This window comes from Lutra lutra, chromosome X, assembly GCF_902655055.1.
Source record: "Lutra lutra chromosome X, mLutLut1.2, whole genome shotgun sequence".
Lineage (NCBI taxonomy): Eukaryota > Metazoa > Chordata > Mammalia > Carnivora > Mustelidae > Lutra > Lutra lutra.
Genome location: NC_062296.1, coordinates 15,703,519 through 15,846,273, shown reverse-complemented (window position 1 = coordinate 15,846,273; position 142,755 = coordinate 15,703,519). Strand labels below are relative to the sequence as shown.

At 45.7% G+C, this 142,755-nt stretch overlaps 2 protein-coding genes and 1 long non-coding RNA gene across 20 annotated transcripts; 2 read left to right on the top strand and 1 right to left on the bottom strand.

The window, feature by feature from the left end:
• Nucleotides 1–21,360: 21,360 nt before the first annotated feature.
• Nucleotides 21,361–80,517, top strand: FHL1 (four and a half LIM domains 1). 7 transcript variants are annotated; one of them, XM_047715818.1, is made up of 8 exons: nt 21,361–21,477; nt 42,252–42,324; nt 75,773–75,954; nt 76,261–76,435; nt 77,014–77,183; nt 77,644–77,830; nt 78,448–78,647; nt 79,032–80,517. In XM_047715818.1, exons 3-8 carry the CDS (start codon nt 75,799–75,801, stop codon nt 79,113–79,115), a joined length of 972 nt encoding a protein of 323 aa, XP_047571774.1. In that variant the 5' UTR covers nt 21,361–21,477; nt 42,252–42,324; nt 75,773–75,798; the 3' UTR covers nt 79,116–80,517. The 7 variants fall into 7 exon arrangements, with proteins under 7 accessions (XP_047571774.1, XP_047571773.1, XP_047571775.1 ...); XM_047715817.1 differs by lacking the exons at nt 21,361–21,477; nt 42,252–42,324 and adding an exon at nt 68,541–68,699; XM_047715815.1 differs by lacking the exons at nt 21,361–21,477; nt 42,252–42,324 and adding an exon at nt 74,364–74,514.
• On the top strand, nt 68,707–72,701 carry LOC125091818 (uncharacterized). Its single transcript, XR_007124763.1, has 2 exons — nt 68,707–72,302; nt 72,552–72,701. It is a non-coding gene; the product is annotated as an uncharacterized LOC125091818 (long non-coding RNA).
• Nucleotides 80,518–84,333: 3,816 nt separating the features above from the next.
• On the bottom strand, nt 84,334–138,664 carry MAP7D3 (MAP7 domain containing 3). 12 transcript variants are annotated; one of them, XM_047715889.1, is made up of 21 exons: nt 138,565–138,664; nt 138,183–138,249; nt 127,155–127,342; nt 109,280–109,378; nt 109,099–109,182; nt 107,863–108,026; nt 106,889–107,003; nt 106,073–106,177; nt 102,467–102,562; nt 100,953–101,078; nt 96,840–97,687; nt 95,984–96,111; nt 95,513–95,718; nt 93,849–93,978; nt 92,354–92,486; nt 91,242–91,346; nt 90,213–90,266; nt 88,874–88,976; nt 87,645–87,843; nt 86,310–86,581; nt 85,475–85,714 (listed from the first exon to the last, which is right to left on the bottom strand). In XM_047715889.1, the coding sequence occupies exons 3-21, from the start codon at nt 127,186–127,188 to the stop codon at nt 85,707–85,709; spliced, it is 3,009 nt and encodes a 1,002-aa protein (XP_047571845.1). In that variant the 5' UTR covers nt 127,189–127,342; nt 138,183–138,249; nt 138,565–138,664; the 3' UTR covers nt 85,475–85,706. The 12 variants fall into 12 exon arrangements, with proteins under 12 accessions (XP_047571847.1, XP_047571845.1, XP_047571846.1 ...); XM_047715890.1 differs by lacking the exons at nt 127,155–127,342; nt 138,183–138,249; nt 138,565–138,664 and adding an exon at nt 114,165–114,382 and having other exon boundaries at nt 96,840–97,261; nt 97,310–97,687; XM_047715891.1 differs by lacking the exons at nt 127,155–127,342; nt 138,183–138,249; nt 138,565–138,664 and adding an exon at nt 114,165–114,382 and having other exon boundaries at nt 84,334–85,714; nt 86,536–86,581.
• Between the last annotated feature and the right edge of the window lie 4,091 nt (nt 138,665–142,755).

The window sequence follows — 142,755 nt, the reverse complement described above, 5'->3', positions numbered from 1 at the left end:
GCACATTCAGTCCTTGCCTGAGATGCGGAGAAAACATCGCTGCTCAAAATTCGGTAACAATTCACTAGTTAACAATTTCTCAATTTGTTTTGACTCAGACACCAAAAGCATTATTTATCAAACAGGGTTAATGATTCTAAAATGTCAGAAGCTTTTCTTGTGTGATAGCATCCTCATGATGTCCTTGGGCTTTTTATTTTTTCAATGATTTTATTTATTTATTCAACAGAGAGAGAGAGAGAGAAAGAGGGAACACAAGCAGGGGAATGGGAGAGGGAGAAGCAGGCTCCCCGCCGAGGAGGGAAGCCCGATGCGGGGCTTGATACCAGGACCCTGGGATCCTGACCTGAGCTGAAGGCAGAGGCTTAATGACTGAGCCATCCAGGCGCCCTGTCCTTGGCTTTTTAAAATATGTTTAACCAATAGAGGAGCTAGAGGAACCACAGTTAAACAAAGATCAGTCACATCTAAAATCAGGAAAATGGGCTCTGAATCACCACTTTTTATTTTTTAAAGATTTCTTTATTTATTTTGAGAGAGCGAGAACAAGCGGGCGGGGGCAGAGGAAGGGGATGAGAGAGAATCTCAAGCAAGCTCCACTCCCAGCCCCAAGCCCAATGCAGGGCTCCATCTCAAGATCCTGAGGTCGTGACCTGAGCCGAAACCAGGAGTCAGACACCCAACTGACTGCACCATCCAAGTGTCCCTGAATCATCATTTTTTAAAACCTGTCTCCCAGTTGAAGGGCAGCTGGGTGGCTCAGTCAGTTAAACATCCAACTCTCAGTTTCAATTCGGGTTATGATCTCAGGGTCCTGGGATCCAGCCCTGCGTCAGGCTCCCTGCTCAGCTGGGAGCCTCCTTGAGGATTCTCTCTCCCCCTCTCCCTCTACCTCTTCCCCTACTTGCATGTGCTCTCTCTCTCTCTCTCTCTCTCTCAAATAAATAAATGAAACTTTTTTAAAAAACCCTACCTCCCAGTTGAACTCTGACCTCCTCTTTAAAATTTTCTGTCATTTCTCTCCTTTTCCTTGAAATCCCTGGTATTTACTTACATCTCTGGGTAATAAGTTAGCACTCAATCATTTATTCACTCAATCAATATTTATTTGAGTACTTGCTAGATGCCAAGTGCTATTCTAGGCACTTGGGACAGCACAGAGAACAAGAGACAAAAATCCCTTGTGCAGTTCACATTCTCGTGGGAGAAAGAAACAATAAGCAAATGAATAAAACTAGGTCTGATAGTTACATGCACTATGAAGATATAAAAGGAAGATCTGTGACAGTGACCTGGGCTGGGTACTACTGAGATAGGGTGCTTAGAGACTTGATGGCAAGAAAACAGCCATATGAGGTTGTAGAAGAAGATTGTTCTGGGCAGAGAGAAAAGTAAGTGCAAAGGCCCTGAGGTAGAAATAAGCTAAGTGTGTTCCACGAAGGAAAAGGCAGTATAGCTGGAGCACAGGGAGGGGGGAGGCTGGTAGGAGTTGTGATGGCGAAGCGAGGCAGGGGCCAGACATGCAAGGCCTCGTAGGTGATGGCAAGAGGTTCAGATTTAATTCTGTTTTAGAAGCCATTGGAGGGCTTTCTATTACATCGGTCATCCCTTAAATTTTTTCTGAGTCTTCTGTAGCAGATATAGTAGTAGTGAGTGAATAAATACTTACTGATTCATTGGCTAATTAATTATAATAATATTAAAATAATATTGTATGGTGACTACACTTATCGTGGTGAGCATTGAGTAGTGTGTAGAATTGTCATATCACTATGTTGTACACCTGAAACATTGTATGTCAACTATGCTTCAATAATAAATAAGATAAAATAAAAAAAAAAATAATAGAGAAAATAAATAAATACAACTTAAAATGAACAACAAAAAAACTAAAGGGTTTCCACTGAGCTCCTGGCTGCTCTCGCAGAATTCTGAACTTCCTCATTCACCGATTTATTGAAAGTGACAGGAAGAAGGCAATCATGCCAATTTTTGATCAAACATTCCGCCAAACAATGACTTAAGTCAATGGTAAATCATGGTCCAATACTGCTAAAAAAACATTCTTTTTTTTAAAGATTTTATTTATTTATTTGACAGACAGAGATCACAAGTAGGCAGAGAGGCAGGCAGAGAGAGAGGAGGAAGCAGGCTCCCCGCTGAGCAGAGAGCCCGACGTGGGGCTTGATCTCAGGACCCCAGGATCACAACCTGAGCCGAAGGCAGAGGCTCTAACCCACTGAGCCACCCAGGTGCCCCTAAAAAACATTCTGTGAGGGGAGCCTGGGTGGCTCAGCTAGTGGAGCAGCCAATTCTCCCTTTCGGCTCAGGTCATGACCTCACAGTGGTAAAATCAAGCCCCGAGTCGGTCTCTGTGCTCAACACGAAGTCTGCTTGTCCCTCTCCCTGCTCCCACTTGTTCTCTCCCCCCCCCCCCCCCCGCTCTCTATCTCAAATAAAAAATATGTAGAGTCTTTTTTTAAAAAACCATTATATGTGATGGTGAGGAACACATCAAAGAAAAGAAATCTATCTATGCCAGCTTAGTGGTCAGAGTGGCCGGGGCTTGAATACTCACAACCCCTCTTAACAACTGTGTGACCCTCGGCAAGTTGCTTAACTTCTCTGGGCCTTCAGTTTCATCATCTAGGAAACAGGACAATACAGCACCTCCTTCATAGGGTTACTGTAAAGTTTCAACGAGACCATACATGTAAAGTTCTACTTTACATCAACAAACATGTACTGGTTTTCTTTCTTTATTCCTGCCTTATTTGCAAAAAACAAAAACAAAAACAAACCTAAAAAGAAAACCATAGAAATAAGGCAGTTGACATCTGTACTAAACTCACAGCCGTTGATGACATGTTCTCTGAGCTGAGATATGGGGGTGAAGGACCCAGAAAAGAAAAAGTAGCTCCAGCTAACGGTATCTTCCGTCACCGCAACAGCCCCTCTCCCCCCGCCGACTTCATGGCTGTCTTCACGGTGAGCTTTACAGAGAACCATTCACACCCAGTTCCCAAATATCGGCCTAGCCGCCCCTGGCATGGGCTCTCACTCCTAAATCATTCCAGTCTAGAAAACAAGTCAAGACTTCGTTTGCCTCCGTTTTTGTTCAATATTGTCAATTTGTACAGTCCGGACTAAGAAAACAATTACAGTGACATGATTTAAGACCAGCCAGAGCAACCCTCCCAAGCTTCGGTGGGCCTGGTTTCCCTCGGCCCTCAGAATTCTAAATGGGAACATTAACCTCTGATGTGTGGGAGACCGCATTTTGGGGGGAAAAAAAGTTTTGCAGTTATCAGTGGCTCTCAGTTCTGAGGTAGCAGGTCTGGCCCCTAGACTAGGACATTTATGTGTCCTGAAGATGCGCGTGTTGTTGCTGTGAATTGCTTTTTCTACAACAATACTGGTTGTGCTTCCACAGTGAACAACTGAAATATTAATGGCCGAAGAGTAATGTTTAATTAACTTGCTTTTATCAGACGCATGGCCACTGCTATATTTAGCGACTGAACTAACACAGAAAGCCGCTGCAGAATTAGTCAGCACATCAGCTTGTTAAATATCAAAGAGCAGAGGAGGCCCTTTGTCTCAGCCTTGAACCAGAGACTGAAAATGCACCCAATTTTAGCATTTCCAGAGGAGGATAAGAAGACGTAAAACACAATAATCAAGGAAAATGTCACGCATGACCTAAGCACACATCCGTCAGGGGAGAAATGCTGGGAGGGTGGCCACATAAGTACGAAGTCTGCCCGGAAGCCAGAATTCACCATCACAAGTGGGTTTCGTAAGATAATTTACCATTAAAAAAAAAAAAAAAGCCAAGACTCTGTCTACATAAGAGGTCTTAGAGAGTGATACAGGGCACTGAGTAGGTGGCAGGCTGTTATCCCAGGCGCCCCTATTTATTTATTTATTTATGAGATTTTATATATTTATTTGACAGAGAGAGAGATCACAAGTAGGCAGAGAGGCAGGCACAGAGAGGGGGAAGCAGGCTCCCCATTGAGCAGAGAACCCGATGCGGGGCTCGATTCCAGGACCCCGAGATCACAACCCGAGCCGAAGGCAGAGCCTTAACCCACTCAGCTATCCAGGCGCCCCTTATGTAATTATTTTTACCAGAAACAGATTCATATGGGCTACTTTACCATTTAAGGGCTCTTGGGCATCTAATGGAAGGAATAAAGGAATAAAGGAAAAGCTTTCCTTCTCAGGGTGAGTTTTTATTTTCTATAGGAAAGCTTCTTTTATTTTGAGAGTGTGTATTCTGGTGGAGATGAGGGAGGAGGAAAAGGGTGAGGTGAGCACTCCTTCTGAGGATCCTAGCAATCCCAATGTTTTTGACAGGTTTTATTGGATTATGAAGGCAAAGTGCACATGTTTAATAAACAAAGCATAAAGCAAAAGAAACGTGAGCTTTGACTACTTCTGATCGCTTCTTGAATTTGTTTTGGTGTCCCAAGACCCTGGACCAGTGCTGGGCACATAATAGGTCTCAATAAATATTCATTGAACAAATGAATGTGGTTTCACATCAAGATGGTGAGGCAAACACATGCAAAATTCTCCCCCACGCTATTTCAAACACATGGGAATGACCCAGAAGGTCTTTAAAGATGTATTTAAAAGTACATAGCAATCAAATGTGAGAGGAAAATTGGCATGGACCAACACCAAGAAGCAAACTACAGTGGGAAGCCATGAGCAGTGGGGACCGGGACTTCAAGTCTGTGGGGCAATGGAGCCAGATTTGCTCAGTATGTGGTACAGGCTTGGAACCAGGATCCCAGTGTGAAGCCAGGGCTTAGAACCATACTTTCTCCTGAGAGCAATGGTTGAAAGAGCTCTGTCTACCCACCAGGGTTGGGCCAGGATCTCCTTCCTGCTTTAGGGAACAGCTGAATCAGAAAACCCTAACCAACATAGAACTTATGTCTGGGTTTGAGCCATGTGGGTACGGGCATTAGAACCATTAAATCTTATAGAAAGACTCCGTGAGCTGAGATGCTACTAACTTGAGGGGCCAGACCTGAGGCAACTGAGAAACCCTCCCCGCGATAGGAATGGGCATGCAAGAAAATCCCCATAGACAATTAGCTCTAAAACCGAATCTGCAAAATTGATGGGAAGTTGGGCACCATGACCAGTGCTCAGCAGACCCAGTATCTGAAAAATGGAGACAACAGAACAATCAAAAAAGGACTTTCAAGTAACCTTGTATTATAACTTCGTAGACTGCATTGTGTTTGCAAGATGTGAAATATTCTATACAGTATGCTACCTTTTGTGTAAAAAGAAATCTTTTTATGTATCTGCTAGTATCTGCAAAATACATTTTGCGGGAAGGATAAACCAGAAATTAAGAAAATTAATTACTTAGGGGTTCCTGGGTGGCTCAGTCATTAAGCATATACCTTTGGCTCAGGTCATGATCCCAGGGTCCTGGGATCCAGCCCTGCATAGGGCTCCTTGCTTAGCAGGAAGCCTGCTTCTCCCTCTCCTACTCCCCCAGCTTGTGTTCCCTCTCTCGCTATGTCTCTCTCTGTCAAATAAATAAATAAAATCTTTAACAAAAACATTGATTACCTAAAGGGAGTAGATGCAAATAGAATGCAAGAAAGGGCAATGGAACTCTTCTGGTATATTTTTGCATATTTTGTCTGTTACTTACATTTATATTTTATATATTCAAAAAATCGAATCAATGTGAGAAAAAAAACCCAAAATTCAATATAAACAAATTAATCTAACTGCACAACACACTGAAGGTATAACTACACAGCAGAATAAAAACATTTAGTCCAATAACTTTTGATACAGTACTCTCACTTTACTCCTTCAGTGGGATACATTATATAGACTTTTAAAACACCTATAAAGCAATCTTGAAGATTTTTAGCAGTTTTATTATGGGTAATATATTGCTGCAACAATTCTGAAGCTATTTTGTGTGTCTCATTAGATATAGCAAATAATTCAATGCATTGCTAATGAGCACATACACTGGGATTCAGGGTTTCTCGCCATGAGTAAAAGGAAATACAAACTATATAATGAGGAAAGGAGAGGAAGAACCATGTGATGTTGAACTGAACACAGCTAGTAGTGTGAACTCATGATTTAAAAATAGGTATCTGTCTACTGGAAGGACCTAGAAGCAATGACATCCCAGTTGCAATGAGCACAGAGCACCTAGATCTCATTTACTAAACACTACATGCCTCAAGTTGGATTCTCTGGAAACAGTGCTGGGATGGAGTGTGAAGTACAAGATATTTACTAGGGATCAACAAGTATATAAAGATGTAGGGGGGCACCTGGGTGGTTCAGTGGGTTAAGTATCTGCCTTCAGCTCAGGTTGTGATCCCAGGGTCCTGGGATCGAGCCCTGCATCGGATTCCCTGCTCAGTGGAGAGCCTGCTGCTCCCTCTCCCTCTGGCTACCACTCTGCCTACTCGTGCTCCCCACCTCTCTCTCTATCAAATAAATTTTAAAAATATTTAAAAAAAAAGATGTATGGGGAAACAGGATTGAGAGGGTAAACAAGATTCAGGCCTGACAAAGCTTCATTCAACCCAGCAGGGAGCTCTGGAGCTGCATTTTTGCCCTAACAGAGGGTCTTGGATCAAGTTGAAAAACTGGGCCTTTATACCACGGCTTCACTCAGTCACTGGCTGTGGGTTGCCCCAGGAAGGGCATGCACTTTAGGTGAAGTGGTTTGGCATCTGAGCCAGGCCTTGGAGGAGCTGACAGCTGGAGGTACCCCACTAACCACACTCCCCACTGCTGGACAGCAAGTCCTTTCTTTTCCTTTTTTTTTTTTTTTTAAAGTGGGCTCCATACCCAGCGTGGAGCTTGAACTCATGACCATGAGATCAAGACCTGAGCCGAGATCAGGAGTCAGATGCTCAACCGACTGAGCCACCTGGGTGCCCCAACAAATCCTTTCCTGAAGGGTGATCTGTACCTCTCCATGTCCACCACACGATGCCCCACTAAAAGGTGCTAGATCTCCTTGGAGAACTGACTCATCCTATGTCCAGGGCAAAGAAAGAATGAACTGTGCTTGGAATATCTTTTTGTGTCAGAAAGCAAGGAAATGCTCAAAAATGGATAGACTATGTAAAAGGGACACAGGGGCCAGCTAGAAGGGGTCCCCACTAGACCCATTTGGGATCATTTGAGCATAAAAATGGATAAGGACAGGAATGGATTGTAACACACTGAATAATAATAAAGAACCCATGACTCCATACAGATACTGAAAAAAAAAAAGTTCAAAAAAAGTGGGAGAAAGGAGAGCTCTTATCGACAGAATTCCAACTAAAAAAATGGAAATAGAAATAGCAAATCATCATTTTATAACTGCCAAAGTAATAATTGACTCAAGTGAAATTCATCAGTGGATGCTAAAACTATCAGGTGAAATATCAAAATATCGCTTCACAGATCCCTTACTAAGTACAAGGAGGAAAGGAACCCTTTCACTGGAGAAGTCTGCTGGAAACCACTCAAAACCAAGTGATCAAACCTCACGTTTTAATAATGGGACAAGCTGACGTCATGTGCCTTCTGATATGATGCACCAAGAAGAACACATATGTTGTATATTTGCCAATATGTAAACAGTCAGACAAATCCAAATTGAGGGACTTTCTAGAAGGTAACTGATCTGGACTATTCAAAACGTCAATATTATGAAAGCAAAAAAAAAAAAAGGCTGGGAAGTTATTCTAGATTAAAGTAGACTAAAGAGACGCAACAGGCAATGATTAATTCTCAATTGGATTCTGATTTAAAAACAGCTCTAGGGGTGCCCAGCTGACTCAGTAGAGACCAGACTCTTGATCTCGGGGTTGTAAGTTTGAGCCCTACATGGGGTGTAGAGATTACTTAAAAATAAAATCTTTTTAAAAAAAGTCTTTAATGAAATAAATAAATATAAACAGCTCTAAAGGATATTACTGGGACAACTGGGGAAATTTGATTGTGGATGAAAATTCAATGATATTATTATATCAATATTAAATTTCCCAAGTGTGATCATTGTATGCTGGTTATGAGAGCATATGCCCTAGCTTTTAGGAAATGCATGTTTGAAGTATTTAGGGGTGAAGCATCATATTATATGCAACTATAACTTTGTTGCAGGTAAACTTTATAACAGGTAAAGCAAATGTGAAAAAATATTAAATATTAATATTTTAATTTAAATATATTTAAAATATTAACAATACATGAATCTAGGTGAGGGGTATATGGGTTTTCATGATACTGTTTTTGCAATTTTTCTAAAGGTTTAAAATATTCCAAAATAAAAAGTTGAGGAAAACAAAAATATAAACCAAAAACAAATATAATTTCCAAAGATTAAAAAAGGAAAATTAGCACATAAAATTTTAATAGATTATGAAGTAGGAACATTCAATAAGAAATGAATTGAAAAAAAAAAAGAGAAGAATCTAATTGGGTAAAGAACAGAAAAACAATACAACCAAACGAAAAGTCGGTTTTTTGAAACGAAAATATCAATAAAATTCACAAGCCTTTTGTGAGACTGACCAAAGGAAAAAGAGAGATGATTCAGATAACTAAAGTCAGAAATGAACGAAGGTACATTACTACTGATTTTAAAGAAATTACAAGGAGTACCAGTGGATTCCTAGAAAGACACAAACTACTAAAACTGACTCAAGAAAAAAAAAAAAAGAAATCTGGATACAGCTATAAGTAATGAGATTGATTTAGTAATGTTTAAATTCCACATGAAGAAAAGCCCACGACCAGCTGGCTTCACTGATGAACTTCATCAAACATTTAAAGAAGAATTAATATCAATTCTTCACAAGCTCTTCCAAAAGATTGAAGAGGAGGAAACTTTCCCTAACTCATTCAGTCAGGCCAGTATACTGATACTGATACCAAAGCCAAACAAAGACACCACAAGAAAACTATAATCAATATCTCCTACGAATGTAGATGCAAAAATCCTCGACATAATACTAGCAAACTGAATCTGTCAATATACACGCACATAAGAACTATTATATATCTGGCCAAGTGGGATTTATTCCAAGAATGCAAGGATAATTTAACATCAGACAAACAATATCCTACAGCATATCAATAGGATTAATGTAGAATATCTGTAACAATAAAGGACACATGATCATCTCAATACATCCAGAAAAAGCATTTGACAAAATCCAACATCTCTTCATGATAAAAACACTGAATAAACTAGTAACGGAGAGGGCTTTCCACTACAAAAATCTACAGCTAACATTATACTGAATGATGAAAACCTGGAAGATTTCCCTCTAAGCTCAGATATAGGACAAGATGTCCGTTCTTACCACTTGGACTCAACATTGTTCTGGAAGTTCTGGCCACTGTTATCAGGCAAAAAAAAAAAGAAACAAAAGATACCCAGATTGGAAAGAAAGAAGTAAAACTATATTTACTTGCAGATGACATGATTTTGTGTATGAACGATCCTACAGAACAAATAAACCTATCAGAACTAATAAACGAGGGCAACAAAGCTGCGGGGTACAAGATCAAGATTTTAAAATCAATTATAATTCTACACACTAACAATTAACAATCCACTGGTGAAATTAAGAAAACAATTCCATTTATGACAGCATCAAAAAAAAAATAAAACAGGAATTAATTTAACCAAAAAAAGCATAAAACCTATACTCTGGAAACCAGAAAACATCGTTTAAAGAAGGCCTAAAGAAATTGAAAGAAAAAAAAGAAATTGAAAGACATCCCATGTTTATGCATTAGAAGACTTAATTTGTGAAGATGACAATATTCCTCAAATTGATCTACAAATTCAATGCAATCCCTATCAAAATCCTAGCTGGCTTTTCTGCGGAAATTGACAAACGTCATTAGTCATCGTGGGGAAATGCAAAATCTACAATGAAATACCACTTCACACATACAAGCATGGCTATACTAAAAAAGACAAGTGTTGATGAGAATACGGAGAAATCCGAACACTTATACATTTCCATCGGGAGTGTAAAATAGTGCAGTCACTTTGGAAAAAGTTTGGCAGTTCCCCCCAAAGCTTAAAGATACGGTTACCATTTGACCCAGCAACTCCACTCCTAGGTATGTACTTGTTAACCTTAAAAATAAAACTGCCAGTTATTTTACCAGCAAACATGGGTTTCTTCAGGAATAGCACAGAGTTGCAATCTAGGACAAGCAAGTTAAGAGGAAACCCCAGGCAAGACCAGAGAAGAAAAGAGAGGAAGGCTCTTTAATAGAGGAAAGGGGGCAGGTGGGAGGGCTCTTATAAACAAGAAGTCCATTGGAGTAAACTGGGAGCTCTAAGTATAGTGGCTTCTCATTGGCTGAGCTGTGACAGTTTCTCATTGGCTGGGCAGTTGCCAGGGTGAGAAGGAAGCCTTCTTTCCTCGCTCTGGGGTAGTAAAATCGTACCCTTATGTAAGGTCTCTCTCTTCCAGTTGGGTCTATAACTGACAATGACAAATGACTCCACTCTAAAGGAGGTTTCCCTTATTAATTTTCACATATCCAAGAGAGCTGAAACATATGTCCATACAAGTTACATACAAATATTCATAAAGTATTATGCATAGCCAAAAGGAGGAAACAGGGGCGCCTGGGTGGCTCAGTGGGTTAAGCCGCTGCCTTCGGCTCAGGTCATGATCCCAGGTCCTAGGTTCGAGCCCCACATCGGGCTTTCTGCTCAGCAGGGAGCCTGCTTCCTCCTCTCTCTCTGCCTGCCTCTCTGCCTACTTGTGATTTCTCTCTGTCAAATAAATAAATAAAATCTTTAAAAAAAAAAAGGAGGGAAACAACTCAAATGTCCTTCAACTGATGAGTAGATAAACAAAATGGAATGGACGAACAAACTATCCATAGAATGCCTATTATTCAGCAATATAAATGATGAACCTTGAGAAGATTAAGCTAAGTGAAAGAAGCCAGACACAAAAGGCCATGTACTGTATAGTTTCATTTATATGAAACATCCAGAATAGACAAATACATGGGGAAAGGAAGTAGATAAGTGGTTGCTGGAGCTGGAGGTGGGGGACAGGAAATGATGGAGAGACTGACTGCTAGTGGGGTTTCGTTCTGGCCAATAAATGTCCTGGAATTAGATAGTGGTGATGGTTGCACAACTCGGTACATATGCTGAAAACCAATGAATCATACACTTGAGCATGGATTTTATGGTAGAGCATGGATTTTATGGTTGATGAAATATATCGTAATTCAAAAACAAACAGGTGTTAACTAAGGCTACAATGGCAATCATGCTGCAGTATGAAAATGTATCTGATCAACATGCCGTACAAAAACAGAACAAAAAACTGGAACTAAAGTCACAAACAACACAAGTATCAGAGTTGAGGGTGGAGGGGGAGAAACTGGGAGAAGGATAGAGATACACAGTATATTGGACCAAATGATATAAATAGTATTTATAACTTCCAAAAGTGATGATGGCAGGGAAGAAGGAGAGGAATATATAAAGCCATGATAGCAGTCAAATAGATAATCAAAAATAAGTTGCAGAATTGTATATACTAATGGTACTACTAATGTACATTAAACATAAAATCGTAAAACAAAACCAACTCATAATAGTGGTTGACACAAGGAAGAGAAGGGCATTGGGCTGACGTCAGTGGCCAATATTAAATATTTATCTATAATGTTTAATTCCTTTGTGTCTCCAAAGAGAGACTTAAAGTAAATATACACTGTTATCAGCTGTTAATTCTGAGTAACGGAAGCATGAGTATGTGTTCTATTATTATTCTTTGTGTTTTTCTTTTTAGAAATGTCTAAAAGTTAAAAAATAATGCACAGGGAAATGTCCTGAATTGGATTATCAGCCCACTTTTATTGATTTCATGTGTCATCTTGGCCACATGACCTTTTTAAACATGCTTCTTAGGCTGTAAAAAAGAAAGAAAGAAAGAAAGAAAAGATTATCAACGGTACTTGTGTAAAAATGGGCAAGTCAAGGTGGAAAGGTGGGGAAGGAAGCTAATATTTGCTGAGTATCTACTCTACGGCTGACATTGTGCTAAGTGCTTTACATGTGGTGTGTAATTTAATTCCATCCTCATATTAATCCTGTGAGTCAGGGAAGGCCTGTCCCAAATTGCAGCTGTGGAAACTGGGATGAGGTAAATTAAGTCAAACTACATTGGGAATATCAATGGGCATACGTGAAGAATTGCCAGGGGGGCGCCTGGGTGGCTCAGTTGATTAAAGCTTCTGCCTTCGTCTCAGGTCATGGTCTCAGGGTCCTGGGGTCGAGCCCCGCGTCGGGCTCTCTGCTTGGCAGGGAGCCTGCTTCCCCCGCAACTCTCTCTCGGCCTGCCTCTCTGCCTACTTGTGATCTCTGTCTGTCAAATAAATAAATAAATAAAAATCTTAAAAAAAAAAGAATTGCCAGGAGTCCCTGGGCACATTCAGTTGCAAAGAAAACCAATTTCTGTACTAAAACTGACCTCCTGAGAACACGGAGTCTCTGTCAGGTGGATTCTCTTTCTCACCTCCTCTGGCTCAACAGCCTTTCTCCCATTTTATAAAAGAAAGACAATCCTGCCCCCATTCCCCTCCTTTCTGTCATTAATCTGACTTTGGTGCATAGCCTGGGGGTAGGTGGGGGGAGCAGCCTCCTGGTACCAAACAAAGGAAATGGCTAAAATCAAGGTGTTGGTGTGGAAAAATGAATGACCCTAATCACCGCCTAACAAGCCCTTTTACAACACAGGTGGTTTCTAATTCTTTGCTTTCAACAAAACTGCTGAAGGCGCTAATGGAATTGTCAGCTAATACATCATTAAAATTAATTTTTGATGATAGATCACGATGGGATTTTTGGTAGATAACTCAGAAGAAATACAAATAATTCTGTGGCCATGCTGTGAGCAAAAAGATTCATTTCATTCTAACTATTTCTGTGAACAAAGCTTCTTAACATTTACATTTTTTAAAAAGTGAAAAAAAATCAAAATAAAATCAATACTGAATTCTGTTTCATTCTAGCAAAAAGGAATATTTATTCACAAATGCACGAACCAATTGAAAAAACACCTCATCCATCCCTAAGACAAACATTTTCAAAACATTCCTTACATTGTAGATTCACAGACCTGTACCACTGGGGCTGATAATATACGTTAATAAAAAATAAAAAATTAAAAAAAAACATTCCTTACATTGTATATTTAAATTATTTTTCAAGCTTCATAAAATATTTGTTCTTTTTTTAAAATATTTGTTCTTTTGATCTGTTGTGTACTAAGGCTAACTCTATCCCGAAAACTTTCTTTTTTTTTAACACATAGAGCTTTATGGTGATAAGACATTTTTCTAGTTTTATTTTATTTTATTTTTATTAACATATAATGTATTATTTGCTTCAGGGTTTGGTGATAAGACATTTTAAATATCTATTTTAACTGCCCTGGCTTTATTGGTGGAAATGAAAATTGATGCAGCCATTATAGAAAACAGTATGGAGGTTTCTCAAAAAAAATTAATAATAGAACCACCGTACGATTCAGTAATTCCAGTTTTGGGTATTTAATTGAAAACACTAACTTGAAAAGGTATCTGCACCCCCATGTTCATTGCAACATTATCTACAATAGTCAAGATATGGAAAGAACCTAAGTATCCATCAGCGGAGGAATGGATAAAGAAATTGTGGTATCGGGGCGCCTGGGTGGCTCAGTGGGTTACGCCTCTGTCTTGGGCTCAGGTCATGATCTCAGGGTCCTGGGATGAAGCCCCACATCAGGCTCTCTGCTCAGCAGTAAGCCTGCTTCCCCCTCTCTCTCTCTGCCTGACTCTCTGCTTACTCGTGATCTCTGTCAAATAAATAAATAAAATCTTTAAAAAAAGAAAAAAAGAAATTGTGGTATCAAATGAAATAATATGGAATAAAATGAAATATACCTGGCCATAAAAAAGGATGAAGTCTTCCCCCCCCTTTTTTTTTTAAAGATTTTTTTATTCATTTATTTGACAGAGAGAGATCACAAGCAGGCAGAGAGGCAGGCAGAGAGAGAGAGGAGGAAGCAGGCTCCCTGCGGAGCAGAGAGCCCGATGTGGGGCTCGATCCCAGGACCCTGAGATCATGACCTGAGCCGAAGGCAGCGGCTTAACCCACTGAGCCACCCAGGCGCCCCGAAGTCTTCCCCTTTTTGACAACCTAGATGGACGTTAAGGGCATTACACTAAGTGAAATAAGATAGAGAAAGGAAGAAAGAATCTAAACAAACAAAAAGCACCCCAAGGGGCGCCTGGGTGGCTTAGTGGGTTAAAGCCTCTGCCTTGGGCTCTGGTCTGATCTCAGGGTCCTGGGATCGAGCCCCGCATCCGGCTCTCTGCTCAGTGGGGAGCCTGCTTCCTCCTCTTTCTCTGCCTGCTTCTCTGTGGTCTCTGTCTGTCAAAAAAACAAAAAAGCACCCCAAGCCCATAGATACTGAGAACTGAAGGTTTGGTGGTTGCTAGAGGTGGGGGGAGGGTGGGGTGGTAGTGGTGGAGTTACTGAAGTTGCTGAAACCCAGAGAAGTATAGAGTGGTCAAAATAGACTTAAAAGCATAAAAGATATGACGTTAGGACAACATTCTGTAGGTGGAAAGGGGAAAATGGAAAAGATGTAAAATTTCCAACTGCTAAAGATCTTAATCATGGATTTTTACAGTAGCTGATGGTGGATATGAAATGGCCATTGTATTCAGATTCAATTGGGCAGACTAAAAAAAGTGATGTAACTATTTTAAATGTCAATATTTACTATACACTAAAAATAACTTCTTTTGGGGTGCCTGGGTGGTTCTGTGGGTTAAGTCTCTGCTTTCAGCTCGGGTCATGATCTTGGGGTCCTGGGTTCGAGCCCCGCATCTGGCTCTCTGCTTGGCAGGGAGCCTGCTTCCCCTTCTCTCTCTGCCTGCCTCTCTGCCTACTTGTGATCTCTCTCTCTGTCAAATAAATAAATAAAATCTTTTTAAAAAATAACTTCTTTTGTAACTAAACATGGATGAAAAACTTTTAGATATCTTAGGGAGCGTGAAAGCAAAAACGGTTTTGGGGCTTTGGGTTTTTGAAGGGTTTTTTTCCTTCTTGCTATAGTCACCAGCAAAAAACTTTGAAGACACCTGCATTTGTAACTTGCCCTGGGCAACAACAACCGTCAGGTGGCCAAGCTCGAACCTGAACCCATGTCTGGAAGATTCCAGAGAGTGTGGTCCTTTCAATGTACCTGAGGGAGACAAAGGGGGGGGTCTATGAATGTTGGTCTTAATTAAGCTCCATTCAGTTTAGAAAGAATTTATTTAGTTGTTTAATATGAGCAAGGTGCTGTGCTTGGTACCACTAGATACAAAACAGTGATTGGTACCACTAGATACAAAACAGTGATTAAGGTGTATTACTTCTTGGAGCTAAAAACATTACAGGAGAGATAAGCTGTCTTCACAAAATCATTAAAATAAGATTGAATGTAATAAAAGAAACAGATATTTTGAAAAATATTATGAGACAAGGGAGAGTTTGCTTTGAGCTGGGGTCTCAGAGGGGAGCTCGAGCATATTCTGGCATCAGATAGATGGGTCTCTGTAAAATGGGTAGAATTTGGACGAGTGAAGGTGTGTTAGTGAGAGAAGGTAGGGAGCATTCACAGACTCATTCATTCATTCACTTATCCACACATCCATTCATCCAAGAACCACTAACTAGAGACATCAGCCAAATATAATAAATGAGACTTTTAAAATGTCCTGGTTGGAATCAATAAACTGTAAAAAAAAAAAACATTCGGGAGACTTTCGGGGGATTCTGAATCTGGACAGAGTATTTGTTGATATTAAGGAATTTTAGTTAATCGCCTTTTAGGTGTGATAATGATGTTGTACTTCTGTTAAGAAAACAAAAGGAGAAAGTTGGGGATGCCTGGCTGGCTCAGTCGTTGGAGCTTGCGACTCTTGATCTCGAGGTTGGAAGTTCCACCCCCACTTTGGGTGAATATAAAATCTTAAAAAAGAGAGAGAGAAAAAAGTCTATATCTTTTAGCAATGTATACTAAATTATTTCTGCGTGGAATATGATGTGTTGCATTTGCTTTAAAGTAGTCCATTGTGCGTGTGTGCGTTGGAGGGAGTAGGTGGGGAATGTAAGTGACACAAAATTGGTCAAGTGTTGATAATTGTTAAGGCTTGTCGGGTACATGTAAGTTCATTACACTATTTTCTCTATTTCATATATGTCTACATTTTACCATAATGAGATAATTTTTAAGTTTAATATTTTTTAAAAGATTTTATTTATTTATTTGACAGACAGAGATCACAAGTAGGCAGGGAGGCAGGCAGAGAGAGAGGAGGAAGCAGGCTCCCTGCCGAGCAGAGAGCCCAATTCGGGGCTCGATCCCAGGACCCTGGGATCATGACCTGAGCCGAAGACAGAGGCTTTAGCCCACTGAGCCACCCAGGCGCCCCTAAGTTTAATATTAATTTAATGCCGACTGTGTTCCAAGAAACTGGAAATATAAACAGGAAAGACACATCGCCTGCCCTCCAGAAGCCTATGATCTGTTTGAGGGAAACAGACTCCTGAAATCAGCAGGATTGTTAATGATTCCCTGCTGTACTAACAGTATAAACCTATTGCCATGGGAGCAACGAATTCTGCCAGAGTTTGTCAGGGTTGACTTGGAAAGGAGGTGAGGTTTGACTATTTCACAAGCAGAATTTATGTATTTATTTTTTTAAGTAGGTTCCATGCCCAACGTGGGGCTCACACTCAGGACCTGAGATTAAGAGTCACATGCTCTACTGACTGAGCCAGCCAGGTGCCCCCTAAGCTGATTTTACAGGATTTGGCAACTTAAATGGATGTGAAGGAGTCAAAGTGGTGGAAGAGGCGCCTGGGTGACTCAGCTGGTTGGGCACCTACCTTTGGCTCGGGTCATGATCTGGGGGTCATGCGATCAAGCCCCACATTGGACTCTCTGCTCAGTGGGGAGTCTGCTTCTCCCTCTGTGCATGCTCTCTCTCTCTCTCTCTCTCAGATAAATAAATAAAAGCTTTTTAAAAAAAGCTAATGGAAGCTTTTGCCGTGGGTACCCGAGTGGGTGGCATGCCATTAACGAAGACAGGGAATGTGAGAAGAAGAACAGGTCAGGGGGCACCTGGGTGGCTCAGTGGGTTAAGCCACTGCCTTCGGCTCAGGTCATGGTCTCAGGGTCCTGGGATCAAGCCCTGCATTGGGCTCTCTGCTCAGCAGGGAACCTGCTTCCCCCTCTGTCTCTGCCTGCCTCTCTGCTTACTTGTGATCTCTCTCTCTCTGTCAAATAAATAAATAAAATCTTAAAAAAAAGAAAAAAGAAAAACAGGTCAGGGGGGATGTCCAGGAAGTTGCTGAAGCCCTGTTGTCATCAAAGGAACTTGCAGGAACAACATTTTCCACAGGGGACTGCACAGGATGTATTTCAAGATCCTCCAAGACCCCAGGCTGCTGACCCACTGCATCTGAGAAGGAAGAAGTGGGACGTAATGCTGACCAGAGAAGCAGATGTGCTCCCTGGGAGATGCACCAGGTTCCACCACGTGTAAAGGTCATGAACTGGAGCGATCGTCAGTAGGCTTGAGGCCCTTGTGGAAGAAGACATTTGCACCCCATGGGTTTCGTTGATAGGGAAAAGTCACTGAGATCAGGGACTTGGCATCACTTTGGAAAAAAGAACCACTGACCCAGAAAGAATCCACAACTTTGGATGACCACAGTGAAAGTGATGAACTCCCCTCTTTCATCGTTTCAGAAGTACAGTATACTGCTTTGGATTGTGGGCTCTGGGGCCACACTGCTTGGTTTTAAGCCCTGTCTCCAAAGTTGTTGAATCTCTTTGAGTATCAGTCTTCCCATCTGTACAATGGGGATGAGTATCTAATGTGAAGAGTAAAGAAAATGAGAAAATAAAAGAATGCATATAAACTGGTATAATAATAGAGTAGTATAGTAATACCCTCTCAAGAACTTAGACTCATTAGTCATGATGGTACTTTTTGAAGAGAAGGCAAAGGACTTGATTATTCCGTATGCTGATAACTGCTTCATAATTCCTTCCAAAGATGTTTTAAGTTCTGTTGAAATCTAAGACCTTTCTCCTCCTGCCTATTTCTTTACTAAAACAAAAAGGAAAAAGAAGATCAGATCTGAGATCACACCATCTGATTTTAGTCTGTGTAATTTATTTTTGCTTTCCAATGCTGAAAACATTACCAGAATGTAGCACACAAAGTTCACAATTTGGGCCGCCTTTTTCCTTTTATTCATTTTGCTTATTCTGCAACACAGTCCCCTACATATTTTGAGTGGAACAATGTGTTTCCATGACCCACAGAAGTTGAGTTCAAATCCAAGGAGATGAAGTGTGAAGAGGCAGACAGGACTGACTGGCCTTGTGTTGTAGACCCAGCGGGGGCAATGTGGGAGAGCCGTGCCTTGTACCTACAAGGAGCACATAGTGAAGATCTGTGGAAAGGAGGAAGGGGGGGGAGTGGAGGAGGCAGGAAAGAGGGTGGGTGGTAGGAAGGAAGGAGAAGGAAAGAAGAAAAGATGGGGAAAGGAAAGGGGTGGAGAAAGGGGTCTGGTGAGAAATGAACCACAAATAACACTGATTGCATGCCTAAGGATGGCTAGGAGGGTGCTGGGAGAGGGCCCTCCATTCAGAGCCCTCCATCTCTGGGTGCCTCTTGGCTACATTTGGGCTGGACGCTGGGCTGGTATTCTATTCAGGGAGTTGCCTGCTCATTCAGAGCCTTCTAGGCATCAGAGTGGGGCAGATCAGCTGCTTCTCTTCCTAGCAAGTGCAAAGCCGGAGTCTCTTAGGCCATCCAGAAGGACCAAAGTTCAGTGCTTCTGAGGGCTTGGAATGGGAAAAGGGAAGGCCCAGGCCACTGGTGCCAGGGAGAGAGAGGGGAACTTTGCAAGGGCTTATGGTCTCTCCTAAGGGAGGCCAGCACCCAGTTTGTGCATCACGGGAGAAAACAGAAGTCATCAGACTGGATTTGATTGATCTATATCTATACATGCAGCCAGCTGCCCTTCCCCCCTCCCCGCTCCCAATATACCTTTAGGGTCATAGTGGAGAATGCCTTTGAGCAGGTGGAGGGCCCATCCTCCGCACAGAATCCAGCTCTCATTTCATCTCGCCTGGGCAGGGTCTTTAGGGAGCCCTTCTCTCATCAGCAATGTCTCCCTCCTGCTTATGCCTAAACATGCTTGCATCTCTCAAAAGTCAAAAGAGAGAAGGGAACCTTCTCTGCTCCCTGCTTGTCTCTCCTGTTCCACAGGACTTCTGTTCCTCTTTTACAGTGAAAGTTCTCAAGACAATTGTCTACACTATGCTGTCTCCGCTTGAGTTCCAATTTCCTCTTTCATTCAGCTCCATCAAGTCCAAAACTAAGGCGATCTTTTTAAAAATATAAACCAGACCAGGAATACTAGTCAGCAGTAAAAAAAGAAAGAGCTATGGATACATGCAACAATTTGGATGAAGCTCAAGAGAATTAAGCAGATGGGGAGGAAAAAAGCCAATCCCCAGAGGTTACAAATGTAGGGTTCATTTACATAACATTCTAGAAATAACAAAATTATAGAAATGGAGGGCAGATTAATGGTCACCAGCAGGGAAGAACTTGGGGTCTAGGGCAGTGGGTGTGGCCATGAAAGAGGAACAGGATGGATTCTTGTATTGATGGGACTGTTTTGCATTTTGATGGTGGTGGTGGATACATGCGTTTACAGATGTGATAAAATTGTATGAATTAAACACACACCCCCATGAGTACCAGTAAAACCAGGGAAATCTGAGTAAGATTGGTAGATTGTACTAATGTCAATATTGTGGTTGTGATCTTGTACGATAGTTCTGCGGTGGGATAAGCTGTACGTAGCATCTCTCTGTATAAGTGCTTACAAATGTATGTGAATTCACAATTATTCCAAGAGGAAAAGAAATGTAAAAGAAATATAAATGAGATCATGTCATGCCCTGGGATAAAGCCATTCATTCAATGGCCTCCCATTGTTTTTAGAATAAAATAGTCTGCCCATGGCCTAGCACGTAGTGCGAAATCCGGTCCCTGCCAGCCTGTCCTGTCCAGCTTTATATTATGCTTCTCTCCCAGGCTCTGCTGGTGCCGATCAGTCACCACCTCTTAATTTCAAGGCATCAAGATCTGCCCCGTCCTTCTGGACTTCACACATCTGCTCCCTCTTTCTGGAAGGCTCTTCCTTGGCTATTTCTATGGTTGCTTCTGTGAGAACTTCCAGGGCTCGGCTTAAACGTCACCTCCTCCTTCCTCTCCCAATCATCCATTTTGCAACCTCTTCTTTTCCTGCACAGGCCTTAGCCCAAATCTGATTATTTTCTCCCTTCTTTTTAATCTGTCTCCCCCCTCTAGATTGCAAGCTCCCAGGGCAGGGCGGATGGTGCTTCGTATGACTCTGCGCTGTATCCCCAGCACCTGGCACTGGGCTTGGCACGTGGTGAGGGCACAGTAAACCAAATGTCGAGTGAATGAGTAGCCACGTGCCGCTTAGCCATCAGTGCTTTTCTGCGTGATGTAAAAGCCTTCTGGATGGATGGTGGCATTAGGCGTATGCATGGAGCTCCTTTCGCTCCCACCAGCTTGTTACTAAGCGGAAGGGTCGCCGGTGGATCCTCCCACAGCGTTCCTACCCACGGGGTTCCGCAGTCTGCGGCCGAAACAGGGCGCACCTTGGACCCCGACCGCTTTGCAGGGAGTGCGCAGGTTAGCGGAGGCCGCCGGTGAGGCCACCTTCGCTCGACTCTTCTTTGTTGCTCCCACCTCCCCAGGCCTGGCCGCGGCTGCCTGCAGTGACTCGTGACTCCCCGCCGGCCTCGAGGGCTGCAGCGCGAGGGAGGAGGGGGGGCCCCCGAGCGCCCCCCGCCCGCCTGCCCTCCCCTCGGTCTCCAGACCAGAGACGCCCCTTGGCGGGATGGGGGGGGACGCTCGTCCCCGCCTTCCCGCAGCCTCCTTCCCCGCGCGCTCGCGCCGCGCCAGCAGCCCGGCCGCTCCCAAGGCGGGGGCACGTGCCCGCGCGGGGTGCGTGGCGCCCCCGCCCCCTGCCGGGCCGGCTCCCGCGCGCGCCGCGCCCCGCAGCCCCGGCCGGCAGAGCCCTGGCAGGCGCGCGCCGCGCCCCGCCCCCCCGCGCGCGCGCCCGCCCCCTCCCCGCCTCCCCCGCGCGCCCCTCCTCTCGCGCCCCTCCCGCGCCCTACATCCAGCGCCCAGCCCAGGGGGCTCAGTCCGCAGCCGCCGCCGCCGCCGCCGCCGCCGCCGCCGCTGCTGCTGCGCCTCGGCCTCGGTGCAGGCAGCGGCCGCCGCCGAGACAGCTGCGCGGGCGAGCATCGCCAGGCAGTAAGCCCGCTTTCTCCCCGCGTGTGCGTGCGAGTGCGCCTCCCGCCCGCCGGCCCCGCGGCCCGGGGGAGCGGCCGCCCTCCTGCCCCGCCGCGGCCCGGGCCGCCCGGCCTGCCGCGGCGGGTACCTGCGGCCTGGGGCCTCGGCAGCCCGGCCGGGGTGGGGGCCGCGGGGTCCCTCGGGTGCGTGCCTCGGCCACCCCGGTGGCGGGCGTGGGGAAGGGGAGCGACTGGGGAGGGAGTGGCGTGGGGGCGGGGGAGCGGGCGTGCCGGGGGGGGGGTCTCCCGGTGCTTTCTCCGCGGAATCGTGGGGAGTAGGGCGGGGGGAGGGGAAGGGGCCCCTGGTTTTCCTCTCGAGACTGGAGGGCGGTGGGGGCGGGGTGAGGTGGGGGCACCCATTGGTGTTCTCAGCCAGGATGGCTGGGGGGCGCGGGGCGAGGCGGGCCCCCCCTCCCCGGGCATGCACCTCCGGGGTTGCGGGGATGGGGCGGGAGCGAGGGGGGACCTGCCGGGCTTCGCACAACGAAGAGGACTGGGGTGGGGACGAGCGGGCGTGGAGGTGAGCGGGCTAGCCGGGGTTTTCTCGACGGGGATGCTGGGGGGGCGGTTGGAGGAGTTGGGGGTGGGGTGCAGAGAGAGTGAGGGGGGCGGGGAGGGTCCGCAGCGGTTCTTCTTACTGAGGGGATGGCGGGGGGTGGGCGAATGGGGGTGGGGAGAGTGGGAGATTTCAGCTTCAGCGTGGAACCTAGAGAAGCCAGAGGAACGTTCTGTCACGTGGGTTGAGCCTTAGAAGGTGGATTTTCAAAACTGCAGGGTGTGACCTTTCCGTTTCGAAAAGCGTGAAATCCCTACAAGGTGCCGTCTGTTCCAGGTTCTGGGAGAGAGGTTTGTGCTTTCGAAGTTTCTCGTTCTCTTCCATTCCTTCTCTCTCTCTTCCATTACTGGAGGCCTCTTCCCAGCCGTCCAGGACTAGGTAGAGGTTTGCAAATGAGCGAGGGAAGAATGTGTGTGGTTCGTGTTCGGTGCTATATTATTTTCTGCGCTGGGGACTGCGAGTTTCTCAGGTTTGTTTGGATTGCCCTTTACAATAAAAACCCTGTGCTAGGGAGACCCCTTGGGAAAAGAAAAGAGAACGAGGTTTATATAGGGGACTCCGGGTTTGGTTTTTTAATTTCCTGAAGGGCAAGAGATACGTCGTGTTAGCATTTTGCTTGACATTTTTTTCTTTTTGGCTTGGCTTTTGGATGAAGTAGAAATAGAATAAATGTACGTGTTTGCTGAAAGTCCCCTATATTCGTTTAAATTATTCCATCGGGATTATCTGAGCCCCCCTTTGATTTAAATTTGGAATAGATCCAGTTTTCCTAATTGGAGCCATCATTTTGTAATTGCCTGTAATTCTTCCCTCGGTTATCAAATCTATGGCAAACCTATAGAGCAGTAGGAATAATTTTTTTTCGTTATCTTGATTAAGACAGTTTTAATGTAAATTTGATGTTGTTCCTTGGAAATGTGAACATTTACAAAATAGCCTAAGTTTCAAGTACGAGTTCCCTTGGAATTTTGCAAAGCCTTTCCCTCCCCAACTCCTCTCCTCCGGGAACAGAACCCTCCCCATTCTTTACACTGAAGAAGCAAGGGCTTCTGGGATGGTAGCTTTGCCTTCCTCGTGCTTATATTTGCTTAAGAAGGGTGCATACTAAAAAGGCATCCGCCTTTAATGTGGTGAGGCTATACGTGCCTTCCCATTTTGGTTACATAAGGTTCCAATCTAGTCTTTACCTTCAGTCTTTAAAAATGGTTATTTAACATTTTTAAGAGCAAGTATAATCTTTATGCAACAGGAAATTGGTCAGATAGGCCATGATTTGTGCATACCGCCTTGCAATAAGTTTGTATCAAAGACCACGATATAGGATCTGTAACCATATATGGTTTTTAGAATTCTATGTTTCCATGCCCATATTGAATTTTTGTGTTGTTGTTTTTTTCAACCAAGTCTAGATTTTTGAGTGAGATTTTCAAAAAAATTTGTGTAAGATTCCTCTGGTATGATACCAGTGTATTGGAGCTAATTTAGTATCTACCAAATGAATGGACCACTTAAGTAATTATTTTGTTTACTGGAAATGCGAAACTGAAAATTTTTTTTTAAAGATTTTATTTATTTATTTGACAGAGATCACAAGCAGGCAGAGAGGCAGGCAGAGAGAGAGGAGGAAGCAGGCTCCTTGCTGAGCAGAGAGCCTGATGCGGGGCTCGATCCCAGGACCCTGAGATCATGACCTGAGCCGAAGGCAGCGGCTTAACCCACTGAGCCACCCAGGCGCCCTGAAACTGAAAATGTTTTAAGTGGGAATAGAGATTGTCCTCTCAGAGACTGATGAAAATGCGTTTAAAAAAGCATTATTAAGTGCACCATTTCTAATGTTACTCTGATACATGTTCTGTATACAGGCAACAATCTAAAACTTGTGCATTTAAAAATACAATTTAAGTCTGATTGTTTTCTGTCTTAGGAATAGAATGCTGAGAATGGTAAAATCTTTTACAGAGGGAAGCGTTTTGATGGGTGGAGGGAGACTTACAGTTTCTCCAGACAAAAGGAATAAATGGATGTCTTTAGCCAGCTTTTTGAGAACCTGTTGTTTGCCCTGCAAGACTGGAGGAGGAAAAAAGATGAAGAAATTTCAGAAATTAATGAAAGAATGATCAAGAATCATTCTAAATAGTCTTGAAGATTTTTGCATATAGCCATTTGAAGAATAATTGACAAATCAAGTCTTTGCAGTAGAAATTTCACCCTCTGGGACACTTGGGTGGCTCAGTGGGTTAAGCCTCTGCCTTTGGCTCAGGTCATGATCTCAGGATCCTGGGATCGAGTGCCGCATCAGGCTCTCTGCTAGTCAGGGAGACTGCTTCCCCCTCTCTCTCTGCCTGTTTCTCTGCCTACTTGTGATCTCTTTCTCTCTCTTTCTGTAAAATAAATAAATAAAATCTTTAAAAAAAAAAAAAGAAATTTGACTCTCACCCCTAAAGTTTTGACAGTAAAAAAAGAAAACAGTTTGTTGAAGGAATGGAAGCAACCATCAGAGGCTGATCCCTGTTTTCCTGCTCTCCACCTCCTGGTTCCCTTCTGCCCTACACCCCTCCCTTTTTCCCCCTCTGGTGCCAGCGACATTGGGAGCTGAACAAATGTTTGTGCTTGCTTGAACTTTAGGCCTTATCTCTTTGGCTGCTTTCCCCAACTTTTGCCTACAAAATTTTTTTGGTTAATTGAACTTTCCAGTTGTTTGGATTTGGGGTAAAAGGGAGTAGACTGTAATTATTTTCTCCTAAAAAGATCTTTTCTTTCAGCTCCTGTTGGATGAGAGCAAAGAAAGGTTCTTTTTTTTTTCTTTGTCAACAGAGTACTTAATTAAGCAGAATATATGACCATTTATTTATTCAACAAACATTTACTGAGTTGCCGCCTGGGTTGGAGGCTCTGCACGAGATCCAGGGATACATGGTGGATAAGAAATGGTTCCCGCCTTCTGGGGCAGTTATTAGAACGACAAACAGACCATGAATTTGTTGTGAATAATCAAGGGGTGTGCAGGGTCTTCTGGGTATTAACATAGCACTTTATACACATTAAACATGCTTCTGCCATGCGCACAGCGGAGTCGTTTCTTTTTATATATATATATTTTTTTTAAGATTTTTTTATTTATTTATCAGAGAGAGAGGGAAAGAGAGCAAGCACAGGCAGACAGAATGGCAGGCAGAGGCAGAGGGAGAAGCAGGCTCCCCGCCAAGCAAGGAGCCCGATGTGGGACTCGATCCCAGGACGCTGGGATCATGACCTGAGCCGAAGGCAGCTGCTTAACCAACTGAGCCACCCAGGCGTCCCAGCGGAGTCGTTTCTTGCCAGGGAGATATTCATTGTATAAATAGTACCGCACCTTCCTGACGAAGATGTACTTTTTCAATTTGGGTAATAATATGGTTTATAAGTCATCTTTCTAAAAAAAGATTTTATTTTTTTATTTGAGAGAGAGAATGAGAGGGAGAGCACAAGCAGGGAAGGGGCAGAGGGAGAGGGAGAAGCAGACCGCACTGAGCAGGGAACCTGATGCAGGGCTCGATCCCAGGACCCTGAGATCATGACCTGAGCCAAAGGCAGATGCTTAACCCACTGAGCCACCCAGGCGCCTGGTTTATAAGTCATCTTAAGGGTCTTAAGTCCTATGGCCTTTAAAAAAAAAAAAAAGATAGTTTGACATGAAGTGCTTAGGACATAGGTGACTTCTGCTCTTTAAGGTCAGCATTTTATGTCACTTCACTGAGCTGTGAGGAGACAGTGGCTAGGCCAGCATTCCTTCCTCTAACTTAAAGTCATCTTCAAAGAGCAAATGGGGCCAAGCAGAATTATTGTTCTGTGGTCAACTTTGAGTTATGGATAATGGACGTTGGAACACAGAAGAGTGAACGATACTGAATAGTAGGTCTGGTAAACCTTTGCCCTCCTGCAGGGCTGCCTCCCAAGATCCTTGTGCATTGCACCTGTTTTGTGGATAGTGTTAGACCAGTGGTTTTTTAACTGGGGCAGTTTGGCCCCCTATGGGACACTGTACAATGTCTGGAGACATTTTTGGCTGTCATGAATTGGGATGCGGCACCTGCTGGTGTCTAGTGGGTAGAGGCCAAGGATTCGGCCTGGGCAGTCTGTGTCACCTGGGGCAACCCCCGCAACAAAGAATTACCTGGCCCAGAATGTCAGTCGTACTGAGGTTGGTGGAATTCCCTCTACAAGAGGCAGTGAAACGTAACTTCAGGCAGAGTAGAAAGCAGTAACAGCATCTTGACATGACATTTAATGTTGGCTGAGCTCACCCTACTCGTCTTAAAAGTGACTAGTCCCAATACATCGACCTGAATAATTAAAAGACCAGTAAGAGCTACCATGTATGGCACTTGCACTGTGCTGGGCCTTTGTATACATTCTATATTCTTTTCATCTTATACATGAAGAACCCGGCTCAGAATGCAAAGGGACTTGCTTTAGGTTGTACAGCTGGTCAGGGGTGGAAGCAGACATCAAGGTTAAGATCATCTTACTCTTCAGAAGTTCATGGTTTTTGAGCACAACCTCATTGTACCATCTCCCTCGTGGCATGCTCCATTCAAAATTTTACTTAACAAAATTAAAATTACTACATGCCCTATATACCATTGAGCTTGCTTGAGAGTAATTAAAACCATGAATGTTAAATTTCATCATATTTGGAAGTAAGTGGCCAGGAGTAGGGGGAGAAAGGGAACTGACATTCCTTGAAAGCCTGCTATAGTTCTAGAAATTACGCTCCGCTGAATTTACACCCATTGTGTAATTTGATCCTCCCGGCAACTCTGCAAAGTAGCGATGTGCATTTCACAGATGAGGCTAGCGAAGTAGCTCGTCTAAGATTGCGCAACCAAGTGGGAGAGTTGGGATTTGAAGGTAAGTCCCATGACTAAGCCCCCGTGCCTTGCTGCTTTCCAAATCTTGGGGTCAGTGAAGGGGGGTGAGCTGAGCATGCTGCACGAAGGTGAGTGAGTTACTGGTCCTGGATAAAAAGAGGCTTCAGAGGTAACGTGTTACAGATGATGGATTGTATTCAGGTAGAGAATGGGGAGCTGAATCACTGCACTTTCCTCCACTGATGAGAAATGAGTTCAGCAGCGAATTTGTTCTAGGGATCTACCCAAACTAAGCCTGTAATTGTCATTTTGGAGAACTTCATTTGCTGTCTGACTTGAATTTTTCGAACACTGTTTTGATGACCATGATCCTGGAAGTTAGCTGGTGGTGTTCATATTCTTTCTGCGGTGCACCTGCTTCCTTTCTTGGGACGGTCGTGTAGAACTTAGTAATGACATCATCTGGTTTTGTCATCTTTTTAAACAATTTAAACATTTGTTTTTGCTGTGGAAGTTGTTTTTATAATAAACGTCATCAAACTCATACTTGTGTTTTCCATATGGGGGGTGTGTTTTGTTTTGACAGCTAAATATTTATTTTAACTTTTGATGTGTTGTGTTTTCGAGCATAACAAGAGGGGGAAAAAAACAGCCCAATAGTAATCATTTTGTCTGGCAAGCAGTTTTTGGGGTGTGTGTGTGTGTAGAAGGAGGACTTCATGTTTCATTTCATTTACTTTAAATTGGAAAGGAATTTTAACCATGATTCTCAAGGGCCAGGATGCTGGGGCGGGGGAGAAATGTTATTTAGATAAAATGCATGTTTTGATTTCCACAGAGGTCTGGGAACCATAGATTCTGATTATAATAATAATGTCATGACTCGGGCTACAGCAGTCAGCCACTGAGCATGCGCACGCATTGTGATAGGGATTTTGTACCCCCCCTTCATGATTTTAGAGTAGACTTGGGAGATCTGATAAAACTTGCAAGAATGCACTGATCCCTTTCAAAAATCCAACTTTTTAATGACAGTACTGGTACTTTTTCATTGTAGGGAAGTTCAGAAAATACAGAAAAGCCTAAAGAAGAATAGAAAAATCGGTTATAACTCACCGCCCAGAAATTAGTGACAGCGTTTTATATTGTTTTTTAAATGTAGTGGTTTTTTTTAATGGTGCACTCAAGGGAGTCCAACTGCAAAGTCTCCAACTTACAAACGTAGCCTAAGCTATTTTTTTAAAAAACTTTACTAAAAGATTTTGAGTTACTATTACATCTCTAGAGAGAAGTCATGGTCATAGGAGTGAGATGGGAGCAGTGCCGGGGAGTTAGAGAATGATCACGTAAGCTCCTTTAAATTTCTGCTCCTCCAACTTGAGTCATGGCATTCCCACGCTAGAAAGGGCTGTCAAGACCCACTCCCCCTCATTTTATGGATAAGTAAACTGAGGCTCAAAGAGGTGTGGAGCATCTGCTTCCAGATATAAAAATATAATGTGTTAATGTTGGAGTTCTAGTTTGAAGTTTTAGGTCCTACGTACAGAGGTAAGTTTTTATTTCCTAAATAAAAACTCTTTACAGTCACAAACTTTGTTGGCCTGTCCCTCAAAAGAAGACTTTTATGGTGGAAGTATGTTAGCTACACAAAAGGATACCAAAAAGGCCAAATATTTCCCAACTTCAGAAAATGATCAAAACAACTGGGAGTAGGGGCGCCTGGCTGACTCAGTCCGTAGAGCCTACCAAGCTTGATCTCAGGGTTGTGAGTTCGAGCCCCACACTAGGCATGGAGATGACTTTAAAAAAAACTCCTCACAAAAAAAAAAAAAAAAAAAACCCAGCTGGAAGCTTTATAGGAATTTGTCCTCTTGTTTGCTTTATTGAAATTGAGCATTAGCGGTGGGGAACCGCTTTCTTGCATCTAGCTCTCCGTTTAATTTCCCCTGGCCTATGGGACAAGTACCAAGTTCCAAGGCATGTCAAAGCTGCCTATAGTTGCAGAAGTGAAAATTGACTTTTTGAGAGTCTTTCTACGTGATAGTCTGGAAGACCATGGGGCTATTGTTGCACGAATGTATTCTTTTCCTTTGTAAAATGGGATGTCTATTAAAAATGTGGGAAGGAAATTTTAAAGATTGCATTTGGGGCGCCTGGGTGGCTCAGTCATTAAGCATCTGCCTTCTGCTCAGGTCATGATCCCAGGGTCCTGGGATCGAGCCCGGCATCGGGCTTCACTGCTTGGCACGAAATCTGCTTTTCCCTCTCCCACTCCTCCCTGCTTGTGTTCTGTCTCTCTCTGCCAAATAAATCAAAATCTTTTTAAAAAATAAAGATGGCATCTGCTTTGACTTAGGTAGGAACTTAAAATCGTAGCAGATGCTGGCCGTGTGGCGTCATTAACACAGACCCACAGAGGAGTTGTAATGTGGTTCTATGAAAACCATCCACAAGCTTCCCTCCCTTTCCTTGCCTACCCTGCTTCCTTTCTTCCTGTAGCTCCCTCTCTCTGCATCTCCTTTGTCTGTGTGTCTCTCTCACTCTTGGGGTCACTCTCTTTTCAGCCCAGCAGACTCTCCCCACTTGCCTTTTTCTGGGCTCTGGGTGTAGCCCCATCGTTCCGCTCATCTGCCACCATGTCTTCCGCTGACCCCACTTGACAGTGTTAGGGTCCCCCCAACCCGGGCTGGGCAGGGAAGCCGCTCTCCAGAGCAGGCGTGGGATAAAGAGAGCCGGTGTCACTTGGTAGAGAAACCTCCCCTGTGGATGAGCATTAAGCACACACTCTGCATAGAGATCACACCGGCTGCGTAGACACGGAAACCTGCAAACACAACCTGCAAACACGACCTCCTCCCTTGTCTAAGGCCCGGGCCCCATCGAAGCGGCAGCTCCGTGAGATAATGAATATGGATCGGATACTTATTGCCAAGGGCTTACATTTGAACAAATGAGAAAATTGTACCCTTGCCTAGGGGTGTGTTCTTAAGTAGGTTTTGCTCTTGCTCCTCGTTACCACCTGCTAATGACTGTGTGCATTATTGGGGCGCAAACAGCGCTTCCCAGCGTCCTGGAGTACACCAGCTCTCTCTTCGGAAAATGGGTTTTCCTCTGTATTTAAACCAGCGAGATCTGCTAGGGCTTCATTTTTGAACAGCCATAGATATAAAATGCACAGAAGATACATGTGTAGTGGTTTTTAAATGCGGCAAAACCTAAAAAAAGAACAATCAAAATAAGTCTGCTGTCAGCACTTCAGTGCTTGTAGAATTCATGTTTTCTTTTTTTTTTTTAAGATTTTATTTATTTATTTGACAGAGAGAGATAGCAAGTAGGCAGAGAGGCGGGCTGGGGGAAGCAGGCTCCCTGCTGAGCAAAGAGCCTGATGTGGGACTCGATCCCAGGACCTTTGGATCATGACCTGAGCCAAAGGCAGAGCCACCCAGGCGCCCGAATTCGTATTTTCTTCACCCACATAAACTCTCTGGGTCTTACATATATTCCAAGCCAGGAAATGTTCACCATACGCACTGTAATCCCAAGAATTTGTAATAGCCACAAGGGTTTACATTTACTTCTCAATACTAAGAAAATGCTAGCTGGGAGTACAGAGGTTTTATTGGCAAGGTGCTTTTGATGAGGCTGGGACAAAACTAAATTTCTATATTGGATTAAGACTTGTTACTCACTTTCAGTTTTAGGGTGTGGGTAAGACTGCTTGACTCGTGTCACGTTGGAGATGCGTGATTTACAAGAAGACATCGAAGCTTGGTTTTGCATTCTTGTTTGTGAAGCTGATGGCTAGCATCTGCCCAGGCCTAATCCATCATGTGCACTATATGTGGCCAGGTGAAGGGAAGTAACAGGTGTTCCCCCCTTCCCACAGGTCTCTTAGAGACCACAAAGTATACACAAGCACACACATAGGAGCCATAAAGTCCAAACATTTCTTTTTTTTTTTTAAGATTTTATTTATTTATTTGACAGAGAGATCACAAGTAGGCAGAGAGAGAGGTGGAGGCAGGCTCCCTGCGGAGCAGAGAACCCGATGCGGGGCTCGACCCCAGGACCCTGGGATCATGACCTGAGCTGAAGGCAGAGGCTTAACCCACTGAGCCACCCAGGCGCTCCAGTCCAAACATTTCTGCATCAGTAAGCCATGGTAGTAGATTTACAGATTTGAAATAACACAACTTTATGTTTTTCAGCAGCTTCTAAGAAACAGCCTATCAATAACTGTAGTCTCAGATTCCTAAAATGATCAGTTCCTCAGCCAGGTAGCTCCTGGAAGCTAGAGGGACACTAAGTGCCTTGTCAACGATTCTGCATCTCCAGATTCCAGGCGCTTCCCTTCTAGGCTACAAAAAAGCCCTGCATCTTTTAAGGAAGGACGTGGGAAGGATTTTGCAATGTGGTAAGCACAGCGAACCGTGCGAAGGAAAGAAACCAGGCAGCCGTGTATCTAATAGGAGGTGAATGTTTATACTTGCTTCTACAGCTAAAGCTGTCTGCCCTTGTTAGAGCCCCCCTTTTGTCAGCTAGAGCCCCCCCCTTTTTTTTTAAAGATTTTATTTATCTATTTGACAGAGAGAGAGATCTCAAGTAGGCAGAGAAGGAAGCAGAGAGAGAGGGGGAAGCAGGCTCCCCGCTGAGCAGAGAGCCCGATGTGGGGTTTGATCCCAGGACCCTGGGATCATGACCCGAGCTGAAAGCAGAAGCTTTAACCCACTGAGCCACCTAGGTGCCCCTAGAGCCCCCTTTTTAATATCAAATGTTTTCCCTACTTTATTAAGGAATAATCAGATTGCATAAGTTTAAAGGGTACCACATCATTATGTGGTATACATGTACGCTGTAGAATGATCGAGATGATTTAAAATCCACTTCGTTGTTTATCATTTATGGACTATCAAGTGCATCCACTTAAGGCGTGTGCTTTGTTGAGCTTGGGCAGACGTATGCGCCCGTGAAGCCAGTGCCACCAGCAGGAGGTAGGATATTTTTATCACTCCCCCAAAACTTTCCTTGTGCTCCTTCGGCCCTTACATTCTACCCTCTGCCCCCATCGCCAGGCAACCGCTGATGTGCTTTCGTGTGAGAGCCGCTTTGTAAGCTTAGATTCCAGCCCAGAGGGAAATGATGCTGAAAGAGACAGAAGAGTGGCCGTGTTCTTCTGAAGTAATTACCGTGTGCTCTGTCACATCCCCCAAGAGCAGGACAGATGAAATAATTTGAATTTTGCTTTGCACTAGTAAATATTTTGCCTGTCTGTATATTTATACCTCTAGCTAGTGTCTGTACATCATCGATAGACAGGAATAAAGAAACCCTATCCCTTGAGCCTTCCAAAAGGTTTTGGAAGGCATTTTCCATGGGTGAAAGGAGTGCCATCTTTCCACGCTCATGTGAAAAGCTTTTAGTATGTTAAACGTTGCCTTCCCATTGACAGATTGAGAAGGAAGAATAATTAGGCAGTTTCGGGGCCAGAGGACCGAGACACACTTTGTCCCTTCCTCCCTCACTCCTTGGAAAACCGTCCATGTCACTGTTGCGTGTGTCTAGCTGGCGGTGTGTTTCACTGCCATCACGCTGTCCGGCTAGTGTCCATCTGTCGCTCCTGCGTGCCACTGCATCTGCCCCGCCCCGTCTTCCTCTCCCCGGTTTCTTCCTCGGCTTTTCTGTCTCCTGATGCCACTGCTCTTCCTCTGCCCCGCTTTCTGCTAACAAAGCTGTTTTTGTAAACCTCTCCAGCCCGAGTTATCAACAGACTGACTAATTCCAACACGTCAGCTATCATTTCAGAGGCTGTTTTTCTTACTTTTTGTTCCGTGGTCCTGTCATTTCTCCAGACTCCTTTCAAGGTCGGGGCCACACTGGAGGTTTGAGAGTGGTGAACGGTTGGCTTCCAGATAATCAGAGTTGAATGTGTTTGTGGGCTATGGGGGGAGGGGACAGGCTTTGAAACCACGAATCATTCAAAAGAAGCAAATGACTTACGTTATAATCCTAGGAAACTTCCTTTTACAATGCTAAAGCAATTATAGTCCTCTCGAGGTGAGGTAGGTGATTCATCGCACCTCAGCACGTACTGTAAAGGGGAGAAAACCTTCAACACTTGTCAAAATCCGTAGAACGCACAGCACCAATGTACATTATGGACTTTAAGGAATAATAACGTGTGACTACCGGCTCATCGGTTGTGACAGACGTGCTACGGGAATACAGGATATTAACCAAGGAAACCAGGCGGGAGGTGTTGAGGTAAACGGGAACCGTACTTTCTGCTCAGTTTCTCTGCAAACCTAAAACTGCTCCCCAAATCTATTTAAAAACCCTTTAGGATTCAGAAATACCAAGACTATATCAGGCACTTTTTTCCTGTGAACTTGCAGATAGTAGGGCCGTGTGTGTGTTTCAACGCTAGTAACATAAGAGACGTGCTTCTGGGGGGCTGTAACTGGTATCCTGGGCCCCCTCTCCCTGCCAAGTGGAAGGGGGAGCTTCCGAAGGAGTGGGCCAGTTCCAGCTGGCTGGTTGCACAGTAGTTTCTGGAGAGGTCTGTGGGAGCATTGGGTTGGGTCTTGCTTTGTTAACAGTGGGGGACATCATGCCATCTTTGTGGTGGAGTAGGGCCCTGGACTTAAATTCCCTGCCCTACAACTCCATGTGCACTTTTTTGACCCTTGTATTTATGGTGTCACGAGCAGCAGCAGGGATAGTTGGTGAACTCACGCCGACTCTGAGCCAGTATCCAGGTCAGTCTGGCGGCTTTGGCCCAGAGGCTCTCGCATGGCGTGAGATAGGGTAGAGACTTAGCATCAGAACCTCCATGCCGTTACTCAGTGCAGCCAGCTGGCCAGGAAACTCCGGTAGGAAGATTGAGGTTTTTAAGGTCTTATTGTAATTGGTTTCTATATATTGGAACCGGGTGATTATTACAAGCCAGGAACACTGGCGATGGGGCCCAACACTTTGTGTGTGAATAACTCCCACGCCCCCTGGAGACTCTGATGCTCACTAAACTTTCACAGCTACGGATTTGGTTACACATTAGATTCATCGGAGGGAATTTGGCTGGGGGGGAGCACCCAGATGTCGCTAGTGGTTCTAGCTCTGCAGGGGCAGCCAGAATTTGAGAATCTCTGGTTTAAGGATAGGGGGGCATGAGCCAAAGCACCTGCTCTTCTCCAGCAGTGGCCAAACTTTTGGCTAGAAGTCATCCAGAGGCAGAGTGGAGAAATGGGGGAAGGTAAAATGGGTCTGATGGGTAGGCCTTGAATTTCATGCTGGAAATTTGGTCTTTAGATTACGATGGGGGAAGGTTGAGGGAAAAGGGAGGGATGCATTCCTGGTGGTACATTTGAAAAATTATTCTGGCAGCTCTATGAAGAAGGGGCGTGTCTGATGAAGTTGGTCTAGGTGTGAAGTGATGATGGGCCAAATTAGGGTCGTGAAATTGAGATTATAGGAAAGAGAGGGTCTGGAGGCTCTTTTGCAGATTGAGTAGACATGACTGGGTGATGGTTTGTGGGAGTGAGGGCAGTATTAGAATGTCTTTGCCCAGCACTTCCTCTCGAACTTCTGAGACAGCCGGTGCTCTCCAGATGCTTCTATCAGAATTGTCACATTCTATGGATCTGTGTTCATCCTTTGTCCCTCATTGCTTTGATCTGAGGAGCTGGTATTCCCCAGTGAGTTATGTAAAAATACAGAACTGTAGTCCCCCAGAAAACTACCCACAGTCATCATGGCAGGGGAAACAATCCTATTTCTTAACGAAAGAATGCTTGGAGTTGTGGGAAAGTCACAAACTTGGCAATGAGTAATTCGAGCCTCTCAGTCAATTAAGTGAATTTTTATTTTATCATTTGTTTTATCTGGGAGCTGTTGTAATAGTCATTGAGGGGCCATCAATCTTCATATTTTTAAAACAAAACAAAAATACCATTGAACATTAGGGCAAAGGACAAGAATGTTAAGGTTTTACCTTTTGACTTTAGCAAATATTTGCCACTCCATTTTTCTTGCTGGATTTTGCCTTTTGATTTGTTTTGCTTTGGTGGTTTTGCATTATTCACATTTGTTCCCAATGCCTGATAATTTTAGTGTCCCCTCTTCTGTTATAGATGGCTTTTTTATTCTTAAGTATTCCCTTTTTTTTTTTTTTTAAAGATTTTACTTACTTGAGGAGAGAGTGAGCACAAGCACGGGGAGCAACAGAGACAGAGGGAGAGGGAGAAGCAGACTTCCTGCTGAGCAGGGGGCCCGACATGGGGCTCAGTCCCAGGACCCCAAGATCATGACCTGAGCTGAAGGTAGATGCTTAACCTACTGAGCCATCCAGACGGCCCTATTCTTTATGTATTCTTGAAGTCTCATTACATTTTTTCATTTTCTACTTTATTCTCATCAAGCTCATTTGCTGGCAATTCTGCAATGATCTATGCGGAAAAAGCTCTTATCTTTGTTGTTTTATTTCTTTTTTTTTATTTTATTTTATTTATTTATTTGACAGAGATCCACAAGTAGGCAGAGAGGCAGGCAGAGAAAGAGGGAGAAGGAGGCTCCCTGCCGAGCAGAGAGCCCAATGTGGGGCTCGATCCCAGGACTCTGGGATCATGACCTGAGCCAAAGGCAGAGGCTTAATCCACTGAGCCACCCAGGCGCCCCTTTTGTTTTATTTCTTAACCTTTCACCCATTTCTCCCACCCCCCAACCCCCTGCCTCTGGCAACCACCTGTCTGTTCTCTATAAGCTTTTTTTTTTTTTTTTTAAAGATTCCACATATAATGTGGGAGATCATTTGGTATTTGTCTTTCTCTGACTTCCCTCTGCACAATGCTCTCGAGCTCCATTCCCTGTCATTGCAAGTGGCAGGATTCCATTCTTTTTAATGGTTGAGTAATATTCCACTATGCATCTTACCACATTTTCTTTATCCCATGTCTTGGTTGTCATAGATGATGCTGCAGTGAATGTGGGGCTGCAGATACCTTTTCAAGTTTGTGTTTGCATTTTCTTTGGCTAAATACCCAGAAGTGGAATTGCCAGACAATAGTTCCTTTTTTATTTTTCTGAGGCATCTCCATAGTATTTTCCACAGCGGCCACATCAATTTCCATTCCCACCCACAGCACACAAGGGAGCCCCTTTCTCCACATCCCACCAATGCTTGTTGTTTCTTGTCTTCTTCCTAACAGCCGTTCTGCCATTCTGCCAGCTGTGAGGGGGAAGCTCACTGTGGTTTGGATTTGCATCTCCCTGATGCTGAATGGGGTTGAGCATCTTTTCATGTACCTGTTGGCCATCTGGATGTCTTCTTTGGGAAAATGTCTGTTGACATCTTCTACCCATCTTTTAATTGGATTGTTTGGTTTTGGCCCTGAAGCTCTGGGAATGCTTTCTGTAATGGACATGCGCCTCCATCGGAGATATGATTTGCACCTATCTTCTCCCATTCAGTAGGTTGCCTTTTCGTATTGTTGACAGTTTTCCTCTCCTGTGCTCAAGCATTTTAGTATGATGTAGTCCCACTTGTTTATTTTTTTGTGCGTTGTTTTTAAGATTTTATTTATTTATTTATTTATTTATTTGACAGAGCGAGGGGGCACAACCAGGGGGAGAGGCAGAAGCAGAGGGAGAAGCTCTACTCAGCAGGGAGCCTGATATGGGACTCGATCCCAGCACCCTGGGATCATGAACTGAGCACAGGCTTAACCCACTGAGCCACCCAGGTGTCCCTATTTTTTGTTTCTGTTGCAAAAGTATTCTTAATGTTTTTAGTACCCCAGTCAAAAAATAAACAAATATATTTGTATTTAATATCTCCTCCTTTATGACCAAAAAATTCTTTTAAATTTGCATCCAGAAATGGCCCATGGAAAGAGCTTCTTAGTGTTTATTCGGGTCATGGTGGGGGCACCACTCACCTTTCCCCCTTTTGTTAGTTTATAGGTCATGCTCTATCTGGAAGGCAAGGCACCTTTTCTTACCTTGTTTGGCAACCTACAAGAGCAAATTCAATATTTTAGAAGTGTTACATGTCTTTCAGTGCAAGGTTTAAAAAATAGCTCATCACTCCAACTTTGGTAAAGGTGTGTACTTTTTAGTTTTCCAAAGGAACTGTAAAAATCTGGGGAAAAATCTAGAGTGATCGCAACTTTAAACATGTAGTATATCTAGTGGATATCTTTTAAAAATATAGCCTGTCTTTTCTGAAACTGAGTAAGGATCAAAACTTTCTCTTTCCAAATTGTGGAGAATAATGGGAAGCCCATGTTACACATCTGAAACTAATGTAATATTGTGTGTCAACTAGACTCAAAAAATAAAAATAAATTAATAAAAATAAAGTGGCAGGTACCTGGGTGGCTCAGTGGGTTAAAGCCTCTGCATTCGGCTCAAGTCATGATCCCAGGTTCTTGTGATTGATCCCGGGGTCTTGAGATCAAGCCCCACATCAGGCTGTCTGCTTAGCAGGGAGCCTGCTTCCCCCCTCCCTGCCTGCCTCTCTGCCCCTACTTGGGATCTCCATCTGTCAAATAAATAAGTAAAATCTTTAAAAAAAATAAAATAAAGTGGGATGCCTGGGTGTCTCAGTCCATTAAGCATCTGACTCAATTTCGGCTCCTGTCATGATTTCAGGGTCGTGGGATCGAGCCCTGAGGCATGGAGCCTGCTTAGGGTTCTCTCTCTCCCTCTCTCCCTCTTCCTCTTCCCCCTACCACCATTTGTTCTCTGTCTCAAAAAACCCAGCTAGGATAGTTAAAAAAATTAAAAAAAAAATTTAAAAAGCTAAAATAGTACTTTCATACAATGGACTTACCAGCCAGCCATTTGAAAATGAGGCAGCTCTGTATATAATAAGTAAAACAAAGAAAAAAAATTGTGAAGAATATTATGATTCTGTTATATATAACGAGGATTAGAAACTTGTGAGGAATAAATGATCTTCCAGAGTATGTTTTGTGATATACTCTATACTAAATTCTGATATAAAGACACAAAATTAGATTTTACTGCGTTTCTGTAACGTAACATCTTTTCAGTTTTTGTTTATTAAGTTAATATATTGTTAGAGATTGGCTGATGTTCCAGATCTTGATTATGTTGAAATTACTGCAAACGAGGCATCTTTCTTCTGTGTTAATTTTTGCCAATAAATTATTTTGCTGAATGAGAGCCAGCTTATCAGTTCTCCTGATAAACCAGCCCGTGGCCGACTCATTTGTATTTATTGCATTTATGAAGCTGCATTTATTTTTTTTTTAAGATTTTATTTATTTATTTGACAGACAGAAATCACAAGTAGGCAGAGAGGCAGGCAGAGAGAGAGAGGGAGAAGCAGGCTTCCCGCCGAGGAGAGAGCCCGATGCGGGGCTCGATCCCAGGACCCTGGGATCATGACCTGAGCCGAAGGCAGAGGCTTTAACCCACTGAGCCACCCAGGCGCCCCATGAAGCTGCATTTAAAGTGTGTTCTGAACGGTACATAGGCCAGTGTCTCTGACCACCGTAGTGTGAGCACCCGGATAAAAGTAGGAAAAGTGGGGGCACCTGGGTGGCTCAGTGGGTTAAGGTCTCTGCCTTCGGCTCAGTTCATGGTTCCAGGGTCCTGGGATCGAGCCCCACATCGGGCTCTCTGCTCGGCAGGGAGCCTGCTTCCTCCTCTCTCTCTGCCTGCCTCTCTGCCTACTTGTGATCTCTGTGAAATAAATAAATAAAATCTTTTTTAAAAAAAAAAAAGGTAGGAAAAGCGAGCCATCTGAGCAGCCCGTTGCCAGGCCGAGTGGACCTGATGAAGATGTTTGGGTTTCACCGGTCTTTTTCCGGTTTCAGAGGTAAGAGAGAATAGTCTGAAGAGCGTGATTAAGGAGCGGTTACCATGACAATCACGTTTCAGAGAATTTAGAGGAGACAATGAATCTGTGGGGCTCAACCGTTGTGATTGATTCAACTGGTCTTTTCGGTACATTCCAACAGCTGCTGGCTCTGGATTTTATTTTTTCCACGTAATTCACCCAATCGATGGGTGATTTGGGGACCGCTGAAGCTTGGCTGCCGGTAGTGACAGGGTCACCCCTGTCTGTGACCTTGACAGACTGTTGTTAAACCCACAGGAGAATGGTTACGTATGTTAAATGTCACCCGAATAAACCTGCTGGCTCCTTCTGGAATCCTGTGAATGATGAAATGAGCACTTACTAATGCTGTCAGGATGGAATGAGACGAACGTGGTTTTTTTTTTAAAGCATGACTAACCCTAGATTGTTTGGGTTTGACTTCACTGTCATCAACGTTTTACCCAGCGTGTTTGGCTGCCATTGGGTTTTTATTCTTTGACTTGTGCATAGTCGTCAGTACAGTCCGTGTCGTGTGTGTCCAGAGGCGCGGTTACACACGGCACATCGGGATGGGTACACGGCTCCCGCCTGCCGCGAGTGTCTCATCCTCCCCAGCGGGGCCACAGCAGCACAGACAGAGAAGGGAAGGGGAGATGCAGAGGCTGGTCGTTATTATCTCCCTGCATGTTGTTCCTGTCCTTGGTGGTCTAGCACTTGATGGGGGAAAGCATGAGCTGTGGCATGGCCGACTCGGGGGGTGGGGGGCCCCCAAGGTGGGCCCCAGTGTGAGAGCCCCGCCTGCCCAGCCTTTGGGCCTTTCTCTCTCCTGCTCTCTGGAGGGTGTGTGGGAACATGGCAGGCAAGGACTCCCTATGGGAAGGAGACCCCAGGTCATGTTGTGGTTGCTAGTCAGTCTTTTGCTGCCCACCCCGCAACCCCACATCCAGCCTCTCCAAGCCTGAACTTGCAGAGATGGGGAGCAGACCGAGGAGGCAGGAAAGGTACTGGCAGGGTGGGCGCTGTAGGGAGGAAGCTCTTCCAGTTCTTTAAGCCCAGAACCCATTCCCTCAGGTGGAGGGAGCCCCGTGTGTACGGAATCCCAGTTCCAGGAGAAATCCATTCCACAAGGGGGCGTAAGATGAAAGAGGTCATTATCACTTGTGTGTGATGGGTTTGGGCTTGAAGTTTACGTTGGGCTGAATCTGAGCAGGGGCGTAGGTGGTGCCAAGTGCTTATGGCAGCATAGGAAATCGTTATCTGAGTTTGATAACATTTTCACTGTGCACCTGCTATCCTGGGGGTGATCTGGGCCCCTCTCCTATTCGGTGAGGCACTAGCAGGGGCTCCCCATGTGCTGCCCTCCTGCCAGACAGCCACTCTGTGAGGTAGTTCCCCATTGTGAGGCTCAAAGAGGTTTATACAGCGGCTGTGAGGCCGGGCCGGTGTTTGGGCCCAGGCAGTCTGACTCCGGCACCCTCCTGTGAACAGCTGTGCCATGCTGCATTCGCACCCCAGTTGCTTGATAGGGTGTGGCACCTTCTAGAATCCGTGAGTTCCGTGTGAATGGGTTGTGGGTAGTGGGAAAGGAGACTGGCTGAAGCCTTTTTTGTATATGTTTATGTGCCCTGCTGAGTACCGTCAGGAAAGAAAGGTGGGGTTTCCGGCCCTGCCTCCGAGACGGACCCTGCAGGTTCTGTAGTACCGAGGAGACACAACATGGAACAAGTAATGCGTATTCGTATGTAGCTCCAGGTAAACAGACATGGGAAGAGGACTAGAAGGTATTTCTTTGAAGTCAGTCACTTTCAGACATTTGCTTTTGAAAGCTAGCGACTTGTCCTGGTCGCTGGTGCATATGGCCTTCCTCTGGGCTTTTGATCTGGCAGACAAGAACCTGTCCCTGTGGTCAGCATCCTTGTCCGTCTTGAGTTGGGAGTAGTTGTCTTCAGCACGACAGTTGTCTTTAAGATCTCTACACAGATGAACCTGTCGGCCTGTTGGACTAACTGGGCCAGCTACTTCTTTTCCAGTATGAAAACCCTTTTAAAACTCTCTAACCGCTGCTTGTTTGGTGAGCAGCCCAAGGAAACATTGGCTGGGGGTGGGAGGTGGGCATTCACGAGCCTGGTTATAATCTGCGGTCTGTGTTTGCCACTTTTTTTTTTTTAAAGGATTTTATTTATTTATTTGACAGAGGAAGACAGCAAGAGAGGGAACACAAGCAGGGAGAGTGGGAGAGGGAGAAGCAGGCTTCCCGCTGAGCAGGGAGCCTGATGCAGGCCTTGATCCCAGGACCCTGGGATCATGACCTGAGCCGAAGGCAGATGCTTAAGGACTGAGCCACCCAGGCGCCCCTCCATAAATACTTCTTTAGGGGAAAAAAAAACTTGTTTATTTATTTTAGAGAGGTAGGTCAGGGGGAGGAGCAGAGGGGGAGAGAGTCCCCCGTGTCAGGCCCCCCTGATCTTGATCGCACTACCCAAGTGGAAACCAAGAGTCAGAGGCTTAGTGCACTGCACCACCGGACACGGCTCCATAGATCCCTTTTGAGAGTGTCCTGTGTGTCCGTCAGACACTGTTCGGGCATGGAGATGGAGCAGGGAACAGAACAGAGGGGGCCCTCCTTTCAGGGAGCCATCTATTCCTCAGGTCTCATTTGCTCATGTCCCTTTCGCAGTTGCTTTAAAGGTGCTCTTGGGCTGGGTTTCAGGATTTCACGCACCTCTTTTCTCCTTAGCCCCAGCTGGCCCTTCTGAATTGGGGGGAGGGAGCATCGAGGTGCCTCTGGGGAGGCGTCAAGGGCTTGGAGGCAGCACATCAGGGCACTGTCTTTGCTTGGATGACGGGAAGAGCACAGGGCACACCTGTTTGCTAGCGATGCGAGCCCTCCACCCTGGGCAGGGATGAGCCCCCTTGTCAGCCCGCATCCTAATGCCGTTGTTGATTGGAGATAATTTCGGTGGTCACGCGGCCCCTCGTCTCCATGGCAACACCTCTAAATATTCCTCTGGTGACTTGTGCTCTACATTCTGCCTGGATCGTAGCCCTCCTGTGGCAAAATATTCTAAAGATGTTAAAGGGGGGGGTAAGGCTTAACTAATAAATCTATTCTAAACGACTGAGTCATTTGTTTTGATTACCCGGGTGATTGCCAAATGTTAATTTAAAGCTGAAATAGGCCATGAGCTCACTGTGCTAACAATGCTGAGTGTTTGAGTTAATGCAGCCTGATAATGAGGGGGCCAGATCCGCCCACTGGTGCGAATGTTATGCGATAAACAGACAGTGGGGGAATATGCGGAACATCTTGGCAGTTTAACTTTGAGGGTTGTAAATACGAAGTAGAAGGTGTTACTGTGAGCCATTTCGAAGGAAGTAGACTTTGGGGTATTTTGGGGGGGGTTTTGTGGGGTTTTTTTTCTTAGACTCTCTTAACTTTTCTGAAAAGGTAACTTCGCATCTTGCTTCGCATTTTTTTCCTGACTCAGGCACATTGGAAGTTGTCATCCACTGTGTTCCGCCCTTGCTGACACATCCCAGTCTCCTTGCGTCCAGTGTAAGGTAAGTTGTACCGATGGCCACAAATTCAAATACTGATTTTTCAGTCTTCCAATAGGTGATATTGGGTCAACACTGTTTAAAAAAAAAAAAGCTTTATTTGTATAAATATTAGCTCTCTGGGGGAATGTCTTTTCGAGGGGGGGAAGAAAATCTCATTTGCTTTTAATTTGGGGCCATGAAAAGTGATTGTGCCAGGCACAACGGAACTGTTAGAAGAGCTGCCTGAGAACCCCGAGGTGCTCATGTCCCAACCGGACAGTAGGGAGCAGGAAAGCTCCGCAGAGCAGCGGTGGCATCGAGGGAGGGGCTTGGTGCCCAGGCGACCTCGTGGGAGGGTCGGGCTGACTCAGCCGTCCTGGGTTCAGGGAACCAAGGTGTGTGCTGCTGGCCTTGCAGGATCTGGGGTAGGAGCGCCGGAGGGGGCTTCCAAGGGGTTACATCAGCGGGGGCCAGCGCGCTGTTTGCGGATGGGAGCCGAAGTTCAGAGCACGGCTGCACGGGTGTGAAGGGCCAGATTGGGCAACCGTCTCATTAGCACACATCCTTGGTCGGCTTCCTTTACTCCTGTGGCCAAAACGTCCCAGTCCTCTGGGACGACTCGGTGGCTCAGGGCTCTCCCGGAAAGTCAGCATAGTCACCTTTGCACATCTCAGAGATGGCTCATCCCGGCCCAGCGTCAGGGGCCCCCGGCTTTGTGCTTTCCGGGCCCCAGCCTTCGCCCACCCGCATGTTTGTGGGAGAGGAGCTGACATGTGCCGGCCCCAGACTACTCAGGACTCTCACATGCAGTGTGGGCCGTTGATTTCAGCGAGGGTAGAGGCTTGCAAGCTGGCCCTCACTGTTTCCCTGACACCCACTTGCTGGAGAATTCTTCACACGTTTTGAAATCTATATATTCACACCTTAAAGAATAATAAAAAAAAAAGGACAGATTTTTAGGACTGTTGAATGTGAGGTTTGTCAGTTTCCTCAATTACATGGAAGCTGGAACATCTTCCCGGGGCCTGGGGCTTCCAGCTGGCCACAGACCAAAGCATCTGCAGCTTCTTGGCCACCAGCGTTCGATTCTGCCCTCCGAGGGTCCCAACCCTGCCGTGGCTGCCATCTGTAGCCTTTACCTAGAAGGGTGGTTTTCAAACTTCGTTTTTTCTAATGATAGAAACCTGTCTTCAAATGAAATCCTAGGTACCCCCCCCTGCCCCGGAGAACACCAGAGCAGAACCGTGACTCCCAGTGTCCTCTGAGGACCCTGAGGGCAGCTGGAAGCCCGATGCCCTCAGTCTGAGGAGCAGAGGCTGCCGCCCTGTGGCCACTTCTGTGGAAAGTGTGTATTCTGGGAAGGAAAACATTTTCACTGGAGGTTTTTGAGTACATACTCGGAGTGGTCTTGTGATATTAAACCACCCCGGCGGCATCTTTAATTTCACCAAAACTCAGCATCCGTGGGTTTCCTTCTAGAGCAGTGATTTTCGCAGGTGGCTTCATGGAGTCTGTTGAATGCAGCTTCCCCGCGGCGGGAATCTACAGGCTTGACGGGAAGCAGCAGCACGGCGGCCCCCGCGCCGCTGTATCTTGCCTCGTCCTGATGGACTCATTCCTTCAGCTCTACTGTGTACGAGGCCAGGCGTGTAGGCACGGGCCAAGGACAGTAGTACTACATTTTGGTCTGGTGCTCCACAAGTGTAGGCCATCCCTGGATGCTTTTTCTGTCTGCAGATGGGGAAGCTGACAGTTGGTTTTCCTTTTTAATTAAATTGCCCAGTATCGCGTAGGCCCGGGTGGGTTCAGGGGCGCAGTTCAACGTGCCTGTCGCCCATGTGCTCTCTGGGCCTGTGATTTATGCCGCCTTGCGTGAGACACGTGCAAATAATGAAGTATGTAAGCCTCATGCTGGGGGTGCAGCCCTGCCTGGAACCCACATGCCCTGAACTGGAAACAAATGTAAATCGTGTATTTCACACTCTGTTGTTTAAGGTTGCTCGAAACAATTGAACAGTTTAGGAAAATGGACTTTGCAGTTTTCATATGAGGATATTTAGGTTTTTAGATAATAATGAATCCCAACTTATGTTTAATACAGTATTTGTCATTTGGCCCCCTTTTAATTATGGAATTACTTGGAACAAAAACTTCAACCCAACATAACTCTTTTTTTCTTTCGTTTAAATTTTGTATTTATTTACTCATTTGTTTGTTCACCGATTCATTCATTCATTTGTTCATTGAAGTCCTTTCTACACCCAGCGTGGGGCTCGAACTCACAACCACGAAATCAGCAGTCTCATATTCCTCTGACTGGCCAGGCACTCCGAACCCACCATAATTCTTTTTTTTTTTTTTTTAAGATTTTATTTATTTATTCGACAGACAGAGATCACAAGTAGGCAGGGAGGCAGGCCGAGAGAGGAGGAAGCAGGCTCCCCGCTGAGCAAAGAGCCCGATGCGGAGCTCGATCCCAGGACCCTAGGATCATGACCTGAGCTGAAGGCAGAGGCTTTAACCCACTGAGCCACCCAAGCGCCCCTCGAACCTACCATAATTCTTAACACACCCATGAGCTGGGTATTTTTTTTTAAGATTTTTTTTATTTATTTGATAGAGACATTAAGAGAGGGAATACAGGCAGGGGGAGTGGGAGAGGGAGAAGCAGGCTCCCCGCCAAGCAGGGAGCCCAGTGCAGGGCTCCATCCCAGGACCCTAGGATCATGACTTGAGCCGAAGACAGACACTTAACGATTGAGCCACCCAGGCACCCTTGAGCTGGGTGTTCTGTGTATTTGTTTCTGTAGTAGTGACAATGTTGTTAATGAATTAAACATGTATTTCACATCTAGGAAATATTTGTATCACTGACATATGGTCACTTTCATTATTGATTTATTTGGCAGTTAGTAATATTCACAAAACAAAAATTTAAAATATAGTAGTCATAGTGATTTGGTTTGTACCATTTATATTGATGTGACCTCTCTTCTTGGTGCCCTGGCAAGTAAGCATGAAAACCAGCACAGATGGGTTCACAAGCTTAAGGAATTTGGAAATCGTCAGTCTAGAGCCAAGGTCTCAAACTGGTGGGCTGAATCTGGCACACAGAGGTGTTCTTTTTAAAATTTTAAGTGAATTGCCAGCATTTAAAAATTGAGAGATTGCACATGTTTTAAAGACCCAGACTTCCAGCTTCTTTTGAAATATCAGAAGATCTGGCCACATGGAGCCTGCATTCCTGTTGGGCAACAGCCGGCTGAGGAGCCGAGTAGCTGCTGTGTCTTCAGGTGGAAGGCGGGCTCCGAAGTTTGCCAGAGCCTCTACCACTCTCTCAACCTCCCCGACACCAGGGACAGGCATCGGTGGCTGTTATCGGAGTGTTTTACTCATTTTGGCTCTTAGAGGCATGTGAGTTTTCAGCCTCCGGTTCAGATGAAGTTGAGGTTCCAGATGGAGAGCCATCCTTTCTCTCAAAGTATTAGCTTTTAATTTTCAGGTACATGAGGTTGGGTGGTACTCATTTTAACTTAAGAGCCTGCATTGAAGGGGTTGAGGGTCGGGCGCCTGGCTGGTTCAGTCAGTAGAACGTGCCACTCTTATCCTGGGGTTGTGAGTCCGAGCCCCACGTTGGGTGTAGAGATTGGTTCCACCAAAAGGGTTGAGGGTAAACATTTGAGGAGAGAGCTATCTCTTCATGGTATCTGATTGAGCATCAACAGAGTTTGGGGGATTCCTGTGCTCTTTCCCCCAGCTTTTCTCAAACTTTCATACTTGGATTCTAACACAGGAAGTCTGGGAGAAGGGCCTGAGATTTCCCAGTTCCAGTAAACACTGGATTGTACCACTGGCTAGTCCGAGGACGCATGTCCCTTTGACCAGCAAGGGGACTCAACCCTAAAGAAATCCTAAGGAAAAGCTCATGCAGTGATGTTTCTTTTCTCTCTTTTTTTATTAAGATTTTATTTATTTATTTGACAGAGAGAGAGAGAGAGAGAGCGAGCATGTGCATGGCAGGGGGAGCAGCAGACAGAGGGAGAGGGAGAAGCAGGTTCACTGAGCAGGGAGCCCAATGTGAGGCTCGATCCCAGGACCCCGGGATCATGACCTGAGCTGAAGGCAAATGCCCAACCAACTGAGCCACCCAGGGGCCCCTCATGTAGTGACGTTTCTACATATATTTTTCTTTGGCCCAAGAAAGAGGAGGAGATCTTGGACAGGCTGTTCGTGGTTGATTCTTCCTAGGTAAACCTGAGTTCACTTCTAGTTCTCTTCTAGTTTAGTCCACCAGTAGGGTAAGTTTAGAAAGTCAGCTATTTTTTTTTTAAGATTTATTTATTTATTTATTTATTTGAGGAGTGGGGAGAGAGGTGGGATGGGGCAGAAGGAGAGGGAGAGCGAGAATCCCAAGCAGACTCCCTGGTGAGTGTGGAGCCCGACGTGGGGCTCTGTCTCACAACTCTAAGATCATGACCCGAGCTGAAATTAAGAGCTGTATACCCAACCAACTGAGCCAACGAGGCACCCCAGAAGTCAGCTTTTTTTTTAAGATTTTATTTATTTATTTGAAACAGAGAGAGAGAGATCACAAGTAGGCAGAGACGCAGGCATAGAGAGAGAGGAGAAAGCAGGCTCCCCGCTGAGCAGAAAGCCCGATGTGGGCCTCGATCCCAGGACCCTGAGATCATGACCTGAGCCAAAGGCAGAGGCTTAACCCACTGAGCCACCCAGGCACCCAGAAGTCAGCTTTTTAATATAACATAGCCATATAAAAGATAAATTTTTATTTTAAAACATGCTTTAAATTAAGTATCTACAGTAAAATAACTACACGTGTTAAAGCTCTAGAAAAGTGAAGTAGGAATTGGAACTGTGAATTTTGTAGTTGTAGGAGAATATATTTATGAGACGCTTAGAAAACTTGTAAATAAGACCACAGAAAATAGGACAGTTATTGAGTCCCTGGATAAATGATAGCCTTGTGAGCTATATAGTGAGAGTGGTAGTCAGAAAGGAAGATCAACAGGCTCAAATACATAAAAATTTTCTGAGAGTAGATCTTCAGTGTTCTTAAGCACCCACACAAGAAACAGGAACTCTGGGGTGGCGGATATGTTAACTAACTCGGCAGTGGTAATCAGCTTGCAGCATAAGCCCATGTCAGGTTGTCATGCTCTCTATCTGCAGCGTGTGTATTTCTTGTTAATTAAACCTCAGGAAAGCTAGGAAAAACTCGTGAAAGGAAAACACACCAGGAGAAGAGTGTGGTGCATTTGGTAAGATAGCTAATTTCCATATCACGCACAGAATGCGCCGAGATAGTGCAGCCTGATGGTAGGTGCTCCCTGACTGCCGGCTGAGTGAATTTTATGGCTGAGTACGATGGTAGGTGCTCTGTAACCGCCGGCTGAGTGAATTCTGTGGCTAAGTACAATGGTAGGCGCTCCCTAACCACCAGCTGAGTGAATTCTCCAGCTAGGTACAATGGTAGATACTCCCTAACCGCCGGCTGAATGAATTCTGCTGCTAGGTACAATGGTAGGTGCTCCCGAACCACCAGCTGATTGAATTTTCCAGCTAGGTGGGATGGTAGGTGTTCTGTAACTGCCGGGTGAATGCATTCTGCAGCTAGGTACAGTGGTAGGTGCTCCCTAACTGCTGTTTGAGTGAATTCTGTAGCTAGGTAGAAGGGTGAGAGAGGCACCGTTATCTTGCAGGACAAATAAATGCCTGCGGAAACATTCAGCCTCTTTGGTGTGCAAAGGTAAAGCATATTCAGACACCTCGAAGGTATCTTTTTCACCTATTAAGTCAACAGAAACAAAAGGAAAACCTAGTGCTCATACAGTTGGTTGCCTCAAAACTAAAAAACACTTGCTGCTGGTGGTGCTGGAAGCTGGTAATAAGCCTTCTGGAACATGATTTGGCAGTTCGTGGCCAAAGTCCCAAAATTTGATACCCTTGGTCCCATGATCCTATGCTGGGAAATGTGTTCTAAGAAACAAGTTGTTCTAAGAAGAGAATGAAGGTATTTATCACACGTATTCTCATGGACAAAAAGAAAGGATTTACATGTCCAACATTAGAGAATTGGTTTAAGGACTCTAGAAGGAGTCTTGGTTAAGCCATTAGGATACATCTGTGCGGTGGAATTCCACGAATCGGCCTGAAATGATCATCTTGAGGCATGCAGAGCGGTATGGAAGGATTGTACAACACGGCCTTCCTAAAACACGCCATGCACATCTGTCTGCGTGCTGTGATGACAGCCTGGTAAAGAGCCACGTGCATGTGGACAAGAGCGAGAGGGAACACGTCATTTGAGGTTTTCTCCATATTACCGTCTGCGGTTTGTACATTGTGCCGCAGGTCTACAGCCCGCCTCGAGGTCGAGCTTCCCCAGCTTTCACCTCCTCCACTGGTGTCTCAAGCTGTTGGTGTTGAGTAAATACCTATGAGACTACGAGACCTGGTGGGGACTCCTGCCTAGAGCCTAGGCCTGGGGTTCTGAGGATAGAGTTCCTACTTGCTGCTTTGTTCCATCATCCTCCACTCTCGGTTTTCTTCCCTTTTCCTTCTCTTTCCCCATTTTTCTTCTGTTTTCTGTGGTTGGTAGAGAGGCATCTTGGTGACCCACATGGTTGAGTGTAAACCTTTGTCTCTGAGCTTTCCTTCCTGGGTAGCAGTGCCAGGGCACAAATCTCACTGTCTGAAGCCTCCGGGTGCCCATAAGTAGAGCGTCAGTGGGGCCACAATGCAAGGGTAATGCCCGGTTCCTCTTCTGGTGGCCTTGAGCTAAGTGACAGAGTCCCCTCTACTATCCCGAGCCTCTGTACAGAGCCCCCCACCCAGCTGGGTTCCCTGTGTCAGATCGACTTGTTTCCCTGCTGGAAGTGTACTCTTCTCCTTTAATTAGGTCAGTTACTTCATGTCTGTTTTTCTTTTCTGACATGGTTTCCTCTGGCTTGAGCACCGCATATTTTCCCCATATGTCATTGCCTCTAGAGCTTCATGTTGCAATCGTTGTTCAAGGGGAACAGAGAGCACATTACTGGGCGGGGGGGTGCGGGTAGCTCTTGACTCTTTGCCTGCCCTTTGCCTGCATGAGCGTTCCTATTGCTTTTGGGTCCAGTTCTGTTTGGTTTTGTAGTCTTCCTCGTCCGTTATGTTTGGACTGGGAGATGCTTAAGTAAAAATAATGGTAAGTCAGAGATCTGTCTGGCAAAGGTGCAGCCCATTTGTTAAGGTTACTAGTTTATTTATCTCCCCTGTCTCTATGGTGACTAAGTCCAGTGCTGGGATTTAATGGACTTAATTTTGACCTCTTGTACACGGCCTAGCTTTCCCAGCCTCTGATGTAGAAGGAATTCATTTTCCCTGGGGGAGGGAAACTGCCTCACTTAGAGGAAGGGTCCTCACAGGTCTCTTGAAAAGTGGGATCTCCAGAGTCTTGGACTCTTGGGCCGTCTTCAATCAGAGTTCGTGTAGCACTTGTAAAGAAACTGAGAAGTCTTCTACAGAAATGTGCACATGCACACAACATTACTGATAGCCCCAGGAAATCATTTTCTTTTCAGTGAAATAAAGTACCATATAGATAATGTGAAGGAACGCTCCACAAGAACTTTCTATAAGAGAACCATTTGTAAGAAAAGTTAAGTCAACGGGAAGGAACATTGATTGGACGTTATGCATTTCTTTATTTTTAAAAGCTATCTTCTTTATCCATCATAGGATTATAAATCCACATGCGTGTACATGTTTAAACCACATTTCAGACTTTAAGCATATTGAACTGAGGCATGGAAGTCCATAATAAAGGTTGGGTTGGACAAGGATTCCCATGGAAGAAGCTAGGTTTGGACACTGCAATTTAAGTCTAGTGTATCCACTCGATGTGAAACAAAGGCCTGGGATGTCTGACCTCCAAGGTAGCTCATGTCAAGCCATCTTGGACTAAAGTTGGTTCAGACTGTTAAAATTTTGCATCATCTCCTATATGATGCTTTGAGACTTCGAAGGATACTCCGGTTTTAGGAAGTTTAATGATTTATCCATAATCACATCAGAGTGCTTTACTTTGTATAAGGCTTGTATATACTGTGCTAGTCTTTTTGTGGAGAATTTCCCTGTTTGCAGGTCCTTGTATCTTCTCTAGGAGCAAATTCATATATGCGAATTCTCTTTCAAACCATAGCAAAGGAGCCCATCCATGACTAACACGCATGGCACGAAGGCCAAAGGGGGAGGTGACATAAGTGTGTTGCATCCTTATTCCACAGTGAAATATTAGGGATTAGATCTGTCATCAAATTTGGTCCAGTCGAGTAGGAACTTGTGAATATTTAATGTTTTTATTAAGACTTTTTAACATCGTAAAACTCCATGGATGTGGAAATTGTTTTAAGACTTTTCTCCATCAACTCGTCTATTAATAGGACAAAGACTTGAGAAGCCAACAACAGATGCTCGCCTGTAAAGAGATCCATACTTGGGAGATGAATGTTGGATAGTCACTTAAGTCCTAGGTTTGAAACTTCTCAGATTAAGGTCACAGCTAAATCATGTACATTTTATCCTGGTCAGTGCAATAAGCCCAGCTGAGGTCAGAGCTTTCGCAGACCTCAAACCCTGAAGGCCAAAGCCCTTGACAGTGTTTTTGAGAAAGAGTAGCACTTTTTATCCTCCTTATTGTCATTGTCACCATCATGCTTATCCTGTCAGCCTTACGTGAAAGCCCGGCATGGAGAACCATGCTAATACTAGTCGTAATTTACTATTTCTATAATTATATTTCTATTTTGTTTAAACAGCTCTAGGCATCAGATCAATTTAACTAAAAAGGATGAAATATTCAAAAATTTATGTAGAACAGACGCCTCCCTCTCTTGTGCTGTCTGCCAGATGAGCTCTGTCCTTCCCATCCCATGTCTTCCACAGGGGTAGCCGGATAGCAGGTGAACAGTCAGTTTCGTAACGTTTCCTCGCCTAAGTTACCAAGCAGCAGTCCTAAGGGAGTTTGGTGAAAATCTGTGGTCTTCCTCTTCAACCATGTCATGTGTGTATACGATAGGACCATTTTTATACATTCTTCAGGGCTACGAATTAGTCATTTACATAAGATATACATACCAAGTGTTTCTATTCCAGAGCCAGTGGCACTTTTTTTTTTTTTTTTAAAGTTTGACATTTGCTAGTGGTGCTTTTTCTGTGGATTCTATGATGGGTTTGTGTACACAGTTGTCAGTGTCCGTGTGGTAGGGGATTCGTAATCGATAGTGCCTTCTGCTCACGAAAGTGGCTCATATGCTCACGAATGGAGAAAGTGAGTTCCACTCTTGGCATTGGGCCCACGAGACAGGCTTGAACCCGGAGACAGCCCAGTGTGTTCCGTTATTTTAGCCCTTCCTTCGTGTTCCCAGCTGTGTCCTCCATATCCTCAGTCCTTACGGATTTTACACAGGACCTTGCCCAGCTCCTTTGGTCCTCTCCTGGGTGTTCCCTTTTTGGCACTGGGACAATCAAAGGCCCAAAGGGAGTTAGGGATTTGCTTGGGGCTTCCATCTCTGAGCTACGTTCCACTTTCTGGGGTTTTTGTCACCTGCGGTCAGCCACGGCCTGGAAGCAGGAGATCCTCCTCCCGACGTGGTATCAGAATATCAGAAGCAGCCTGATGCCACATCAGGGTGCCTCCGTCCTTCACCTCACTTTGTCTCATCACGGAGGCATCTTCCTTCACATCAGCACCACATGGAGGAAGAGCGTGCCACGATAAGATACTGCGAGAGGGACCACGTTCGCTTAACCTTCATGACGGTATATCGTTCTCATCGGCCTATTTTATTATTAGTTTTTGTCATTCATCTCTTACTGTGCTTAATTTACAAATGAAACTTGACCATTGGTATGTATTCAGGAAAAAACAGTCCATGTCGGGACCAGTACTGTCCGTGGCTTCAGGCATCCATGGGGGGTCGTGGAACAGATCCTCTGCAGGTGAGTGGGCACTGCTGTCCTCCCCCCAGGAAACTGGAAATACTGTGTTTTCTCTGATACCCTCCATATCAGCTCTGACTCAGTGCTAAAGGCTTTGCAGGCAGTCACTAGAGAAACTGTTAATTGAATGAAGGGCATTTTATGAATTAGAAACCCTACAGAGCATTACCATGTTATTACTCAGGACTGCCCCAGGATCATTGTTTGACTCCCTGTTCCTCTAATACTGGCCATCACTGGAGCATGTTCTCGAATAGAAAAGTCCCTCCTACCTCACTGTGGCATGGCATCATTGGTTTCCAACCTTTTATCATGCAGTTTTTCAAATAGGCAGAAAAGTTGAAGCTAAATAGGAAATGTTCATAGGCACACTGCCCAGATTCTACGATTAAGTATTTCACTGTGTTCGCTGTTTCACGTATCCATCCATGCGTTAGTCTGTCTTCGTTTTTGGAGGCATTTCAGCATAAACCGCCAGCACCCTTATACTCCACCCCCAAACACTTCAGCATGCATGTCGTTATGTGGTTTCAGCCTTGACCTTAAGCTGCTTTCAGATGTGTAAGGTCCTGGCACTTGTGGGGGGGGTGGCAAAGAAGAGATGTTGAGTCGAATGTGAAAAAGCTCCCTTTTCAGACGTGGGGTTTTTTTTTTGTTTGTTGTCTAAGTACAGCAAGCACACCAACCTGTACATGCCACTGCCCCCTCTCCCCGCACGAGGCATGGTCACATGATTTGTATTAATGAGACTTGGAACGCCCGCTGAGGATGTAGAGTTGAGGGCCTCGTTTCTATGAGGAAAACTGGAGAATTAGGGTTGAGGCTAGTGGGGCAGAAGGTTCGAGCTAGGTCTGACAAGGGATGGGGAAGGAGGTTCAGAAGCAGGAAGTGAGCAGTGCACTACCTATCACATAGTCTGGGGAAGGTTCAGTGGCCATGGGTCTCATAAACGCTAACCGTACGAGTATAGTGTCCTTCCGTTCTTCCCCCCCCCCCAAGATTTTATTATTAAGTCATCTCCATGCCCAGTGTGGGGCTCAAACTCACAACCCGAGATCAAGAGTCACGCACTCTAGCGATTGAGCCTGCCAGGTACCTCATGGGTCCCTCCATTCCATTGGTTTTCCCATTATATTCTGTGGAATTCTAGAATTCATCAAATGTGGCAGAGGTTTCACCAACATTGGAATTAGACTTTTTAAAGTATATTGAACTATTAAAAAAAACCGACAGTGGATGCCTGGTGCCTCAGTGGGTTAAGCCTCTGCCTTCAGCTCAGGTCATGATCCCAGGGTCCTGGAGTCGAGGCCCGCATCAGCCTCTCTGCTCCGCGGGGAGCCCGCTTTCCCCACTCTGCCAGCCTCTCTGCCTACTTGTGATCTCTCTCTCTCTCTCTCTCTGTCAAATAAGTAAATAAAATCTTTTTAAAAAATTAAAAAATAAAAATAAAAAAACTGACAAAAAGCAGCAGACCTCTTCAGCAGTGTTTTATAGTAAATTTTAACATACTGGGGAACACTTACCAATTGACTTGAAAATAAGTAAAGGTTATTCATGTCAACTTAAAATAAAATTTTGGTTAACACCTATCTGTCATCCATCAAAGCCAGGGTAAGATTTCTGTTATGGGAATAAAGACAAAAGGTCTTCAGCAAGAGCACTGCACTAAAGCCATGGTGTTAAGGCCTTGGCCTAAGAAAGCTGAAGTTACAGTTTGGTTTCCAGTTACCATGAGCGCTTAGCCATCTGTTATATTTAGATTTTTTTTTCTAGTACCTTTAGGAATCTGGAAAGCGATAAGTGTATACTTTCAGCTTGAAATGGCCATAAAAGGGGAAAAGGTAGTTAAGAAGCCGGAGGCTGGCTCCTGTCTCATCCCTCAGTTGGGGCCGAGTAAATGGATCAGAGAACCTTCTAAAAGGTCTCTCTCTTGGCCCATAGCTCAGACTGCTCAACCTAAGAACGCAGTATTGCAGTTCCCAATAAGATTTTTCAGGGCTTCTTGGATTATGCCCGAAAAGCTTTCCGGTGGCTTTGGCAGGTTTCTTTGAGCTGGAGGCGGTGGTACTCACCATCCCTTCGTTCCGGACTGTACCACGTTCTGTGCTTGTCGTCTAAAATGCCTTTACGAAGCCAGTACCTGCTTGTATGTGGCTGCAGTTGTGTTTTGAAATGTTTGCTTATGTAGACTTTATTCTCCCCTAACATTTTATGATGACTTTCAAAACTGAAGTGACTTTGTGGTGCACACCCATCATCTAGGTCCACCATTAATGTTTTACTCTCTTCCATCACCATTTCTACGTATTCCCACTGTCTATCCATAAATTCACGCTCTCTTTGGATGCATTTCAAAGTAAATGCAGTAGATTTCGCCAGTTAAGGAGTTTTACGTATTTTACACCCTTCGAGTCTGGCTTTTTGAACACGTTTGTGTAACATGCATACGTTGGCATAGAGGCCCATGAAAGACATAAAAGAAATGTTCAGTTTTACTGGGAAAAATCTTAGAAGCCGTATTTTAAAAGTAACAGATTTTCTGGAATTCTGGCCTGGTGTTGGAAAAGAACACTGGCGTATTTTTAAATCTGAACTTTCTCGTGACTCATACATTACTGAACCCTAATAAAGAAGGGGGGTATCCTTGTAAATTTTGTTTTCATTGTTGAGACAGGAGCCGAATACCTTCCAGCTCTTACAGAGAGGCAGGATCATCTTTAAAACTGTTATGAACGGCAAGCGTTGGTCACTCCAACAAAATCTATTTTATTTAGAAAGCAGAGGGGAGCAGTTAACTGACGACTAAATTGGTCTCCACTGGACCCGATCCCAAACGCTGGTGTCAAGGTGTTAAGTGCAAATTATTATAAAACACTCCTGTTACAATTGGAGTGGTGAGACCAGGATGGAGATGAGATCTTTGAGTGTATGGCTTTTGCCCCTCTTTGTATGGAAAGCACTGTACATTCTTACAAAGCTGTGTTGTTGTTCCCTTTATTCTCAATCCCCAGAATCCTGTCCAAATGCTCTCCCTTGGCCCAGGGGGTTGGCTGGGTATACTTCCTTCTGGAAGTCTTCACTTGCACTCTTGAGTTAGCTGGCAGATCCCTTAAAAGCATTTCCAGGCAGCTTTTCCCACTCCCCATAGGGGCAATTCCTGTAGCTTCCACCCCAGTTCCAGCTGCTGTTGCTTGGGCAGAAGCAGGTCCCTGCTGTGTTCTCCACCTCTCTGACCTTCCAAGAAATGTTAGTGTAGATGAAAAGATAGGAGAGGAGATCTTTGGGGGCAGGGAGTAGTTGGGGGATGTGGGTGGAGAACTGGGTGATGAGATACATTTTAATGTGTCAGAAATTGACTAGGACCAAATTATGTACAGGGACTTGTACAGACTTTACCGAGCTCCACAGATGGACACACCACCCTTTCCAGCTCATAAAAACTCCTTGGCACCATAGAACAATATGTACTTTGATCTCGGAAGAGACCGTTAGGAAGAGACCATTAGGTCACAGAGGTTGTGATTCCTCTCTACCACTGACTTGCTCTTTGGTTGGTTGGTTTTTTAAGATTTTTATTTATTTGACAGAGAGAGAGAAAGAGACAGTATAAGCAGGGGAAGCAGGAAGCAGAGGGAGAGGGAGAAGCAGACTCCCCGCTGAGCAGGGAGCCTGACACGTGACTCAGTCCCAGGACTCTGGAATGATGACCTGAGCTGAAGGCAGACGCTTAACCCACTGAGCCACCCGGGAGTCCCTAATTGCTCTTCTGTTTGTTTGTTTTTCTTTCTAAGGATTTTATTCGTTTATTTATTTGTCTGAGTGGGGAGAGAGATGGGGGGAAACGCTCACACAAGCAGGGGGAGAGGCAGATGCAGAGGCAGAGGGAGAAGCAGGCTCCCCATCAAGCAAAGAGCCTGACGTGGGACTGGATCCCAGGACCCTGGGATCACAACCCAAGCCGAAGGCAGATGCCCAACTGACTGAGCCCCACAGGCACCCCGACTTGGTCTTTGATCTCAGAATGTGACTGGCCTGTTTGGAGTCCATGGCATGAGCATGACAAGGCAGCAGACGAGTTGTCTTCGCTATACTAGAGCAGGTTACAACTGCTTCTAGATTTTGTTACAGTTCAGATGCTTGAATTATTTCATTAACGATCAGGTGCTATCATGAATCAGGTTTAATTTTTTTTAAAGATTTATTTATTTATTTATTTGACAGAGACCACAAGTAGGCAGAGAGGCGGGGGGCGGGGCGAGCAGGCTCCCTGCCAAGCAGAGAGCCCAATGTGGGGCTCGATCCCAGGACTCTGGGATCACGACCTGAGCCGAAGGCAGAGGCTTTAACCTGCTGAGCCACCCAGGCGCTCTCAGGTTTAATTTTTGAAAAGGGTTGTTCTAGGTATGAATACTTTATATTCTGTCGTCCCATGTACAGTACCACCTTCATTAAACATTTCCACAGATCCGTTCAGAAGATGCGTCTTTTCCCTGCAAAAACATGTTTTTAAAACACATCGAAATTGGTTAGACTGTGTACTTACTGCTAGCAGGAAGGTGGACAGTTGTCTAGATTTATGATTAGGACAGGTGACAAAACTTATGCTTCTATTCTTGGTTTGACCTCGCCCCCCTCACTTAAGGCAAGACATTTAATCTTTTTAATGACTCAGTTTACCCCTCTGTACCACCTGTAGCCTTCTTTCACGAAAACAGTACCTGGTTTATATAGCATTTGAGGATGTGATACAGAACGTGGCGTGAAGGTTCAAATGACTATGTAGAAATTATTTGTAGTCGAATGATGATCTTGACAAATTACTACTTACTACATTTAGAAAGTTACAGCTCTGAAGGGAATTGATATTTGATATTGTTGTCCTGTGTGTTCTAAGTTACCATCATAACAGTAGGAAAATAAACCCTGTCTTGGCCGTGTTACAAAGGGATTAACTCACTTCTTCAAGTTGTTACTAAATCTCCAGCCCTTTCCACAACAGAAATAAAAAGTGCTCCTTGTTTTCTTTGCTTTTTCCAGGATAAAAGTCTTCAGACTAACCTTGGGGTAATTTTTTCTGTTGTTGAGTGTTTTCCAAATTATTCTCTTTGTGGAGATGGAAGGGTAAACCATGTCAGAGACCCAAAGCAACTGAAATTGCCCCTCTCCAAGTGTGCAGAGGGGGAGGTATGCCTTTGATTAGTAGATCAAAGCCAAGAGCCAAGATTATGTGGAGCTTGCCTATTACACATTTGTTCCCAGGCACTTGTGTCTTTGCAGAGAATGAAATCGTAATGAAATACAAGAGGATTAAAGAGCTGGACCCTAACTGAAAGTGAAATGCGCATATGACTCCTTTCTGAATTCTCTGTCTTGAGAGGTGTGGGCTCACAACACAGAGAATCCCTGTCATGGAGGTTATTCTCTTCCCAGTGATCTGCTCCTAGATTTCATGGTGCATGATAAATAAGTGCATTTTTTGGTGAGACTCATGGGGTGTGAATCATGTGAAAACTTAGATCCACTTGAAAAGCGAGGAGACACTACCTGCTCAGGTACAAAGCATGATAGATGTATGCATTTTTCTTTTCTTTGACACATCTGTCTTTTCAGTGTTCCTTTTCATTTCGGACAGTACCAGGGCACAGACGATTTAATTCGGTTCCTAAAACAATCGAATCGGTATTAACGTCCCCATCATATCAGTGGGGAAGGAAAATGAACCAACAATCCGAGAATTCTCTCTGGGATTTCTAATTCCACGTCTATTGCTCGTTCCTTGAGTTACAAAACAGTCAAGTCAACAAAACACTCCCAGGTCTTTTCATTAAATGAAAGCTTAAAGTTAATTTCACTTTTATACTCTTCTCTCTGTTTTCACAAAGTCCACTTGTAATTGGCTTTGCCGTGGCTAAGCTCCTGAATTAAGCTCTTCCCTGCCCACTTCCTGACCCAGTATGATTGCTTATATGGGCTTCAGCGTTAATTTGTGACGTTAAACGAATAGACAGTTTGAAGTGAATTAAAATTAATTTGGTTTCATGATTTTTATAATACATAATATAATATAATACATAATATATGTATATTACATAATATACGAATATATGAATATATATACGAATATACAAATACATAATATAATATGTAATTTTTATAGTACTTTACAATACTCAGTTTGCCACACTGAATTGCTACAACCCTATGACTGAGGATCCCTGTTTTTACATCTAACTGAAATAGCTGGGAAGCATGCTTCTAGATTGGTTTGCATATATTAACGCTGATTCATAAACGTTTGCCCTTTTTCCTGATCTCCAAAGAGTTAACTTGTCTAGTGTCCACTGGGAGATCAGAGTGTGGTGCTGGGGACATTTCTTTCTCTCGTTGGTCTCAGCTGGTAAGTCAGGGACGAAGAGAACCCGGGTCACCTGGCCCGGGATTAGTGATGTGACCTTGGAATGAGCGCCCATTTCAGGAAAGACGGACTTTTGAGGTCACAGACATCGAGCTGCTCTCTTGCTTTCAAGAAGGAACACTCAACGGGGTTCATTTAAAACCCTGCTGTAGATAGAGGCCAGAAAATCCCTATCTGGTTTCTGCGAGGAACAAGGCTGTGGTTCTCTTTTCTCAGCGTGTGGCCTGAAGGTCAGGCCTGTGAGTCAGAGCCAGGCACTGGGCTGGCGGTGCGCACCAGGGACACGGTCCCAGTCTAATCACCCGCCAGACTTCGTGGCCGTCTCAGGTCGCTCCATTGTAACCCCCAGCCCAGCAGCAGCTGCCTTGCATTTTTTAAAAACAAAGAGAACACAAACATTTGAAAATCAGGTACCATATATACTTTATAGCTTCTCAGCCCAAAGACTTGATGAGCAGAGTGCCTCGTCGGTGTCGGGCTGGGAACCCCCCCGCCCCCCGGCCGGCAATGTGAGCATGCGTGTGCGTTATCCGGATAAGTGTTTTACTCCCTTTCTTGTTTTGTAATTCACTGGCGAGGCACTGAGGTTTGGTACAAAGAGCACTAAACTTGGAATCAAAAGCCACTTCCTGTCTGGGTGGCTTATTAACTCAGGGTAACCTTAGCATAATTGGCATGGGACTTCCAGATGGCATTCTCTCCGCGAGGACAAAAATAATCTGCCATTTCAGTAAGCTTTGTGGGGGGGGGGTGCCACCCGATCCACTTGAGAGCCTTTCATCCTTTTCCTTTTTCTCTATTGCTCCCTTGCATCCCTTGTAAATCGCAACTCTTCCGTGCATCCGACCCCTGCTGGGTGTGAGGGGAAGGCAATCCGATGAAATGAATTTACTACTTTTATGAGTTGGTTCCTTGTTTGTAATAACAGACTGAGAACAACTAAAGTGTCTTTCAGTAAGGGACCAATTAAGACAATTGCGGTGTGTCTGTCCAGCCGAATACTAGGTACCTTGTAAAAGTAGGAAGCTTTTTATGCTCTCACATGCAAAACTCTTGAAAAGGTATTAAGTCCAAAAGGCAAGGTGTAGAATAGAGTATGTGTAGTACATCACCGTTATGTTTTTAAAAAGGGAAAGAGACCAAATGTATTCAGCTCCCTGTTTTCCTAGGCCCAGTATCTCTGGAACCCTAAGAAGACACTGGTATCATTGGTGACTGATGGAGAGAGACAAAGTGGGTGTCTGGGGACAGGCAGGACAGAAAGGTTTTTCACTCTAGACACTCTTGTACCTTTTAAAAAAACATTTTGCTGTTTCAAAAATAAAGTAAATCCATACACAAAACAGAAGGTTTAGCAGCAGCATTATTCATCACAGCGAGAAAGCCAAAACAGCTCCTGTCCATCACCAGACGAGTGAATAAACAGGGTGCGGTGTAGCCACACAATGCACTATTATTTGGCAGTAAGATACAACAGAGGGCCGTACCTGCTACAGCACGGATGAAACTTGGAAAGAGCAGGCTTCGTGAAAGGAAGGCAGGCACAGAATATCACACACATCGTATGATTGCATTGGTATGAAGTGTCCAGAATCGGCAGCTCCCTACACAGGAAGCAGATGAGTGGTTGCTGAGGGGCTGGAGGAAAGCAGAGGTTGGGGGGGGCCTGGAGCGACTGCTGATGGCCACAGGGTATTTTTCTTGGTGTCGAAAATGTTCCGGAATCAGATGAGGGCGATGTTTGCACAACTTTACAAAGATGCTAAAAACCACTGAGGTGTGCACTTTGTGACGGTGAATTTTATGGTGTGTAAATTGGACCTTAATACATAAACTGGACAGCAACTTGGTGGAGTCAGGAACATGGAAACTTTAAGAATCACCGTGAACATATGAAGCCGTGAACAACTTCCTTCTGTTCCCACTTAAGAAATATTTCCATTGTAAAATATTTCACATAGTGTCACTGATGACACCAGGGGCCTTCTGTCCTTTAGCTGCTTTCCCTGACATTCACCGGTGATCTCATTTCATTGGGGAATATTGGTGACCTCGATGAAGGAAACCCTGCTCCATATTAAGAACTTGTGGTACATGGGCTCAAGGTGTTGCAGCCAGAGGCCTTCCCCGGTCCATGCCACTGGGATAGTAGGCCACGGCAGCTTGGAAAGGAGCCTCAGGGAACCGTTCAGACTACTCTGCCCTTTCTCTCCCAGTAACTGATCTCAGAGGGGCCCCCGGCCCCGTCCTGCCTCCCTGTTCCCAGGAGCCACTCCCTTTCCCTTTCTTGTATTCTCCTAGGTTGAGCTGAGTCATAGGGTTTAAGGAGCCCTTTGTAAAAGGAGGGGAGACCAGTGGGCCTGACAGACATAACTCCTCCTCCCCCTAGTCGCTCGCCTTCACAGGTGCTGTGGCACTACGGACTGTCCCCCAGCAGGACAGTTCCCATGGCAGCTGGCCCGTCTGTGGGTTGGGCAGGTAACAGTATTGTGTCAGTGTTCCCAACTCTGGGAACTTAAACCCAAATTCCTCTTGGGGTGGGCATGAGAGGTTGACCACAATGTGTCTTTGGTCAGGAGCAAGAGAGATGATGTGTCTTTCAGTTCTGACAACCCCGAGACCTCAGGCCTTACTGTGCTCGCTCAAGCCAAGTCTCTCTACACACCAGCTCACCTCAGGTCTGCTGCTGAGCCCTTCCTCTGCGTGGCCTAGTAAGATAATAAGATGGTGGTTTCTTTTTTCCTTTTTTTTTTTTTTTTTGAAGATTTTATTTATTTATTTTAGAGAGAACATGAGTGGAGAAAGGGGCAGAGGGAGAGGGAAAGGGAGAGAAACCTAAGTGGACTCCCCGCTGAGTGTGGAGCCTGATGTGGGGCTTGATCCCACAACCTTAAGATCTGAGCCAAAACCAAGAGTCAAAACACTTAACTGACTGAGCCACCTGGGCGCCCCTAAGACAGGTCTTTGAGACCCATGTTCTTGGTATTCGTTCAGAATTAATTTGAGTATTACATATAAAACTGACCTATGTTTTGGCCAGAGCTACTGTTTCTGATGGTACAGGTAGCCTCTTCTCATTGATCTGCATGGGCCAACTTAAGATCAGAGACGCGATCCATGGATGGCCTTCCTCGTTAAGTAGTCCCATCAGAGCAAGCCTTCATTTGTTGTGTTGGGAAGTCTCATCATCCATTGGGCTCACTGGGCCTCATTGGTTGGAGGGATGTAGGGAAAAATCCCTCCCCTCCCCTAGACATAAGGGGCCTTCTGTTTTCACTAGAGGATCAAGAGAGCAGTCTTATTCTCCCTAGGTGTCCGTCATCTGCTCCTAGACCCTCTGTGCCCATGCCTGGGCTGTTGTGCTGCCAGAGGCTAATTGCCCTGAGTCCTTAGGACATTTAAAACTGTCCTCATGGAAAAAAAAAAAAAACTGTCCTCATGGAGACCTCTCACGCCGTAACCCTTATAGGTGGGCTCTTACCTCTTTTCCACATGTCCTCTGTGAAGTGGTAAGCTCAAAAAGAAGTTTTTCTTTTGCAGGAATCTGCTGCTCAGGAATCCTCACTTGTAGAATATAATTGAATGAATAGCAGTATATCGTGCTTATAGCAACCCTATTGACATAGGTGCTCCTGTTATCCCCATTCTACAGAGCAGCAAACTGAGTCACAGAGACATTAAGTAGAATTTGCTGGCACACAACCAGTAAGTGGTGGAGATGGGATTCGATTCTAGGCCTTCTGTCTCCAAAGTCCATGCCCTTAGCCACTACCACTGTTACCCTGAAACTTGAGAAAATAGATACAGCTGTATTAAACCCAGGGCAAATCCCATGTTGTTTGTCTTAGAACAACGTTAGTTCAGACAGTCTCGTATAAAAATTAAGGCTTGAATTTCTTTCGTGGATGCCCTCAAAAATCATGACAGCCCGGTCTACACCATCTGATCTGCATTGCATGAAATGCGGTGGCATCCTCGCCCTGGGCCCTGGTTTCCTTCTCCATACCTGAGACCAGCTGGGCTCCTCTACACTTGGTCCATATTCAGGTATTTGTTCTTTGACTCTCACACGGCTTGAACATGAACAAGAAAGCTTGGGATTTGAGGTAAAGGAGGTAAATGTGAGGTCATCTTTCCAAGTGTGTGACCTTTGGTGGCTCCTGCCACTCTAGCTGCGGACTCCTCCTCGTGTTCTATTGCCGGACTTTGTGTTCCCGTCATTCTATTCACGTACCCGCGGCCTGGCATGGTGAGTGCATTGCTTGACTTCAAGAGGTTTGGAACCACTCACTCATGCTCCTTGTGTGTCAGCTGTTATAGGTGGGCCCTTTGCTCCTCCATCAACCTGTACCTTCCCTGTCTTGGCTCCTTCCCGGTTGCCTCAGCTCGGGTGTCTGGTCTCTGACTCACCTGTGACCCAGACAGCTCGCCCCTGCCGATGACCCTCAGAAGTCAGGGGACCGTCAACTGCGTTCCCAAGTTTGAAAGTGGCGTGACTGAGCAGCCTGATGTGCGGGGGACAGGGCATCGGGGGTCCGGACGCTCAGGTTCCAGGTCTGGAGCTGCTGATAAGGCAGTGAAGCAGGTCATGTCCCATCTCTGGGCTTTAGTTTTCCTGCCTGTCAAGTGGGGTGGCTGGGCCTGGTCATTTCCAACTGTGTCGTTATGCCGTCTCTGTGACGGGGGGCATCGTGCACAGACCCCGCCTGCTAGACTCCGTCCTTACCATGTGGACTGACAGAGAAAACGAGCTACCCTTCGGGGCAGTGAGGTCATGGCAGGCCACCCATGAGATCACACCGGCCTTCACTCTGGTCTCACTGTGGCATTTTCACGCTATAAGGCCCGTCCTTGCACACAGGGCAGCCCTTGTCCCAGAAAGCCGTTCACATTTGCTCCCTCAGACGTGAATCACGGGGGGCCACCACCCTCCCGGGTCTGCCTGTGAGTGTGGACTTTGAATCTGGGCTGGGCTGCAGTACTGCTCAGGCAGCCAGATCATGGCCCTCGGGAGACCTGGCAGGTGGGGACCAAGCAAGGCTTTCACCTTGATGTCCTTCTGACCCTCCAGAAACCTGGATCATCCTCTCTCAGTCAGGGCTGTTGCCTGTGGACTTCTCGCGTGACCCCCAGATCCCTGCTTCATCTCCTTCCTCCTCTGCCCTCACTGCCACTCTGCTCACTGCGTCCAGTGCCCCGTGACTGTACCCCACAGAGCCACTCACAAGGGTTTCTGACCTTTGCCCTGAATCCCAGGGCCACAGCGGTGCGTGATAGGGTAGCATGGTAGTTACAGTCTTTTGGTAGGTGAAGACAGGGTATGTGTTACTGGGTGAGCTCTCCCATCAGGAAGCAGGGCTCGTGCAGTGCGGTGAGGACACCTCTGGTCAAGGCAGTCGATCCCTGTTAGCAGCATTAAGAATGAAGAGATGGGAGCTTATTCGAGGTCCTGTCCTTTCCTGTTGTGGGTATTAATCAGCCGGGTGAATTATAGACTAGGGTCACGGAATGTCTCGCCCTCAAGCATCTATCTGAGGCTTGAAATGTCCCTAACAGGTGGGCTCGGTGAATGCCAGGACTTAGCATGATTGAAAGGGTGTTTTGAGTCATGGCACATGGCAACATGGAAATAAAACAGAAACATCACAAGTGGGTGGTAGAAATAGACTGGAAGAGAATTTTAACACCTAAAATATGACAAAGATTTATCCTGGCTAGCTTCTCAGTTTCATGAAACATTTATTTTCATCTGATCTGAGATTCTGCATTCACATTACGTATTTCCTTCTAAAACTCTTCCTGGTTTCTGTTTCTTTGCTTAAGTCATTTTCCTCTTTATTTTCTGTTTTAAGTGCCACTCCTTTTTTTTAAAATCTGAAGTCATTATAGTGGCTTACTTTGAAAATCATTTGTTCAACATTGTACCAATGGTGATTTCTGGTCAGAGGCCCATAAAAATATCTATAGGATGTGGTTGGGCTCATTCCTACATGTCGGTGAGACTCTAGGGGGCAGACGCCAGGAGGAGGAGACATTTAAAACTCTTAGTAGGGGCGCCTGGGTGGCTCAGTCCTTACGCATCTGCCTTCGGCTCAGGTCATGATCCCAGGGTCCTGGGATCGAGCCCCACATCGGGTTCCCTGTTCAGCGGGAAGCCTGCTTTTCCCTCTGGCTCTCCCCCAGGTTGTGTACCCTCTCTCGCTGTCTGTATCAAATAAATAAATAAAATCTTAAAAAATAAAACTCTTCCTAATCCTAGAATGACATTTTCAAAAAACAAATAGTGCAGGCCATGGCTTGTGTTTCAATTCTCTCCAAGCGAGGATTACAAGGAAACCACGTGAGCCGTGGTGCAGTATGAGGTGGACAGGTCTTCTCTGGCATGATGAGCATTTTTGAGGTGCTTGGCTGTGTACAGGGTCTTCCACTGCCCATAGCTGACCTCGTTGGTGGCAGGCCTTTGCCTTTCGTGGGCCTTCCTTTTCCTTTGCCCTGCAATTCGGGGAGCCTTTGGGGAGGCACAGTTTTCTGGGGCCTTGCTTTCTTTTGGATCTTGCATGATGAAGTTGTCCCCCATGTGGTTCTTGGGGGGGACCTCCCTCCTTTTACACCTTGACATGTTTGCCCCGAATTATGATTATGACATTTAAGCGCAGTGACTTTGCAAAATTTGACTTGTCAGTAGGAAAAAGTCTTCTTCCCACCCTACAGATTGACAGGAACATGAGATGGCTGAAGTTGTACTGGGCCTTTGCTGGCAAGAGTACACAGGACAAGAGATACTCCGGAGAGCCCGCCGTGGAATCCCATCATATCATAGTGCATGACTAGCTGCCCGAAGCTCGCGGTTGGAGAGTCACTCAGTAAAATTGTTGGCAGAGGGCCTAGTGGCCAGACAGAGTTCTGTGGAGGAAAAAAGCCCTGGTCCAGTGTTTTCATCAGTCATGGGCTTGGGCAGACGAGGGCAGGGGTGCAAATGGGCGAGGATGAGGCCCCTGGTGTGTGTACACGCTCCATCCCATGTGGTTGTTGGGCTCTGACCTCTGGTCGTACTCATGGGAATACGTTTTCAACCCTTTGGAAATTTCTTTGGTCAGAGGAGACTATAGGGGAGGGAGGAGGGCACCACCAGCCAGGTTGTGAGATGTGGAAGCTCCCGCGGTGTGGGCCACCCGGGTCACCGAATTGGCTGTGTCTGACTCGTAGGTCCCCGGGGTGTGGTGTCCCTGAGGTAGAGACTGCAGCGGTCCGCGCGGGCGCCTTGTGAACACCACGGCGATCGCGGAGATCATTAAACATCACACTGGCAACATGTAATGAACTTGGCTCGGACGCTAACGAAAGCAGCGACTATTCCGGTCCGTGACCCCCCGGCCCCAGGCAGGGCAGAGTCACCAGCCCTCTGCACGAGGAGCCCTTTGTCACCTCACCAAGGGCCTTTTCTGTCTGGGTTTTGGGAAAGTGTGGCTCTGACTTGGGGTCCCGAGCGAGGGGGACCCCGTCCGTGCTTCCTGAGGCTTGGGAAGGAACGAGGGGTGTCCGGCTGGTGGGGCGGGGCGGGGGGAGCCGCAGGGCCGGGCTCCCGCTCCGGCCGGCTTGTTCTCGGCCGCCAGCTAATAACGGGTCAGAAAGAGACTCTCTGGTTTATGTATTTTCTCTCATGCTTCGGACAAAATAGGTTTCTGGTGGTTTGCTAACTCGGTGAGGCCGTCCGTCTGTCCGTGGTCTGTCGGGACTTTTCAGGACGCTGACGAGCTCCCGCACTTATCCTGATGCGGGGCCTGAAGCCAGGACTGGCTTCCTGCGGGGAAGCTCGGCCTCGAACGCTCCTCGCTCAAGTCTGGTTTCCGGTTCATAAAGGTCAATTATCTGCTACGACACACGTGGTTCTGCCAGGCGACCTTTATTTCAGGGACCTTTACTTCAGGGGTGCCGCATGGTCCCAGCCGGCCAGTCTCCCTGTTGCGTTTCATCAGGCCGCTGAGAAAGGGGATGTGGCGGGTTGGGAGTCACCCTCCTTCTCCCAGGCTGATTCCTGGACGAAATACATGATAAATTTGCCTGCGACCTCCCAGTTTTTGTTGTTCTGGCATTTTCTAGCTAACTAGGACTTACAGCTTCAGAAGCTGTCTTTTAGAATAAACTTACTCAGGGCGCCTGGGTAGCACAGTCGGTTAAGAGTCCGACTCTTGGTTTCAGCTCAGGTGTTGATCTCAGGGTTGGGAGATCAAGCCCCACCTCGGGCTCTGGGCTCAGCAGGGAGCCTGCTTGAGACTCTCTCCCTCTCCCTCTGTGCCTCCCCCTGCTCATGTGCATTCTTTTTTTTTTTTAAGATTTATTTATTTGAGAGAGCGAGCGTGAGCTAGGGGAGGGGCAGAGGGAGAGACAGAGAGAGAGAGAGAGAGGCAGCAGACTCTGTGCTGAGCACAGAGCCTGCCATGGGGCTCGATCTCATGACCCTGAGATCCCGACCTGCGCCAAAACCAAGAGTTGGTTGCTTAACCGACTGCGACACCCAGGCGCCCCAAGAATAACTTCTTCATTAAACATTTGAAGAGCACAATCATCATAAAACTCATTCACGCACGTATCCATGAAGCAGTTCTGGTTCAGCTGCTGCAGGCTGGGGAGAGGAGACAAGACCGGCCCCCAGCCTGCTGGGGGTGGGTGGGGGCACAGAACTGGGCTGAAACCGGTGATATGCGCTAGACAAGGCAGTGTCTATATGGTACTGAGCCCAGGGCCTGCCCGTGAGTGAAGGTCAGAGGCCTTCCTTGATGTTCAGCCGCCGAAGACACTTTCTGGGTTCCGGGTGGGACTGTGTGTTAGTTTGATATGAGGCTTGATGAACACTTTCTGCTTCTCTTAATTCATTTCTCAGCAGACACATATTGTGGGGAATACACTGGGGAAACGGATAGAGAGTGGGAGCGGGGAGCACGGTTGCAGTCTTAAATAGGTGGTGCGGTGAGATGTCCCTGAAAGTGACTTGGAGCAAAGCCAGGAAGGAGGTAGAGGAGCACCCCATGCTGGGGGAGCGGGTGTTGGGGTCCGAGGTGGGGCGTGTCTGGAGGGTGCAGAGGCCAGCCGGGAAGCTAGGGTGAGGCTCGAGTGAACTGTGCGGGCGGGTGTGGGGACGGGTGGGATAAGGGCAGAGAAGGAACGGGCACGGGGTCATGGAGGGACTTAGGGGCTGTTACAACATGTTAGGTCACCCTCTTCATTTTCATCCTTTTTTCTATTTTTTTTTTTTAACTTTTGTTGTCCCTGACACTGAAAGCAGGAGATTTCATCTGTGGGACAACATATCCTCCTTGTGTACATGGCGACTATACAGGTGTCCATCTGTCCTCTGACAGGGAGGAGATGTGTGGCTAGAGTAGCTCTTTCACTCTTCTGCTGGTGTCTGGTACATAGCAAGGAGGACGTGGAGAATGCCCCTGACCTCTATATTCCTAGTGTCTAACACCTTTTAATTACACTGGTTAACATAAGTCTGTCCCTTATGGTTCTTTCTCTCGTTAACAGCACAAAAATGAGTTCTTCCTAGGGCCCAGCACAGGCTGTTTAGGCATATGAAGTGGATTCATAAGGGTGGCTCAGCGTTAAGCTATGCCAGAGCCGAGTCCAAATTTTATTCCGGTACAGGGATGACTTTCTATGTGGCCTCTCCGGCTCTGGAGCTAATTTGGATGCTGAGTAGCCCCACAGGTATTTATATGTAGTGTTTGGTATTTTTACTGGGTCCTATTCTTCTCCCTTGGATCACCTAAAATGGTTAAGAATTTTCTAGTGGGATTAAGGTTGTGATCTCTGGGGAGGGGTGGGCCATCTGCTCTCGGTTATTTTTGTGTTAGCCGCTTCCCCTTAAATGTATGTTCACAAATGAGCCACAGCCTTATCAGCTGGGGTCGAGGGAAGACGGGTCTAGGTGCTGCTCCTGAACTTGGTCTCTAAGCCATGGCTTCCCATAGGCACTCAGGTAAAGCTTCCTGTTCTTTATCTTCTGTCGAGCGCGGTTTTCTTGCAGCAGTGAATCCATCACTCGACTTAAACATACTTTTTAATGAAATGATTTTAGGCTTGTCTAGAGGCTAAATAAGTCCTAGTTTATCTCTGTCCTGTCCTTGCTTTCTATCGTTGTTTCAGAGACAAAAGGCAGCGTGAGTGGCTTGTGTTTTTTTTTTTTTTTTAATCTAAACTTAGGACTATACATTTTTCAGGACATCCTGTGAAATTGTAAGACATTGTGCGAGGAAAGATTTTGTGGTGGTGGGCGGTGGGGGGGAGCAATTCTTTGTTATTTGTAAGATAGGAATGTTCATCTTGACTGCTTTAAATCGAATTTAAGGTGTGTAGGGAAGGGCCGCTGAGTGTGGGGCCGGAGGAAGTCCGTAAACGACTCACCACATCTTCCCCTTCCTGAGCGGTGGGCTTAGTCCTGGCGCAGAGGAGCAGCTATGATCCTTTCAATGTATCAGGTTAGAACCGTGAGAGTCGTCTTCTTGTTTTGCAACCTGACATGAAGGAAGCCCTTTGGCCGTGGACAGACACCCGTGGAACAGGGGCAAAAGGACTGAAGGACAGGTCATCTTCCCCAGAAAGCTCGGCTCTCTGAAGTCACCCTGCTTGCCTGTCTTTCCTCCAAAGCCAGGCATGTCGCTGTGGCTCTTTGGCCCTCTCTGCCTAAGGAACGGTCCCCTCTCTTACAAACAGGCATTTCGTCCTCTCTCCTGGCTTTCAGATTACGGGACAAAGTAATTTTTGGTGGCAGTCTTTTGGAAAAGTGATTTTTGAAAACTTGTAATTGCCCACCAAAATGTATTTTATTTTTTTATTATTTATTTATTATTTATTTTATTATTATTTTATTTTTTATTATTTTATTTTTTTAAACATTTCATTTATTTACACGAGAGAGCGAGCACAGAGGGAAGAGGGCGAAGGAGGCTGTCCGCTGAGCAGAGAACCTGATGTGGGGACTTGATCCCAGGACCCCAGGATCCCACCCTGAGCCCAAGGCAGATACTGTACCACTTGTTCCAGTGCACTTTGAACACGTGGTAACTGGTAGAGTAACTCCCCATTTGTTTACTAATTCAGGGACGGATTAGGAGATACATTTGAAAATACATTTAAATACATTCAAAAGGTGACCTGTTTACAACATACCAACCTCTGGTTTTACTTTGCACCAAATCCAGACATGATTCTTGCTTTATATAAATCTGGAGATGATAAACGTGACTAAATCAGATTATTGACACCTTTTAGATGATTTTTAAAACCAGGAGCTGTCGTTTTGTATTGCATTAGGTTTATAGGTCCATGAAGCAGACGAGAGAGAAGTCCTCACGTGAAGAAATTGCTCGTTGCCCTGAAGTGCGTTTTGTATGGACAAAGGAGAGGCTCAGATCATTGGTTCAGGAGCCGTTTTTAGTGGCTGTCCCTATACTGAAAGGACATTTCAAGGGCAAGAATGTATACTTTTGTTATTGAATGCTTTCAGGCTGCAAGATTATGTAGATTCAGTTCCTTGAGGGCCAGACTGGGGGTGATGGGGAGGGAAGTAAGACCATTTGCCCCACTACATCGCCATTCGTTCCCTTTGCCAGCCACTGCCCAGTGGGTCACACACACCCGGCAGTCTTTTTTGGGGGGGCAGGGATAGAAAATGACATGGTGGGGTGAGCAAGTAATCACACTGGGTCGGGTTCTTAAAATAACTGAAAAATGGTAGTCAGAAGAGCTGGTCAAGGGTGAAACCTGAGTGATGTGTACTTCTAATGACCACGTAACGGCCAGGGCGGAGAATCAAAGGAAGGTGCTCGCCTAATGTGCACAACCTTAAGAAAAGCTTCGTATCCGGACAAAGTAGGACTGGGATAGAGATTATGGGTTTTCTCTAAATGCAGCATACAAGCGAACTTGCAGATAGCATTGAGTCATTTCTGTTTTTCAGGGAAAAAAACCACTTTCTGATTTTCTATGAAATTTTGTGAGAGACCACTTTTCAGCCATGACTCATGACATCCGTTTCATCGCAGCAAGTTAGGAATTTATTCCCAAATGTCTGACGACACCTCTCGGGAAAGCAATATACCCTTTCTTTGCAAGTCAGTATTTATACATGGGGTGACTAACGGACCGGTACGTTGGACTTAGCAATTAACAGACCAGAAATAACCCGAATTTTTTTCCCCCTCTGGCTTGCAGTTCATCGTTTGCGCTGTTCGTTATGCCACTTAGGGGGAGCACGTCAAAGAATGCTCCTTTGCCCTCCTGGTCACGGTTTCCTTAAACCTTCCAATTTTGAGCCACTCAGGCATGAGGGGGAAAGTGGACATTAGCAAGCAATACGTGAGAAAATCCATATAAAAACACAAGCGAGAGGTTATTGAATACAAATTGAGTCTTCTCTAATGAGACGTTTCTCTGATGTGTACGTGATGGCATCAGAGCCAAAACTTCTTACTGAGATACTGAGGTTTATGTAGGCACCTCTTAGCATGTTGGCTGTCGTTCAGGAATTTTCTGAAAGAGGAAGCTTACTTATTAAGTGAAGAATGATGTGTCCTTTGAAGCAGGCACGGCAAGAAAGTCAGTCTGCCATCCTGGGAACAGTCTCTAAAATGCGACCAGCCGGTCACATTTCCAACCGCATTTGAACCTGCTACCTCTCTGAAGGCCTGAGGGTCAGACGTCAGCCCCTTAGGGTGGCAGGAGCTGTGTGCCCTGGTTTTTAAAAACAAATCTGCTATAAAATGCTTTGAATGAAAGAGGTTTTAGGAGCTTTGTGGCAGTGATCTAACCACCCCCCAAATCTATCCATCCACGGTCATAGCGTGTAACTTAGTGGACAAGAGGCAGGGCCCCCGGGAATTTGCAAACTTCTTCTGTGCTAGACAACCCTCATTCCTGCCTAAGGCCGTGGGGCGCACTTCGGCGCCTGAGATGAGTGCAGGGCTGGCGGGGACCAGCAGGAAGGGAAGTAACTTTGTACCCAGTGACTTGTGTGATGCCTGTGTGATGACTGATGAGGCGCCCTTTCCCAGGTAACAGCCGCAGGTCAGGGGAAGCAGATCTGGAAGTTTTGGAAGGTTAGAAGGCGACCCGGGTAGGGAGATAAGGGAAAAAAAAAAAAGTACCCCCAAGAGATAAACGCTTTAAGTATATGTTAATTTAGTAAGATTAAAGGGAACCTCCAAGACAGGTGAAATGCTATCTTCATTTTTGTCCATTCTCTGATTTCTAACAAAGGGGAAACAGGGAGGCACAAACTGTCTCCTCGTGAAGTCAGAATTTCACTGTGGCTCGTTTTCGGGGAGCCCACGCACCAGAGCGCTGGCTGTCTTTTGGGAACCTCTGTGTGTCCCAGCTCTGTTCTCCCCGAGCTATTAGTGGCTCCAAAGACAAGCAGTAACAGACTCTTCTGCCCTCATACCCGTTCATGCTTCCTGCACAGTTTTGACACGGGGACTATCTCATCAGCAGGAACGTACCCCTCCGGCTTCCTCCTAAGCACGCTGCCGTGAAGGCTTGAAACACTTTGGGACCCAATAATCCTGGTTTAGAAAAACACGGGGTACGGGCGCCTGGGTAGCTCAGTGGGTTAAAGCCTCTGCCTTCGGCTCAGGTCATGATCTCAGGGTCCTGGGATCGAGCCCCGCATCGGGCTCTCTGCTCAGTGGGGAGCCTGCTTCCTCCTCTCTCTCTGCCTACCTGTGATCTCTGTCCGTCAAATTCTGCCTGCCTCTCTGCCTACTTATGATCTCTGTCTGTCAAATAAATAAAATCTTAAAAAAAAAAAGAAAGAAAGAAAGAAAAACATGAGGTAAACTAATTCAGGTTACCCAGAGTTCGACTTCATTGGAATCATTGCAAAAAAAGTACTAAAGTTCATGAATTTGACATCAGCATTGTTAACATGCCTCAAGTGTTTCCAGCCTGTTTACTTATTAGGCAATAAAAGCTAACGTTCCTAGAAGTGCCTATTTTATCTTGACAAATAAGTGTTTCCACACACACAAAAAAAAGGCTTGAGTCTACTGTGGAAATGAGCCCTAAGAGGATATGCCCTTTGAAATCTGTCCCTCTGGGTGCAGGCTCGGGTTCAAGTGTGCAGTGCGGGGAACAGAGGGTGGCCCTGGGCTTTCATTCTGCAGAAAGAAAAACTAATAATGCCCAAAAGCCGGGACTCGAAACCTCGAAGAGGTGGGACTCTCCACAGTGGCACCCTTAACTCGAGGTGACTTCTTTAATTTCCCTTTCACCCACTTCGGGACCCTGTCCTGGTGCTTGCGTGTTCAGCTGGTGAGCCTTGCGGTTATGTTCTAGAACCATGAAAGTAACCAGTGAAGAACTTGGCATTGGCAAAGTGACTTTTTTTTTTAATTTATTTGCCAGAGATCACAAGTAGGCAGAGAGGCAGGCGGGGGGTGGGGGGAAGCAGGCTCCCTGCTGAGCAATGAGCCCAATGTGGGGCTCGATCCCAGGACCCTGAGATCATGACCCGAGCCGAAGGCAGACGCTTAACCCACTGAGCCACCCAGGCGCCCTGTGACTGTTTGAAAGTAGGTAGTTTTCAAGTGAAAGAGGCTCGGCAGTAAGCTCTCTTACTCTAGTGGTTCTTCTTCTCCCCCAAGCTCCAAATACCTAAAGGGGCCTCCCTGTGCTTCCTGGCGGTGCTTTTCTGTGGGACACTGACCCCCAGTTTCTGCCATAAAGCACGAGACGGGACTCCGTCAGGTGGCACTCGCTGCTGTGCTGTCACATATAGAAATATTTGGAGGCCATTTCCTCTTCAGCAGACGTCAAAAGAATGATAGGAAAAGGAGTGTGACTCCAAGTTCTATGCTAAATAGGGACTTGGGTGAGGGAGGAGGAGGGATGTCCCCATATGGTCCAGGAAGATAGTCTCCGAAGGGCTAAGGCAGCCACGATTCCTCGCCACGCAGGAAGCCGGTGCCGTCTAATCTTACAAGTTCTGATTTCCTGCCAAATGGTATTTCGGAGCCGCTGATAATTGTACTTCCTGGCATTTACTTGGTTTCTCTACTCGGCTCTTAACAAGAAAGTCCATCTTGGTTGAGAGCACAATTTCAATATGGAAAAGCTAGTGAGACGAGGATTTAGTGAGGCCTGTGAAAGACCGGCAGGGCCCAGAGGAGGAGAGTGATTGTCCGCGTGCTCTCACGGTGACAGGCACTTTTTTCTGTCTGCACAGGGCTAATGGCCCTTTCGAAGCTGCCTTGGGTAAACAGCGTGCTGCTCAAGGAGACCAGGCCTCGGTCCCCCTGCGTCTCTGCTTTTCCTCTCTAACCCGATTACGTAAGGGAACATCCCTCTGGCCTTTTTGGGGAGAAAGTGCCGCTAGGGACCATTCTCTGGTCTCGATGAACCTCTGAGCTCTGGCACAACTGTCTCAGGCAACTGTCTTTGCCCGAGAATGCCACCCACTCGCTTTCCGTCGTTCGCTCCCTGGAGATGAGGGGATCTGTGCAAGGGCCAGCCTGAGCAGGGGCTGCAGCTGGCCCAGAACATTCTACCCATCCGTGGTGCGATCTGCTTTGTCTGGAGGCCAGCTTCTGAAATGCGCCCAGCTCCGAGGGAGAGTTCACCAGCCTTGGCCGAGGCGGGCTCGGCGACGCAGGGTGTGGTTTCCTTAGCTCACTCTGTGCTATTTGGTTGCCTGTGGCAACGGGATCCAAACAACTTGGACATGTGTTTGTATAAAAAAACTGGGAATGGGACCCAGAGTGGGAGTCCGGGGCCATTCAGCTGGTGGAAGAGCCACGGTGAGTACCGGGCAGCTGCTCGTTCGTCTTGCCTCATTCCCTCGCTAGATTCCGCGGGGGTATTTGCTAGCGCGAGAACCATGTTGGTGGGTAATTGGAGAAAATTCTCTCCATTCTCATGTTTCCTGCGCAAATTAAATAATTGCTATCTACTTACCCACGTACGGTTCTTTTCAGGAGGAGCAGGGAAAATTAGCATATGTTTCAAGAAATTGGGAGCTCATAGATCTGGCAGCTTTCTGGTGGCGGAGGAACGGAGTGCCTTAGCTCGCGGCGATTACAGACGTGCAGTCTGGGGTCTGGAGGGGGTGGTGGGGGCTTGGGGACAAGGGGAGTTGTTCCATATGAAGGCAGTGGAAGGGGTTCTTGGAATGATCAGCTTAACACGTTTTAAAAGCCTTTCTCTCCTGCCCGCCCCCCCCCCCGCAATCATACTTTCACGTCGCAATTTTTAAAACCGCAAATGCTTCGTTGACTCTCGAGCCTCACTTGCTCGAACAAAGGGGGGCCTGGATTTTGGCGTGTCATAGAACGGCACATTGCCGTGACAAGTGCTCACGGTGGCGGACCTTGCCAGTACAGTTGGAGAATGCTGTTGTGAGAAGTCCTCTCCGGGGTCATGGCTCAGGCCTCGGGGGTCCGTGAACTCTGTTGGATGGAGCTCTTTAGGGTCCATTTGGGATTTCAAAGTGCTCTGCCGGATTTGAAGGATCAGATGGTTCATTTTGAACCGATCCATAAGGGTTGTTCACGGGGCCAGCGTCCTCTCCTCTCTGGGCAGTGAGCCCCAGTCTGTCTGTCCGGCGTGCTGACTCCTGCAGATGGGAGCGCGGTCTGGGAGAAAGAGCCCGAGGCTGGCGGTGGGGGGAGCAGAGCAGCGGCTCCTCCTCCTCCGGCTGCCGAGCAGCTTGCCTCCCGGAGCGGCCGCTGGCGCGTGTCCCAAGCTGTGTGTCCACGGCTCGAAGGCACCACACCTTTCTAGAAGCTCTGTCTGGCCAACACAAGTCCTGACCCCCTTGTCTCCTCCTCCAGCAGGACTTTCTCTCATGTTCCCAGGGACCCACCGGCCGCGGACTCTGATCCCCGGCCAGTGGGGGGGCTGTTTCTTCCCAGGGCCCCCGTGAAGGACGTCCGGTCCTGGCGCCCATCGCCAGCCAGGCTCGGCGGCAGCGGGGACCTGACCTCCAGGCCCTGGTGGCACCGCACCGCTGTCCCCCTCCTCCGTGGGCTCATTTGCTCTGCCGCCTTGCCCCTGCAGGTCCATCCAGCTACAAGGTGGGCACCATGACTGAGAAGTTCGACTGCCACTACTGCAGGGACAACCTGCAGGGCAAGAAATACGTGCAGAAGGATGGCCACCACTGTTGCCTGAAGTGCTTCGACAAGTTCTGCGCCAACACCTGTGTGGAGTGCCGGAAGCCCATCGGCGCTGACTCCAAGGTGACCGGGCTGGCCCGGTGTGTGGGGCGGGGGACACCTGTACAGGGCAGGGCCGGCAGGGATGTGGTGGTGAGGGAGTGGAGGCTCCGGCTTCCATCGCAAGTCCTCAGCTCCCCCCACCGCCCCGGCCCCGGTCTGGGGGTCCCCAGGAGCTCTTCCTCGCCTCGGTGTTCTCATGTGACTCACAAGTGTAAGGGACTGTGTCGGCACAGTAGTCTGCCCCACAGGTGTTGGGCTTGATGGGAGGGCCCCTGCCCCCCCCAAGCGTCTCTCACAGCAGCTCGTCTCCTTCTGCTTGGTTTCCAGGAGGTTCACTATAAGAACCGCTACTGGCATGACACCTGCTTCCGCTGTGCCAAGTGCCTTCACCCCTTGGCCAATGAGACCTTTGTGGCCAAGGACAACAAGATCTTTTGCAACAAGTGCACCACACGGGAGGATGCCCCCAAGTGCAAGGGGTGCTTCAAGCCGATCGTGGCAGGTAGTGTCCCCTCTCCCCACCGGGGCAGCCAGGGAGCAGGCCCACAGGGCCGAGCTGATGCCGGGGCTCGTGGTGGTGGGGTGATGCTGCTGTGAGCCGCGCTTAGGTCTTAGCGTATATATGCACGCATATACGTACACGTATATCTGCGTACACATATATGCTCGCCCACACGCACACACTCGGCAGCTAAAGAACACTGGAGAGAGCGGTCTGTGGCAAGAGAAAGAAGTGAAAAGTATGTAGCGCTTTCTCATTTGGGTAGAGTGAGTGAGCAAAGCATGCGACCTCCTCAGGGTGGAATTCTGAGCCAGGTCAGGTCCGCTGAGGCCGGGGGCGCGGGGCGGGGCTTCAGGCATCGACTCCTCCCCTGATAGAAGCTGGGTCCGCACCACCCTGGTAGGTAGGCCGGTGGAGAGAGAGGCCCCCACGGGGAGGGTCTTTGGAAGCGCGAGGCCGAGACCTGCGGGGCCTACATTCCCTCCCCTCTGGAGGGCCCAGGGCGGTGGGGGGCATGGATTACAGCCCCTTGCAGGGCACCGACAGGGGGGCTCTCGCTGGCTTCCCTCCCACCACAGGAGATCAGAACGTGGAGTACAAGAAGACCGTCTGGCACAAAGACTGCTTCACCTGCAGCAACTGCAAGCAAGTCATCGGGACTGGAAGCTTCTTCCCTAAAGGGGAGGACTTCTACTGCGTGACTTGCCATGAGACCAAATTTGCCAAGCATTGCGTCAAGTGCAACAAGGTACGTTGTCAAGGGACTGTTGTTTCTAGAAGCGTTGGACAGTTTGCAGAGCACTTGCACACACACTATCCCATTCCATCCTCACGACAGCCCTGCGACGTGGGAATTATTATTCTCGGTTTGCAGATGAGGAGACTGTGGCAGGAGAAAGTGGCGCCCGGGCCCTGGCCCGCTGTCCAGGGACACACTCACTGTGGAGGCCCCTGGCGGCCCCAGCTCTAGAGGCCTGCCTCTGCCACCTGGTTGGCTGTGCGTGACTTCACGCAGGTGCTCGCCCTCTCTGAGCCTCGGTGTCTTCATCTGGAACCCGGGGATAATAATGGCACCTGCCTCCCATGGCTGTTGTGGCGATTAAATGAGATATTGTATACCAAAGCGCCCAGCACAGTGCCTGGCACATAGTAGGCATTCAACAAAATGGTTGTTGAATCTGAATCCGGTGCTACACTCCCTGGTCTAGGCCATCACATCTGGAGGAATCACTTACCAGGATCAGCCCTGGCATGCCGAGTGCTTTGTGTGTGTTACCTGCTCTAAGAAGCTGGCTGGGCAGCGTTTCACCGCTGTGGAGGACCAGTATTACTGCGTGGATTGCTACAAGAACTTTGTGGCCAAGAAGTGTGCTGGATGCAAGAACCCCATCACTGGTAGGCTAAAGAGTCCTTGCTAAGTCTGCCAGGCTAGGTCTTGCGCATGGTAACCATCTCTCATTTTCCTCCGTCGTCGGTTTCATCCACAAAGGCCCCAGAGAATGTCCTCTCCCCCTGCCACTGTGATCCTGAAGGCCCCCCCCCCAATAGTTCGGATTCTCCCTCAGGCCAGCCTAGCCTTTGCCATACAGAACACCTCCTGACTACTGCTGACTCACGACGCGGCCGGAGTTCACGAGCCTGAGACCCACGGCCACGGCCACGGGCAGGCAGGCACCGTGCGCACTCACGCGCAGGGAGGGGAGCGGTGAGGTGGGCGGGGGGAGGTCCGGCGGGGTAGGGAGAGGCCTGGGGTGGGTGGTGGCAAGGTTGGGGGGGATGGGGGAGGAGGGGGAAGCTGGCGAGCGGCAAGCTGGGTTTAGAGCGCCCCTAGCGGCAGGCTAGTTGAGGGGTCGCTGCGGGCAGCTTCTTTGCGATCAGAGCAGAGTTAATCACTTCATTCCTCATCTCGCGGCCGCGGTCCATGTGCCCTGGGCCCTTTCCCTGCCTCCAATTTTCCCATCTCCCCGGGGAGCCTTGAAATGTACATTTGAGAAGACTTTTGCCATCCTCAGGGAAAAGGACTGTGTCAAGAGTGAGCCACCCAGTCTCTAAAGCTAGGAAGCCCCCAGTGTGCCACGGGAAACGCTTGCCTCTCACCCTGTTTCCCAGCGCCAACCTCCGGGGCAGGCATCCGGGTGGAGAGAGGACTTGTCCCTCGTGGGTGGTGGTTCTTTATAGAAAAAATCGAAGCTTAGCAGCTCCTCGAGGCCCGGTAAGTGCACACCCCACGAACAGCCCAAGTTTGCCTCCTGGTGGCCACTTTGATGCCATGGCCCTGACCTAAATCAAAGAAACTGGTTATGCTGGGAGGTCGGTGCGCGTCACAGGGGCAATAGTGGTGGCAGGGGAGTGTGGGCTCGTGGCCGAGCTCTGGCATCTTCTCAGGTCCTGGAGAGCCGGAGCAGGGTGGCGGCGGCGCACTGAGGGGAGGGGGGGGCAGTGCGCAGTGGCGGGGCGGCGGCCGGGGCGGAGGGTCGGGCCGGACCGATGCGGCCCCCGCGTGCTTGTCGGCTCTGTGAACGTGAACGGGCCAAGCGGCGGCCTGCCTCTCGCCCGCACTCAGCTAGCTCCCCTGTTTGCTTTGTTGTCTCCCCAGGGTTTGGTAAAGGCTCCAGTGTGGTGGCCTATGAAGGACAATCCTGGCACGACTACTGCTTCCACTGCAAAAAGTGCTCCGTGAACCTGGCCAACAAGCGCTTTGTTTTCCACGAGGAGCAAGTGTATTGCCCCGACTGTGCCAAAAAGCTGTAAAGTGACAGGGGCTCCTGTCCTGTAAAATGGAATCGAGTCTTGTTCTCTGTGTCCTCACCCTCTGGCCAGCGCCACCCCCCCCCCCCGGGCCAGAGTGGCCTCTGGCCTCTGAAGTCCTCCTCCTGCCTTTGCCCCCATTCTACGCTGTCACTCCCACCAGGGCGCACAGTGCTCGCGCTAGGATGTAGTGGCCAAGTACACATCTCCGTAGCTGCCATGAGAACACACACACTTAGGTAGACCAACTCTTCTGCATGTTTATCCTAGAGCAGAAAAGTGCTGACCATGTAGCTGCTTAGTGACGCAAGCAAGCGGCATACCCCACGAAGCCCCTGCCCAGCTGCGTCTCGCGGCTCAGCCAGGACCCGCCGTGTCCCCGGGCCACGTGAGAGTTGCAGCGGCTGCTGCAACTCGGCTGCTCACGTCTTTGGTGAGCAGAAAGCAAACTTAGCGAAATGCATGGTTGAACTTGCTCATCAGAGTCTCTTCTGTTCTTTTGTGCTTTTGAACGACTGATACGAATTTCCAGAAAGTTAACATTTGAACTTAGCTGTTAAGTAACTCTAAACTGACCTTCTCCCCCCCCCCCACATACTAACTTCCAATTTCCCCGTGTGGCGTGTTTTCTGAACGTTCCTACTTTCAAGCGTGGAACGTGCAGGTGATTTGCAAAGTGTAGGCAGACCTGAGAGAACGAGCCTGTTGCTCAGGAACATCGTCACCGCGAATGCTTCTGGAGGCTTAACAGAACTAACCCAGCTGCCCTTTCTCTTTTATTTTTTTAATATTTTTGTTTTAATATGAATAGTAACATAGTTTATGGGTTTGGAGACTTGCATGTCAGTATTTTTGCCCCCTCCAGCGTTCCTGCAGTTTTGAAATCCATCCTACAGAAGTAACCCTAACACCTGAGAGGGGTAGCTGAGCAGGCACCGGGACGGTCACTGACCCGACAGGATGTCTCCGAACAGTGATGTAATGTAGTAGTTGTCTGCTCTTGGTCCCCGTGGTGAAGAGCCCGGTTCAGTCCCTCTTATGACTCTTAAAGGACTGCCCCTCAGAGCTTAGCGGGATCTCTGGGGGCGTGGCGGCCACCCTCCCGGGCCAGCCGGATGCCCATGTAGTGCTCACCTCACTGCACTCTCATCGACATTGTTCTAGGACATAGTATAACGAGACAGTACCACAAGTGAACACGTAATGCCAGTGCATACGAACATTCTTGTAGGAGTGGTTAGCGAAGCCGACGCCTCATTTCTGCATTTTGTCATTAGCTATTATCCTCTAACGTTTCAGTGTATCCTTACAGAAATAAAGCAGCATATAAATAACTGGCCTGGTCTTTTCGTTTTGCCGCTGGGGTTGCTGTAAGGGGACACGACTGGGGATCCCAGAACCCCAATGACTGTTTTCCTTACTTCAAGCGCAGACTCCTTTCAGTGCAGCATGGAATAGGAATTCCAAGCAAGATAAAACCTGTAAGAGCCCTCGGATCCAGTTAAAAACAACAAAACCCCACTCTGATCCCAAAGAAGCATTTCACAGATGCTCACATCCCTGAAAGAAACCGGGGTGGGGGGGACTGGGCGGGGGAGGCGGGGAGTAGAAAGGAAATGGCAGCTGAAGGCTGCCCTTTCCCTGTGCCCCGCGGAGCGCCGCTGTCAAGGGCTCCCTCCACTCTCGGGCCGCGGGAGAAACTCGCTCCCCCTTGTGGCCGGCCCGGGGATGGGGCGACGGTCTGATGAGCATCGGGGCCGTAGTCATGAAAGCAAAGGGCAGGACCGCTCTTGTGCTAACGTGGACCTGACCGTGTTAGCAGGGAATCAACCTGTCAGCAAGAGACCACGGGCATTTCTATGAGCAGGTGACAGCCCCTTGTGTCTGTCTCCCTAGAGAAATGAGCAGTTAAAACCACAGAAGTGCTGAGTCATCTGGAGCCCCAAGGGAGCAGGGCGGGGTGAGGAATTGGGGTGATCCTCCCACCCCACCCCCCCGCCTCCCAAGGGAGCTGGCCGGGTAAGGGGTAGATCCCAGAGGAGACAAGCCTGGCGTGGAGTGGGGACTTCCTTCAGGGACCCAGTGGAGGGGGGGGTCCTTATTCTCACCTAGCTGGTGCTTGGCCCCCCAGTCCACTGACTGCTCCCAGCCCCTTCTCTTCCTGACTTCTCTCATCTGCCCGATTCTATGCTCATCTTCCATCCTGTGTTACCCTTTGGCCTTCCTATCCCCCATGGCCCGCAAAACTCCAGCCTACACCAGGGCCAGGGTCCGCTGTGAAAATGCACCACGACCAAAGCCTTCGGCGCTGCCCAAGCCAGGCCAACCTGGCCAGCTAGGCCTTGCCTTCCCCGGACCAGCAGGTTGCTTCCTCCCCGTTCCTCACCCGCGAACAGGTCTGGCTTGATAGCTAACCCTCACAGCCCCCGCTGATGGCACTATGGCCCCATTTTCCAGGTGAGAAGGCGGAAGTTCAGAGAGCTCTGCCGGAGGTCATTGTGAGCAGGCATTGCCACCGAAATGGTGAGCCCCCCATGGTAGGGGCTGTGTCTGCCGCATCACACTGCGAAAACCATCAGGTCCGCTCAGTACTCCATTTGCAGACGGATGCTATAAAGACACGGGGAGGGGAGATGTCAGCTTTTTAGCAGAGAACCCTCTTCTCCCTGGTAATTACGGGGATCGGAATATCAAGAACATACTGTGTGTTCACAAGGTGTGTTCTGGAGCGGGTGGCCTAGGTTCAAATCCCAGCTGCTCTGCCACTCACTATGCCACTGAGACCTGACCTCTCTGGGCTTTCCTCGCCTGTAAAATGTGACAGAATTCCTACCTCCCGGAATCACATGCAGATGACATCATAAGCACTTAGCAGGACGACTGACATCCAGTAAAAGCACTAGATAAATGTTAGCAATTTGCTCATACCTCCAGCATCAAAGGCAGTCTGTTACCCACCATGCAAGCCACAGGACACTTCCCACTCGCAAAGCAAGACAGGATTGTTGGCTTTACGATCATACTTGAATTTGAGCATCAGCTCTGCCTCTTCCTGGTTGTACGATGTTGAACAAGTGAGAATCTCCACCAATCTGTGTCCTAGGTAAAAATGAATACCCATCCTCACAGGGTTTAAAGATGCCTAATAATAGAGTCCCTGGCATATGGCACGTGTAGATGTAACTATAGTTATTACCAGACTTGGGGAACCCCCTGGATGCACCCATCCAGGAACACTGCAGCTGGATTGGTGGGAAGGGAGAGCAACAGCGAGGCAGCCTCTCCAGGCCCTGCTTCTTCAAACCAGGCCTCCATGGCCCTGGGGTGGCAGGTCAGGGGGGCGGGGGGAGGGCACCACCAGGCCACCAGGAATGGACCCCTGATGGAATTGTGGGGTCCAGCCTGCCTCCAGGTTTTTGCTTCTTGGCACTAGCTCCTGCTGCGCTTTCCTCTCTCACCACGAGGGACTCTGAGACCATAGCAGGGCCACGTGAAAACACAAGCCAAGTCCCAGAGCAAGCGCACAGGCACCTCAGCTAAGACGTGGGACTTTAGTACTTTCAGTCCCTGTCCAGCACTCTTTCCAGCAGTCCCTACAGCACCGCTGTGGCGGCCTGGGAACAGAGCTGTCCCAAGGTACCATACCTGAGCGAGAGGACACAGGTACAGGAAACGGGCTCATAGGCAGAACCCACTGGCAGAAGTTAGGGACCCGGGCCTCAGGGGCAGGGACACTAAGAGACCACCTAGAGAGGAAGGAACACGAGAGGTAACCAAGGTGTCCTATACCCCCACCGAGTTCAAGGGGCTCAGCCAGCGTCCGCCACCTGGGAGCTGGGAGCGGCTGCAGGCGGCGTGCGCCCGGCGCATCGGGTCGGCGGCTGCAGCCTGACCAGCAACGTGCAAGGCTGGGGGGGGGGGGGCGGGGGGGGCTGCCGCTGTTCTCAGCACCAGCCCCCGAGGCGGGATGAACAGGGGCCTCGTCTGTCGGAAACAAACCCTAGCAGAACAGAATGTGTCTCCGGGGAGGAAACCAGACACCTACGGGCAGGTGTGAACGAGGGGTTTAGCCACGCACAGGACCGGGGAGGGGTCGGGAAGTCAGGACCCGCAGGATGGAGGAGGCGGACAGAGCACTGTCCCCTGTGGCAGGCACAAGTGAGGCTCCTAAAGGGGCTGCAGAGGGGGGTGAGGAGTGATTGCTTAAAGGGGACGGGTGTTTTGAGGGTGATGACAATGTTCTGGAACCACATAGTTGCCCAACATAAATGTGAATTTTACCACAGTAAATATAAAGATACTTAGGAATTTTTTTTTCCAAGATTTTATTTATTTATTATTTATTTATTTTTTTAAAGATTTTATTTATTTATTTGACAGAGAGAGATCACAAGTAGGCAGAGGCAGGCAGAGAGAGGGAAGCAGGCTCCCTCCTGAGCAGAGAGCCCGATGCGGGACTCGATCCCAGGACCCTGAGATCATGACCTGAGCCGAAGGCAGCGGCTTAACCCACTGAGCCACCCAGGCGCCCCCAAGATTTTAATTGAGAGAGCAAGCACCCGAGCAAGCGAGGTGGGGGGAGGGAGGGACAGAGGGAGAGGCAGACTCCCCGATGAGCAGGGAGCCCGGGATCATGACCTGAGCCCAAAGCAGCCACTTCACTGAACACCCCACGTGCCCCAGAGAAAAATACTTTATGACCACTGGCCTCCGGGAGAAGCCAAGAGCCACCGCTGGAGAGAGTAACAAGCACTGAAACAGGCACAGAATTTGAAGATACGCACCTCCGTGCCCCATGGGTGACTGAGGGGGGACAGCAGAGGGTCTGCTCACCTTTTACTGAACCCACCCACCACTTGCCTCCATTCACAGCCTGGTTAACAATTAGGGCCACCTTCACACCACCGGCAGTAAAGGTTTTATGATTAGAATGAGAACGAAGGGGCGCCTGGGTGGCTCAGTGGGTCAAAGCCTTTGCCTTCAGCTCAGGTCATGGTCCCAGGAGCATGCATGATCCCAGGTCCCCGCAGCATCGGGCTCTCTGCTCAGCAGGGAGCCTGCTTCCTCCTCTCTCTCTGCCTGCCTGTGTGATCTCTCTCTCTGATAAATAAATAAAATCTTTTAAAAAAAGAATGATAAAGAAAACTTGCTTTATCTGCAAAGTTTATTTCACAGAGCACACATACAAACATGGGTGTAACAGTGTTTCAACATGTGACATTTGTGCAGAAAAATACCAGAAACTCTTTGTCGGGATGATTGTCTCTGCCTTCTATACAAAGAGCTAGTGTATAAAAAGTCTTCAAATCTAAGCCACCAAGTTCTAACCCATAACAATGGTACAGTACTCTGAATGCCCAAGAATTAAAGAATCAGAAAGAATTCCTTCCTTTTACAAATCCAAGGCTGGTGGCTAGAAAGGAACCCAGGCTTGCTTGAAACTCCTTGTGATTCGCCAGCAAACTCATTAGCAGTAGGACTATCCTGCATTCAAGTTTTAATTGATGGTGTGTGTAAGCAGAATTTGACAGATTCCAGGAAACCTATTCTGCGTGCGTGCAAGTGTGGATGCACGTGCGTATGTGCGTATGCGTGTGTGTGTGCACGCCTATCGCGGAGACCAAAGAATGGCACCGCTCCTGTGCTCACTTGCAGCCAGTGGCTAGGGCAAGGCAAGCAGCTCCGGTCCCTACATCCCAAGGCTGAGTGTGTAAACGAAGTGCAGGCCTGGCAGGCACAAGGACCAAAGGAAGACATGTTGCAAACAACTAGGAGCATGACACGTGCCCTGCCAGACAGCAGCCACATACGGTCTTAGGTATGATAAAAACACTGCACGTTTTTGGAAATAAATCCCCAAGGTGCACTTCAAAAAAGGAAACACCGATAAGAACGGAAGGTGCTAACACCGTGCTGAGAGCACTTTCTAGGACCCGGAGCATTTGGGGGGTGCCAGGGCCTGTGCACTCAGGTGATGGCAGAGTTAAGAACATACATACGTAATGGAAATGTGACCTACTGTATTTTGCAACCTCCTGCTTGTTTATTAGAAACAACCCAGCAAAGCTCTTATGAGCAATCTTGAGCCCCTCGCCCACCCCATACGGTCTCTACGAGTCGAACATCTGCTCTGAATTTCTAAAGTAATGTAACTATTAAACAGAATAAGCAGTATTTTAAGAGAGAAAATTCCTCCTCAGTTTAGAAACTTAAAGAGTGACCACTTCCGAAAGGCACTGCTGCTGTGCACTCACACACCCCGGCTGGAAAACAAAAACGAGACAGCAGAGGTTTTTACAGGGAAACGAAAATGACTCTTTACTCAGAACCCCTGATGTTGTTAAAAGTCAAGATGATATCGTGCATCTTCTGAGATGATACACATTAAGGCGTCTGTCTGTTGTGTTCCCTGTTTCTGATGGTCATTTTAGTGGCGAGGTTCAAGTCAGAGGCTGAAAAATTAGGGGGTCTGGAAGATGAGATCCAGAGTAGAGGGTGAATTCTCTTCTGGGCTGCACGAAGTTTACATATCTGACCGGAGGGAAAAAGAAAAAAAAACAACAGTAGAGCAGATGCCAGTCACACTGCTGCTGGGCCCAAGCCTCTCTTCGTGGTGGGTCCAGGACCTTTGGCAACCCCCTCCCCGAACCATCGTTCCCGACACACAGTGCCCCCAGGATCCCAACCCCCAAACAGGCCCAAGCTGCCTCTCAATTTAAAAAAAAAAAAAAAAAAAAGCTTCTTAAAGGAAAGAAAAGCAAAGGCCTTTTGGTTTTGGGAAACCAGATTGAGAGACTAAGTCCAAAGGGCTGACAAACCTTGCACCCTACATGATTATTTATCTGCATGCTCTAATGCAGCTGGTGTACCAGGGGCGCTGACGAGAACCTACTTTGTGTATCTGGTAGGAAACGGCAGGGCATCAGAACTAGAATCAAGCCCTTTATGCTCTCAATGCCAACTCAGTAGAAGAGCCTTTGACATCCACCTTAGCCTTCAGACCCACCACCGTCTCCCTACTTGCCTCAGAGTGACAGGGTACCAAGAAGGCCTGGGAAGAGCCAGAAGCAGGAGAGTTCATGGCCAACTGCCTTTCAAGCAAGGTAAAGACAGGAGGAGGCCTTACCCAATGGAGCAGGAACAGAATTGATTTTCTTGTCGTCTAAAGGCAACGGGGGACTCTGGTGGAATGTCATGGAACCTTTCAGATGGTATTTTCGGCTATCAGGAGGGGTACTGGACATAAGGGACTCTGCCTCATTTCTGATGTCAATAATTTTGTCACAGATCCACTCCTGTGCCTCTGGGTCTAAACTCTTGGAAGGTCCCACGGTGTTACAGGTTTCACTTGCCTTTCTGGTATTGGCTGCATGGCTAGTCATTCTTTTGGTGGACGATCTGTAAAAAGAGATGCTTAGGTTAGAACCCTGACTATCCCAAAGCCAAGGTTTTGTCCTGAAAGAAGCCTTATCCTTAAATGAAGGATAAATAACTTGGGATAAGTAACTTATCCTTCAGAATCCTAGCATGGGAAAGCAGGAAGAGATCCTGGAAATCACAGAACACACTGGTTTCCAAATTGTGTCCTGCCAAGTCCCAGGGTTCAACAAACACTAAGCAAGGCCAAGAGCAGCTGAGCACGCAGGCCTCCAGAAGCCCCACCCCCCACTTCATGTGGATCCAGGACATGGCCAGAACCATGGAGTGAGGACGGACTGGCTCTCCCAGCTCCAGGGCTCAGTCCAGCCTGTCACTGAGCCTCTTGGCCCCTTGTGTTCACGTGGGCCTTGGAGGCTCGTGTCTTTTTTTAAGATTTTATTTATTTGACACAGAAACAGAGTGAGTGAGGGAACACAAGCAGTGGGGAGTGGGAGAGGGAGAAGCAGACTTCCCGCTGAGCAGGACCCTGGGATCATTAGCTGCGCCAGAAGGCAGATGCTTAATGATTGAGCCACCCAGGCACCCCAGGCTCACCTCTTCTTAGGCAATCCCCAGGGAACCTTCCTGAGAATCTATTGCCACTCTCCCAACCTAACTCCTGCCCTCAGTTTCCCCATATGTAAAACGACATCCACACCGAAGTCAGAGTTGCAACGAGCATCGGAACAGGCAACATCAAACACCTGGTATGCGGCAGTCACTCAGTGCCCCCTCCCAGATTTTATGAGCAACACCAGTGTGCACAAAAGCACAGCTTAGGGCCGGATGTATCTGGTTTGAATGTGGGCTCTGCCTTATCACAATGGGATGTTGGGCAAATAAGGCCCGTCGTCTCTCCGTGCCTCAGTTTCCTCGTCTGTAAAAGTGAAGATGATAGCCCTTACCTAGCAAGGCTGCTATGGGGATCAATTTACTTCTGGAAGAACTTGACACAGTGCTTGGTAAAAACTAAGAGCTCAGTCAGTAATTTTGTGTATGACTCCCACCAATTTTATTCTGATAAGCTTGCTGAGTGACTCACCTGGTACCCTTTGCCTGAGCCAAAGGGTCTTTCGCACTTTTTGGTCTGAAGTTTTTCATGTCGCCATTAAAAAATGTTTTTGTCTCTCTACGGACTTGGCCAGAAGTGGCGTCTAAAAACACCAGCTTGGGAGTGTTCTTCTTCATGTTTTTAAAATATGTTTTGAGTTTTGTGGATGAATCCATGCCATTTATAAAGGCTTGGAAAACAAAAGGAAGAAGATTAAAACTGGAGTTTCGACAACGAAGGCAACAGAAGGTGAAGGCTGTGATGGTGGCGCATCGGGGCACAGCGGCCGCCTACAGGCAAGGGGGACCATGCAGCAGGATGCTGGGGTGCAGGGTGCCGCCCGGCACGCAGGCCTGCTCGGGCCTCAAAGCACAAAGGAGCCACCTCTGAGGAACCTGCCTCCTTCCTCTGCCAGACAAGAGTGGGAAGCCGGAGGGTAGCGGGCAGCAGGCTTCTTACCCCTCCTCCTGCCCAGCCACCTGGCCGATCCCGCCTCTTCTTTCGGCCTCGATTCCAGTGCCACCGCCTCTGTGCCCCTGGCCCTGCTCTGACTGCTCTATTCTCACCGCGTTCGGGCCAACCCGCCGATGGCAGTATCACCGTGTGCCTCTGTTTTGCCACGGGATGCCCTGAGGCTAGGTCTCCTCCTCTCTGTATCCCAGCTGGCCCAGGAGAGAGAAATGCATGTTCGTTTCCATTTGTGGGATTAAAGAGTGCCTAGTTCTGCTGCCATGAAGTGGTGCCTCCCCATGAGGGACTCGGCCATACATCTCAGAGGGTTCTCAGGTCATGACAGGTGTGACATTTCTCTCCGGGAGGTGCAAAGTGGCATTCCTCCTGCAGTTAATCATGGATGCCATCCAAGGCTGGGAGCCAGGAAATGCTCGTTAAGCCTCACGTTCGGGTAAGAGCTACTACCTGCAGCCTAACGGCACAAGCTGCACCTGACTAACGGACGCCACCGCGGCAGGCTTTCCCGAGTTGTCTACGCGCCAGGTACTATTCTCAGCATGACATGGATCAGCCTATCACAATGGGCTACCTCCTGCTACCCTAGGAGGACCACATTTGCTTCCCCTTTTTCAGGTAGGAAAACTGAGTACAGAGAGGTTCGGTAAGTTGCCCAAAGCCACACAGCTCAGAAGCAGAGGAGCCCCTAGATGAACCCAGACAGTCCAACTCCTACACAGTGACTAACCAAACTCAAAAGGCAAGCAAACCTGATGGACGCAGGTCATCAAACGAATTGTCATCACTTTCTGACTCCTCCTCATCGTCCGCCTCGTCCTCCTCGTACGTGTTATCAACAAATGGTTCTGCGGCCTAGGATGAGAAAAGAAGTCAGGATTACATCTAATATTCTGTCAGCCTGACTCGGCTATTTCAGAGAGAAGAGGTTTCATGCTGGACTGATTGATGGCTATTTTTCATCATTTCAATTAAAAATTTAAAAAAATCTAATGTCTTGGGCCCAAAGACGACAGGGGACAGAACAGCTGGCCCTAGCTGTGTCTTTCAGTTAGGGAAAGACACTCAGGAATGAAAGACTTCCCCGAGTGGGAGCCAAGGGGGCCATGGCTCTGGGTTGGGATGCAGGGTCTGGACTAAGCTAAGGTAGGGCCAACTGATGGAACAACTAAAAAAAATTCTTGGCTGTCTCTTGAGGGTAAACTCCCCAGGCCAGCAGGCTAAGTGATCTTTCAGATGGTGACTCGCTGCACTTTCCAGAAATGACATTTGCATTCTATGTTGCCACGATATGAATGACCAGACTGGGGAACTGGAAAGAGCTAAAATACCAGTGTGGCAGCACAAAGGGTAAAGGGCATAGAATTTGGAGGGAAAAGGCCTTAGAGGCATCTGATGCCTCAAAAGAGAGGATGCTGGAGTAAGCAAATACTTGTGAGAGCAACCCCAAAAAGTACTTACCATAAAGGAAAAAAATGAATTTGGATTCATGAAAATGAACGGTCTGTTCATCAAAAAGCATTATGAGAGTATGAGGCAAATTAGGGCAATACCTACACATGCACAGAAGCAGAGGAGGTAAAAACTACACAACAGTAAGAAGCAAAAGCCGCTGAATGGAAACACGGACGAAGGACTTGACAAGGCACTTCACCAAAGCAGATCTCCAAATGGCCAAAAAGTAGATGAAAAGGCACTCGAGTTCATTAATCATCAAAAACTACCCATCAGCTCGGTAGTATGCAAATTAAGAACTTCTGTGCAGCTGGAGGCCACGCATTAAGACAGGCCACGAACTGGCCGAGGACACATGCAGCACAAGCGAGCAGGAAAGTAGGAGCATCCAGAACAGGGGAAGAACCACAAGTCAGTGAAAGACAGGATCAGCCCAAAGGCTCTGGGCACAGACCCGAACAAGCATCTCGCACAAGAAAAAGCAGGACAGCTCATTAAGGACAGAACGTGCTCCACCTCCCATAATGAGGGACACGCACGCATGATGCTCGCGTTGCCGCCAGACTGACCAAAAGGCGGCAAGCAGCTGAAGCAACAGGACTTCTTACTCACTGCTGGTGGGGACACATAGACTACCTTTGCGGTATTCGAATCTGTCTTTCTTGTCCGCTTCATAATCTCCTCAATTCTCTATTTAAAGGAAAATAAAAATTCAAACGTGAAAACAGATTAAAAACAAACCAACAGTCCCGAGGAAGTTGATTACTTCCATTTTCCACGAGCAGACGCACCAGAACTGGTCCCAAGCCACAGCTTTCACCACTCTGAGAGCTCGGGGTGGCCGCCAGGGGCCCTCCCAGTCCCAACGTCAGTCATCCTGAAAACATCTGGAGGGGTAGCAGCCGAACTAGCCATCTTAACCCAGAAATCCAATTACCTTTCACTCGTCATTTTGTAGACTCAGAAATTCATGACTTAAAAGCACATACTGCGAGCCAGTTAGGACTTTTTAATGTTTTAGTCTGAACAGATCACGACTGAAGCGGATAATAACAAAAAGAATGCACCCCAATGATGTAACATTGTCAGAAGGCTGAGGCTGCAAAGAGCACACACACAGGAGGGAAAGAATTTTCTCCTTGGTGCACACCTGGCCTCCTCAGGGAGGCCACCCACTCCCAACAGAGAGGCCTTGCAGCCTGGACTGGGGCCTCCTGATCCCAGATGAGCCAAACTGAGTTGCACAAAGTGAGGTCCCACCTTACAAACAGCCTACACCTCGGCCTTTAAGAGACACCTGCACCTGGTGCTCCCTCCCACTCAGCTGCTACGGTTTCTAGCCCAGTCCAGAAGAAACTAGCTTCCACCAACCCCTCCCAGGACCGGAGTGATTCTGCTCAAAGGAGCTTTGTTCCCAGAGGTTTGTGATACCGCGGTGTCACTGTACTGGTCATCAGTGGTCTGCCACGGAGAGGTCAGGTCAGCAAGAGGAGACCCTTCTACATAGGAAGGGTGAGATCCTTGGATGAGAAAGAAGAGAGCTGCAGTGGGAAAACCACCAGAGGCTAACATACCACTTACTTGTGATTTTGAAGAACATGTTTTGGTATTGTGTGCCCAACATTGTTTTCGAAACGAACCAAACTCCCAAAACAGAAACAGTACCTTTTTTCTCTCTAATCTCTCCTGCAAATTCTGTAACATAATTCTCTCCTGTTCCTTCTTGCGTTTGTCAGCCTCCTCCTGAGCTTTTATTTTGGCGTCCCCTTTCTAGAAAATTTGCATAAAAATACCACTTACTCTCAATATACAAGTGATAACTGAGAACAGCTGAGAAAATTAAACAGTTAAAGGTTATCCAGCATAAAAGAATGTAACCTTCTTTTGACAAGTACCTATACACACGACATTCATGAATTCTGAGTTTTCAAAACATCAGCTAAAAATGCACAAAACCAGGCTAACCATCGTCTTGAAGATTTAGAAGCCATGTCTGTCCCCTCCAGGACCTCAGGGTCACCATTCCAGCACCGTGGTTATCAGGCCACTATGGTCCCAAAATCAGGAATTATACAGCTATCCATTAACACAGCAACAGGAGCCAAAAGTCTTACACCTTTCGAAAGCATGGAGAGGATCCTTAAAGACAGCTTCCCGGGGAATGCAAATGCACACAACCGCTTATGCGACACACAACTGATTCTATTAAGTGATACACTAAAACTGGAATATTAAGTAGGCTGTGTTAGCAATTCAAAGTGAGTGTATAGTCTGAGCTCAGTTTGTGGATTTATTCACCAGAGGATTTGAATTTGCATGGGTGAGACATTCTTACTGGGGAACTGGAGGACTTTAAACTTTTGGAGGCACTCATAATTTTTATCGTCTCTGTTGGGGGGTATGTGGAGTGCAGTTGTGAGTGCCACAGAGTGCAGGACTGGGAAAACTCACGTAGGACATTTAATCTGTGCGAGCAATGGGACTTCCTGAAACTGAGCTGCAATGTTGTTTATGTAGACAAAATAAAAAACTAGTAATTTATAATTCTCAGCTTTCTGCTTCTGTTTCACTTGGAAGATATTTTAGAATTTTGCCAAGGGTGGCTGGGAATGACTTGTAGTGGCCCCGGGTAGCAGCTAGATGATAATGGAAAAACACAGCCACACAAGGCTGCATCTGTTCATCATCTTTCTAGGGGAAACAGATTTTTGCCTTGGGTTTTAAATGAATTTCAGAATCTGGTCCTCAACCTCTGATAAAGTGGAGAGCCAGCAAACCTGCAGTAACACTTTCTGGTCTTCTGGATCTGGAGATCCTTTCTTCATTTCCTTCTGTTGTTGCCCATCTTCCAGTCTCGAGAATTCTTCTTGTTGGACTTCCGCTGCTTTTTCTGCCGCGTCCTTCGGTTTGCTAATAACACAACACATTCAAACAACTCTTAGTATTTGTCTCAGTCTCTACCATATACAGCTTACAGTAATACGCGCATTTTTTTAAGTCATCTCTACGTCCAACATGGGGCTCAAACTCCCGACCCCGAGATCAAGAATCACATGGTGCCCCAACTGAGGCAGCCAGTCTATTCTAGAGGCTGCACACACGCACACATGAGGTGGGGCGGGGGGGCAGAGGGAGAGGGAGAGAGAGAATCCCAAGCAGATTCCACACTCAGCACAGAGCCCAATCCGAGGCTGAGATATGACTTGAGTTGAAACCAGGAGTCAGAACACTCAACCGACTGAGCCACCGAGGCACCCCAATTTTATCATTTTTAAATGGGGGAAACTAGCGCCTGGTAGTAGAAAAAGATTTTTATCAAATAGTAGGCTACATTTTAAAAGGAGAGAAAAAATGGCAATCCTTAACTGTGTTAAACACATGGGACCCTCCAAAAGGCCTCATTATACACATGTTCCCACCCAATCTCACACATGATAATTTAAAGGAGGGTCTGGTGGTGCCCAGAGGGAAACCTATCCACAATGACCAGTATGCAGGGCTTTTAAAATGTTAAATGAGCTGTTTACACGAAGCAATGATGTTCTTCAAGTTAACATGTTGTTTTTGCTATTCACAACATCCCTTTCTTTCCAAACCCACATAAAGAGTACTGAAAGCACGTGACTACGTTTCAAATACTTACTACTTCAAAACGACCTCAGGACTGTAGCTATTCTGTGCAGGCCGTGGACAGAGATTTATATTCCAGGGCCCTAGGTCAAGTGAGCTCAAGACTGAGGGTCAAGAAACCTTGAGATGAGTTAGAATGAACTCAAGTGTACACGAGGTTTGCTGCCCCAGGAAAGCATTTCGGCAAGGCTTGGTGACACTGAGGTATCACAAAAGTCACTGAAAAGTCCTAGTGAAACACAAGGTAGTACACTTTCCAGGTTTACAAAGTCTAAAGTTCGGAAAGACTTCCGAAACAAAGAAAGGGACTGACCCCAGTGAATGCCAACAGCAACAGCCTGGTTGGACCACTTGGGTGTTCCTGCCGGTGTGGGACCCTGACCCAAGTGCTGAACTCCTGGCGCATCTTCACGCGTGATGCACGGCTACCAGACTACACCATCTCTCTCTACAAACCAGTGTCCTCTCTGCTGGAGATGCTTCCCACATTTGTTTCGAAGGCAACAAGTCATTTCTGATTCACACTAAAGTCAGTCACTCTTTGATAATTTATAATACATCGAACCTGAAGGTACATTTTGACTTTCAAAATCTGGGCCCCGGCCAAGATTGAGAGTACGGAAAGAGTGGATTTGTGCTCACCTCTGCTCCCTTTCCTTTTGTATTCTTTCTTCTCTCTCTCTTTGTTCACGAGCAAGCCGTCGCTTCTCTGCCAAAATTTTTGTTGCCTCCTTGGCATTCATAGTCCCTGGTGTGCTTTTATTACTAGACTCTAGTTGAAATTAACACGTAAAACAGTTAGCTGAGGGAACTTAACACCCTTAAGTCCAATAAAGAGGTGCAAGACAACCAACAACATTAAAAACCCAAACAATACGCCCATGGTCTAAAATTTATAAGTAACTAGCAACGTGTAAGTAAGTGCTTACAACAGAACAGGTTTGGTTCAAAAACCCAACCCCACTCCCAATAACATAAGTAGCAGTTTATCTCTTGGTTAACTACTTGCTCCAAATGAAATAATGTACTTCCACTTTGGTTTAGCCACTTTGAGAGACATCAGACTAAAGTGACCTTCTGGGGGACAAAGATGAAGACACAGTGAATACTGAGGAAAACAAACTTATGCTCAGTCTATATGAAGCATACAAATAACCTGACTAAAGAAAAATAAAGCCAGCATGCATTTTGAAATTTGTGCAGAATTTTTACTAAATAATTACTGTTTAGATGAACATGGTAATAGTAAACTGTATCTGACTGATCATAAAGTGGCGAACTACACAACCAAAGAAACCAAGACTATCAGTAAAATAAGGAGACCACGCAGAGGCATACTGTAATATTTCAGTCCACATAATGACTATTTTAAATAGATCACATATAACAACAAGGATCTTAAGGAATCAGGAATGAATAATTTGTAATAAAAAGATTATTCCTATGATTTTAAAAAATCACCGTGGAAATCCTTCAAAAAAGAATTTACTAGTGTATTTAAAATGTCACGGCCCATGTATGGAAATGACTGTCAACTCTTTATGGACACCTGCAGGGCCACAAATGACCAGATGTGCTCTCTCCAAGGATGGACAACACCTTATGGCCATTCACAGAACCATCCACTATCAGAGCTGGATGGGACCCCAGGGATCACCTACAGCTCATCCAAGCAGTGCTTTTATTGTTTTTTTAAGGTTTATTTATCTGAGGGGAGGGCAGGCAGGGGAAGAGAGAGAATCCCAAGCAAACTCCATGCCAAGCACAGAGCCTGCCACGGGACTCAATCTCAGGATCCTGAGATCAGGACCAGAGCCCAGACCAAGAATCAGATGCTTAACTGACGGTGCCACCCACATGGCCAACTAGTACTTTTAACATCGGTTCCAGGGGCGCCTGGGTGGCTCAGTGGGTTAAGGCCTCTGCTTTCGGCTTAGGTCATGATCCTAGGGTCCTGGGATCGAGCCCCGCATCGGGCTCTCTGCTTGGCAGGCAGCCTGCTTCCTCCTCTCTCTCTGCCTGCCTCTCTGCCTCCTTGTGATCTCTGTCAAATAAATAAATAAAATCTTAAAAAAAAAATCAGTTCCGAAAGTGGTTTTTCCTCAACAAGGGGGTGGGGTGAGTAAGCAGCTCCAGCAAGGAAAAAAGAAAACAATGTGCCAATGACTGGTTAAATTCTCTATCAAAAGAAGGCTCACTCACCCTATAAAGTTCTCAGAAATGGAGAATAAAACAAAGGCAACCATCCCCAAACTATCTAAGATTTTCCATGTTGCCAAAATAAACTTCTTAGTAAAGGAACTTACCCTCACAGACCATCTGCTTTGGGCTCACAGCCTCAGCGCTGCTAGCAGCTTTAGGCACTCCTTCTCTTTTCTTTCCAAGACTACCCAATGCATTTTGTGCCAACAGGCTACGCTGAACAGGGATTACTTTATAGGAAAGAGCAGACTGGGACTGTTTTGACATGACGGGTGATGGTGATGACGGGCGATTCTTTTGCATTTGCCTGCTGGGAAAAAGTGACCATTAATGGGGGAAATCTGGTATGGTTTTTTAATAGATATGTGCTAATTAAGTTTATAAAGTGTCATTTCATAAATATAATGTCTTGATATTAGGAGATAATATTTTATGATGGGGTAAATCCATTTTAAAGGTTTTTTTTCTCTTTATATTTACATTACAATTCATACTACATTATTTCATTTATGAAACACTGATGTGAAATTTGTCCTGGTAAAATACCTATCAGGAACAGTTGCAAATAAACTTACTTAATACTGATGGGAGAAGGTGGACGCCACCCACTTGCAGGAGATGACGGCCATTTGTAACACGGTATATGCGATGGCGGGCGCTTCTTGGTAGCAGGGTTTGAAGCCTGCTTGTCCATTTCTGATTTCTGAACAAAGCATATGATCAGATTAATAAATTAGCATTTACCTTACTGCAGCTGGCTTTTTTTAGACAAAAATACCATGAATATAGTACAATTATAGCTCCTTAAACTCCCCATTTTCTTTTCAAGCATAACAATTCAGATTACAAAATTCAAGGTCACAGAAATAATTACTTTAAAACATCTTTCACTTCAAAACCTAATTCTATTTCTAAATCCTGATTAAAAGGTTTGCTATATTTCTCAAAAAATTTCAGAGTTTAGAGTTCATGTAACAGTTACTCCCTGCTACCAAAAATGAACTAATATTCCAGCTTTGAGGGGAAACTGTACAACAAATATCAGAGAATTTTAAATCATTAAAGTGAGTTATCCTGTTTTACTAATTTTTTACAGAATGCTATAAATATTAAGAAGCTGCTTATGGGGGCACCTGGGTGGCTCAGTGGGTTAAGCCGCTGCCTTCAGCTCTGGTCATGATCCCAGGGTCCTGGGATCCAGCCCCGCATGGGGCTCTCTGCTCAGCGGGGAGCCTGCTTCCCCCTCTGCCTGCTTCTCTGCCTACTTGTGATTTCTCTCTCTCTCTCTCTCTCTCTCTCTCTAATAAATAAATAAATAAATCTAAAAAAAAAAAAGAAGTTGCTTATGTTGTGAAACCTGACCTATCATAACCTACACAACTAAATACAGATTTCAATAGAAACTTTGTCAATAAAAGGCACTTGACAAACCTGTGGAGAGTCTTTCACTTTCACCTTGGAAGATGCTTCCGCGCCCACCTTGGGGGATGCCTTGGAGGACGCTTCCACAATGTCTTTGGGGAGTGCTTTCACACTAGCCCCAGGCGATGTGTCCACACTGGCCTCAGGTGACACTCCCACACTAGCCTTGGGAGACGCTTCCACACTGGCCTCAGATGACGCTTCCATGCTCGCATCAGGGGATGCATCCATGCTCACCTCAGGAGATGAGTCTAGGCTCACCTCAGGGGACGGATCCACGCTCTCCTCCGGGGACGACGGGTCCACGCTCGCCTCGGGGGACGACGGGTCCACGCTCACCTCGGGGGACACGTCCACACTCACTTCCGGTGATGTTTCCATGCTCTCAGGGAGTGCTTCCACACCTGCTTCACACAGTGCTTCCACGCTCCCTTCAGGGGGTCCTTCCACGCTCACCTTGGGGGTGGCTTCTGCGTTCCCTTCAGGGGCCACTTCCATGGTCGCCTCGGGGGCCGCTTCCACGGTCGCCTCGGGGGCCGCTTCCACGGTCGCCTCGGGGGCCGCTTCCACGGTCGCCTCGGGGGCCGCTTCCACGGTCGCCTCGGGGGCCGCTTCCACGGTCGCCTCGGGGGCCGCATCCACGCTCACCTCGGGGGCCGCTTCCATGCTCACCTCAGGGGTTGCTTCCACCTTCACGTGAGGGGCCGCCTCCACGCTTACATCAGGGGGTGCTTCCACCTTCTCCTGGGGAGGCCCTGCTGCTGCTGCCTTGCGAAGCGCCATGGTATTCTTCAGTTCATCACTGCTGTGGCTCCGCAAGGGCATGTTTATATACTGGATTAAGGCATTGTGGGTACCTATGGGTGAACAAGGACAGGATGAGACCAGACAGAAACCAGACAAGACAGAAACACGCCACGTAACAGTACAAGAACAGGAAGAGAAAAAAGAGAGACTATGTGTTCGTTAGTAAATTGCAGGGATTACCCCACAACATGGAAGTGTCTAGTGAAATGGAACCCACACACCAGACAGAAACATCTCGAAGTTGGTTACTTCAGAAGCGCCACCATTAAGCGGTGTAGTGAAAGCAAAAGTCCACTACAGGCGAAAAGAGGATGCTTCTTCAAAGTTGATGTTTGCAGTAAGTCATTTCTCTTTTAATATCACAGTTTTGAATGATTTTTATAACACATTATAAGATATTCAACACTTTGAAAAAGTAATCTAGAACAACTTCACTAGGACCAGAGATTTTACCATTTCAAGTGATGTAAGAAACTCCATATATGGTGATTTAAATGTAAGAAAAGAGCATTTCTCACCCATTCTAAAAACTATAATAAAACATTAATCAGAATGGGCTAGATTTTCAAGGTCTCTTCCAGCTTTAACAATCTAAATTTTTTGCCAGGGCTCCTGGGTGGCTCGGTCATTAAATACCTGCCTTCGGCTCAGGTGGTGATCCCGGGGTCCTGGGATCGAGCCCTGCATCAGGCTCCCTGATCAGCAGGAGGCCTGCTTCTCCCTCCCCCACTCCCCCCCGCCCCCGCTTATACTCCCTCTCTCACTCTCTCCCCATCAAATAAATAAAAATCTTTAAAATAAATAAATAATTTTTGCCTAATAAATGGATAAAAATGGTAATACTTGGTACCAGCAAAGGAGGAAGAAAGTGGTAATGCCAATGTTGGGAACCAGGCAGCCCCACACTACTGGTGGGGTGTAGATCTGTATATGCTCCTGACAGGGGGGATTGGGGCAATAAGGCATTAAAAGCCATTAAAAGGACATACTCTTTGTTCCCACAATTTTACTTCAAGATCTATTCTTGGGGAAAAAAATCAGACATGAAAACATATGTAATAAGGTTACTTATAGCATTATTGATAATACGGAAACAAAACTATAATCCAAATATTCAACAAGAAATTTAGAAAATACTGAGCGCCTGGGTGGCTCAGTGGTTTAAAGCTTCTGCCTTCGGCTCAGGTCATGATCCCAGGGTCCCAGGATCGAGCCCCACATCGGGCTCTCTGCTCCATGGGGAGCCTGCTTCCTCCTTTCTCTGCTTGCCTCTCCGCCTACTTGTAATCTCTGTCTCTCAAATAAGTAAATAAAATCTTTAAAAAAAAAAAAAGAAATTTAGAAAATACTAAGGCAGGGGCACCTGGGTGGCTCAGTGGGTTAAAGCCTCTGCCTTCGGCTCAGGTCATGATCTCGGGGTCCTGGGATCAAGCCCCACATCGGGCTTTCTGCTCGGCAGGGAGCCTGCTTCCCCCTCTTTCTCTGCCTGCCTCTCTGCCTACTAGTGATCTCTGTCAAATAAATGAATCTTTAAAAAAGAAAAGAAAAAAAAATACTAAGGCAGTCATTCACAGTAATAATATACAATTTCCAGACCTAGGAAATGATAAATATATATATACTTTTTAAAAAAAGATTTTATTTAGGGCGCCTGGGTGGCTCAGTGGGATAAGCCTCTGTCTTTGGCTCAGGTCATGATCTCAGGGTCCTGGGATCCAGCCCCAAATCAGGCTCTCTGCTCAGCAGGAAGCCTGCTTCCCCATCTCTCTCTCTCTGCCTCCTCTCTGCCTACTTGTGCGCGCTCGTGCTCGCTCTCTCTCTCTCTCTCTCTCTGTCAAATAAATAAATAAATAAATCTTTAAAAAAGTTTTATTTATTTGAGAGAGTGCCTCCACACACAGGCACACAAGGGGAGGGGCAGAAAGGGACAGGGACAAAGGAGACTCTCTGCTGAGAGAGGAGCCCAATGCAGGGCTGGATACCAGGACCCAGAGATCATGACTTGAGCCAAAGTCAGATGCTTAACCAACTGAGCCACCCAGGTGCCCCAAGAAAATGGTACATATTGAGTATAGACAAAAACAAATCAAAAAAAACAAGTTACAATCCCATTTTGTAAAGAAAACACAAACAAAATATTCAGTTCCCAGTGAGTTACTGAGATAATAAATTATATTTAAAACTTGTTCTACACTAAATATTTATTGCTTGTATAATAAGGAAAAGTAAATATTTTTTTTAGAAAGTATTTGGTGGTAGCTTTTATAAGACTTGGTAAATTTATCACCTCTCTTCTTTAACTGGGTGGTAAACTTTTACATGATCTCATCAAGTCATCAAAATAAAACAAATTACCAAAGACTGACTACTCATGAATAAACAATCTGACTTAAATGTTTTCTTTTAGTCACCCACTTTTGGTGGAAAAGCATTTTATTTACAGATCTGTATGTATCTAAATGGTCACATTATTTAACACTGACAGTTTGTGCTACAAAGAATATATTAAGTACAGCTAGAGAAATTTAAAATAAGTATTATATTTTTGATGGAAGTAACATTATTTAACAAGAATGAAAGTTAATATAAGAACTATCTTACAGGAGACTGGGGAAGACTGGCAGAAAATAATTTGACATACATATAATAGGGCAAAAACAAAGTCAGGAATCTGAACCAAAAGAAGTAAAGCTGCACTACCAGAAAGTCTATGATAGCACTGTAATTCATTTTACTAATTATGTGAATATTAACAGAAGAAAAAAATAAAAGAATAAAAGTGGTGGGAAGAAAAAAGTGGAGGAAAAAAGAATAATGGGAATAGTGCATTTGAGCTCTCCACTACTGAGGACTTCTTACAACCCACAGGCATGTCTAACACTCTATGTGACCTCTAAGTGAGAAAATCCAAGCCTGAAAATGGGTTTTATTTTACTATTAATAAAAAGCTGAAGAGCAGATCAAAGTCATTCTTCCACATTTTAGGGGGAAAAAGAGAGTGGAGTAGGAAACTTCCTCCCCCTTGCTATTATAAAAATTTTTGGTACTCTTAACATCTAGTACTTTAAAAAAAAATCACTTAAAAATTTAACAACCACCACCACAACTACCTTATTTCATCCTATCAACTATCATCCAGGTAACTCAACCTACCATGCTAGAAGGCATAAAACAAATATGCAACGTAAATATCAGTCATCTGGAAACTACTGATTCGAATTATTTTTATGCCTTACCACAACAAATTAAATGATATAACCTGCTTTTTAAGTGCAAATACTAACACTTTCAGGCTTTCTGCCCTATGCCTGTTACCTGAAGTATCTTTGCCAGGAACTGACAAGGAAGCAGCACTTTTGCTCCTGGCTATTGACGCTTTGGTAGGGACAAGCAGGCGAGTGATTAAATTATTCTCCCGAAGACTGGTATATGACTGACGAGCTAAAGGAGAACAAACAAAAAGAATTCAAGTTGAAGTCTCACAAATAAATGCACGGCATATGAACTGCACATGAGAACTTTCCCAGCCTACAAGTAGAGGAAATGAGAGCAATATATATATACACATACATATGTATATATATAAATACATATAAATAATGGGACTGAACATCACCACAGGATCCGACTGCCTGGCTAGGGAAGAGAGCACCTGAATTAAGGGTCAAAGTCTCCAGCATACTCAATAACCCCAGTGAAGAAATCCAGGTAACGTATCTAACAAAGCCCTATCCCAACGTATCGTCTCTACGGGAATTCATGAAGTTGTATGTGGCAAAACAACTTTGAGGTGGACTTCTACAGATATATGCCACTGACAGTCATAGTGGTCAAGTTCATTACCAAAAGCTCCAAGGGACTGACTGAATTCTTTTGTTAAAAGTGCATCTTGTAGGCGCACCTGGGTGGCTCAGTGGGTTAAAGCCTCTGCCTTCGGCTCAGGTCATGATCTCGGGGTCCTCAGATTGAGCCCCGCATCGGGCTCTCTGCTCAGCAGGGAGCCTGCTTCCTCCTCTCTCTCTCTGCCTGTCTCTCTGCCTACTTGTGATCTATCTGTTAAATAAATAAATAAAATCTTTTTTAAAAAAGTGCATCTTGTAAATACCTTGCTCCAAGTTTTTATGTTCCTAAAGATCCCTGTGAGAATGGCATTTGTTATAACAGGATTTGACCTGAATCAACAAACTGGAGAGTATTCTGTAAGTGGTTTGGTATAAAACAAAAAGCAACAGTTGTGTCGGACAGAGAAAAGTTGGGGGGCGGGTATTAGAAACTACTTTAAATAAAGAAGTACTGGGCGCCTGGGTGGCTCAGTGGGTTAGGGCCTCTGCCTTCGGCTCAGGTCATGATCTCGGGGTCTTGGAATTGAGCCCCACATCGGGCTTTCTGATCAGCGGGGAGCCTGCTTCCCCCCCTCTCTCTGCCTGCCTCTCTGCCCACTTGTTATCTCTGTATGTCAAATCAATAAATAAAATCTTAAAAAAAATTTAAAAAATGAAGACAGACTCTTGGCTTCAGCCAAATAAGTATGACATCAAAGGACATTTTGCAGTTAAAGAAAGGATATTGTGGCTTCAAATTTTAGGAACGACTTCTCAAGCAACCAAATGCTGACACAGATCTTTTTTTGGGAGAACGACAAGAAGTGTGGGGATAGGGAAGTGCAGAGAGACGATCTTGAGCAGGTTCCAAGTTTAGCTTGGAGCCCAACTCAGGATCATGGCCTGAGCCAAAATCAGAAGTCGGTGCTCAACTGACTGAGCCACACAGGTACCACAAAAGATCTCTTTTAAACCACTATTTAAGACTGGTACTTAGAAATAACTAACCAGTTGGTTTTTCTTCTACTTGTACAGTTTCTGAAGGTGCCTGCAATTTGTTAGATCTTCTCGTCAAGGATGAGCTTCTCTTCTTTTCTATTTTTTCTGGAGATCAAAGGCAAAGGAATATTATTTTTTACAAATTATTTAAATGTATTATTTCAGAAGTGAGTCACTTCATACATTTTTTATCTTCTCTACTTTTGCTTATAAAAATTTAAATTTCCAATCTTCTGTAGAGATTATATATCCCCAACTTAAAGCTCATTTGCTCTTTAGGTGATCTGGACAATAAAATTTATTAAGGAAAAAATAGTTCAAAGTTAAGAGGATAATGTCTAATACTACCTGACAAGATCAACATTCCCAAATTGGGACTATACAACCTTTAATTCTGGACACAATCCATGACATCTATTACTAAAGTAATGTATACTTTAGTTATAATGGTTATTTTTTTAAACAAAAATGATCATTAGCCTTTGGCACAGATGTCACAATTTTAGCAACCTAATGAAAAACATGGTTTGTGTAGACACAAACAAATTCTCACTCAGGATTCTGAGGTGTATCTGTTTAAAGAATAACTTCTCTTTTGGGAACCTATAAATTAAACTTGGGGACCTATAGATATTGACAACATAGCATCATTTGAAAATTCCTGAACTGATAATGTAATTGAACAGCATGAACCAGAGGTATAATCAATTCAATCATGTGATTAAATCACACATCCTTTATTTTTGTACTGCAAGGAAAATACAAGATAGTTTGAACAGTTATTATGAGTCAGCAACGAGCAGAAGAAAAATAGACAATTTCAATTAGCCAAGCTCTAAAACAGGGCTACTTAAAATATTACAGGTTATCAGATTATGAACTTCATTTGCGTGTGAAATATTCATCTCTCTGGATCAAAAAGGTTTCATTTCAATTTGAAGAGATTTTACAAAGGTAAGCCACCACCAATACGGACTTTATTTTCTCTGTCATCATTAATGACAACATTCATTGTTTCAGAGTGTGCAGTAATACTATACTTGTAAATAAGCTATTTCACAAAGTATCTTCCATCATACCGTCTCATGTTAAAAACTAGTAAAAAGGGCTCCTGGGTGACTCAGTGGGTTAGGCCTCTGCCTTCGGCTCGGGTCATGATCTCAGGGTCCTGGGATCGAGCCCCGCATTGGGCTCTCTGCTCAGTGGGGAGCCTGCGTCCCTTCCTCTCTCTCTCTGCCTGCCTCTCTACCTACTTTCGATCTCTCTCTGTCAAATAAATAAATAAAATCTTAAAAAAAAAACTAGTAAAAAAAATCATTTAGGGGCACCTGGGTGGCTCAGTCATTAAGCATCTGCCTTCAGCTCAGATCACGATTGCAGGGTCCTGGGATAGAGCCCTGCATCAGGCTCCTTGTTCAGCAGGAAGCCCGCTTCTCCCTCTCCCACTCCCCCTGCTATGTTCCCTCTCTTGCTGTTTCTCTGTCAAATAAATAAAATCTTTTTAAAAATTACTTGGAATTGCTCTTTCAGTGCAATTTAACTAATTATTATCCTAAAAGGCATCGCCTGTTCCTCCTCTTTACAAACCTCTTTTAATAGCATGAGGCCTATGAATGAAGGCATACTAGTATTTGCTCATTATACTAAAAATGTCATACATGTCTGTGGAAGAAATATTTGCTAACTCCTCAAAGCAATTAGATAGTTTCTGAAACAGAGTGAATGCTAGTTAAACAAGTAAAATATATCAAAATGAATGTGTTTGTGTGTATACATGAAAGTATATAAATACAAGATTGCAATGAATTCTAGTTTTTCTAAAGGATTGAAATGGTGAGTAATAATTTCATTATATGACAAGGAAGGTGCTAGAGAAAACCTTCCCACATTAATCTACAAATGATCCCAGGCTACACATAAGTGCTTTGGGAAAGCCTATCAAGGGTTAGGTGGTAAGTGGATCAACTTTTGTTAGACCATTAAAAGAAAAAATGTGATAACCCCAGGTCAGGGGTTCCCTGCTCAGCGGGGAATCTGTGTCTCCCTCTCCCTTTGCCCCACTTACCGCTTGTGCTCTATCACTCTCTCACTTGCTCTCAAATAAACAAAATGTTTTTAAAAAAGATTTTTAAATTGAAACCATAATTATGCCTTTTTTTTCTTCAATTCATAAGGCACTGAAGTGGGAATGATGTGGAATATGTTTGCTGTGTCTTCTTCCTGCCAAGATCACTTCTGTTTTTGCCTCCAGAAATGATTTTTTTTAATTGATTGATGGGTATGGTTTACCTAATCCATTTCAATTATCAGTGGGAAACACCATGCACAGTAAGCCAGAAATGGTCACTGACAGTTAGGTGAAGGATTTTTTTTTTTTTAAGATTTTATTTATTTATTACAGAGAGAAATAGTGAAAGAGGGAACAAAAGCACAGGAGAGCTGGAGAGGGAGAAGTAGGCTCCCCACTGAGCAGGGAGCCCTGACATGGGGTTCGATCCCAGGACTTTGGGATCATGACCCCGAGCGGAAGGCAGACACTTAACGACTGAGCCACCCAGACGCACCAGGTGAAGGATTTTTTTAAAAAAAGGAACACTAATTAAAAGGACAAACACTAGAAGCAAAAGGTATTGAGGTTGAGGCGCCTGGGTGGCTCAGTGGGTTAAAGCCTCTGCCTTCTGCTCAGGTCATAATCTTAGGGTCCTAGGATCGAGCCCCATCGGGCTCTCTGCAAAGCAGGGAGTCTGCTCCCCCGCCACCTCTGTGCCTGCCTCTCTGCCTACTTGTGATCTCTGTCAAATAAGTAAAATATTTAATAACAAAAACAGAAACAAAAACAAAGGTTTTGAGGTAGTCATAGTAGATAATTTCTTTTTTGTTTAAAGAACACCACATTAGTACTACAAAGAGTTGTAAAGAGGAGGTTAGCAATGCTTTGCTCATTAAACATGGGTACCATGTTATTTGCTTTGGAGGAAAACACAGGATTATTCAAATGTACAATTTCAACATCACGATCTATCAAATGACCAAAATACAAGCCAAAAACAAGCATGACAGACTGAAGAGCACTGAATTTCTTGGGGTCTTAACTATAAAGCCAGGAAGGTAATTACACTTGCCTGTCACCTTCACAAGGTTGTCATGAGTAACAAGTACGACATATGTGAAGCAGATCAACCTGTCCACTGCTGTATATATGCTAACATTTTCCTTAAATGAGGTGATATTCATGAAACTTAACGGAAATTGAATGACCAGTCTAGCTACTCTCTAGGAAAAAGGATCTCATTTACTGGTTAGGTAGAATATGAATCCGTTTTATACCAAGTTACTATGCCAGGCAATGGCAATAAAATGTGTTTCAGTTTGGGCTACCTGAACTCAACAAGCGCCTGTGATGATGCACATATGAATTATAAAACAAGGACTAACACTGATGAAAATACAAAACAGTAATGACCACCTCCACCAAAAACAAAACCAGGTGGTGCTCTTCTGAAATAAATCTAAATGTTCCACAATCTAAAGGATAAGTGGTACTGTGAAAAGACATTAAAAAGAATTTATTTCATTGGTTTAAAATTCAGCAGAATACATGAAATAACTACTTACTCTTGGCAACAGAACTCTGAAGACCTGCAGATGACACAGACATTTGTTTCTGTAAACCAGATGTCTCTTGTTCAAGTTTCTCAGTCGATACAGAACGTTTACTGGCTGAGGAAAGATGTATTTACTGTACTCCTACTTAAAGCATCACTAGCTAAAACAAAGTAAGTTCATGATGTAGTTCTATAGAGTATGTGCACTAATTAGGTGCACAATGTTTACTGTCATTCCTTACCCGCGATATAAATTTAAGTTTTATGAAACTGTAGAGCTCTGTCCATTTATAGGAAAATTTATAGTAGCTGCAATAGTAAATGGGACTTTATTTTTTAAAACGTGCACCAGAAAAAATTTGCATTGGATAAAGCTATATAAAATTCAATCATTTTTACAGAGATTACAAATTTAAATGGTAAGATTTTGGATATACTGGATAAAATATTAAAATTTCTTTTGCAGGGGTGCCTGGGTGGCTCAGTAGGTTAAAGCCTCTGCCTTCGGCTCAGGTCGTGATCCCAGGGTCCTGGGATCGAGCCCCACATCAGGCTCCCTGCTTCCTCCTCTCTCTCTGCCTGCTCTCTGCCTACTTGTGATCTCTGTCTGTCAAATAAATAAATAAAATCTTAAAAAAAATTTCTTTTGCAATCTTACATGATACAAATTTAAACAAAAACTTACTGGGCTACACCAAAGAGTACATGGCAGCATTTTCACTTAAAACACAAAGCTCAAAACCCTACTGTAAATGCAACCTTGCAGCAATAGCCAATATCTAAATAAGAGCATGAATAACTTAAAGTTTAACAGTTTATTAATTACCGGTTTTGGTTTCTGGGTTCACAGCTGTAGAGCCTTCCCATGACCATCTTTTTTGACGATGATCAACGCGGTTGCTCCGTTCCAATGTCCGACAGAGAACAGCCTTGAATCTCTCCTAATTCAAATAAATGCCAACAAATTTTTACATATCCAACATACTGGATAGTGTAATTTAGATCTGTGGGTTAGAACTCCAACCCATTACCAAATTTTTCTATCAAGCAAAATTTGGGGGGGTATGAGGTAAGTAAGAGTTAAAAATGAAGACCAAAAAAACAACTGAAGACCATATTTCTGGTATCAATCAATGTCAATGCTTCTCCTAGGTAACAGGCTTTAATCTTATGGATATGAACTGAGAAACAGACTGTGCTTACCTCTGCTTGTATCATGAGGAAATTAATCAATTAATTAATCTGAGAGAAAGAATGTGCACAAGCAAGGGGAGCAGCAGGCAGAGGGAGAAGGAGAAGCAGGGAGCCCGACATGAGCCTAGAGTGCCAGACAGGAAGGGAGAGAGAGAGACAGGGCCCCAGCACAGCTGGGAGGAAGAGTGCACAGGGCAGAAAGGCAGTGGAAGCCAGACGGGAGAGCAAGCGCTGTCATCAGACTGGCCTGCGCTCAAGTCAAAGAAGCAGCTATGAGAAGTGAGATCGCGGCCTATTGATGGGTCTATGAGCATGAGACCACGGGCATAGAGCGCAGAGACACAAGTGAGCCACATCCCAGAGCATGGAAGGGCTCTCTTCCCAGGCCTGCGAGGCTCCGCTTTACCTCAGATAGCAGGTCGAAACTCAGGGATCTGAGAGCACAGGAACAAGAGGCTCTACCGCTGAAGGGGAGAGAGAACTGGGACTGGATCCCTTGGCAGGAGAGGGGGCAGGAAAGGCAGTGAAAGGCTAAGAAAAAAGTATTCCAGTGCCAGGTGACACCACGTGGCATCTGATGAACAGGCTAGGAAACATGTACTGTACCCTTTCTTCCTGTAATTTTTGTTTCCTTTTTTCTTCTGCAGATATTCTCCGCTGCTCATCCTTCTCTTTTTGTTCTTTCAGTTTCCGTTGTTTCTCCTCCATCTGTTTTTCATATTGGATCCGTGATTTTCTTTCTTTTTCAAGCAGTTGTGTTTCCTTAGTAGCTGAAATATTCCAAATACATTTTCAAGGCGTAAGAGCCAAGAAAATATTTAAGTTTTCTACAGTACTCACAAAGAAGGAGAAAGTTAATATATCTCTTCCTCTTTCTTAAAAATAACATGACCTATGCCAATAACAAACGATTATATAAGTGAACAAGAATCATTTGCACTGAGTGTTCATTTAATTCTAGAGAACAGAGATGGCATAGATGACCCTCATATCCTGTCCAAGCTAAAATTCTGAAGTAAAACCAAGTATTTTCTTTCATGTGATATTTCCGCTGATTTGAGGCAAAATTAAACCCCACCAGATTAACATGCTATATACATTAAAATAAGAATTAAAAAGAAAACACATGGCCAGAAGGGTTTTTTTTTTCTTCTACTAGGAAACTTCTTTCAAAGGCCTCATCTATCCAGACCATATTTTATCATGCCCGTTTTACATTCATGGAGTTAAGACACCACACTATGTATGGAACAGCATGATGTTTTCCTATTTCAAGTTTTCCCTCACTAAAGCCTGGAGAGCATCTATGCAGTTCTAAAATACTCTCCAGAAGAGCTCCAGGAAGAAATAACTCCTCACCAAAACAAAGAAAAATTATATCCATTTGAATGAAGCTGAGCACAAGTTTTGTCAAGGGATTTCAAAGGCCAGAGAAAAATGCCTCATTGAGAAAGGCATTCTCTTGAGGTGTAAAAAGATTATTCTTTTAGGTCCAAATTGACACTTGAGAAGCCTATGTTAGGATTATTAACAACTTCATTTTCCTTTTTAGAGTCATTTTTATTGAAAGCCCATTCTGCTTGTTTCTACAAATGCTGAAATTTTGATACCTTAGTTTTCAGAAAATTAGAGCTAATAGAAACTACTTAAAAAATTAAACAATCAACTATTTTTTAAGGCCTTCTTTATCTACCTTAGTATAATTATTCAATCCAACATAATACATCCCAGAAAAAATGTAATCTATATATAAACGGATCAGGAAAAGTAGATAAAATCACTTTGAAAATATATAACCTCAACAGAAAATTTATTCATTCCGATTTTAAGTCTAAAATATACCTTCCTGTTGTCTTTTGGTCTCCTCTCTTCGCTCCTTTGCCAACCTCTGCTTCACATCATTTTTAAGCACGGATCCATCTATTACTAAAAACAAAAAAGAAAATATAGTAAGGCATTAATAGATCTGGTTTTACTGACATGACACTCTGACATCTATAAAAAAGCATTCTAGAAATTACACCTGGTTTGAAAGCTGATCTTATATTTGCAGATTGAGATGGATGAGTGCTGTAACTACTTTGATTCCGTCTTTCTTCAGCTATGGCGTGAGCAGCCGCAACTAGAATACAGGGAGAGAAAAGGAAGGGATTAGATATTATGAATACAAACAGCTAATACAGGGGAGGCAAAGCCTGGGCAATCATCGTTGATGATACAGGACAGCATCTCTCATCCAGAAGACAAAATCAGGACAGATTAATCCAGGTCAACAACAAAGACATATTAAGTACCTAGGATGTTCAACAACAGTTTACAAAAGAATTAAGGCTGTTGACTGTGGGTGTGCCAGTCTATCTGAGGACTTAGAGCTTGTTAGTGGGAGTGGCAGCACGAGCTTGTGGATAAGTAGGAGCTAATGATTAATAACTTTCAAAAATGCCTCAGACAAGATATCACACCAAGTACTGGAAAAACTGAGCTGGCACAGAAATGGAAAAACTGTTTCACCATAAATTGAGAATTTAGAAAAGACGTGGTGTTTACAGATCTGAATTTGGAAGCAGAAGTGTCAACAGTGAGATCCTCAGAGATTGGACCCAATATTAAAAAGTACATTTATAAATTACCTAGATGTGGGGTTTTCTTTACCCACGTTGCTTTAAAGATACCAGCAAAGCCTGCCTTTCCCCACCCCCAGTCTCTGACTGGGTGGAGGCCCAGGCACTTCCAGCTGCTAAAAGCTCTATTCTAATGCAGTGCAGGTGGAGACGCATTCAAGGAATTCCCACTGAGATAGTATTATTCCAGGTAGAAAAATGTCCGGCAAACAAAGATAAATTTACACATGCCTTGTAAAATGCGCCCAAAAGTGGTAAATAAACTTCAATAAGGGTGAAATACAAGATTAGGGGAGCACAATTTGAGGGAGAGTAAGAAAAACAAATGCCAGGATGACACACACAGCAATTATTATAGGGGATTGCGGAGCCCTTGAATTCCATTTATGGCTGCATCTAAAATGTGCCACAATGCTGGGCATCTTCAGGAAGAATCTGGAGGTTAACACTGAAAACTCCCCTTCTACCTCTGTGAATGCACAGGAAATATGCCCCTGTGATAATGCATACAATTTTGTTTTCTATATACCAGGAAAAAATTTTACAGTTGAAGATGGGCGGTTAAAATAATTAAAGGAACAGAGTAGCTGTCATTGTCCTTAAAGAATGAAAGGACTCTGAGATGTTTCTTGTCACTGAGGAAAAAGATCTGGGAGTCATTTTACAGAGTAACCTTGAAAGTGATCTCATAATTGCTGCCATAGGGACCACTATTTCGAAAAGGAAAAAGGATTTTTTTTTTTTTTAACCACAGAGACCTAACAGCTCAGATAATCCATGATTTAGCTAAATTTGAAGATTAGACTCTTCTCAGCTTCCTTCATAGTTCAACTACCAGCAATTCTGTGGACCACAGATTATCCTCTGAATTTGCATACTAGTGTATTAGAACAATTCTTAAATATAGTCTATAAATTAATTGAACCCTCTTATATACTCTCTCCCGCTTGTAGCATCTCTATGTGAGCACAGAAAAAAACAGTTGGTTTTGCACATTCCATTTTCCTGATTAGAAATCCCAAAGAAAGTTCATATTTTGGCACAAATTACCTGACCATAAGGACAATTTCTCTTGAAATGTATAATTTTACCATATTTAAAGATCTTATTAAACAGTAGTAACCTCAAAATTAGCTGTGGTTGGAATAATGAACTAAATAATTTAAAGGTTAATGTGGTAATAATATCAAGTCTGATTTTTAGAACTGCATATCCAAATTCCCATTGGCAAGAAATATATTCACCAAAAGGACAGACTCTAGAAGTTATTTAAAATGTCCGGGCAATGGGAGAAAGGCTTTATGTCTTAACAGAATATTTTATTCAACTCCATTAATGAGAGAATTCACTTACCATTCATTTTAAAGCTACAGTAAGGAACAGTTTAAGTATATACTACAGTATTTCTGCAGTTCCTATACTAATTTTGAATCCCAAACTAAAGCTAAAAGTTACCTTTTGCAGAGCACCTCGGTGACCTTGGCTCAGGTCATGATCTCAGGGTCCTGGGATCCAGCCCTGAGCCCTGCATCTGGCTCCCTGCTCAGCAGCCGAATCTGCTTCTCACTCTTCCTCTCTACCTCTGCCTCTGTCCATCCCAGCCCCAGTCCTGTTCTCTCTCTCTCTCAAATAAAATCTTAAAGAAAAGAGTCACCTTTTGCCTGGAGGTTAATAAAAGGGGTAGAGTTTATTACCAGAACTGAAGTAAGAACCTTAATCTGTATTTATGGTACTCTCCTAAAAATTGCTCTAACAAATACTGTATATCAACCTCACCATTTACAAAATTCTTTACATTTGTATGACTTCATTAAATTCTAACAACCCTATAAAGTGGATATTATTATTTTCCATATTTTTTACAGGTAGGAAAAACTGAAGCTAAACATTATTGTCCCAGATCATGCAGGTAGTAACTCTGGGTCTTGTGTTTGAGCCCCAAAGTGGGTAGAGATTACTAAAAAATAAACAAGACAAAACAAAAAATTCCTCAAAGATAGCATGTCTTAAAGTAAATTACAGTTTCCTACCAGTCAGAGCTGCCTGCAGTGGAATGGCTACTTGGAAAAAATATTAAGCTGTTAGACTATACATCCGAGTTGTAGAAGCCGCCCAGGATTTTATAGCTGGGACTCTGGGTGTTAGACTTGAGAATCTTAAGGTTTCTCCAGCTCTAAAACTCTATAATCATCTCACTCAACCTTAGTAGCTTTTTCTGCATTTGTCTAAAGAAATTACTTGTGAATTTAGAAAAACAAGGTGACAGATCAGTGTCAAATCTTCTTATGCTCATCAGGTTGAAAAATCATATAAATTATCTTACAATTATGTGTAAAAGTATAAAACACATGTTCTGTTAAAAGAAGTGTATTTAGGGATGCCTGGATGGTTCAGTGGGTTAAACGTCTGCCTTCCACTCAGGTCATGCTCTCAGGAAAGTCGGTTTCTCCCCCTCTCTCTGCCCCGCCCCTGCACACTCCCCACCCCCATGCTCCAGACCCCTATCTCTTTCAGGTAAATAAAAATTTTTAAAAAGTGTATTTCTTCAGTATGTTACAATCTTAGCACAGTGCTATGCACAGAAAACATAATAAAATGAATGTACATAATTCATGCCCCCTTAGAAGTCACTTGTTCAGGGACAACGTTTTAACTCTTGGAGCCAGGTTCCCAGCAGTAAATGAAACTGACCAGATTAACAGATTCAGGGCTACTCATGGTTACTTGGATAACGGAATAAAAAGAAGCAACTGTCACAGTGGCATTTCATTTGCCACAAAGTGGCAAAACACTTCAATGACTCCTTGTCCCCTTCAGGAAAACGCTGAGACCATGAGGGCAAATCTTGTTAAAGCCGGTAGTCTGTGAAAATTCTAACATATAACATGTGATGTTTTCAATTCCTAATAGGAAATGGGCAGCAAGGAGGTCAATTAGGGTTCTGGGTTAAGCCCTTTTTGCATGACTAAGTTTTTGGCTTGAAATACTGTGAATCCAAGCAACTGTTTTATAAAAGATTTAAAAATACTTCACAACATTCAATATCCAAAAATGCTTGGGAAGGGGGTTATCCAGAATGCTGGTTACTTTAAATCACTGAAATAAACAAATGGCAGAGAGCCTTAGGTGTCGACAAGTAATGAAACAATCCGAATTTACTGCGCTCTCTCTCTAGGTAAAGATGAAAGTGTATTTGCTTCTGATACGTTGTTTGGGGAGTGGATTCAAAGTATTCTGAAGTAACACAAAGCCTCTCAATCGCAGCCAATTTTTCAACTGCAAATGAAAAAATCCCCAAGGCTTTCGATAAAATCAATTAAGATCGTTTTATTCTCAAGTTCACAGTAATAGCAACTGGCCTAAGAAAACCAAGTAACCTCCCACAAGCGAGAAATACCATTTCGCTCCGCAAGCGGAGCAGTCTCCTGGGCTAAGCAACGCGCTGCCAAATTTTAGAAAATTAACGATTTGGGGGCGACAAACATTTTGGCGTTGGGGCCAGTTCAGAAGAAAGCACACTGAAGTGCTGCTTCCCGTTCATTGCCGCCTAGGGTCTGCAAGATGTCCCACGGAAGGTGACATCTTGACGAAGTCATGTGCTACAGCAGGCAAATCAGGAGGAGCGGAGAGGCAAGTTTCTCCCAACTTTCAAAGGAACAGCCCCCAAGGCTGCCTCCTCACCGGACGTTGACCGGGAGGGTGCGGTAGATTAAGTCCTTGGGAGAGGCAAGGACTGCGACCGTGGGAGAGGATGCGAGCGCCCCGCGCAGAAGGAAAACTCCCGGCTCCCGGCGCCTGGAAAGGCTGCCCCGGCGCGCGGGGTCTTGGCGGGCGCCCGCACATCCCCGGCTGTGGCGCGTCCGTTCGGTGGCCGCGCGGACGCCAGCCGCCCCCCCAACCGCAGGCGCAGCTCAAGACCGTCCTCAGGGTCCGGAGTCACAGGCCCCTCCACCCCCACCCCTGCGCCCACAGCGTCCGTTAGTTCCCTCACGCCCCGCCCGCGGGGTTCGGCCGGTGGCGGCGACCGTTGGGCCGTTGGCCGTGGGACTTCGGCCGTCGGTGATGCCGGCCGGCCGGCCGTTCCTCCTCCCCACCCCCGTCCCACAACGGTTCTCCGTCCCGTCCAGGGAAACGCCGGGGCGGGTGAGGGGAGTAGCGGACGGCGCGAGGCCACTCCGGAGTAAAGTTTTCTGGCGCCCTCCGCGCCGCTTCAACGGCCCCCGGGGCCACGAGACGCCCGCCTCCCGCGCGGTTCCGAGTTCCCCCGGGAGACGCCAGGCCGCTCACCCATGCGTTCGCGCATCCCCCTCAGGGAGGTGCCGCCGCCGGCGCGCTCCGCCATCTTCCGAGCCGCCGCGTCTGAAACCGCTGGCGGCGCTGGGGGTCCAGTGCGCAGGCTCCGGCGCCGCCGTCTGGCCCGCTTCGGCCGCGGCGCCGGGGGGCGGGGCGGGGCGGGGCCCGCAGAGCCGCCGCGCCCGCCTGAGACCCGCAAACCCTGCAGCGCTGCTCACTACACACCACGTCCTGACCCTCTGGGCAGGGACCTCTGGTCTAAAGAAACCCTCTCCTACGTTCCATGTTCTCCTCGCATCCGTGTGCGGGGGGCCAGCCAATCATCAGCCGGCTTGGCCGTCCAACATTCCTTTTTCCCTTTCATCCCGTCTACATAGCAACGCAGTAACATTCCTTCCTTTCTTCATTTGTTCCTTCGTTCCTTTAAGGAGCATTATACTGAGCGCCTCCTGGGTTCGCTTGTATCCGGAGTTTGCTAGTCTTTGAAACACTACAGAAAGGCCTAAGTGAGGGACAAGAGGCCCAGAGGCAGGTTAGGGGGTAGAGATGTTCCTGGGAGGCACTAGGGGCCCAATCAAGAGTAGAGCCTTTCTTTAAATTGTTGCAAAATAAATCATGACACTGTTAGGTCTCAAAGTTGCATGAATTATCTCTACGGTGTTTGTGGGTCTTTGAGTGAAGGAGAGGGCTTGTGGGACACGCACTTTGATGAGCCCTCTATATCTCAAAATTTCAGGGAGCTGTAAAAGGGAAGGAGCTAATAACAGCAAACATTTATTGACTCTTACTATATGCCAGGCCCTGTTCTAACTACGGTTACCTATATTCATTCATTTAATCCCCCTACTACCTGACAAAGTCGGCACCATTATCACTCCCATCTCGTAGATAAGGAAACTAAAGCAGAGAGAAGTTAAATTGTTCACAGTCACACAGTTACTATCAGAACTGGAATTTGAACCCAAAATGTCTGACCAGTAGCCTCCTCCATGTGCTCAGCCTTAAGCAATACTGTTTCATAAAAGCTGGAGATTCATACACAGTTCATAAATGATTAGCATCCAGAATGCATAAAGATCTAAAAATACATAAGGAAAAAAACCTCCAAGAAGTGAGCAAAAGGCATGAACAGGCCTCCCACAGGAGAAAAATCACAAATGATCAAGAAACATGAGAAAAGATGCTCACAACTCTTCAGCAGTCCGAGAGAATACAAGCAAAACCCAGAAGATATCATGTTATACCTACAGATTTAGCAAATTTAAAGAGTGAACAATAAGTGTTGGTGAGGCTGTAGATTAATACTGGGGATGGAGGAAAAAAAATACAGGGGGTGGAGGTAGGAGAGTGGGGGCTGCTATGGGAGTCAGGGGTAGAGTGGGAGTGGGGAGGAGGAAGTTTGGCATTATAAAGTATCCGAAATCCTGCTCCTGCGTGTACCCAGAGAGCAATGTTTTCCGTGATGCACATGATGGTAGCCATGATTGTTAATATGACACACATGTGATTAAGACACCAGCAAAGCAGAGACACATAAATTCAGCTTTGATGATTTATCTGGAACTCCACAAATGGACAATCTAGAAAAATGCAACATCACCTTTATGGTTTCTTTCTTTTTTTTTTTTTTTTAAGGTTTTATTTATTTACTTGAGGGAGAGAGAGGGGGAGCACACAAGCAGGGGGAGCAGCAGAGGGAGAGGGAGAAGCAGGCTCTCAGCAGAACAGGGAGCCGGACCCGGACTGACTCAGAGCTCGATCCCAGGACCCTGAGATCATGATCTGAGCCGAAGGTAGACGCTTAACTGATTGAGCTACCCAGGCACCCCACCTTTATGGTTTCTTGCAAAAATGCTCAAGATGTTGAATCCATTGTGAGATGCTGAACCTATCTAATAATGAGGAAATTTCAGACAAATCCAGACTGTGACATATTCTATGAAACAACTGGCCTGGATGCTTCAAAATGTTATCATCATCAAAGATTAAAAACAGGGCGCCTGGGTGGCTCAGTGGGTTAAGCCGCTGCCTTCGGCTCAGGTCATGATCTCAGGGTCCTGGGATCGAGTCCCACATCGGGCTCTCTGCTCGGCAGGGAGCCTGCTTCCCTCTCTCTCTCTGCCTGCCTCTCTGTCTACTTGTGATCTCTGTCTGTCAAATAAATAAATAAAATCTTTAAAAAAAAAAGATTAAAAACAAACACTGGAGAGTGTTTTGGATTACAGGAGACTAAAGCGACCAAGTACGAAGCATGGTCCTTTATTAGAAACTAGATTAAAGGATACCTGGGAGGCTCAGTTGGTTAAGCGTCTACCTTCAGCTCAGGTCATGATCCCAGGGTTCTGGGATCCAGCCCCGAGTAGGGCTCCCTGCTCTGTGAGGAGCCTGCTTCTCCCTCTCCTTCTGCTTGCCACTCCCCCTGCTTGTGCACTCTCTCTCTCTCTGTCAAATAAATAAAATTTAAAAAAAAAGAAACTAGATTTTAAAAATAGCTTTAAAGAGCATTGATTATTGTAGCAATGGGGAAAATTTGAATATGAACCATGTATTAGATAATATTGCATTAAGGTCAAATTTCTTTGGCAGGAGAATGCTACTGTGGAAATGTCCTTTCTCTTAAGAAATAAAAGCTGAAGAGTTTAGGGGCAAAGCATTTTAATGCCTGAAACTTACTGTCAGGCAGTTCAGAGGGAAAAAACAGCAAATATCACAAAATGTTAAAAATCGGTAAAACTAGAGGATTATATAGATGTTTGTTTTACTCTTCTTTCAACTCTTCTGTGGGTTTGAAATTTTTCCGAATGGAGATTTTTTTTTTTTAATCTAGACAGTGTGGCTTCAGCTGACTTACAAATACCACCACTTTGAATAAAATAAAATTTGATTTGAAAGTACATACAGGGAAGCACCCTCCATGATCTTTTCGGCATTTAGAGCCTTTAAAGGCCTTAATCCAGTCCAGGCATTGGGGGGAAGGAGGGGTGGGCGGAGGAGGGGTACTAAAAGGTTTACAAAAAAACAAATATGGGCAATGTTTGCTAGGAGCTGGGTGAGTAATAAAAATGTGTTCTGAGAGCTCAGAGGGACGAAAAATCACTTCTGGTTAGGGTGTTCAGAGAAGCCTTCACAAAGAATTGGCACTTATTTCTGGACCTGAAGACTGAGAGAGAGCAATCACTCCTTCATCCCGGCCCATGGGAACTGAGTGAGGAGTTGGGCCAATTTGTAGTCAGATCTTCCCGTTTTTCAAAATAAGCTGGAAATCTGGATTTTAATATAAAATCTCTTATTGTAAAAATGATGACAACATTAAAAGTTTTGGAAAACCCGGTAAATAAAATGATCAGATATCTCATCAGTGGTCAACTTCCGCAACTGTTATCTCCTTTCCTATGTCTGAATAAAAATCCAAACAAGGGGGGCACCTGGATGGCTCAGTGGGTTAAGCCTCTGCCTTTGGCTCAGGTCACGATCTCAGGGTCCTGGGATCAAGCCCCACATCGGGCTCTCTGCTCAGTGAGGAGCCTGCTTCCCCCTGTCTGCCTGCCTCTCTCTCTCGTGATCTCTCACTCTCTCTGTCAAAAGATTAAGATCTTTTAAAAAAAAATCCAAACAAGGTCCACACATGGCATTGATATCTCTTTTAAGTCTCTTTTAATCTACAGATAACCCTTCTTTCGCACTGGGAAGTTTAGCATTCATTTGTTCATTTCAAAGGCGGAATCACTCAAACCGTCATCTGCTCTGTGCCTGGCACGTGGTGGGGGGAGACAGGAAAAGGAGCCCTGCCCTCCATTGATTCTATGCTGATTATTCGATGTCAGGGTCCAGCCTTAGAGGTTTTCTTGGAACTAGAGCAGCTCCCTAAGGAGCCCCCACAAGACTGTATATTTCTCGGAAAAATATTGGAGCTAAAGGCATCCGTTTGGGTAGAGTGAGTCTAATTCTTCTGGGGCCAACCCAGACTCAGCTGGGAAGGAACCCAGGCGGCTCCTCTCCTCCTGTGTTTGGAAAGCGTGTAAGTTCCCCAGTGAGCAAAAAAAGAACTGGAATCCTGCTCACTTTTTTCCCCCCTTGGTTATTTTTTCCCCTTAAACCTGACACCAGCAGGAAGAACATTCAGAAACCACAGGCACAACAGGTCTAGGATTTGTCACATTTTTTTTTCTATCAAACCATGAAGTTTTTAAAAAAATGGAATTCACATGTAATAAACACTCGGCGGACTGCCTGAGTCTAACAAATTTCCACTGCAACTCCCACCACCGCGGCACTGTACTGGGAGTTTTAAGCTTCATAGCCATGAGATGGCTCTCCTCTCCATCCCTGAACAACCTGTCAGATTCACCCGGCAGGCCCACAGTGGAGGCACTTGGCCTCTCATTTCTGACTCTTACCTCCCATCTGTTGCAGCTTGGCTGTGATGCCAGGGTTGGGGGGATGGGGCGGGGGATGAGTCATTCTGGACTCATCTCTTGCCAAATCTATTCACATTTTCCTTTCTTTCCCTAAAAATCTGCACTTTTCTTCCCTCCTAAGCTACAGGCTTACCTCGGGCTCTGGTCATTTCTCAAAGCTTTCTCAGCTCTGGAATTCCCACCCCAGGAGCACCTTCCACCCACCTGTGCCACCACCCTTCACAGCCATCCTTCCTCACCCCATCTCTCCTCCTTTCTCTTTGCCTGGAGAACTGGGGCGGCCTTGCTCTGTGTGCCATCTCCTTTTTAGGGAGTCCCTGGGCCCTCCTGGGGTGGTCTGGGGGGCTGATCATCATGGCCTAAGCTCACCAGGATGGAGGCAGTAAGCTTCTGAGGAGAGGAAGAAGAGGTATTTCCCTCCAAACTGGAAATTCAGCTAAACCTCGGAGGGGAAAGGGTATGGTGGCAGTGGTGGCCCTCTGCTTGGAGCATTAGGTGAGTCTTGGACACTTAGGGGAGATAGTAAGAGCTGTCATTTATCCATTGCCTACCCAATAGCGGGCACAGTCCTAAAGGCTTTGCACGGATCCCTTCATTTAATCCTTATAGTACTTTTATGGGACAGCTTCTATTCTCATCCTCATTTTACAGATGAAGAAATAGGCATGGGGAGGTTGACTAACCTGCCCATCCATGGTTAGCACAGCCAGCAAGGGGCAGAGCCAGGACCCAAGCCCACTTATGTCTACTAAGCCTTCCGCTGTGTCTCCCAGTTTACTAGGTGCTGATCTCCAGTCCACTCTTAACTCCTAACCCATGCCTCCTGCTTTTTCATTGATCCAGTCCCCCCACTCAGGCACCTGAGACTTTTCAAAGCTGCACTTTCTATAGTTAGTAGTCTTACTACACCTCACAACTCAAGTGTCGATAGCTGTTTCTTAAGCCTTTAATAGAATTGACTCTGGACGCCTGGGCGGCAGAGTCGGTTTAAGTGTCTGACTCTTGGTTTCAGCTCCGGTGGTGATCTCGGGGTCCTGAGATCAAGCCCTGCCCGGGCCGGGTGTCGGCCTCCAGGCCCAACACACAGAGCCTGCTTAGGTTTCTCTCTCCCTCTCCCTCGGCCCCTCCTTGCCACAGGCTCTCTCTCCAAAATAAATAAACCATTAAAAATTTTTTGATTCAAACTCTTAAGTAAGAAACCATTGTAAATGGGTGTTTAATATAGGTCTTGCAGTGGAGATCCGTAGGTCTCCTCTTGAGCAGCTTTCTCCTAGAAAGACTCAGCAAAATCAATAAATGCTGAGTATTCAGGACTGGATTCAAAATACACATGTTAAAAAAATGCGTGTGTAAAGGGAAAGACACCACATCTCTTGTAGTCTATCTTGCAATAAATGTTGGCTGAATGAATGAGAGCAAATACTAAAAGCCTCTATGTACTGGAGGAAGAAATGAAAATATTCTGGATGGCCACTGGGGCAGGGGGGGCGGTTTGAAAAGATCTAGACTTAAAATTATTAAAGGGCAAGTAAATGTCCTCATTTTTTCCCCCTTAACTTCAAATAAGGTAGAGCAAACATGGGCTGGGTCTTCTCATTCTAAATACAGGCCTGTAACATAAAGGAAGCTTCAGAGGATGCCAAAAAGCCTAAAATATCAAGGAATGCCCTTTACAGACACTTAGGAATTTCTAATAGAGCTAAAAATTGGTGAAATCCAGATGGGAGAAAATGAGAAGAAAAGAGGAGTCGAGATAGTTTATTAGAACCCACAGACACTTAGGAATTTCTAATAGAGCTAAAAATTGGTGAAATCCAGATGGGAGAAAATGAGAAGAAAAGAGGAGTCGAGATAGTTTATTAGAACCCACATGGTTGGGCCTCATTCCCAGAGTTTCTGATTCTTTAAGTGTTATTAGTTGTATAACATATAACTCTAAGGAAATATACCAAATGATGTCTAGTGTGATGTCAAGTACACCTGAGTACCTAATTATTTCTCTTTGATGATAATAAATCTGAAAAATTCTAATACAGACCTAGTGTCTCCTAGTTCCTGATTTCCTGATCCTTAACCTTTTTTTTCTTTCTTTTTTTTTTTTCATTAAGGGCAGGCAGATGCTTTGCCCTAGAGTACATTGAAAGCCAAGGTATTGTCATGGCAACACTAGGAAGCATCACACAGGGAAGGGCATCACAGTGGAGGGAGGAGCACCGCACAGAGGGAGGAGGCGTGGCCGGGTTTCCTATGCTGGTCTCTGATACAACACACAACATATTCGGTTTTCCCTCTCTTTCCCTCCATCCCACAGCACACTGTACGCACATATGCACCTACATTTTAAAAGGAGCTAGTTGAATGACCGAGGGGAGAAATATCCAGATCACACACAGAAAGTGAAATGCAAAAGCTATGGAAGGAATCTCATGCATATTTATATATCGCACTTCGTTAATCATCAAGTTTTATGTGGGACTACATACTATTCTAAAAACTCTTAGGTCTTTAAGAGTTTGAGACGTGGGGCTCCTAGCTGGCCCAGTCTGTAGAGCTGCGAGTTCTTAATCTCAGAGCTGTGAGTTCGAGCCTCACTTTGGGGGTAGGGTTTACTTAAGAAAGAATAAAACCATTGTCAGTGATTTAAAAATTCCATCCTTGGGGGGCATGGATGGTTCAGTCAGTTAAGTGTCCAAACCTTGATTTCGGCTCAGTTCATGATCTCAGGGTTGCGAGATCAAGCCCCATGTTGTGCTCCTGACTGGCTATGGAGTCTTTTTAAGATTCTCTCTCTCCCTCTGCTTTCTCCCTCTCTAAAAAAAAAATCCATCCTTATTCTGGCTATTCTTTTTTTTTTTTTTTAAGATTTTATTTATTTATTTGACATAGATCACAAGTAGGCAGAGAGGCGGGGAAGCAGGCTCCCTGCTAAGCAGAAAGCCAGATGTGGTGCTGGATCCCTGGACCCTGAGATCATGACCTGAGCCAAAGGCAGAGGCTTAACCCACTGAGCCACCCAGGCACCCCCCTTATTCTGGCTCTTCTTAAGAATTTCCCTTTGCTGGAGTTGGGGGGGGAGGGCTGGCTCTACTAGTTATGAGCGTGTGACTCTTGATCTTGGGGATATGGGCTTGAGCCCCACATTGGGTATAGAAATTACTTCAACATTTTTTTTAAATCTTTAAAAAAATTTCCCTTTGCAAAATTCAATTGTCAATGGGCTGAGACAGTTGTAGTGGAAAGCCTACACTATAAAGCCCATTGTTCCTTGAGGGCCAGCTTGCAGATCTATTTAGAGAATGTGTACTTTGAGATTTAAAAAAAGGGGCTGAGAGTACAAGGGAACCTTGTGTGCACACTCCTCAGGCCACGTGGGACTAGCGGAATGCACACTTGGGCAGCCAAGAGCCCAGGCAAGTTTCGCCACTGGGTTCTCATCCATGTGTGTGGCTGGGATGCAGGACTCAGCAACACAGAGCAAACCTTCAGAGTGAGGTTTGCTCAACAGCCAGCCCCTCCAGGCCCCTGAGGAGTGTTTTCAGAGAAGACTCTTAGGGTGGATGGGGCAGAGAAGAGAAAGTACAGGTTTTCCCTGAGGCCAGTGGGTACACAGACGACAGTTCTCTGTTCTCATGAAAGACACACACCCTTGACTTTGCTTTTCTGTAGTTTCTAGATATTACTGTCAAGATAGCCACAAAAGGTGAGAGCTAGGGATGACCAGCAAGGCCACAAAATTCAGGCCTTCACTTTGACTCCAGCTCTTTTCCCTGCACATCCGTGAAAGGCTGTCCAGATAATCTCTTGGGAGGAAAAAAAGAGTGACAATTCCTGATCTGGTGCTGGGAACCATTATGTAATCCAGCTGGAATTTGCCCCATATCCTCCCAATGAAACGGAAAAGGGACATGGGAGGGAAACAGATTGAGATATGGCTACATTGGCAAAGGCGTGCTTAAAAGGATGTTGAACAACCATCATTTTTGTGAGGGGTCCAATGAGTTGGTCCCTGTCTGCTGCTCTGGACTCAGCTCCCTCCTGGGAACTCTTTCACAGCAGCAGAACTGGGCAAATACCTTGGCTCTCAGGCCCCTCTTTACTCTTCCCCCACCTCACAGAGGCAGGATTCAGATTCGGGATAATCTGATTCCAGAGTTCTCGAGCTTTCCAGAAGTAGCGGGAGCCAGAGCAAGAGAGGGCCCCTAAAAATAGTGCCTGGTAGCCTAGGCCAAGGGCAAAAAGAACAGCAAAATCGAATCACTCTTTGAATCTGGGAGTGGACAAAATGGGAATGGGGGAGTTGGCCAAGGGCCAATGTAGCCTGAGAGGCTTCCCGGAAAAAAGTCGCTCTTAACAACAAGTGTTACCCTCAGAACTCTGCATGGTGTTTGGTAGAGAGTTTGTGCTGTTATTGATATTATTATGCCTGGGGATGATTAATTTGACCGAAATGTACCCAGGAGGAACTAACTAGTTCTTTCTCTGTGGGGAGGAGGGTGTGTGCCAAATCCTGGGATACAGCAGCTGAGTCTGACTTCAGAAGGAAGGTGTGAGAAATACAGCACTGATTTCAATTTTAGTTCTGTAGAAATATTTGGGAAGCCTGCTTGGTGGTGTTTTCATGATTAAAAATGACCTAGTGCATGAGCTTGACAGGAACATGGGCCACAGCAGGCCTGACATATGCTTTTTCCCATCTCCATATGTTTCATTTATATCTTAATCCACGGCCTGCTGGGGAAGAGCTGGGTAACATAGCACTTCAGGGACCACTGTCAGTTGGTCTCATGCTATTTTCCTAGCCTATGGTATTCACACATCCTCCACTATGAGCTGGAATTTGGCCCTGGGCCTGTGGAATTGCCATAGGGCTGACTGCAGGGGAAAGAAAAATTCGAAATGTGAAATGAATTTGTTCAAATGTGAGTCAGGGATGTGTTCAGTCTGTTTATAGAAGGAGGAAATGACATTTGAAGAAAATCGGTTCTGGGAGAAATGCTGTATTATGTAAGCTTTCAAAATTTAGTAACTGACTGGCTAGGAGAGTAACAGATTGGCTAACTTGTAAAGTACCCAAACATGACCTTTACCCATTACCGTGTGGTGGCTTCGTCCCACCCCTGCCACTTAGACTATTCAATGAAAAGTCTAGGTTTCTGCATCTGTAAAATGAGGGTAATGACAGTTGCTCGGTCAGTGATGTGTCTGACTTCCACTCAAGTCACGGTCTCAGGGTCCTGGGGTTGAGTCCTGCATTGGGCTCCCTGCTCAGTGGGGAGACTGCTTCTCCCTCTCCCTCTGACCCTTGCCACTCCACTTGTGTTCTCTCTCTCTCTCCCTCAGTCTCTCAAATAAATAAATCTTAAAAAAAAAAAAAAACCGTTTTGTTGATAGAAAGGATCAGGTACAGTTCTCAGTATGAGCTCAATATAAAATAGTAGTAATAACAACAGCTAATATCTTAGAGGCAAATATCACATGCTTTTTTCATGTTGTCTCACTTACTCTTGACAATTAGGCTACGAAACCAATAGAATTACCCCCCACCCCAAATGCCTAATACCATTAATAATGACAATACAGCACACAGCATAGATTGGAATAGATAATTCCATGCTCTCTAATCCATTCACCCCCACACCTTCTACTACTGGGTTTCGTTTGTGGCCAGAAGGCGGGAGATGTTTCACAAGGCAATAGAATAATGAAGACAGGAGACCAAGAGAACAAAGCATTTTGGAGCTCAAATGCTGGAAAAGGGGTTTGCAGTCAGAGCCAAGCGGTGGTCAGGTTTTCACACAAAGAATAATTGCGTATAACTATCTAACAAAGAGGCTTGTTTGGGGAGAAACAACCGTGGGAATCATCCATGCACTTGAAATCTTATAATGAACCAGAAGAGTCACTACCCTTTATGTCTCTGTTCCTCACCCACCTTCCTTCTCTGTTTTCCTCTGTTGTAAGGGGAGGAGAAGGCCTTTTCTAGAAAGGGGTAGGGTCTGGTCTATCCCCTTGAGGTGGCTTGCCGTCCCAGACCCCATCCCCCACCCGTAGGCACACCTTCTACAAGGCAAGAGCAGAGTGCCCAAACCCATATACTGCAGCCACTAGGAAGCTGGTACTCGCCTCATTTCTCCCCAATGGACATGGCCTTATTTGATCTTGCAAGAAGAGAACAGTTCTCTTAGGAGAAAGGTCAAGAAGGAAGCACACGATGGGCCTTGAAGAACCTCAGGTCTGTTGGGAGTTAAACCAAGTCACATGACTAAATATACCACCCCCCCCCCCATCCCAGAAGGACAGCTTCCACTTGTGGGACACACAGTGTCTCTTTCAGGGCAAGATTATTTTAATACTAACAGAAACCAAAGCAGGTTCAAATTTCCCTTCGGCCTTGAGGAGGTAACAGCACAAAATTTTAACATTTTTTGCTAACCCTGTCTGTGCATGGTTCCAAATTCTTTATGAGTACATTTCCCACTCCCCTGCCCCTAACCTCTACCAATTCTCTGGGTGTGGGAGAAAGGACGCGCTTTTAGTCTGGTCTCCAACAAAAGTCATGGAAATACGAATGACAGCAATACGATATTTGGAATTGTGTATTGTTTTAAAATAGGAAAGTCAGTTATATTTTTCTCTGGTGGCATTTTGCGCCACACTTTTCAAAACAACAAGTTAAGGAACACTTTCAGGTGAGCATTCTGAGCTGGGATTCCTCAGAAGCACCAGAGAGAGAAAAACTTAAATGACTTATTTGCTAGTTCAAAGGCACTGGATTTTAAGAGCTTGAGATTTAATCCTTAGTCAGCTTCCTCTTTATTTTGCAAAGAAAACAATTTAGAGGGAGACTTGTCCAAGGTCACCCGGCTAGTAAATGGCAGAGTCATATGTTTTAATGCTCCATTTTCAAAATTCTGTTATACACAATCCCATCCCGGCAGGGGGCCTTTTTGTGTGTGGAAATTGACAAGATGATTAGTTGCCTCGAGTATTAAACGGGATAATATCTATAAAGCAGTGTTCATAGCAGCTACACAAAGCTGAATGAACATGTTCTAGCCAGTACACATTTTTCTTCCTTTATATTCACATCCACATATATTTTAGGTTTACATAGTTGTAATGTTTGTGTCTATACCACATTGTGATCTCCTTTTTTCACTTAACACAGCCCGCATACTTACCATTTTGATGTCTGAAGAATGTTCCATCTGGTCGGTAGACTACTTTTTTTTTTAGACACTTTACCATTATTGAACATTTGGGTTGTTTTCAATTTTTCACCATTATAAATAGTGGGACTTGGAACAATCTTACATAGCTTACCGCCCTCCCACCCCTGTACCCCTTTTGGGGTTGTTTCCTTGGAATATGTTCTCAAAAATGGAATGAGACACAGAAAGAGCTCTCAAACCAGATTGCTCTCCAGAGAAATACCACCAGTTTACTGTGTTTGTGTGTCACTAGTGACGGGAGGCTATATTATTGCAAAAAAAAAAAAAAAAAAAAGTGGTTTAACTGTTCTGTCTAGGCATAGAAAAGGAACTTGAAGATTCTTGCTTGAAACTTCCTTTCCCAGCAACCCCTCCTCCCCCCACTCTCCCCACCCCTGTACCCTTGGCAGTAATCATGCTTTCCTGGCCTTTTTCTGACTTCCTCCTCCTGTTCAGTGTCTTGGACCAAAAGTAAACGTGCTAATACAGAACAGGATGAACAATTTCTGTATTAAAATCTAAGAAAACCCTCACATGGAGTGTGACATCCCAAGAGCTTCACCAAATCAAAGGACTGCCAGAGATTCACATGTGAATTTCCGTCACAAACAAAACAGCGATCTGGGTTTTGAAGAAAAGCCTGCCCTTTCAAGAAGAAAATCTAACTGTGGTCCTATGTATCTGTGGGCTTGAATTCAAAACTTTCAGCCCACTGGGCTTGGGGTGCCTGTTCTGACTTCTGTCACTTACAAATTGTCACTGATTCAATCACAATAAGTTATGTTTTTGAGTGTCAAGGCCCTTTGCCTCCATGCGGCATCTCATTTAATCCTCACAGCCATCCTTGGAGTGAACACTATTATCATCCCTATTTTATGAATGAGGAAATACGAGCTTAGAAAGAGTCACACAGCTAGGAACCGCCTGAGCTGTGACATGAACTCAGGTCTGTTTGACTCCAAGGCCTTTGTGCTTCTTCTTGTCCTGCCTCTCACGCTCTCATTTATGACATGGTGACTTACCAGCCATGCTGACTCCAGTGTTGTTTCAAGGATTAAATGAGACCAGAATCCCCAAGTGCTTTGTAAAGAGTAGACAAAACATCGTAGAGATGGGTAGGCATTTTATCAGTGTCAGCCATTATTATCACTTGGATTTAATTTAGCTGTGGTGACTCTATAGGACTCTACCAGGCCACATCACCTAGCCCGGCCCTAGGCTTTCTGGAGAGACTTAGTGGTTTCTATCCTAAGAACAACTTCTGTGAAATGGGTCTCTGATTAGAGTTACCCTATGCGATCTGCAAACGCAGTGTTCTCCAATCGTGGGGCTCTGCAGAGGAAGACCGCACTCACCTGAATTGGTGTTTTTTTTCTTGACCTTTTGCATGTTTCCAGTTGAGTTCAATGAACTAGACAGGATGTGGTACTCAGAGACTCATCTTCTGAGCAAGCCCGGCTCTCCACCGCAGGTCTTATTGCAGTGGGCGAATGATGTGGTTAGGGGGTATAATGGAAGGAACCTCTGTCTCTCACTTGTTTTCCTAAGGAAGAGACTTGGAGTTAGACACACAGTTCATCTCCATACCAAATCAGTGACTGTTGGGAGACTGTTAGCTTTGAAAGGAGCCTTGAATTCCTCTCCCATTCCTGATTTCCTGAGGATGGCTTTACTGCTTTTGTTAAAAAAAAAAAAAAAAAAAAAGCATGTGTACGTCATATGTTGTATCAGACTCTGTCACGTGCCTCTCTGTCCCTTACACACATGGTCTCTAATTCTGTTTTTTTTTTCTTGTATTTCCTGAAGTCATCTCTACCCCCAATGTGTGGCTTCCATTCATGACCCCGAGATCGAGAGTCGCATGCCTCACTGGCAGGCGTCCCTGGTCTCTAATTCTTGTAAAATCCTAGGAAGTCGATATTAATATTATTATTATTATTATTATTATTATTATTATGGCCTTATAACAGATGAGGAACTCTGGCCCAGAGAGATGAACTAATCTGCCTCAGCACGCACAGTTGCTAAATGAAATCTTCGGGCAATATTTACCTCCCTGAAGAAGGAAAGTGGAAGAGATTGGGATGCAGAGTTAAGAGACTGGAGCTCTAGTTCCCACTTTGCCACTTCACCCTACACCTATGACCTTGGCTAGAGCTGTTTCATCGTCTGCGAGTTAAAGGGTCCTACTCAGTTCTTGCTTTGGTTCTTTTATGGCATCCCCCCCCCCACGAAACCTGTATCATTATTTACGATTACTAGTTGTTCAGGAAAATAAAACAGAAATAGAAACAGACAGTATGGCGATGCTCCAAAATGAAACATGAGATGATAGAGATCCTCATACCAGTGACAATAGACCCTTTTTCTCTTTGACAAAGCTAAGTGTTGCTGCCACCTAGTGAGGAAAAGGAGCATAGCCTCCTGCAAGGTCTGGTCCTTCTGGTCCCTGGGGTGGCCTAGGGAAAAACTAGGAGAAAATCATTCCATTGACCAAATAATTTGTGGGACTTCAGATATGTTAAACCTTACGGTGTTTCTGCAAGCTAGTCTCTACCTTTATCTAAAATGAGATTAGGAGAGGGCGCCTGGGTGGCTCAGGTGGTTAAGCCCCTGACTCTTGATTTTGGCTCAGGTCCTGTTCTTGGGGGTCCTGCCATCCAGCCCGGTTTGCTCGCAGCTGCGTCCTGGGTGTGGAGCCTGTTTAAGAGTCTCTCTCCCTCTCCCTCTGCTCCTTTTCTCTCTCTCTTAAAAAAGATTAGCTTTAAAAACAAATAAATAAAATGAGGTTAGGAGAAGAGCTTCTCCGGGCGGTATTATTAATTAAGTACGTGTGACCCATCTCTGTCCTCCTTCAAATGTGCGAGTTATTGTGTTGTTTCCAATACCTCCCCCACCCACCGCCGGCACCTGTAATCCTAGAACGCTAGGTCTGAGCAGGAAAGAACCATCCTCAGAGAATTTCTAGGGCAACCCATTTCATAGTCCAGAGGACAAGTGTTTTGACCGAGGTCACACAGGTAGTTAACGTATGCAGCGGTGACTGTAGACCCGTCCCAGAATTCCCAAAGGTGGTCTGATAAAACCCACCCGGAAGGGACGAGATTAAATTATTTGCAAAATCACCTTCCCAGGAGAATAGCTCCCAGGCCCGGAGCAAGGTTGGAAGATGGAATCAATGATATTTACATATTTAAAGAAAGCCTGAGTAGTTCCGGTGGGAAAGTGGGGATGGTCAGGCGGAATCCTCCGCCCCAGGAGCCCTCCCTTACCCGAGCTTTAAGCTCAACAGGGTGCTCAGTGCGGAAGGAAGTGCTCCCCCCGGGACTCCCGAGGCCCCCAGCCCGGGAATCTCAATTTCCGGAGAGACCCTTCCCACCCTTGGGAACCCCGGGAGAACTCCCAGAAAGAGTTCTCAGATTTGAGAACTGAAGCAATGGTTCTTGCTGGCCAGCCGGCAGCCGATAGAATGTATTTTAAGCAGTCAAAAGTTTTTATTTAGTACAATTGTAATGAATCACTTGCAACCAAACCACTGGCGCCTCGTTGAGCGGATCCACTTACTCTCGTAACAGTTCTTGGCACAATCAACAATCTTTTTAATAAGAAGACTAAAATGGCTGACGTCACCAAGGGCACCCATTGGGTCAGGGGCTTTGCACTGTCTCCCATTTACATCTGACAACAGCCCAGTGAGGTAATAATTATTATGATCCTCGTTTTACAACCGAGTAAGCTGAGGCTCAGAGAGCACTGTGCCCAGAGTCCCTCAGCTCCCCCTGATGTTCTCAGCCCGCGATCACTACTCCGTACCACCTCCTCCCTGCCAGCTTGGCCTCCCAGATGCGCGAGGACGGGGAGCAGGAGGTGCGCGTGTGCGCTCTGGCTAGTGAACACGCACCTTTCCAACTCGCGGAGAGGGGGGCGGTCCTCGCCAGCCCCCCAACAGACCCCACCGGAGACGAGTGCAGGGGCACTCGGGTGATAACAGCCTCCCCTTGGGGAACTGATCCACAGGCTTGGTAGGCTAGTTGCCTGTAGGGGGAGAGATTACCTCGGGAAAATATTTTCCCTAATTAACAACAAATGTTTGCTGGGCTCAGGCGGAGGGGGAGACAGACTGTAGGAGGACAGGTGACTAATTAAGGGAAAGAATTTTTGATTATCTGTTGTTTCAGCTTATCAGAGCAATTGCTTCTCTCTCTTAACACGGATAATTAAGAACTGACTGCGTAGTTAAGTGGAGCAAAACTCCCTCGCTCACATAAAATTCTCTTTGGTAATAAGCGGGCACAGAATTATGCACCGAAAAGGATGGACTTCCTTCCAGTGTTTGTTGTCAGGTATAATCCCGTCCCCCTCTGATTAATTTATCAGTTAGGTGAAGAGCTTCCTTAAACAAGAACATCTATCTATCACTCCTTTATATGTCATAGAGGAATTACATCTCTGTAATTTGAACAATAGTAATATTACCCTCGCCCCTCCTCTCTCCACACTTTTGACTTTTGTTGGTTCCTTGGGCTACGAATACATGTTAAGGCTTAGATAACATTTTATGCTGTCTCTCTATAGCTTTTTTTAAGGAAGAGAATAATAAACAAGGGCATTTGGAAAATGTGAACAGGAAACAGTTGAGCACAAGCTGAGAATGCTGTTAAAAAGTGAGTCGGGGACCAAAGGAAATTTTGTGTTCAGAAAGAAAAGAAAAGGCCTTTTTTTTTTTTTTTTTTTTTTTTTTTTAAGATGCCTTGCCTCTCGTGTCTAGGCCCCATGCACCAAGTCTGGACTACAAGGAATTTTCAGCTGTTTCCTGAAATAAACCCAAGGTATAGGACCACAAATTGCCCTCCTGGGGTTGAGATCTTGTCTCATATTTCATTAAATTCCATCCCCCCCACGTCTAGCCTAGTTTTAACATGTTTTAGCTAATATTGAGTGAGTCAAAATGCAATCAGGTTTCAGCCTTCAAGAATCAAGTTGCTTTTTTCTTGTTAAGCAGCAAAAGAAATGAGGAACTGTAGAGACTTGATTTCAGAGCGTGAAGGGGGGCTGTAAAGATAAGTGAATGTTCTCATCTTATTTTATATGAATCATAAGTGTAATAATGCAGCCAGCCACGACATGGGCAACTCTGCAGTGGCTGGTTATAGCCAGCTTCCAATCCAGCTGTCTACCTGTAGGATACAATTCACAGAAACAACTGTTTAATTAAAAAGAGAAAACTGCTGTGTGCGTGTGCGTGCGCATGTGTGTGTGCACGTGTGTGCACGTGCGTGTGTGTTGTCTGTATGTTTAATCCAGAGAAGTTAGAATTGAAAAGAATTTTTAGTATTGAAAAGTGTTTTTATTTTTTTAATTGTTTTAAATAATTTTTTAAATTATATTATGTTAGTCACCATGCAAAGCATTTCTAGAATTAGGACAACTCTCACTACCAGAAGTCTGTGTTCAACTTACGTAGTGTGGTTCCCAAAGACACCCCTTTGTCTTCCTAACTCCCCGCTGCCTTCCTCCTACAGCACGTGACAGCTACTTAAACCTCCCCCAGCAGGGAGGTGAAGATCTTGTCTCTTGGTGGCCTCTGTTAAAATCATGCATTTGGAAAGAAGAGGGTAAAAAAAAAAAAAACACCTGAAATCTTGGCAGGGAGCAATTATTATGTGCCAGGCATAATGCTGGCAAACATGCATATGAAAAGATGCTCAACCTCATTAGTCATGAGGGAAATGCAAATTAAAGCCACAGTGAGATTCCACTGCATACCCGATCAGGTTAGTTAAAATAGAGACAAAGCAAAACCAAAACTGATACTATCAACATGCTGACAAAGATGCAGAGTATTTGGACCTCTTGAATATTGCTGGTGAGAGGAGAAATATTCAAGGAAAGCAAGATGAAAATGTGTACTAATTTGGTCTCTTATCTAGAATGGACCTTTTCTTGGCGGCGGCTAAAATAAAGGATTGTTTGTTTGTTTTTTTTTTAAAGATTTTATTTATTTATTTGACAGATGAGAGATCACAAGTAGACAGAGAGGCAAGCAGAGAGAGAGAGGGAAGCAGGCCTCTTGGCCCGATGCGGGACTCGATCCCAGGACCCTGAGATCATGACCTGAGCCGAAGGCAGCGGCTTAACCCACTGAGCCACCCAGGCGCCCCAATAAAGGATTGTTATAAGCAGGTCCTGACCAGGGCCATAGCTAAAAACACGAGTGGCCATGTATTATGTAGTGACTAAATCATTCCAGAGCAAAATGAAGAACTCTGGAGAAACACTTAAGTTCCTGGTCTCAGCCTGAAACCTGTTCCAAAGATGGGGAGTTTGACATTCTTTCTATTAGAATTACTTCTGGAAACCTAATTTTTTTAAAGATTCTATTTTTAAGCAATCTCTACACCCAACAAGAGGCTGGAACCCACAACCCCAAGATCAAGACTCGCCTGCCTCACTGACTGAGGCAGCTCGGTGCCCCTGGAAAACTATTTTTTTTTAATTTTTAAAAAGATTTTATTTATTTATTTGACACATAGAGAGAGAGAGCACAAGTAGGCAGAGAGGCAGGCAGAGAGAGAGGGGGAAGCAGGCTCCCCGCTGAGCAGAGAGCCCGATGCAGGACTCGATCCCAGGACCCTGAGATCATGACCTGAGACGAAGGCAGAGGCTTAACCCACTGAGCCACCCAGGCACGCCAAAACCTTTCTTTTTTTTTTTTTTAATTTACAATAAGATCTATGCCCAAGGTGGGGCTTGAATTCTCAACCCCGAGATCAAGAGTCGCATGCCCTACTGACTGAGCCAGCCAGGCGCCCCTCTGGAAACCTAATTTCCACCACTGAAAGAACACATGTCTCCTTTTAATTTTAAGAAATTGATCACTTCTGTAGATTGCTATTAGTAGGGAGAAGTTTGTGGAATGGGGGAGGCGGGAGGGAGAAAGAGACAGAGGGAGAGACCTTGTGATCAGATCGTTTAACTCTCCTTCTGGGCACCCGGTCCAGTTCAGGGCCCCGTCTAATGAATGCTTCCTGCAGCCTTTTAGCCGTCAGGTTCATGTACAGATGTACTGTGTTCCACACGAGTCCCAGCAACCTGAGCTTCCTAGGATTGGTGACCCTTGGAAACCATTTCCTGATAAGGGGGCTGCACGTGGTCCCAGGATATACTGTACCTATCTCAATCAATGCTAATGACTTCCCCACATTAATGGCTTCTGCTTTCAGCAAGAATAAGGCGCCTCCCCAGTTCTGCCATTTCCCTGACAACTATGAATTACAGTCAAGGTTATGCTCTTATCTCCACCGGATTCAAATCACCCTCCTGGCTCCGGAGCTCTGGGCAGCTTTCTAGACAGATGTTGCCATGGTTCTGTTTGCCTGACTACCTGCCAATTTGGTTAATGTGGGTAAATACACTTATACTCTCTGCCTTTTACCTTTGGAGGGGACCTGTCTGGAGTTAATTGAAATAGAGAACGCCAAATAATCTGAATAAATATACATCGTGTTACACGGGGCAACTAAATCAAGCCGAAGAGTTATCTAAAGTGATAACTACTGTAGAGAAGCGACAGTCTGTGTTGTTATTACATGCCTGAATTGCTCATGTGGAGGTCATTTTTTTTGGACTAGAAAATGACCTGTGATGGTACAATCAATGGGATTGCCAGCTGCTTGATTTCATTCCGGTTGGTTTGGCCAAATCCCATTGACCAGAAAACAATCCATCTGACTGTGATCATTTCTAATTGTTCTGACAGAATTGATTGATTGAGGATTTTTCACCCATGGAGACAGACTTGTTTTTGTATGGTTTTGATATTTAGGAATTTGGAGCCCTTTTCCTCTATAAAGGATTCAAAGTTTCCATTCTTTTTCTTTTTAATTTTTTTAAAATTATTTTTAAAAAAGATTTTATTCATTTGTCAGAAAGAGAGAGAAGGAACACAAGCAGGGGGAGCCACAGCCAGAGGGAGAAGCAGGCTCCCCACTGAGCAAGGAGGGAGCCGGACCCTGGGATCCTGACCTGAGCCGAAGGCAGATGCTTAACCAACTGAGCCACCCAAGCATCCCAAAGGTTCCATTCTTTTTCTTAGATAAAGCACACACCTGTCTGAAGGCTGAAAGTTGGTAATATGTCGCCTATTATTTGTATAGTTAAATCACTAAGCACTCTGGAAATGACCTTCCTCTTTGCCTCAAGTCCTGCAGCATCTTGTGGGTGACTTTCCTATCTGTTATCCCTCTCCATCTAGAATGCTCTGACTCCCAGCATCTCCCAGCACTTATAGGCACTTAGTAAATATTTCTCTGCCTAGCACAGTGCCTGAAGGGGCTCCATGCTGGGCTGAATGGAACAGTTAGAGAGAAGAGAGAAGCCCTACCCTTCCCTCACTTATGTAGACACAAGGTCAACCTCCACATAGCCAATGTAAAACAAAGCTGGCTGGGTGTATTTACAAAACAGGGGAGGAAGCAAATGGCACATTTAGGGTGGCTTGGACTGACCTAGACCAGCCTACATTGGGAAGCTGGGGATTGTTAGTATGAGTAGGCCTGGACCTGCCACGTGTTAGTGCCTCCCGTTACCCTTCAAAACCTCATGGGGAATGGGCAGGAGGCTGTGCTCCACCGCGAACTGAAATGAAAAGGTGCAGGAAATCAGAAAGCAGTCAGTGAGCATCATTAGAATGAGCTAGGGATAATCATAATAACTGCCATTTACCAAGTTCCAGGCCCCATGCTCTATATTTTCCCATACATTATCTCATATCTTGCTCATATCTCCATTTCGTGCTGTGGGAACTAGGACTCACGTTGGTACAGAGCTTGGCAGTGTTCCCACAGAAGTCCAAGGCACTCTAACCCTGGTCTGAGTTCAGAGCCAGAACTCCCTTTTAACCATCACACTATTAGCCAAAAAAAGAGTCTAGAAACATGCAAAGCCTACTGTGAGGTGTGGGGGGGTGTCAAAGTAGCTTCCAGGGTGCACTTTAAGCAGTTGCTAGAGAGCCCAACTGAAGAGATAGACTTATTGGCCACTGGGCAGGGGACCTATGGGAGGAAGATCTGGCCTGAGCCCCTGACTAGGCTGGAAGAGGGGGTGGGACCAGGAAGAAGGAGACCAATAACAATTAAAGGAAAATATCCAGCACCTAGGAGAGCTCCAGGCTTCTCTTGGGGGTGGGCAAAGCTGGACCTGGCAATGCTCTTGGTCCTGCCTTTTGCCCAGAGAGCTCCCCCAGGTCAAGCAATGTGTTCAGCAATGTGACAGGGCGGCATGCACTGCTGTGGGCAGCTCACAAGTGGGAGCTGTGTGTTAAGGAGAGGAGCCATATGTCAGACGTCTAAGTTGTAGCCTAGCTATGTCCCTGAACCCAGACCCTGCCCCAAATCCTCAAGCACTAGAACAGCAGTGACAGCTGTGAAAACAAGCTGCCTTGCTCATCTTGGCATTGAGTTATAGAGCACATCATCATTATGGAGGGAATCAGTAACATCTGTCTTTCCTGGCCCTTATTTAACTTATTCTACTTAGGCAACCTCTCCATGTTCCCACTCCGTAACTACTGTAAATGATGCAAAAGACGAGCAAGAGACAGAGACAGAAAGAGGGAGAGAGAATTAATTTACCACTGGGTGAAATGAAAATGTACTGAAGTGTAATGGAATTTCATTAACTTCGGAAATGATGATGAATGCTGTCCAAATAATTCTTACTAATGCATAATTCACAGCTGAAAATAGAGCCAAACTCTCCTAAAAAGCACATCCATTTATGCCCCCAAATTAATTTGGTGTGTTATTCAGGATGGTTGACAGGATAAAAGATCTACTATGAAATGTAATCATCTATTAAGATTAGGAATCTATGAGTCTTTCTGGTTTAGTAGATGAGGGGAGCTGATAACAAGTGGCAGCTTGAGAGGCAGACACCCACAGTCCTCATTCTCATAATTTGAATCTCCCCAAAGACATAATTTCAGACATAACCACAGAGAAGTTAGGATGAGCTTTGAGATCTCCATAGCAACCACGACCCAGTTCATATATATATCCCAAAAGGAAATTAAAACCCCTTTCAACAGATTCAAATGGGGTCAGGAAAAGTCCCATACCTTTCCTGACTGGTGAGGTTTTTACATTGTATGTTTATATAATATATAAATTATATAGATCATATATTATATACATTTATACATAATTACACAGAAAAGGTTTAAAAATCACTTTCCCATTTTGCGTAATATTGTCTTTCCTATTCCACAAACTCTTAGAGACATTTATCACTTAATGTCTCAAGACATAATAATCCTTTCATTAAAACCCACTTATGCTTTTTGTATACTCAGGAGAGTGGTAATGGGGGAGAGACCTTTTCACCTTTGGATCTAACACAAACCCCCACTGTGGTTGGCAGAGAGACCATTATGCTGTAGGAGGGTAGCTATTGGCCAAGCTTCCACCAATGGGAATGCGTGGCTTCAGAGGCCTAGCAATACCTCACAATGGAGGCATCATGGCTCTTTGCCCCCTTCAGCCAATCAGAGAGAACCTTGGTCAGACACGTGAATAGTAATGTCAGAGTGACTTCTGTAACCCTCTGAATTCCTTCCCCAGTGTGGATCGTACTGTGCAGAGGTGGTGGTGTCACGGGGCGGGGGAGCACTACCTTCCAAGGTCACCCCTATTTGTCTAAATGGCCAGGTCTTACGATTTGAGGTGCTGGGATGATAAACAAGTTAATTGGCTGCTGATACAGGGTGTCTGATTCAGGAGGCAGCTGCCATTGAGCAGCATCCACCAATGGGAAGCCGTACTTTGTAGGACCAACAATACCTCACAATGGAGGCTCCTCCCCACCATGTGGTCCCTCAGCCACTAAGAGAATACTTTGTTGCTGACGTATGAGTATTATCTGTATCAGGGATGACTAATTCTACCTTCTCAGGTCTTTCTCCTCAGATGAGGTTTAGTGACGAAGTGAATGTGTCATGGGGCTTGACCCTATGATTTAGAATGCTCGCTTGGTAACTGAGTACATTGTACACTGATCCTGAGGGTGTGCTTAAGTAGAAGGGCAGCTATTGGCCAGCTTCCACCAATGGGAGGCCTTACTGTGAGGGGTCATCAATGCCTCACAATGGAGGCATCATGAAGCCCCCCCAACCCATGTGAGTAGTGACGTCGGAATAACTAAGGCTACTCTCCATTCCTTCCCCTAGAGCAGGATTCAGTGTGTGAGGTGGAAAGGTAGTGGGAGAGGAACACTACCTTTTAGGGCCATCCCTATGCCTCTTAACATTCTTTCCGTATGATATGGGAGCTGAGGTGGGAGTCAAGGACATTGTCAGCTGATCCTGAGGGTGTGATTAAGGGCAGCCATTGGCCAGCTTCCACCAATGGGTGACCTTTGTTTGCCAGGCCATCAGTGCCTCACAATGGAGGCATCATGGCTCCTCCCCCTCCCTCTCCCACTGCCCTCCAGGAGTCCTACGTCTATTGTGACAAAATCTGGTGCTGACGTGTTAAGAGTGATGTTAGGGATGATTAATGCTACCCTGTATTCCCTCCCCCAGAGCAAGCAAGATTCAGTGTGTGAGGTGGGGCGGGGAGCACTAACTTCTAGGTCCATCTTTATTCCTTTTCACAGTCCTACCCTATGATATGGGTGCTTTAGTGGCAGTCAAGGCCACTGGTTGCTGATACAGAGTATGTGATTAGGTAGGAGGCAGCCATTGGCCAGCTTCCACCAATGGGAGTCTTTAGTTTGTTAGGTCATCAATGCCTCACCATGGAGGCATCATGGCTCCTTTCTCCCATGGGTCCCTCAGCCACTCAAGAGAACACCTTGTGCTGACACCTGAATAGTAATGTCAGGAAATGTATCTCTCCCTCTGAACAGCTTCCCTTGGGAGCAAAAGTGCAACTAAATGGGCCACTATCAATTAAGAGGTCCCGAAGTCTTTCCCACCCTGGTATCCCCACCCTGTCCCTGCTGCTATTGTGTGATGTCATAGACTTCTTACATCACAGTAACCAGGTAACCCTTGTTGAAGATACTTGTCTCTGCCTGTTCCCATACCTAGGGATTTATGTGCAGTTACATGAAGATAAGTCGCTTACCTTATGAGTCTGACATATTTTCTATGCTCTATCTCAGTTTTTCATACCTTGGAGCCTTTGGAAACTGCTGGACCTTTACAAAGGAGCCCAGTCTTATTCCTTAGCAGGCTTTCAGGACCCCATGTGGCTTGCTTGGTCCCCTCCACGCCCCCACCAAGGCTTCTCCCCACCACCTCTGCTGTGGGCACATAGGTATCAGGGCTCCCCCCAGGCCTGAACTCACTTTACTTCGTCTACACCCATTTGAGTGCTACTTACCCTTCCAACGCCAGCTTCACCGTCTTCTTCGGAGCCCTCTTGCCCCGGGTTGAAATGTTCCCCTTTGCTGTGTGTTTGAACAGAGAATCAGTGTTGGTACTGGATCTTTAACTAGTTTACCAGCTTAGTACATTTATCCCTTGGCCCTCTATCTCTTTCTTTAAAATTTGTTTAGATGGCTATATTGGGAAAAAAAATCGCTATATTGAATGAGTCCTTGTAAACTATCTCCAATTCATTGTGGAACAAATAGAATAAATGAATAAAGAAATAGTAAAGAAAATAGTTTATCTCAGTGAGTTGCACCTCTAAGCCCTATTTGTTATATGTTCCCTATCCTCCACGTCTGCCATTACCTTGTTTTTCTGATGGGACTACTCACCTGGTAGTTGGATGGATGTTGGTCGTTTTCTGGATACAAGCCTTGCCTCCACAAAGGTGGGTTCCAGACGTCTTCATCAAGGCTCTTCTCCAGTGTCTGAGCTGTCCCAGGGAGTCTGCCTGTATTTATACCCTGGCCCCACCCAGATTGCCCTATTGTGTGCTAATCACCCCACTATGACCTAGCCTGCACTATGACATGGGTGGACCAGGACTACTTGTAGATGGATGTATTTCAATGACTGAATACTTTTCAAGGTAGAGGAAACATAGTTACGTATAAGCACAAAGACAGATACAATAACGTTCCCACAAACTTGTTCAGAATTCTGGATTCACAATCCCCTCTCTTTCTGTTCATAAAGTATGTGAACTAGCACTTGAGCTGCTGCCTGACAAGCTCCATGACACTCTTCAGAGGCCTATTGCTTATTTTAGTCTTTCATCAGACCCCGTAGCCAAGCCACATACCCCTAGTTTCAGAGCTATACCAGCAGTAGCTAAACATGAAACTTCAGCTAGGTCAGTTTTAATTAAACCTAATGGCTCTTCATGCTTTTGTGCTAAAAAACATACCCTTCTTGTATTAAATAAAAAACAGTGGTCACTTGTGGGTGCCTGGGTGGCTCAGTCGGTTAAGGGACTGACTCTTGATGTCTGCTTCAGTCATGGTCTGAGATCAAGCCCTGCATCAGGCTCTGCACTGGGCATGGGACCGGCTTAAGATATTCTCTACCTTGGGCACCCAGGTGGCTCAGTTGTTAAGCATCTGCGTTCGGGCTTGGGTCATGATCCTGGGGTTCGGGGATCTAGTGGCCCATGGAGCTCCCTGCTCAGAAGGAGGCCTGCTTCTCCCTCTCCCACTCCTCCTGCTTGTGTTCCCGCTCTCACTGTTTGTCTCTCTGTCAAATAAAATAAATAAAATCTTAAAAGAAAAAAAAGATTCTCTCTCCCTCTTTCTCTGCCCCTCCCCCCTGCTTACATATGCTTACTCTCTCTCTCTAAAATAATGCTCACTACTTTTAAGCTTGTTACCTACCTCCCATTAGGTGTTCTCTTCTCCTTCGGACACCACTGTCCATTGCTACAGCACTATAAACCCAACCTCCTTCCTTTGCCTGAAAAAGGAAACCCTGAAACTGCTTGTCTCTGTCAAAAAAAAAAAAAAAAATAACAAGCAACTACCCATACACTGCACAGACCGTCTAGAGACTCCCTTGAGTAATGCCAATTTAACTGTGCTTGTTAATTGGTCATACATGAAATGCAAAAACCCGAAATTGACAAACAGGATATGTTATCGCAGACTTAAATTTACTCTTAAAATATAAACTTATCAGAGAAATTAAATGAGTTCTAAGGGCTAAATTGGTGGTCTTTGCCTAAATTGACCAAATGCCAAGAGACAAAGGTTTATATTGATAGCATATGGTTTTAGGTTAATCTGACTTTGAAATGCTTTGAAACAAAGAGGTTTACTGACCTTGACAGAAACACCTGTAAAAATGGACCAAGTCAAGAACTATAATAAGAGCGTAGTTCAAAGTGCAAGGACCCAGGGTTTTCTAAGAAAACCTTAGCTGACCTCTACGCTAGACAAGCAGCTTTGGCCCAGATAATTGCTCCTGTGATCACTCAGAAAGGAGACGACGTTGAAGGAATTAATAGATCTTCTGAGATTGTTGTTAACTGTCAGAGACAGATTGCCATTAACTGTTGTTAACTGCCGGAGAGAAGCCTTTAATTTGGAAAAAAGATACCTGGGAAATACTTGAAGCCTCATTGCTTAAAGAGAATATTTGGCACTTGTCAGTGTGCTTACTTGGTAGCCTTTCAAATGGATTTTCGCAAGAATTCTTCATGATATTATCCACAACAGCAGAGATAAATTGGCCATATTACATTACCGTCCATGGGGTAATTTTAGAGGTATTGTCAAAATGTTTCCAAAACATGCCCTAGCAGCTAACAAGCTAGTCCTGGTTAAACAGTAAAGTGGGTCATGGACAGGTACCAAAGCCTGGAGGGTCCTTTGAACACCTCCAAATAAATTTCACTTATTTATTCTTTTTATAAAGAGGTTTTTTTTTTAAAGATTGTCTTAATGTATTTGACAGAGAGAGATCACAAGTAGGCAGAGAGCCAGACAGAGGGAAAAGGGGAAGCAGGGTCCCTGCTGAGCAGACAGCCCAATGTGGGGCTCGATCCCAGGACCCTGAGACCATGACCTGAGCCTAAGGCAGAGGCTTAACCCACTTAACCCACTGAGCCACCCGGGCGCCCCTCTGAATAGACTTTATACAAATGTCTTCTCGGTAGGCTATAAATATGTCTGGTCATTGTTTATTTTCAGTGTGGGTTAATGCTCTGCCTGTGAGAGAGTACCGCCCTGTTTTTGTGTCCTAGGGCTGTGTACTAAGGTACCATACATTGGATGGCTTACATAACAGAGATTGGTTGTCTCACAGTTCTGAAGGCGAGAAGTCTGAAATCAAGATGAAGGCAGGGTTGGTTTTTCTTCTTTCATTGTTGACTGAGCGAAGTCAGCTCTCTGCCCAAAGTGGGGCTTGAACTCACAACCTTGAGATTAAGAGTTGCAGCTCCACAGACTGGGCCGGCCAGGTACCCCAGGTTGCTTTCTCCTGAGGCTGTGAGGGATGGGTCCGCTCCAGGCCTCCCTCCTTGACTTGTAGCTGGCTGCCTTTCCCTATGTTTTTTCACATCAGTTTCTCTTTCTGTGCGCCTGTTTCCGTGTCCAAGTCTCTCCTTCTTGTAAGGACACTGGTTATAGCGGATTAGGGCCTACCCTGATGACCTCATTTTAACTTAGCTAATTATATCTGCAAAGGCCCTATCTGCAAATAAGATCACATTCTGAGGTCCTGGGGGTTAGGACTTCAACTTGTGAATTTTGGGGTCACTATTCAATACATAACAGGCCCTAAATGGGGCAAAATAAAATGCTGATTTCATTTTTTCCCAATCTGGGGCATTCCAACTTATCTCTCTGGTGACAGAGAAACTCACTCGCCAGCTGTTATTAAGGAGCTCTGTAAATGTCTCCCTTTTACCCAGAAACTCCACTGTCCTTATCATCCACAGTCCTATAAAAAGTAAAGAGAATTAATGGAACTCCAATAATAAAACTAGCAAAGCTCTCAGAAACCTTAACACTTCTACGGCTTCAGGTATTACCATTAGCTTTAATGTCTGTAAGGTCAGCACCTTCTGGGACCCACAAGTTATCTCATAAATTAATAAGGACTAATGACATAATAAGCCCTATGTGTTTGGGAATTTTACCCCCTCCCCAGCCTTGGATTCTACCCTATTACAAGCAGAAATGATTAGTTCTTGCGAGACATTCAAACCATACTTGCGGCTTTATTGCCGACAGGTGCCAGCCACATTTCCAAATATCTACCTAGGCAGCTGGATAGTTTGTCTTCTGGAAAAGACTGGAGAAAAACTGCTCTTGAGCCTTCACAGAAAGGACCTTATCAGGTCCTGTTAACAGCTGTCATAGCAGTAGACACCCAAGGTATTAATCCCTGGGTTTGCAGTTTCCAACTCAAAAGACGTGTGTCATTCCGTCCTGATCACCAGACATCCGTTCTGCCCAGAGACCTTCATCGTTGGATTCTTGGGAATCTCCAGAAGCCGCTGACTTCAGAGGTGGACAGCTTCTGCCCAAGATAACTGAACAAGATTAATTTTCTGATTCTCCAACACTCTTTTTGTTCTTTTATTCTCCTACTAACCTTGCCTATTACTCTACTTTGATGCCCTCTAGATGTGACATCCCTGGTCTCCATCTGATTATTTTGCTTCCTTATGTCTCCTTCTGCCTCTTAAGAAAAAACTGAAACTCCGTCATGTTTTTTTTCTGTACCCACTGCCCTGAATTTCATGGACCGGCGGATCTGTTACCCTTTGCCTATCCCTGCTTACAAAAATTTAATAGCTATTCCTTTAAATACCTCAGAGAGAGCCTCTCTTTGACAGGTCCCTTCTGGTACTTGTTTCCTTCCCAGTGTTAACCCCGACCTTTGGTCTTATAAAAATTCGACCTTGACCTCACATCAACAAAATGCTTCTGCTGAAGTCCTTAGGATCTTATCAGCAAGTCCTGGTCAATCAGGAGTAGGCACTGATATTGGGGATTTTCCTGTTGCAATGGTCTGTTCTTTTC

What these genes read in the sequence shown, in the direction of transcription:
- MAP7D3 (XM_047715887.1), bottom strand. Translation starts at nt 114,219, where the DNA reads ATGGCGGAGCGCGCCGGCGGCGGCACCTCCCTGAGGGGGATGCGCGAA. An exon ending in TCCTGGCAAAGATACTTCAG is followed by an intron (nt 97,688 to 100,952) that starts GTAACAGGCATA and finishes GTTCACCCATAG; the next exon opens with GTACCCACAATGCCTTAATC. An exon ending in AAGTGAAAGACTCTCCACAG is followed by an intron (nt 96,112 to 96,839) that starts GTTTGTCAAGTG and finishes TGCTTTGTTCAG; the next exon opens with AAATCAGAAATGGACAAGCA.
- FHL1 (XM_047715815.1), top strand. Translation starts at nt 74,439, where the DNA reads ATGTGTTTGTATAAAAAAACTGGGAATGGGACCCAGAGTGGGAGTCCG. An exon ending in ATGCAAGAACCCCATCACTG is followed by an intron (nt 77,831 to 78,447) that starts GTAGGCTAAAGA and finishes TGCCATCCTCAG; the next exon opens with GGAAAAGGACTGTGTCAAGA. An exon ending in TAGCAGCTCCTCGAGGCCCG is followed by an intron (nt 78,648 to 79,031) that starts GTAAGTGCACAC and finishes TTGTCTCCCCAG; the next exon opens with GGTTTGGTAAAGGCTCCAGT.